The sequence below is a fragment of the Mus musculus genome, chromosome 12 (assembly GCF_000001635.26).
Source record: "Mus musculus strain C57BL/6J chromosome 12, GRCm38.p6 C57BL/6J".
Taxonomy (NCBI): Eukaryota; Metazoa; Chordata; class Mammalia; order Rodentia; family Muridae; genus Mus; species Mus musculus.
Genome location: NC_000078.6, coordinates 12,420,778 through 12,564,956, shown reverse-complemented (window position 1 = coordinate 12,564,956; position 144,179 = coordinate 12,420,778). Strand labels below are relative to the sequence as shown.

At 41.2% G+C, this 144,179-nt stretch overlaps 1 long non-coding RNA gene across 4 annotated transcripts; it reads right to left on the bottom strand.

The window, feature by feature from the left end:
• Positions 1-40,467: 40,467 nt before the first annotated feature.
• Positions 40,468-143,916, bottom strand: Gm34489. Of its 4 annotated transcripts, none has more exons than XR_381260.2 (3): positions 143,390-143,916; positions 62,463-62,625; positions 40,468-42,074 (listed from the first exon to the last, which is right to left on the bottom strand). It is a non-coding gene; the product is annotated as a predicted gene, 34489 (long non-coding RNA). The 4 variants fall into 4 exon arrangements; XR_381257.1 differs by lacking the exon at positions 40,468-42,074 and adding an exon at positions 55,296-56,542; XR_381259.3 differs by lacking the exons at positions 40,468-42,074; positions 143,390-143,916 and adding exons at positions 55,296-56,542; positions 132,548-137,581.
• Positions 143,917-144,179: the final 263 nt, after the last annotated feature.

Genomic DNA, 144,179 nt, shown 5'->3' with positions numbered 1-144,179 from the left:
TGATAGAAAATACTGTTTGGGTCATATACAAAGCTCTTGGCAACTGAGTATCTGGTAGAGAATGCACTGTAGAAGTACCAAAAAAATAAATAAAATAAAATAAAATAAAAAGAACAGATGACAAACAGAGAAATTTAAACATCAGAGTCCCTGGAGAAATGAGTGAGGTTCTTAACTTAATGTGTGTGTGTGTGGCTTTTCAAGAAAGGGGCTCTCTGTATAGCTATGTAAACCAGGCTGATCTCAAACTCACAAGGATCCACCTGCCTCTGCCTCCTGAGTGCTGAGATTAAAGACTTGTGACACCACTAGCCAGCTATGAGTGAGGTTCTTGGATTTATTTTGCTAGAGAGTATTGCCATCTTTCTGAAGCAGCAACCTAAATGGGAATGGAGGATGTGCTTGGATAACAAGGCACAGCAGATACTTCTGCTTAGGCAGAACAAGGCATTGCAAGCACTTGCCTAGCATGAGAGGCTCTGGGTTCAATCCCTTGTTCTACATAAATCAAAATAGTGGTGCACACCTATAGTCACTAATGGCATGAGTGAGACAGGAGACTCAGAAAACTTAATGGTCATTATCATGGTTTGAATACACTTAGCCCAAGGAGTGACACTATTATAAGGTGTGGTCCTGTTGGAGTAGGTATGGCCTTGTTGGAGTAGGTGTGTCACTGTGGGCATGGGCTTTAATACCCTAGTCCTAGCTGTCTGGAAGTCAGTATCTGCTAGCAGCCTTCAGATGAAGATGTAGAACTCTCGGCTCCTATACCATGCCTGCCTGGATGCTGCCATGCTCCCACCTTGTTGTGTCCGGCCAGCAGACCACAACCTGGGTTCTAGCCTGGAAAGGCATTTTGGAAACCTGGAAGAGAAGAGGGGCTAGGTGGCGAGAGAAAAGAATGTAGCCAAGACAGTTACTCTGATCAAGGCTCAAATTTTATTGTTGCGACACTAGTTATGAAGGAAAGGGGAGGGGACCCGATTCCCGCCGAATAATCTCTGGTCCAGTAGAAAGGTGCACGTGTGTGGCTCCGCAGGTTCCAGCAGTGGGCGTGGCAGAACGAATGAGCAGGAAGCTCCACCCCGAGCAAGCAGGTTTCAGGCTAGGGGAGGGGAGACTACACCACCTTGATGATAATAGACTGAACCTCTGAACCTGTAAGCCAGTCCCAATTAAATGTTGTCCTTTATAAGATTTGCCCTTGGTCATGGTGTCTGTTCACAGCAGTAAAACCCAAACTGAGACAGTCATCCTTGACTACATAGTGAGATCAAGGCCCATTTGGGCTTCCTGAGAGTGTTTCAAAACAAACAAACAAACAAACAAACACAACAAAAAACCAAAATAACCCCAAAAAAACAAATTTTCATTACACATCACATTATTAATTCCCTTTGCTAAGCAAAGGATGATAAACACATTCTAATTGGTTTTAGTTCAGTATAATTTATAAACAAAAAACTTGCCCTTATATGTCATGAAATACCTCAGTTGGTAGAGTGCTTGGGGCTACACAAATATGTAGACCTGAGTTTGGATTGCCAGCACTCATGTAGCAAGCTGGACTTGATGGTGCATGTTATATGTCTATATCCCTAGCACTGGGTGCCTATGTAGAGTGAGGTGTGTATAGACAAACCCTTGGAGCTCATTAGCCAGCCAGGCCAGTGAGTTCAGGTTTAGTGAGAGATCTGTTTCAAAATAAAAAAAAGATGTAGAGTTACAGAGGGGGATGCTTAGTGATGATCACTGGCCACCACTTCCATGTGCATACATGTGTACATGAAGCAACATACACATTTTCACACACACACACACACACACACACACACACACACACCCCATTGGTGACAGGTACCATTTTAACAAGTAAGTTCGTCATGGAACTATGAGTTTTTGGTCAAGTCTTGTTGATGACTAGGTCAGTAAAGCAGACAGACATGTTGCTGAAGGGACCAATGGTGGCTAAAATGGCTGGGACTCTTCTCAGAGTCAAAAGGGGACACTACTTGTGTCTCTTAGCGTTAATGGTAAATTTGATCCAATGTGGCATCCTCTGGGAGGAAAATCTCAAGGAAAGACTGTCTAAATCAGGTGTCCTGTGGGCCTGTGTCTGTCAAGGACTATCTTGATAATGTTAGTGGAAGTGGAAAGATCTGTAAGTAACATCATTCTTTGGGAAGCCATGAATGTAATGTGGTTGACAGTCTTGATCTCCTGCCTTTATAACACTATGACTTCCATAATGGTGGACTGTTACCTGGAGTTCTGAGCTGAAATAAATCCTTTCTTGCCAAAGTTGCTTTTTTTTTTTTTTTTTTGTCAAACTATTTTATCACAGCAGTAGATAAAAAAAAACCCTAAGAAATTATTAATGATTACGCTTTGACTGCTGTGCTGCTGTGGGTAAAGGGATGTGTGATCACTTTTTTTAATAGTTGGCCCAGAGGAAGGAAGCACAGGACCTGTAGGGTGTAAGTCCTGGTGTGTGGTTGATGCCCACATCCTGCCCATTAAAAGGGAGGTCATTACTCCAAAGATTAAGACTTTGTTCTGTGAAGGCAGAAACTGTGCCAGCTTTACTTAACCACTACACAATTAATAATCTAACATAGTTTAATAAACCATGCAGTTATAATGGTATGAAACTAAACCTATTTTTTACAGGATGGGAAAACATGCCAGCCTCCAGTTTCATAAATCTAATAACTTGGAAACTCAGATGTTCATTTTATCATGATCTTATCGTGATTCTAACAACATACTAACTTATACTTTTAAGGAAACAAGCTTTGTCTAGCTTTTGTTGGAAAAACACTGCCTTTGTGAAATTCATGTTCCATACCCTATCAGTTCTCTGAGTTATTAGATGTACAAATGACCCTGGTGTTATAATAATATCCTGGTCTCCTGGTTTGTCTTTTGTTCAATGTCTTTTTTTTTTTTTTTACCATAATGCCTTTAATTTACATGGAGCTTTTTTTTTCAATATAGGATGCGACATAAAAAATCTGTTCTTTTTATTTCTATATTTTGTATAGCTAATTAAAGGCCTAGCAGTGTTTATTAAATGACTCTCCTTTAGCCACTGAGTTCCAATACAAGGATCACAATTCACTTCCCACTCCTGCTTCATCCTTCTCATCTATTTGTTAATCTCTGATCCAAATTTAAAACAAAACATGTCCAAGTCACTCAAGTTGTATCGTTTACAAAAGATTTAGTTCTTTCTATTTTATGTGTATGAGTGTTCTGCTTCTATATTATGTATCCACATCCTGTGCATGCCTGCTGCCCACGGAGGCCACAAGAGGGCTTTGGATTCCCTAGGACTGGAGTTATAGAGACTTAGGAGCCACCATGTGGGTGATGGAAACTGGACCCAGGAGCCAGTCCTCTTAACTGCTGAGCCATCTCTCCAGCCCCACTTTAGCTAGAATTGATAATGAACTGAGAGTGATCTCCCATGTCCTAGTAAACTTTGTCTTTTGTATTACACTTTGAAAAGCTTCCCACATTTTTATTTTTGAATCATTAATGTCCTGTGAATTTTTTGTTCTGATTTGTTTAAAATTGTTAGAACTCTCATATTTGATATCATTTTGGCTCTTCTATGCTATTGTTTCTCTCTCTCTCTCTCTTTCTCTCTCTCTCTCTCTCTCTCTCTCTCTCTCTCTCTCTCTCTCTCTCACACACACACACACACACACACACACACACACACACCCCTCTATACTCTGATAGGTCCATTCTACCCTGAACCACAGGGTGCAGTATGGTCCTCTATTTTTATTTACAGTTTCTCTTTCCAATGTTGAGAAACTTAGTTCTTCCATTTGATACCCACTTGCTTACTATAGCTATATGGTTGTCAGTATAAATATCATTATTTGTCACATTTAAGGTAGTTCTTTTTTTTTTTGTAATCGTTATGTAACTGGATTTATTTGAAAAAAATAATGGGTTGGGTATCTTATTAATGTATAGAGTACTTTCTGGCCCTTTTAAATTTCCTGTGACTACTGATCTGTTTGTTTTATTTTGTGTTTTCTATTGACTCTCCTTTCTCTTCACCCTTGTCATTTTCTGGCAAAGCTTTGTTTTTGTTGAAAAAAAAATCATCTCATTGCATATGACAAGAGCTCTTCAACTTTTCTTCATTTTTAAATTCCTAAAGCAAAGCTGCATCCCATATGCAAATAGTGTGATTTTCAGGGTAGTGAACACATAGCACAGTTCTTGATCATTTTCTTGTCCTGTAAGCTCGGGGCTCATCTTGTGCCCCAGGAGCTTCAGGAACTCTGACTTTTCCCAGACATAACAAAGTCCCCTTAAATCTCGTCATGTTTATCCTTCAGAGTGGGCAGATGCATTCCAAAGGAACAGACTTTTAAGAGCTGACATCTGGGAGGCATTTGTTCTTAGAAGGAGTATATCTGGATTTCAAACGTCAGATCTTGGTGACAGGGAAACCTTGGTGAGAATGGAAGCTAGTGTCCATGGAGAACAGACAACTTCACCTGGACCTTGTTCCTGAGGTGAGCATTCAGATTTATTCTGCAGAACTTTATCTCTGCCATTCAGACCCATAATCTCCTTTTTTTCTCCCTCTTCTCTTTCTTCTGTTCACCCGTCCTCCTCATCTCTTTTTTTTTCCTCCCCTTTTTCCTTCCCACTTCTCTTTGCTCCTTTTCAGTCTTCTCTTCTTTCTGATCTTCTCTTCTACTTTTTGAGGTCAAATCTCAGCTCTTTCTATCATTATCTGAGCAAATTTAGGAGTCAGCTAATGTAAATAACATGAGTTTTCTTTATTGTGAGATATGGTCACTGGTAAATTTACATCTGCCTATATCACACCAGGGTCAGAGGGGTCAGGGTGGCAATTTTCCATTTGCCTACAACCAACAACTTTGAACTCAAAGGACTAAGACTGAAATGTAAAACCTACTTAAGAGCCTGCCTTTGGATAATTTTGTCTAATGTGATGAATTACAATTCAGTTTACACAGCTCGAGAAGGTTTCCTAGACACTTAAAAACAAGAAGGGTTTAAAATGAGAATCAATGAGAAATGATTTGCCTGGTACTAGACAGTGTTAGTGATCAACTAATAATAGCTTACTATCTATAAAGCCCTTAATACTGCTGTTTTATTGGGTGCACTCAATAACATTATGAGGTAGGTACTACTACTACTACTACTACTACTACTACTACCACCACCACCACCACCACCACCACCACCACCACTATTATTATTATTATTATCATCATCATCATCATCATTATTATTATTTTATCTACACGGAAATTGAAATACAGAATGAAAAAGTAGTCATACAACCTAAACCTTGGGTGAATTTCTGGATTTCACTGAAGAATTTACTGCATTGTTAGCCAGTGTCATGTGATGGCTCTTATACCTTTGGACTGGAAAGAAATATGATACAAAGCGACTGTTGGGTGACCTTGAGAACAGGATGCTAGAAGCCATAGGATGAACTCCCATGAATATCTAGGCAGTATCTTCCCATGCAATGAACCTTGACCAAGAAGATGGGAGGAAAAATACTGATTCATTTTTTCTTTAATCCTTTCTCCCATCCAATTTCATACCATGTTGTGTTAGTTTTCTGGGGCTTCCATAATGAAACATAATAGAAAGAGGTCCTTACAATCCAAACAGACAACAGTTTGTTTTCTCCTAGTTCTGATGGCTAGGCATTTGAGATCACAGTATGATCAAGGTTGGTTCTTCCTAGGGCTATCAATGCATTCATGGTTACCTTGTACACACACATTCTTTTCTCTGAGCATTCACATTCTTGATCTCTTTTTTGTCCCCAAATTTCCTTTTCTGGTGACACCAATCAGTTTGGATTCAGCCAGTCACAATGGTCTCATTCTAACCTATTTTTTAAAAAATATTTCTTTATTTTTATATATGGGAGTACACTGCTGCTATTTTCAGACACACCAGAAGAGGGCATTGCATTCCCTTATAGATGGTTGCAAGTCATCATGTGGTTGCTGGGAATTGAACTCAGGACCTCAGTGCTCTTACCCTCTGAGTCATTTCTCCAGCCCCACGTAATCGTAATCACTTTTTTAAAAGGTCTGCAATCAAACACAATTCCATTTGGAGGTTCAGGGAGTTAAGGAGTGTATTATTTATTTTTGTGTCACCTTGACTAAGATAACTAGGAGAACAACTAAAAGGATGTTCATGATTTCAGAGAATTCAGTTCATGGTTTCTTGGCCCCACGTCCTTGGCTAGAACACTATGGTGGCAAGCAGATGTGGCAGAGAGAATCATTATACTGTGCTAGACAGGAAACAAAGAGAAAAAGGGACTGACTATCTTGCTCTACAACCTCACCAGTGATGTGACTTCTCCAGCAAGGTCTCTGCCCTAAGTTTCTACAACCTCATAATAGCACCATGAAATGGTGACAAAATGTTCAAAACATGAGCCTATGTGAGGCATTCCATATTCAAACCATAATATTTTGTTCTTGACTCTCAAATGCAAATTACTTTAAAAATCATTTTAGGCTGGTTCATAGCCTTCCTAATGCTGTGGCCCCTTCATATACAGTTCCTGTCACTTTGTGGTGTATCCTAGCCATAACATTATTTCATTGCTACTTCATAACTCTGATTTTGCTTTTGCTATGAGTCATAATATAAATTATCTAATATGCAGGATATCTGATATGTGACCATCCAACAGGGTCACAACACACAGGTTGAGAACCACTGTTCTAGGGGATCATAGGGGATCTCCTTGAGTCTTAGAAGAGACTGTAAATACTTTGGTGACTCGTGGAGATGGACAAATGTGTTTTACAACATAAAATAGATATAATAGTGGTGAGAACCAAGAGGAGAGTGTTACGGCTTGAATATATAATGTCCCTTAGAGGGTTATTCTCAGTCTCCGAAGCACTAGCATCAAGGAGTGATAGGCGAAAGAGAATCTCAGTGCCCAGTCAGGCCTCACACCCTCATTAAGAACATTGTGTCCAAATGCCTTGAACCTGCCAAACATTTCCAAACTTTGGCCTTTTCTTGTGTCTTTTCTTCTGCCCAGGATGATCTCACACACCTCTATTCCTCTGCCTAGTGCCTACCAATCTCAGACACCGCTTTCTGTGACCTCCTCTGTGGAGCACCCCCCTACCCCTCAGCCAATTATCACCTTCTGTTCCTCTGTTCCCATCACTCTTCTTTGCAAAAAATTGACAAAAGGGATCAATAATGCTTTTTTGACTAATGATATAACACTTAGCATTTAATTAGTGTTAATTATTGTGTCCATGTTGTTTATATTTTCTCTTGTCACATAATTCCCTCAGGTCAACTCTTGTGTTTAACCTGATCTTGTCACCATTATATGGAGCTGGAAAAGATCAGGGTGGGCGAATGTGTACAACTGCAAAGGAAAGAGCTATGAAGCCAGCATGAAGCAAGAAAAGGCTCATAAGCAGATAGAACAAATGGCCATAAGACATGTACCCCAAATGCCACTTAGTGGAGAATAAAGCTAGGATCATCAATCACTTAGGGGGAAGAGTTCTTTACTGGACTGTGTGAACCAGAAGGGTTGATTCTAGGGAATATTGTCAAGTAAGAGTATATCTAATGAAGCTGAGGAACATGGTGAACCTCCAGAACAACCTTGCAGGAACACTGGGAAAGCAATAGCTGAGAATTTTCCAGATTTTGGATAAAGGTATGAACCCTCAGGTAGACTAGAGCTAAATTCTGACCAGACACATCAAAGTCCACAGTTAGACACGCCACAGAAAACTGTAGAAGATCAAGAAGAGAATGTAACACATGACAGCACACACTAAAATTAGTTAGAAGTCATAAATATGAATTTCTCTTTGACTGTTTCCATGAAGATCAACTTCCCAGATTTGCTGTGTGCGTGACGAAGAAGGACAAGGTGTAACTTAACAGCAAGAATGAATTGATTCTTAAAGGAGAAACAATAACTGGAAAAAATAACTATGACCCAGGGGGCAAGAGCAAAAGAAAGCTTTTATTATATAAAGAACAAATGCCTGGTTTGGAAAATAAGCAGAGTATGGGAAAATTATTAATAGAAAGTAAGAAAATAGCAGGATCATCAAAGTGATGTTGACATTTTTCACACAATAATTTTTCAAAGAAAGAATTAAATTACTCAAATTGATAAAAGTTCAATGAAATGGTCCTTTACATGTATTCATTAATAATCATCTTTTGGAAGACTGTTTGGGACTAAGTTTAATATGTTCAATTAATTAAAATCCATTAAGCCAGCACAGTAGTCTCATATCCATTTATTAATCATTGGTTAAAAATCAGCTATAGAGTAGAATGGTTATTACAAATGTGCATATATATTTTCAAAGGTACCTATTTTTGTATAGAGAAACACACACAGAGAAATAATAGTATACTCTTTACTCAAAACTTCTTAAATTTTTTTATTATATTTCTTCATGTGTGTATGCTTGTGTGTGTGTGTGCTCGAGCGTATGTGGCTGTACATGTGTGCAGGGTAAGTCTGTGGTGATTACAGAACTTGAGAGAGGGTCTGTTCTCTATCTACACCAACCATGTGACACCTGGGAATCGAACTCAGGTTTTCAGGCTTGGTGGCAAGTTTCTTCACCTGCTGAGCTGATTTGCAGCCTTAGTTAAGATACTTCCAATGCACAAAGATTCCTTTCAGTGTGTATACCCCACTTTTTCTCATCCCAAGGCCCCTTTTCAGAAATCACGCTCATATTAAGCTGCTGCATGTTTTCCTATCTTTCCATACATCCAAAGAACTTTTACTATTACTTTATTTTCATATCAGCTACATGTGACAGCTTTGAAGTTAAATTCTACATAGTTGAAAATTTTCTAATTATTTCAATTTTTTCTTTTATGTTGTATATTTAGCTCAGTGGTTCTCAACCTGTGAGTCACGACTCTTAGGGTCCAATGACCCTTTCACAGTGGATACATATCATATATCCTGCGTATCAGATATTTACATTATGATTCATAAGAGTAGCCCAATTAAATTATGAAGTAGCAATGAAAATAATTTTATGGTTGGTGGGCACCATAACATGAAGAACTGTATTAGAAGGTCGAGAACCACTGTGTTAGTTGATGTTGTTCAAGCATTCTCTGTGTCCTGTGTCCTGATGCTGTTCTAGAAACCTGTGCTGCATCAGTTAAAGAAGCAGAAAAATCCTTTTGTTCATGAAACTTACATTTTAGTGCAAGCCGGTGGACTCTGTCCACATGAAATTTTAATCAAATGTTATGTAGAAGGTAGTCATACTATAAGGAAAGGAAAAGTAGAACAGAATAAGTTGGGGGTCAAGAGAGCTAGAGTTCCAGAATGAGCAGGTGAAATTCTCAGTGGGATGATTAGGGAAGATCTCTCAAAAGGTGATACTTGAGCCAAAACTTGAGAAAGGGTTGCCTAGCAACTGTTCCAAGGGGGAATCACAAATAAAGGTCCTGGGCAGGTCAGCAGGCAAGGTTTAAGAACAGGGAGGAGACCAATGGGGTTAGAAACTTTACAAAAAGCTCGAATAAAGGGGCTGTAGCCTCATAAAGAACTCACCAAGGAAGTAACTGAAGGAAGTCTGAGTTGATGAATGACTTGGTAGAACTATTTGAAAAACAAAAAACCAAAACCCAAAAAACCCACTTTGGCTGCTTCATTAGCTACAGCCCAAGGAGAGCAATCCTGGAGGTAGAGAAGGGTGCCCCTTTGCATGAATACAATGATTGAACATCCAGTGGATAGCAGTGTACGTGATGGGAACGCTAACGGAACAAACAGGATAATTCCAAGGATTTCAGCCTGAGCAACTGAAGCTAGGTGGATTGAGTTGCCTTCAGCTGACCTGAGGAGGGCAGTGGGTCCTCCAAAGACATTGCTTTTTTTTTTTTTTTTTTTTTTTTTTTTAAGTTTAGGCTCTATGCTAGTCACACAAATGGAGACAAATCCGTTCCAACTTAAGTTTTGTGTTTGCTTTGTTTTAAGGCTTTCTTTATCAGTACAGCCAGAGTTCCTCATATCACTTACCCAATAGTTTACCTTCTCAGTTCTGACATTCCATGACACATCCATAGTCATGTGAATGTCCACTGATGCTCGGTAGTCACCTCCATGCCCACTGGTACCCACTAATGCTTGGTAGTCACCCACATGCCCATTGGTGCTTAGCTTAGACTCCCCATTTTCTTCACTACTTAAGTTCCCTTGTCTGCATTCTACTACTTCAATGTGACTTTTGATGATAGATGGGGGTAGGGAGGGGTCGGGCCTCAGACTTGTTTTTATGTAATTCTCTTGACCAGGGTTGTCAAGATTTCACTGTCACAATAACATAATTAAGAATTGTGTTCTTTATTAGCCCAAAACCTAGGATACCCAAGATATAAGATACAATTTCCTAAACACATGAAACTCAAGAAAAATGAAGACTGAAGTGTGGACACTATGCCCCTCCTTAGAAGTGGGAACAAAACATCCATGGAAGGAGTTACAGAGACAAAGTTTGGAGCTGAGACGAAAGGATGGACCATGTAGAGACTGCCATATCCAGGGATCCACCCCATAATCAGCATCCAAATGCTGACACCATTGCATACACTAGCAAGATTTTATTGAAAGGACCCAGATGTAGCTGTCTCTTGTGAGACTATGTCGGGGCCTAGCAAACACAGAAGTGGATGCTCACAGTCAGCTAATGGATGGATCACAGGGCTCCCAATGGAGGAGCTAGAGAAAGTAGCCAAGGAGCTAAAGGGATCTGCAACCCTATAGGTGGAACAACATTATGAACTGACCAGTACCCCGGAGCTCTTGACTCTAGCTGCATATGTATCAAAAGATGGCCTAGTCGGCCATCACTGGAAAGAGAGGCCCATTGGACACGCAAACTGTATATGCCCCAGTACAGGGGAACGCCAGGGCCAAAAAGGGGGAGTGGGTGGGTAGGGGAGTGGGGGTGGGTGGGTATGGGGGACTTTTGGTATAGCATTGGAAATGTAAATGAGCTAAATACCTAATAAAAAATGGAAAAAAAAAGAATTGTGTCCTTAATATTGTTAAGTTTCAAACACCCAGATGAAGCCACATGTCTTAAAAACTGAGCAGCACCTGGAAAACTAACATAGCTACAATGAAGGAATTTAGTCTTTTATCTCATCTGAATATTACAATTACTAGTGGCGTGTAGATGCCTGTTGACTACTGTACAGTTTCCCAAACCTTCCTTTCAGTGAAGTCTTGCTCTTTATTATAGCAATCAATGAAAACTCAACTTGGCAAAGTCGTGTTACAGACAGGAGTGTTGTCTCACTTGACAATGAAACTGGAATTGACTTCTAACGGGAGTCCATGGACAGGCTCAAAGCTGTTGTCAGTGTGTGTATCTGTTCACATGTGTAGAGCTCATGTGTATGCAGGTGTGCATGCATGTCGGGGCAGAAATTGATATCAGATGCCTTTCCCCATGCCTCTTCACTTTATTTATGGAATCAGGGTCTCTCAGTGAACTTGGGGCTCACCTCCATGAGTAGTCTAGCTTGCAATCTGGTCCAGGAGGATTGCCTGTATCTGTTTCCCAAGTGATGAGATTAAACTGGTCCTCCTTCAGTGTGAGTCCTGACGGTCTGAAGTCTGCTTCCCCTGCTTGTCCTTTCTCTGCTGAGCCATCTCCCCGACTCCTCCCTTGAAATTTCAAATGTTTCAAGGCACCCCTTTGAATTCATTGAATTATGCTAAATGTCTCACTGTGCAGTTTGAAAACTGCATGTCTTAGCCATTGTTGGATATTTCCTGAGCATATGAGTTTACCAACTTCCAGACACAAAAACCTTTCAAATTTTGACTATTGTTAAACTGAATTTACAGAGTAAATTAGAGATAATTGAGATTTTTGCCTTTAATCCATGGCAAAGATATTTTCACTTTTATTCTTAAATTTATACAGATCTTTTAAATTTTGTTTCCTTTTTTTTTTCTATGTCCTCTAATGAATGGTTGTAGCCATAACAAAATGGGAAGCTTTTCTTCCCCATCCTCATATTTCATGGCTATTTATTTTGAATATTTATGATTTATTTTGTATTCAATGAAGTTTGGAAATTCTCTTATTAACTTCGTTACTTTTGGGTGCTTTTCTATGTATACTGTAGTATTATAGTATTCACATATTGAAGGGCGTTTATCTTCTCTGCTCTGTTTGTCTTCTTCCCTCTAATCAATGACAGAGAATAGTAGCCAGCATCTTTGCTTTGTTTCTGATTTTACTGGAAAGAATAATGAAATATGATCATTTGGTACAATGTTGTGGTAGTTTTCTCTTAGGTTAAAGAAGAGGTTTTTGTTGTTGTTGTTGTCCTTTTGCTTTTGTTGTTGTTGTTTGCCTATATATACATACATACATACATACATACGTACATACATACACACACACACACACACACACACACACACACACACATGTGAGTGTGTGTGTGTGTGGTTTTAAATGAAAATTGCCCACATGGGCTGGCATGCTCCCTCTAAGAGCCAAAGATCTAACAAAACTCCAACACTAGGCATGAGAAGCCTTCTTTCAAGTTTTTGGTCAGCGTTGTCTAAGAGATTTACAAAACATAACAGGCTATTACTATGGACCTGTGTTGCATATCTTCCAGCCCTGTCCTCTGCAACCTGGAGGTGGAAGGGAAGGACCTATTTTTGAAGACAGCACGCATCTGAGACACAGGGCCCAGAGGCTCCTGAGCAGGAACTGACTTACTCACAAGTTGTAGATTCTGGTTTCCACATAAGGAAGCTTTCCTCTTGGGGTTCAAGTAGTAATGTGGTTAAGGGCCTTGAAATGGCAGCCCCGGGTGCACAACGTACCTCATGCCCAGCCACACGTGGCAGACATGTTTGTTCAGTTGTCCATGGTAACCCTGCACTGTTTGATTTTTGGCTGCTTCTGTGTACTTCAGATTCCGGTGGCCAATGAGATTATGTATTTCTGTGATTAATGATGCATAAAGTTGGGAGTATTATTTTTAAAGTGTGGCTGTTTTTTGACATGGTTTTCACCAACCATGTACTGTGACCTGCATTGGGAGTGCAAGGACAGGGTGAAATGGTTTACTTGGGAGCTCTCAAACCTATCTTGATTGAAAGCTAGCATTCATTTTAATAACAAAATATTTGAAATCACCTAACTCTCAAGCCTAGGGAAAGGCTATGTAAATTATAATATTCTCAGAGTGTGGAATTCCACGTGGCTCTTTCAAGATTTTAAATCATTTTAGTGACATTTTAGAATCCTCATACTGATGGAGAGAACAAAGCTTTCAGATGGTGTGTGTACTGTAGCTCCAACTAAGTAAAAATAGTGCACACTGCTGTGTAAACAGACTGGAAAGAACTATTGTATCAGGATAGTCACCATTTAGGTACTCTACATGTTGTTTCTGAGTGGTTGAATCACTAAACACTTTCACAACTTTGGGGCTCTCATAAGGAATACTCATCCCACTGGTTAGCAGATAAATGTCAGAAACGTAGTAAGAGCAACAGAGCACGTATCACTTTGCACTCTTCTGCAGATCCAGTTTCTTTCTGGATCAAACCTTAGGCACCCTCAGACCAAACAGTACTACCACTTGAAGAATGGCAGTCAGACTCACAAGGACCATCGTGACATGACTTTTCCTGGGAAGATCAGAACAGACATCTATCCACCCCAGTGGCAGACCAAAGAAAAAATTCGTTCCAAGACTAGTTTAGTTTAGTGAACTAGTAAGTCTATTGGATGGTTTATGGGAGCACGGTGAGGGGTTACCTCATGAAAGTGACTTACAGTCAGGTGCACCACTGAAAAGTCCATCAGAGTAGATGGCCCACAAAAGCTGTGTCTCTGGACCTCCCCAGAAAGCCTGCAGGCGAGTGCCTCTCCTTTCCCTAACAATTATTATCTGGCGTGTTTCTTTTTACTTCCTGACTCTTACCACCATCCCCCCTCCCCCTCTAGAAAGGAGGGAATAGCTATACAACAACCCAGACCATGGGGAAGCCCTCACTACTCTGCCCTGTCTTTGAACACTCTCTGTTTACTTGTGTACTACACAATCTGTGAATCACGTTCCATCTTGCTAAGAAGCCATAAAGCTGTGGCTGTCATTTCAATTGCTGCATGATAGACAGAGCATGTATGTTCTAAAACTTGCATGTACCATAGGAAAATAATTTTCCATATACCAAGACTTAAATAAAAAAAAATCTGAAACAGAATCTTGCATTATAGCTCAGGAGGGCCTCGAACTTGCTATTTAGCCAAGGCTGGCTTTAAACTTGAGCCTCTCTCTGCTCTAATCTACCCAACAACTAGAATTGTTGACATTTCCTACCATCCCCAGCTTTAGTGAAATCATCTTCACCCACAGAATCACTGAGGCTAAAGCTGCATTAAAAGTATAAAAATAAGGAGTTATATAAGCTAGTGGCATTCTGTGTGGTCCTATATTGCAATTTAATTTTTCTAGCTCATTTTTCTGATTAGTTTTCTAATTATTTTGATTTCTTCATAATTATGAAAAGACTTTGTCCCATGAACCCATCAGCTGTGCCTCCTCTTTGAGTCTCCAATCCTCAGCACTAAAATAATAATAATCATATTGACTTTGGAGGTTTGATGGGCTCAGTCAAGGTCAATTGTGGAAACTGTCTTATACATAACAGTTAATACGCAAGAAGATCCAGCACCTTGCTCCCTAACATTAGTCCCAGTAAGGCTATAGAGCAAGTATACTTTGGGGTTCATGGAACAACGGGACCTTTGCTGCAGCTAAGCATCTTTCATCTTGAAGTCCAAATGGTTTTATGCAGAGAAGCACACACTCTTTTGGTGACCTCTGCCTCCTCTGAGGACACATACCTCAGTGAACCAGGAACCTGGGCTGAATGTTGTTCGCGTCCAAGGGACATTCCCTGTGATTATCCAGAACACCTTTTTCATTTCTCAGACACCTCTGCCATGTCTTTCATCTTAGGAGAAGAGACTCTGATTGGACCTGTCAGCATCTCTAAGGAGACCACTTGAGAGTCATTTGAAGAATTCCCAGGCAGAGCCACATCTCTGAGCCTCTGGAAAGGCCTCAGTGACGTGGTAGCTCCCAGCTGTGTCTTGCCCCAGCCTCAAGCTTTTGAAAGGCAAACAGCTTGCTTCCCATGGGATTGTCAATGGGATGGTTCTTCTGCTCTTATCATCATGGTAGAGAATGCCAGAGCCAGTCAGTAATGAGATAGGGCATTCTTTTTCATGATGTCACCATCTTAATATTAGAAGTATGTGATATATGAAAAGTAATTTCAAGTCATCATTGTTTTCTGGGCTCCTTTATGAACGATGACTCAGAAAAGCTTGCAACCCTGGACTTCATGCACAGCTTGCAGAGACCTCAGTCAATCATAGCCTCTCCCTTCCCTAGAAGTTGTGAACTGCATTCAGAAGTTTGGGGGAGAAGTTGTGTACGTCTTGTGATTTTTCAAGCTCTTTCTGGGCTTTTGTTTCATTTACTTCCTGGGCCTTGTGCATTTCACTTACTACCTGAGTCTTCTACTACAAAGTGCTCAGTCTTCCCTGCCTTATACTGACTCCTGAAATGGACCAGCCAAACAGAAATTATGGTTTCTAACTCTTGCAGGTGAAGAAACGAGGTTCATGGAGGTTCAGGGCTCTCCAAAGACTATTGTCAGAGGAGCCTGGGTTAAGGTGTAGCTCTGTTTTCTTTTGAATCTTGCTTCTGAAAGAAGTCAACCTGCTGCTCAACAAGCAAAAAGATAGTTTGATGAGAAAGAAATATGGGAAGTTGCTGATATCAGAAAGCCAGGACAGGGGGAAAGAGGCCAATTTGCCCAGGCTGATGTTTGAGTTAAAAGGTTCTGGTTGGTATGCGGTACAGTTAAACTGGCACCAATTAGAGTCAAGTGTAATGAAAAATAAACACAGCTGAACTGTTAGGCTTGCTGCTACGGCCCAGCACCTGTCAGCACTTCTATTATACATTGAGGGTTTTCAAGGAATTATAAGGGCTGTAAAAATGTGTGCTATGGTGGAACTTGACAGGAAAAAAAAAGTTTCCATTTAAATAGCTTTTCAAATGTATTTTCTAAAGTTTCCAAAAAATTGGTTTGGAACTTGAGTCATGAAGTTCACAACCATTTAAATAGCCCAACACCCTTCAGCTGCTGGCTGGAGTGACAAAGCACTTTAGAGCCCTGGGGGGGCTCTGCCTCACTTTCTTTCCTCTTCCTGTGGACCCCACAAGAGTGGCATTAGATAGCATATGGCAGGGGGCTTAGAGGAGAATGGGGAAGTCTAGAAATGATCAGGACCACAGACACTGCTGAGAATTCTAGCCCTGAAGATAGAAAATCTCAGGGTACATGAGTGTCTTCCTTTCTTTTTCCTGGCATGTACACTGTCTAATTATTTTGTCCTTTAGTTACAATGAATAGGAATGGAAGTTATAATCTGTTATGAATCCGTTTAAGGGCTATGCAATTGAATGAACGAGTGTAGTTTTCCCCTGTGAATCTGTTCCTTATATCCAGGGGACTCTGCAGGATAGAAATGTGAAGAACATGGTGTCTATTCACAAAAGCATCCAAAAGCAAGGATGGGCCAATGGGCATCCTGGCAAAAGATTGCATGTAAGGTATATGAGGTGAAGGCGGGACTCAGTGGGGGAAAGCAAACAGTCTGCTCTCATCTCAGAAGCTCCAGGTAATCATTCCTTCAGACATTGTATGTCAATGTGTGGCAACATTGGCATACACAATGCTCTTGTACAATGTGTGTTGTGTCTCCTCGGGAAATGTTTTATCATACAACATGTGACCTCAGTGCTTCATGTCACGGCTAATGTCATAGTAGACACTGAAATAATAATACTTTGGCATAAGCCCGACAGAGGCAGTGTGTCTAAGCATGGGTTAGTGGCTCTTGACTGGATTTTTGTGTAGGGCTACACTTATGAGCCCCCTAACCCCCAATTCAGACTTCACTCAAAATTTGACTTTCTAGGAATTTCCTGGCTGGCTGTGGTCTTCATTTCGAGAAAAGTTCAATTTAGATTTCTCTGAAATGGCCACATGACCTCAAAGGATCAGAAAGGAAGTCATTCTTCTAACTTCCTCTCTTTTTCCCCCATACTAAACTGTTGGTTTGTGGTCACTGAGTACTAGTGTACATGCCAGACTCCATTCCAGAATTTAATCTAAAGTCATCTCACCTCCTTTTCACTGTGTGCCAGAGTCCTCCCACCTCAGGCATTTCCCCTATCCAACCATAGGACTGAATTCCAGGGTTGTGTCTGCCTTCAACCCATGGGCAGCTAAAGTGACAAAATTAGAATCTACTCCAGCCAAGTTTAAGCCTTTCTCACAGAAACACAACCCTCTGTGACAGTCTGAGATCTTCTAATCTCTTTAGAATCTCCCTTCTTTTCCTCCCGTTCAAATATCTTGAAATAATATTTTTTCTTCATTCTTACTGTAAGTGCTACAGGTCTGAGAGGAAAGGTTTCCCCAGTGCAAAGGTTACAGCTCAGAAGGGAAGGACTCCTGGCAGCCAGGAGTTAGGGAATACCACAAAGTCACACTGCACAACAAACTTCACGTAAGAGATTTATTGGGAAAACACCGGAGGTGGGCTGGCTCTGTTCAGGTGAGAAGAAGCAGAGAACTGAATGGAAGAGAGGCTTATGTAGGGTTTGGTGGGATGGGGGGTGATTCCAGGGGGGTGCAGAGTTTTCCAGGGTGGGAACTGGTGGGATTTCAAGTCCTGAGCTAGGGGCAAGTTCAGGGATTGGTGGGATTTTGAGTCGAGGAATTGACCGTGGGCTTTCTTACCAGATCCTTACGTGCCTCTTCTTCACTAGTTGGCTTTTGTTGCTGTTGTGAGAGAACAGTTAAGAAAAAAAGAACCAAGGAAGGAATCTTTATTTTGGTTCATGGTTTCGGAAATGTCTATCCATCATCTGCTGGCTTTGTGGCTTTGGGACCTGTGTATCCTGGTGAAGAGTGTTCAGTAGAGAACAGCTGCTTCCTTCACAGCAGCCAGGAAACAGAGAGACTGAGCGAGGAACTGAGATAAGATACACCCCCCCCCCCCACACACACACTGCCACACACACACACACACACACACACACACACACACGAACAAACTGAATGACCTACTTCCTCCATCAGATTTTGTCTTTAAAGGTTTTACCAGTTTCCTAACAATGCCAACAGATGGTGATCTCTCAGTTGATTCACAGATAACACCAGGTCCTTAGGAGTCAAACTCTCTCTCTCAATGACTGAAGCAGCTGGTGACCAAGTTTCTGCAGAACACATGAGGCTCTAGGGAGGACTTTCACTTCCAAATTGTGATGCCTCATTCCAGTAGATCTCTGAGTCACTTTCCCTTAGTGAATTTCAGTTGTTAAGGTCACCACTGATGTTCTTGGGTTCAAGTCCAGTGGATAGATTTTTTTTTGACTCTTCTATTAGACAGAAATATCAACACCAGGCTGTTTGAGGACTGAGTGCTTTCAAGCGTGGAAACTAAATGAACCTTCAGCAGATACTTCTCCTTTGATTCCTCATTCCCTTTTCATTGTAACTACTGCTGCAGCTGTACCGACGGTACTATTTTCAGGGTCTTCTACTGCACCTGACATTGACAACCATTGTTATCTTTTGGATGATTGTTGAATATCATTTGCTGTGGACGGCTTCCTCATTTTCTGACCCTACCTCAACCCCTGCCCTGGGCCTCCGTCTCCATTCTCCTGAGATCCACAGCCCCAGGTTTCTGTTTTTGGATTTTTCATTTCTTACTCATCTGTTCACCTCGGGGAACTTCAGCACTCGAATGCCTGCAGCTGCTATTAAATGTCAATACATTTCATCTCTTTCTGCCACAGAGACATGCCCCCGAGCCGTGTGTCCATCCTGTTGAACACTCCTTTCCCCATAGGATCAGGGATGTGAAGATGCTGCAGGTTGCTGCATCTCTAAAAGCCTATGCCGCATTCTCTCTGTGAGCATGTGTGCTATACTTATGTATAGGCATATGAAGGCCAGGGATCAATGCCAGCTTCCTTCTTCTTCAATTACTCACATCCTTATATTTTGGCACCCGGTTTTTTTCAACTGAACCAGGGGCTTATTGACTCAACTTGACTGGCCAATGAATTCCACTTGTTTCTGTCCTTGTATCTCTGGGTTTATAAATGTATGTCACCATATCGGTATTTCTATACAGGTCTCAGGGATCCAAACTCACGTCCTCACACACACACACACACACAGCAGGTATCTTAGCAACCAAGTCCCCGCCCCACCTTGTCTTGGAGTCTTGTACTGTATCATACCACAGCAACCTTGACTCTACTCAGATGGCCTAACATCCCACACATTGTGCATGAGGTTTATGTACGTATGTTCGTATATCTGAGCTGGGTATGCACAAGAGTCTACCTGTCTGTGTATGTATATTAGAATGCAGTGACTCTGGGTTCTGCTGCGTTCTGGCTGAGATGGAGCACATTTGGCAATGTGAGGTCTTGGGTACAACCATCAGATGGCATAGGGCCAGTTAGAAAGAAAGGAAGAAAGAAAGAAAAGAGGAGAGTGTAGCTAAGGAGGTCTGAGCTAGTCCCAGGCAGCAGTGATTCAAAAATCCATCATAATGACATGGAGGGTCTTGGGCCTGTCTATCAGGAATTATGGCAGAGGAACAAAATAGATTTTTAGAGCTTTAGAGACCACAGGGAACAATTTGTTTCCAATTTGATTCAGAGTGCTTGCTTCTTACATGTTTAGTTCTTAACTTTTTCATAAATATGCATATCACTTCATACTGTCATGTGAAATTATCCCATCCACTAGCGTGATGAAGGAAAAAATGTAGTGTTTAAATCCCAAATTCAAGAAGACCCGGGATTATGTATGGACTCTTCTTATTAATGGTGTGACTGCTTTCTTTACTTAGTGTTCTGCACCTTGGGTGTTTACAATAGGATGATAGCATGTACTTCAAAGAATTGGTCACTCATGCATCTGGCACTGAGAGCCTGTGTGAGCCCCTTGCAGCAAGCAGGGTGCTGACTGCCTGAGATGAAGCCATGTCTTCATTATCGAGGACTTTGGAGAACAGAGGGAGTATACATGGGAAAGAGCAGCTGGGTGGCCTGAAGGGACCATGCAGGGATGCCAAGTAGACAGGGAGGCTCTGCTTCTGTCTGGTGCAAAGAAGCTCTGTAAATACATACACAGATCCCGAGCACAGACACTTCCAGTGAGACTCTGGAAGGGTGAGTGATGCTCAGAGGGAAGGTGGGATGAAAAATCATCATCTTAACACAGCAGGGAGGAGGACACCCAGAAGGGGATCACCACACAGAAAGAAGAAATGAAGACCATGGTTATATAAAAAGCAAGGGCAGAGAGGATACTACAAGGGCTTTGTTTGCAAACGGGTGTACAAAACAATGGATTCTATTGTGACATCTTCACATCTGTATACCATGTACTTTGTTCATATTTACCTCCTGATTACACTCTCGTATTCTGCTATTTACCTTCTATTAGTTCCAATCCTCCAGACACTCCCTCTTCTATTTTAATGCCACACACACACACACACACACACACCCATGTGTGTGTGTGTGTGTACATATATATATGATGTGTGTGTTTATGTACTCATATGTACATGGATAATGTACATGCTAACATGATGAACTTTAAGTTCATGAATTTTTCTCAAAGATAACATAATTCTTCTTTATGGCTAAATGAACCACCTCCCCCTCCCCGCCTCTCTCTCTCTCTCTCTCTCTCTCTCTCTATATATATATATATATATATATATATATATATATATATATATATGTGTGTGTGTGTGTGTGTGTATGTGTGTGCATGTATAGACATGTATATTTATGTATGTGTATGTGTATATATATATTTGTGTGTGTATAAAATGTGTATGCATCTTAAATTTCTTTATCAGTTGATTGGTATTTACTATGAATCGTGCAGCAATAAACATGGATGTGTAGATATTTCTGGGATGTGTTGACTTTAAAAAACCTTCAGGTAGATACCCAAGTTTAGAGAAGCTCAATAATGTGGTAGTTGTAGTTTCAGTTAGCTTAGTTATTTGGGGAATTTGGACATTGATTTTCCACAGTGGCTTTACTGATTGCCATCCTTACTAGCAGTGTAGCAAGGTGCTCCTTTCTTATACCCTTACACACATTTACCACCCTTCACTGTTGTTTCTTTGAGACCTTTGAAACAAGGTCTTGCTATGCAGTCTGAGCATCAGCACAGCCATCTTTCTGCCTCAGTTTCCCAAGTGCTGGGATTACAGATGTGGGACATTTGTTTTATTGATGGCAGCCATTCTGATTGGGACAAGATGGAATCTCAGCTTTTCATTTTCCTAATGGCCAAGAATGGCAGATACTTCTTTGCATATGCATTAGACATTTGTACTTTTGAGACTTGTCTGTTCATTTCATTTATAGTAGGATGCTTTGACCCTTGTAAAATTCCATGATGTTGGTATAAACATCTCAGATTATTCAACAAGACAGCAGTTTTTATTGATTCTGGCAGGAACAATACGGCTGGAAGACGTGGTTTGGACAGAACAATTCTTGCCTCTTTCCATGAGTCCCAAGGAGGTCACAAAGACAGAGATAGAGCAGAGCCTACAGGTGTTTCGGCAAGCTGTTCTAGGTAGATTTTCTTTCTGACTCATGATAATGTCATGATTGACATCAGTTCCTAGTCAGGGCAAGTTTGTGAGGTGGGAGATCTCGGAGAGGGTGAGGCTGTAGAGGGTTGGCATGTGGTTGTCCAGGATGTATGGGGAATTCAAACAGTATTACACAACTTGATGAAGAAAGAGACAGTTAATGTGGAGTGACAGGAAGCTGTATATTTTCTGGTTTCTATACTGGCATGCCACATTCCCAGTGTGGCTACAGAGAAGGGGGCTGGAAGCGGGATCTTCATGTATCCACACAAGTATAAAGAGAGAGTAACTGAGCTCAGGAAGGGTCATCTGACAATCAGGGAAATAAGGGGCTGAGAAACAGGTTTCAAGGGACCCAGAAAAGTGTTCTGTGAAAGAATGGAATGGAGGAATAAAACCATAAGGGTTTGGGAGTAGTGGTCAGAGGAGGCCCACGTGTAGTCTTGGGTTCCCGCTAAAGCACCTCTAAGTAATGACAGATTCCTATATGATGTCATGGGTATGGCTGGCTGAATTAGGATAGAAGGAATAGTGGTGAGAGCAGTGCTGACTAAGGAGCTGGAAGATGCGATATAGCTGTGTCACTATTGTTGCAGGCTACTCCAGAACGCAAAGAAACCCTGAGATTTGAGAGTGGTGATCTTCAGTGGGAAGAGACTGCTAAGGAGGCTGAGGTGGGCCAGATAGAGGTGAATGTGTGTTGAACGTGAGTCACCTGTGTATGATGGGGACTCATCCTCAATTACTACAGTAATTTAGCAAGAGTGTTATAACATCCTGAACTGCTACCCAAAGCCAGCTTCCTTCCAGGGCCTTGAGTATTGGACCTGCAGCCTGTCCCATCACCAGCTATCCAGGGACCGACTCTGAAGGTGGCAATTCATTCTCTCATGGAGCCAACAGCAGGGGTCTCATGGACCCACATGAATAAGTAGCCATGATTCCTAAGTTGGCTAAAACTAACAGGGCTGAAGATTTCCGCTTGGCACTCGGGGTCAGGTTTTAAAACAGCTTGAGGATGGGCTGGGACACATGTTTCAGAACGTGTTCCTGAGGACAGGAGCTTGGACGAGGAGGGCGAGGGGGAGAGGTAGGGGGAGGGGGAGGGGGAGGAGATGGAGCTTGGTAAGGCTTCAAAAAGTATTTCGGTGTCTGGCCCCACCCCAAAGTTCATTGGCAGGTGTGGTGTTTCCCTGCTGCCCAGTTGAAGTTGATACTTGAGTAGAGACCGACAAGCAGCCTATAGCTCATAAATGGAGCCGGGTTTAAAGTTCAAGTAATAGCTGGCTGGTGACTATTTGTCTCTGACCAACACTGGGCACAAAAAAAGGTTGCACTTCTCTCTAAAATGCAGCAAATGTGGACAAATATTAGCTCTTGGAAATAAAGGGGGAAGTTATTCATTCACTCAGCAACATTTTCTAAGCCATCAATCTTCCGGGGATTTCTATTGCTTTAATCATCAAGGTTGTTTATTTGGAGCAATTTCTGCAAGAATAAAAGTACCTTTGGCCTTTATCTGCTGTCATCAAAGCATCCATTAGGGGATGGGAGCCCTGTAGGGAGGCTCAAGGGATTATTCAGAAAGGTGCACCGAAGCGCACAGGAATCCTGCCCTTCTCTTCCCTGGGCGGCAGTGGAGTTTAGACTGTAATCTGAAAGGTAGGTTTATCCTCAGGTCTGCAGCATTTGAACAGGATTTTGTTCAAGGCTAACCTACAGATGAAAGTATGTTAAGAGGGCTAGAACAAAGGCTGGCCGCCTGCCGATCTGCATAGAGGTTGCTGATGTCCCCCCAGCCTGGGCCTTCTGACAATGGGCCCAGGAGGCTTGCACAATCACAGGGCGTCATCTATCATCTTCTGGGCAGAGGGCAGTGGGAGAAGAAGGCACAGGCAGCCTGCAGGAAGGGGAGGGCTGATTCTGCTTGGTGAGCCAGTGGGATGAGAAAAAGAAAGTGCATAGACCCTGTGAGAAAACAAACATACAACCTCTGTGCATACAAACATACAACACACATGCATACCCAGAAGACACAAGCACAGTCCACACTCTGGGTCACATGCTAAACAACACACACATACACACACACACACACACACACACACACACACACACACACACTACATATATCTGCACAAATATCCCATAAAGGCACAATGTTCACATGCACTCGTGTTCATGTCCACGGGCACAAACTTCACCACCCACTGCTGCCTAGAGCCATTACCTAGAGCCTCTTTTTCAGCCTTCCCACCCCACCTCTTGATCTCCTTCTCCTTTATAGTACAGGCCCGTATCAGCCCTTTCAGACTGGCCCTCATATTGCCTTGCACCCTTAAGAACATCATGACTCCATCTCTGAGGTGCCTTAAGCCGCCCCTTTAGGTCCTGGGGAATGAGGCCTGGGAAACCCTTTGCTGTCAGGGAGACTTCTGAGTGATCACTGCATTTCTCGCTGGGTCTTTGTGGAGCTTTTACTTGGTGTGGTTTTCTTCCAAGACTTGTCTCAGTGTTGTACTTCGTCAGCTGTGTGCTCTGTGCTGATGGGGAAGCCGGGTCAGCAGTGACTGACAGGTTACTGTGTGTACTCATGTGGGGGTACAATGCACCATAGAGATCCATGTAGAGACACATAACTATAGACACATATAACTCCAAGACATCTGAACAGGTACCCCAGAGTTCTCATCTCACACATGCACATACCCCACCTGCTATACACTAGTACTGTACACTACAGCAACAAATACTCACACACATACCCCATATGCATCATAAAATACCTATGCACATAACTCAGGGATATGCACCAAGAGAGCCGCACCACACACAAACAAGGGAGGCATGCATATACAGACATAAACTTGTCTGCAAGAGAGGACACACCCAGGGCTTGACTGTGCATCTAAATATGAGCACACAGGTAGGCACCCAATCGCACAACCTATATGCTTCTTCGTTCATACATGAAATGTAGAAACCTCCACAGAGCCCCATACTGTCTTGTTGAAGGAATTTCTGGAACAATATAGACCCTGAAGAAAGATTATACAGCTCTGGGACCACAGGCCCAGTAGGAAAGGTAGGCAGGAATCAGTAGGATTGCTCTAGTGTTTCTCAACTTTTGGGTTTCAAACCCCTTGGGGTCCCATATAAGATATTCTGCATATTAGATATTAAGTAACAGAAAAGTATAGTTATGAAGTAGCAATGAAATAATTTTATGGTTGGGGTTACCACGACATGAGGAACTGAATTAAAGGGGCCCAGCATTAGGAAGACTGAGAACCTCTGCTCTAGATCTTAGAGTGGCCAGGTCCTCAGACTGAAACAAGAGGGGCAGGCTAAGTCAGCTGCTCTTGGTAGCATCCTCAACTCAGGCCCCATTATCAATTTTCTTTGTGGTCCTGAGTAAGAATCCCTCTTCTGACCCTCAGGCTGCCCATCTGTAAAATGGAAGTGATGTGAGAAAGCAAATGAAAGAAAACTGGTATGCAGGTATGTAATAGTTTCCTTGTAGATGTGGCAGAATAGCTGACGAGAAGAAGTAACTGAAGAGATGGTGGGCAGTTTAGCTTAGCCTTTAAGAAGGATATATTTCATCACTGAGGAAGTCAAGACAACGGGAACTTACTTCATCCCAAGGGTAGTCAGGAAGCAAAGAGAAACAAATGCTGGTGTTCAGCTGGCTCTCTCTTTTTTGGTCTCTCTGGGTCCCTAGCCTCGGGGATGGTGCTGCCTACATTTAGGTGACCCCCCCTTTTTTTGTTTTACCTTAACTGAATCTAGGCAATCCTTCACAAACATGCTCAAAGACTTGCCCCTTATTCCCACCCCAGTGACTATAGATCTTGCCAAGTTGAGAATCAATTACCACAAAGTGCTTGAGAGCATCAGAGTGTCCTACTGTCTTTGAGATGATTTTCAGTGTCTCTTCAGAGGGCATGGCATGACTGCCATAACTCTGCGCTCTGAAGGTCCCATGCATGGTCAGCTTTTCTTGATAGGTGCTGACTGCTCAACAGAGCTCTCCAAGGTCAGATTCTTCATTTCACAGAGTCTCTGGAGTCTCCAAGGAAGTGAAGGAGAGAAAGTGAGGGAGGAAGCAGCAATGTTGCTAGAGGTAGGCTCTGGGATGGGGTTTGCCCAATCTGCAGAGACTAGGGTCTGAGTGAACTGTGGTGTTCACGGACAATGAGGGATCTGACTCCTGCTGCCCATGCTCTTCAACTCCATGGCTCTGCTGTTTTGCTTGGAGCTACCTCTGTTGACATCCGATACACCTATGGTCCAGCATGATATTGATACATCTCACAGAGAGAATATTTTTATGTCACGAGAAGTGAGCCAAGTTATCGCTGAATTTTGGCCAATCCTTTGAGAATCAAGTTAATTAGCTCCTTCTGAGTAGAGGCTTGTCTGAGCACACTGGGTTTCCAGTGTTGTCCATCAAATGACACCATGCTGCAGGTATTCCTCTGACACAGGACTGATACTTCAGATAACGCCAGATTAATATATTGGTAAGCATATTTTCTTTGCTAGACACTAAACAATTTAATTAACTATCAATGTGTGTGCATATGTGTATGTGCGTATAAGAGAGAGTGTGCATATGTATATGTCAGTGTATATGTATAGAGGTCACAGGACAATTATCAGGTGTCAGTCATTGCCTTCTTCCTCCTCTTCCTTCATCTCTTCCTCCTTCTGCTTTTTCATTTTCATTTTGAGAGATTTCTTTTCCTGTGTAGCCCTGGTCATCCTGGGACTTACTCTGTAGACCAGGTTGACCTCAAACACACAGAGATTAGCCTGCATCTGCCTCCTGAGTACTGGAATTAAAGGTGTGGGCCACTACCAACCATTTTCCATCTTCTTTGAGACAGGGTCTCTTGTCTGCTCCTGTGTAAGCCAGACTAGTTGGTTCACAAGCAACCAGGGATCTTCTTGTCTCTGCCTTTCATCCCCTGGCAAGCATGCTGTGTATTAGAACCATTGGCTAATGTGCCCAGCTTTTTGGGGGCTCTGAAATTAGGTCTGCATGCTTGTGTGGCAAGTACCTTTACCCACCAACTCAGCTCCCAGCCTAATTCTGAGTATTCTAATCTCAAACTCTTAGCACTTCTCAGATTATGTATGCAGTTAATGTAGAATATTAAATACCACTGCACTTTTGTGTTCCTGACCCTGGTTGAAAACCCTGTGAATAAGGGAATGGCCCTAAGAAAGTTAGTGTTCATGTAGTACGTGACAGAAGGCATATCCAAAGAAAGGGCCGTGGAGTTCCAAGGAAGAGAGGTCACATCTGCTTGAAGTCATAAAAAAGTTTTGACAAAAGTTGCCCTTGTGCCGAACTGTGCATGGTTGACTATCTTGCTTCCAATCTTCCACATTGGGAGTCTGTGACTACCTTGTTTTTGATCTTCAGAGAACTCATTGTTTCCTGGGGTATTGTACAAAATGGTCTCATCAGTTTTCTAACCCTGCTTTCTCTTGACAAATAGATCCAGCAGACAGGATGTTACTTCCTTGGATGTTATGTCCCTTGTTTGAGTGGGCAGCTGTCTCTCAGAAGCCCACACAGTACTGTGTGCATAGCAACACTACAGCCCTGGGCATTCAGTATTAGTGGCTATTTACATATGTGTAATTTTCCTTTCAAACTGTGAGCTGCTTGTGGCCATCTGCCCAATCACCTTTATTTGTCTGCACACAGTAGAGAGCTGATCCCTAGAAGGTAATTTAGAAAAACTGAGAAGGAGAATAAGACATGGACTTTTCTGAAGACTGGTGGCTCAGAAGTTCTACTTAATTCCTGGCTGTTTCCTGCAAGGAAGATGATGTTTCCTAGTTGGATTTTGTTGGGAAAGCATTTCCCCCCTACCCACATGTGCTTAACACTCTCCACACAGAGAATTTGATTTTCTTATTTCAGTAAGAATTGAGCAAATTATTTAAAAAAAATAGGACTCCGTCTAATAAAATTTTACCATCTAGAAAATATGTCATCATTGTTTTTGGAGTTATTTATATTGAAAGGCACCTTTCTGAATCAATACATATAACTACTTTAAGCAGTCAAAATGGTTGCTTCTCCCCCCCACCCCATACCTCATTTTTATACAATCTGGAAAACACGGGGACTATCCATTAAATAAGCATTTCTCAGCAAGCTCTGAACTAGCAACAAAAGTTCTAAAGGCTATCAAATCACTGCAGTTCTTCTCTGGGCCTGTCTAACAGGTAACGGCCAAAGACTAAGTGTCCTCAGACCACGTGGGAGCAGTGGCCGCTGTCTTTCCAGTTTGCAATGGGTGGAATGTGGGCAGAACCGGGCAGAAGAAAAAAATAGACAGACTCAGATCTTGGCTACACATTAGACTGACTAATGAACTAACTTCTCAGAACCTGTCTTATAATCCATAAAATGGGAATTCTAGTGTCTACATGGGTATGATTGTGTGGAGTGTTGAAGAGACTGTCTGTCAATGGACCTAACATTGTACTTGGCAGATAGCAGATGTGGGTAGAAATTTCGATCACCATCATTATATGTGGCTCAAGAGAAAGCCATAGAAATTCACATGACCTTTGGCTCTTGTGGTAGTTTGAGTGAGATGTCTTCCACAGTCTCAAGCACTTGAATACTTTGTCCCCAGTGCATGGTGCTGTTTGGAGAGGCATCAGAGGCAAAGCTGTGTTGAAAGAGGTCTGTCACTGGTGCTGGACTTTGGGAAATTAAAGACTATGCCATTTCTAGTTTGCTCTTTCTGCTTTGTGTTTGTGGATCAGGATGCAGAGACTCAGCTTCTTTCCAGTTATGCCATACCTGGCACCTGCTGCCTCTCTCTGTTCCGTCGTCACAGACTCTAGACCTGTGGAACTGTAAGCCCAAATAAATTCTTTCTTCAACAATTGCCTTGGTCATGGTACTTTATTATAGTGACTAGAAAGGTAACTAATAAAGTTCACAACTCAGAAAAGAAATATAAATGTCATACTAAAAAATCAGAAATATATTTTACACATTTAAAAACTTGATTTAAGTCTCTATAGACTTTTATTGCGTCTTTTTCTCTTTTACTGCTGTTTTTATTTTATTTTTTAAATATTTTTTAACTTTTTATATGTTTTTATTAGGTATTTTCTTCATTTACATTTCAAATGCTATCCTGAAAGTCCCCTATACCCTCCCCCAACCCTGCTCTTCTACCCACCCACTTGCACTTCTTGGCCCTGCTGTTCCCTGTACTGGGGCAAGACAAAAACCACATGATCATCTCGTTAGATGTTGAGAAAGCATTTGACAAAATCCAACACCCATTCATGATAAAAGTTTTATTGCTTCTTAATATGATTTTAAAGTTACAATATCAAAGTCACTTATGCCAGTGTAGAAAACTAAATATACTAATCAGATAAGGTTTTGAAAGTTTAAGCCAGATATAACTCCTCAGATCCTAATTAGACATAAGGTCAATCTATGTTTATGGGCAAAGGTGTGGGTGTTTATATGAATAACACATGGATATCTATGTATAATACAATTACTTATAGATTCATAAACTATATGTGTATATTTCAACATACTTATTCTTTGTTAAGAATATTCTTTATTAAGGATAAGACTATTCTTAATATTCAACTTATACTGTACTAATGATTCAAGATATATCAATTGCTTTGTAGGTCAACGTACTCTCAATAATTAGATTTAACATTATTGAAATTTTTATTTAGAGAAGTTAGTAATTATCCATGTAATATGTAGGTTATTTATGAGTCTAAAATACATTTTTCAGGTTTCCATTTATGTTTAGATGCTTAGGAGTTCAGATAGCCCACTGATTAAATATGTAATAAACTATTGCCTCCATTGTCTCATGTAGGAGGCCAAGAACAGCCCAAGACACAAAGAAACATACATAGAAGACCCTGAAACATGGGGTCAAACATTGATTCCAAATGGGACTGAGATTATTAGAACATGATGGGGGTCTGTAACACCAAGGATAGGGATTGCTGGAAGCCATCAGACAGAACAGGGCACTAGCTGTCTGCACAGAATCGCTGCAGCAGTTACTTACTTTCGGTGGTTAAAACCTCTCTTTCTGTAACTTCAGCTCATTTCCTTCTCTTTTCTCTCCAGGGAGACTGGAAGAGCAGGTCATGACCTTTCTTATATTCAGCTGGGCCCAACAGGAGCCATAAAGATAAGCCCAGCTCTTCAAAGCCCTGGGACCCCTGACAATTACTCAGAGGATTTTCCTGGCACTTACTGGGAAGAGGCTGGGGGAAGCTGGGGTGCTTATCAGTTAGGGGCTATTGCCTGGGATTGGGCTTCCGTGAACCTTAAAGAATGCCCAGCTTCTAGAGATAACAAGGCACTTCAGAGTGGTACCTCAGCTGGGAGACATCCTGGGGTAGCCATGGAGAACAAGGGGGACACAATTATAGAAAGCCTTGGTTTTTGTTCATGTTTTGTTATTTTACATTTCTCTTCTCTTCTCTTCTCTTCTCTTCTCTTCTCTTCTCTTCTCTTCTCTTCTCTTCTCTTCTCTTCTCTTCTCTTCTCTTCTCTTCTCTTCTCTTCCCTTCCCTTCCCTTCCCTTCCCTTCCCTTCCCTTCCCTTCCCTTCCCTTCCCTTCCCTTCCCTTCCCTTCCCTTCCCTTCCCTTCCCTTCCTTTTCTTTTCTTTTCTTTTCTTTTCTTTTCCTTCTCTAATGTAGCAGTAATTTATTTGTGATAACTAGAGGAATATGATCCAGATATTTAAAGTCACAGATAAAGTATTTTAAGTGATGTGACTATTGGAACTGGAATTCATAAATGGTACTTTTAAACTAGCCATGTAAGGAGCAGCTAGATAGGTGTTTTCCTGGTGGATAATGAAAAGAGGACCATACCTTCAATTGTGTTCTGTGAAGACTGTAGTTTCTAACTGCACTGGACTGATAGGAGTTTACCTTTTTAAATGTTTCATTAGTTCTTTGAGGATTTCACACAATGTATTTTGATCATATGTATATCTCTCTCCTAAGTTCTTCCTGAGCCACTTCCTGTCCTTAGTCTCCTAACTTAGTGCCCCTTTGTTTGTTTTCTTCATTTTTAGACATTCTCATTATAGAACATGGAGAAACCAAGCTGGTATTTCCTTGGAAGCTCCATCCCTGTTGCTTAGATAGCATAGTGCCAGCAGATGCTATACATTTCTACCAAAGAAGCAAAGTTAGCACCAGTACTACCCAGATCTGATCTCAGTGAGCTATGCTAATGACCTGCCTGGAGAGATATACACATGGTGTAATTGTGACACAAACATTACAGAAACATCAGGCCACTTTCTGATTACACTTAAGGCCAGACTCACAAGATGAAATCAATTCCTGGCACTGTTATAAAGTCAAGAACCAGGCAGGTCATAAACCTTCCTGGAGAACCTATCACCATTTTCCTGTTAAATGGAGTACTGAACTGACTTTCAATAACTTTTTGTTATGCCCAAAGATCAGTATGTACCTCAACTCTTATCAGAAAAAGCTTCACAACTGTTCAAGGTACAGAGAATAAGAGACAGTAGAGTGTTCATCCCTAAGGGATATATCTGTATATCACACCCTAAGGATCAGGAATGATTGCAGAAGAAGGGGTGGAAAGGCTGTAAGAGGTGGTGGATGACTCCAAAGAAAAAGTGTCTTCTGGACACGATGGGGCAGTTGCACATATAAACTCACAGCAGCTGTGACAGAATCCATAAGGCCTGCATAAGCTCAAGTCAGACAAAAATCCCAGCATGGAGAGGGGATGTGCCATGAAGTCCTACCCACTGCTGAGGAGATTAGCAATGGAAAGCTGCTGGGAGAGGAAGGGTCAGTTTTGTTGTTTGTTTGTTTGTTTTAAGGTATTGCTTCTAGTAGGTCAAACATATTCCGACGGACAGCCACACTTCTAGGAGTGCATGAACAGCACAAACTGGATTTGACAGGTTTTGAAAAAGAAAAAAAAAAAAAAAACCAGCCTAGTTCTCTTTTGGGGTTTGCCAGAGAATAAGGCACAGTGAGGAAAATCTGATTCTGGTGACATTAGACGTTTTGCAAAGTTCTCTTTTGGTTTGAGATCAGAGGGGTGTGGGTGGAGGTGCTCTGCATCTAACAACTTACTTGGAGAAATTCCTCTCTTAGTATCTAAGAAGACAATGGCTTTACATGGAACTATGCATATACCACACCCACATGCACATGTGCACATGCATGTTTTTGTATAAGTGCCTGCCATGTGCTAGACATTTTAATGGCTATTGTCTCAGCTTCTCTTAATGACTGGGTTCCATCTACTAAGGTTCTTCTCCATTTGGCTCCCAAATTGTGCTTACTTGTCCTTTTAGTCCCCATTGATTGACATGCCATGCAACGGAGAACAAGTCTTTCTCTGTGGTCCCAGTTTAAATATCTTGAAGTGGGGACCATGTGTCCATTCCTATATCTGACAAAGATGCAGAATTGGGAGAGGACAAAGCTGCCTCATGGACATCTGGACATATTAAAGAGGAGAACATTTGCCAGAAGGAAAGGGTATGATGGATGCATAATACATGTCTTCTATAGATGGCCACTCAGTTTGTACTTTGTCACAAAGGTTTTAAATGAATGTCACCCTTTTTGCACTAACTCTGTCAGCTTTGCAGGACAGAAATTATCATCCTGATTTGACAGATGAGGAAATTGATATAGAAGAGATGAAGCTGGGCCAGAGGTCACAAAGCTAATAAGTGTCTAGAGAAGTATTCAAATGCTGATTTTCCAGACTCAAGTTTCATATAGTGAGGAAGCCTGAAAGGCCTTCTGAATGTCCTAAGACAAATTCAGTTGAACATTGTGTAATGATAATGGTGTGTGTGTGTGTGTGTGTGTGTGTCTAGTCCTAGTTCAGCCTTTGTAACATCTCCTCATTAGCACATTGTTGAATTAATAAAAAACAGGATTCCTGGTCAAGCTAGGTAGTTCATATTTTGCAATTAGATGATAATTTTAGGTAGTCTATTGAAGCAAAACCAAACTGTTTTTATCTTGCAGGAAATTCTACCTCTAACATGGTTATAAGTTTTGTTTGTCTTCCAAGGTTTTTTCAAGATTTCAGTAGCACTTATTTCCTCATCTGTCTATTTGTCCATCTACCCAAACATTCCTCCACTGATATACCCATCCATCAGGTCATCCATTCTCTCAGAAGTCCACAGGCGATGTGTGCTATGGCAGTGAGTTAGCCACTGAATGGCATAGAGATAATGGAACACAAACCCTGTCTTTACAGAGTTCACAGCCAAGGTTGGGAGGCACAGTTACTGACAAAGAACTGCAGTGACACGGGCAACTGGACTGAGGCCACCCATGATGCTCAGACAGAGTGAAAGTAATGAATACTCAGCGCACAGTAGTGGGTAGAATGTTCCCACCCCAGCAAGACCCATCGCTTGATTATAATTTGATAGTGCATTCATACATTTTCAAAAAAGGTGAAAAAGAGAAGGGTCACGGACACAGAAAGACAATCACAAGTAAAAGACACAAATGCCAGAGTTTTCTTCATGGTGTCCCACTGATACACATTGGAGCTTGTCACTGTCGGCGCAGTCTAGTGGCACCCATTCAAGGATCAATGTATCCTTCTCTGATCGTTTTGCTTATGCTAGTCATGCCCATACATGGGAAAATAATTACCAGGATTGCAGGATGAGGCAGAGGCCTGGTTTTCAGGAAGTTCTCAACTACTTCAGCCCCTGCTATGTAGTGTACACAGTTGCCAACCAACTGGTTCACATCTTATCATATCAGGTTCAAAAGTCTTGAAGAAGGGTTTTTCAGGCCTGAGACTGTCCTGAAGGAATCCTACATGGAGGCATGTTTTAAATTTCGAGAGAAGATTTCTGTCTATCTAGCATCTTCATCTTCATCTCCCTACTCACCTCCTGCCTCTCTGGCAGAGCATAACAGGTGTACAGGTATATGGAATGACTCAAGTGAGTGGGGAAGGAGGCATAAATTATTAACTAGATCAGGAAGGACTGCAGACAGAAGGGGAATTTGAGCCGATCCTTCAATGGGAAAATAATTTTGATAGGCAAGGAATGTAGGTGACCGCATTCCAGGCTGAGGGAAGCATGTGAACAACCCATGCGAGTCAAGGGCAAACTCTCTGAAGAGAAATGTACAGGGAGAGATTGGCGGAAGTTAAAAACGCCAGCAAATGATAGGAATGTGACTGGCTTAAGACTCAAGAAACTTCCAGTTAAGCAATTAGGATTTTTCTGTAGGAAAATAAAGGGATTATTCAAATGAATGAAAGGGAGGGAGGGAGGGAGGGAGGGAGGGAGGGAGGGAGGGAGGGAGGAAGCTCTGGTTTCTGTGATTGCATGATCAGTTTGAAAGGAAGACAGGGCTGGAGGCAGAAAGTACTGTGAGTGAATAGTCAGAATGGCCCAGGACAATCAATTTCTAATATAAGAAACAGATTTATAATTTTAGGGGTTCTGTATTTCTTTTTATACAAGAGACAGTTATAGTTTCTTCCGAATCATGAGAACTCTATCGATGGTCATGAACTATTTTGTGCTTTGTTTTCTTTAATCATTTCTGTTCATCAAACTGAAAATGCCAGTAGGCTGTTTCATGTGTGTACCTTTTGCTCCTCAACATATGACTTGGGTCACTTGTGTATACTAAGCACAGATGCTACACACCGAATGCTGCTAAAGACCTCTTGTATGACAAAGAAAAAGTGTCAAGAGAGGTTTATTTTTTTTCCTTCAGTTTACTCCTGTCTTATGAATGGAAGAAAGCTATGGGTCAGAGCCTTCCTGGACTCTGAGATGGGTTAACAATGTTCTTGGACAGGAGTAGCTTATATTTGAGTCTGAGGTAGAGCCAAGTGGAGAAAAGGGGCCTCTGGGACCTAGGACTTTGGGAATCCTTGGTAGCACAGGGGACTCATTTTGAGCAAAGTCCTTCAGTGGAAGTGATTTTGGATTCTGGGGCTGTGTCTTACTGGAAGACCTCAGGATGTGTTGCACACACTTCATGCCTGTGTCTCACACAGGGCACGTATGGCAACAAGTGCTAGATCATCCTTACCTCTAGAGGACAAATATCAGTTTATGTGCACACATCTGAACAGAGTGGAGTGAGACTTGTCTCTGGCTTGTCCACATACAGCAATTGACGAGCATGCTCCATGGGACTTAACAGTTCCCTTTTCTGGAGCTTGAGTAGAGTTTAGCTCTGGGTGGTGGATCTGGGGCTTTGTGTCCTCACAAATGTGACATCGCAGGTGCCAGTGAGGGGAGAGAGTAGAGGCTAGAAGTTAATCACCTCTGCTGCCTGCAAGTTTCTCTGTATGTCATCCAGGAAATCTGGAGACAAGGGGAGCCGCCCCCCCCCCATTCCTGTTATAAGACACTTTCCATTAACTCTCACAGTTTTCTAGATGGGGGGAACGGAGTCTTCCAGAGAACATCGCATGGCAACAAATAATCTGCTTGAAAAAAATATAGACCACAGTCTACACCCTCCCTGCAATAATCAAATCCCTTCTGCTCAGACAGACAGACCTTGTAGGACCGAAAAGGCCTCAGCACTAGACTTTGTAAAGCAGAGCGGAGCATAGCAGATACTTATTGTAGCCAACAGTAGCTTCCATAACTTTGGTTCATTTCACAGCAGAAGGAAGTCCATTTTCTCACTGTTGTGGAGGTTGTAACTGGTTTAGGGGCAGTCATCCCTTCTTGGCCTAGAGATGAGCATCTTCTGCCTGTGTGTGTGCACACGCCCCAGACAGTTTTTAAGAGTCTATGATTAGGTAAAAGTTTACTCATATGAACTTAGTTTAGCTTAGTTGCTTCTTTAGAGACCCTTAGTCCAAATACATCCATATGTTGACGTTCTGAGGGTTAGGACATCAATATATGGACCTGATGGTGGCATTATTTAGCTCATAAGAATGTTTAAAATGCTTACAGTATTTAAAAAAATCTATCTACTTAACACAGTTAAGGGAGCTTCATGGGGCTTTAGTGGGGAACACTATCTCATTTATTTTACCATAAAATGCTTCTAAATTCCTCATCATTAGACAAGCAGAGTGCCTCAAACCCTGTGGAATGGCTTTAAATCTCCTTCAGCACACAGTTTTTATCTTGATTCCATAGGTCAGGGAGGGGAAGGCTTATAGGAGGTCATAAAGCTGTCCCTGAAGCATCATACATACAGCACGCTCAAGAAGGGATTTGAACCTACATCTTGTCAGCCTCATTCTCTGGGCAGGCATGAGGGGGGTTGTGAGGGGGAGGCAAGGGAAAGTAGTTTAGATTTTTATGCTAAGCTCGTTCAATTCCTTTCTCACTTTTGCTCACATTGAAATTATTAAAGTGACAGGGGAGGGGTAGGAATGCAGATAGTATTGCTTTCAGAAAATGAGGCTCCATTGGGCGACCCTTTCTTACTGTCTCAGCTGAGAAAGAGCCCCTAGCCAGAGGGAATCAAATACTTTTCAAATGTCTCATTAAAATATAAAGGTGATTCTTGCATTGGTGCTATGATAAAGACTACAAAGCAGGGCTATGAAAACTCCCTGGTTTACCCTGCTGAATAGGCCTCGGCTCCAGCAGCCGAATGAATTAGCAGCCACCCCATTATCTGTAACCCTTAGAGAGCACAACTCAGGCTTTGATCTGCCAGTGTCAGGGAAACTGATAAAAACTCGTTCTGTTTCTAAGCTTTCCAGGCCTGAAATTCTCCTTTCCCTTCAGTGCGCTATAAATGACCCTCTGAAGTGGCTGGGCATTCTTTCACAGTCTTGTTTCCAATCTATTCATAACCACGGTTATCAATTATTATGCCAGCTGGAATTCCTGAGGGCCAGGAGGCTGTTGGGAGCTCTAATTGTGGTTCAAGGATAAAAGCAAAAACCACACAAATTTTAGCCAATCATAATTAACTTATTCTCCAAGTGCAAGAAAAAAAAAAAAAAGAACTACCCCCTCCCCAAAACAAAACAACACAAAACCAAGGCCTATGAATCCCCTTTTGCTAATCACTCTTGAAAGCAGCCAGAAAGGGGGGAGGGAGCTTTTATTACCATGGTGGCACTGGATTGGCTCCCTTAGGAAGGACCAACGCCAACTGGCAACCAGAGAACTTCTCAAATCATTGGGGCCCCCTTCTTTTTAATCTTAAAAAAAAAACCCTCATTTTTCAAAGTAGCATGATGTTTTCCAAGCTCCTGACAGGGCTTTGAATAAACAGGCATCGATTTCTCATTGAACCCTAACAAATGATTGAGTGGCCCCAAATATTTCATTAAATAAGAAGACTCATGGTAGCTATCATATTAATAATGTGGGCACGTGTGAACTGAAAGGGGGCCTTGAGTCATCCTATCACCAGGTACCAGGTTAAGCAACAGATGCCCTGATAGACCTCAGCACAGGACTTCATTCTGGGCAGGTGCTGATCAGGTTAGCCTGGGTCCACACCCTGCTCCTGGGCTTAGACTGGCCAGCCGCCAAATGTCTCGAAGGCATCTGGCTGGTGGCAGAGGCATGTGAATGGAGGGCCCATGATGTCATGGAAAAAGCATGGCTTGGAGGGTGACAGGTCTCCATTTTTAAGTCTCTGTGAGACTCAGTGTCCTCCCTTTTCCAATGCAGGCACAATTTGTAGGATTGCTGTGGGGCCTGAGAGAACAGCCCTCAAGAACATGCCTGACAGAGGATGGTTGATAAACTAATGTTTTCTCTGCTTCTTGATGGTGTTGGAATATATGGTCTCAATAATTGCTATTTCTCCTAAGGGTCTCTAAAGACTATAGTTTTAGGAAGTACCAACACAAAATCTTTTTGTGACCCTTAGAAGGATCGCAGATCCAAGGCTTAGCACTTTCTTATAGCAAAGATGCTGGGAAGGACACCCCTAAGAGACATAATCAAAATGCTCATCAGGGAAAAAGGAAGCGGGAAGGATTCAAATGAGGTGATTAAATAGTATAATTATTTCCACGCAGAGTAATTGATGATCGAAAAAGCTTATTTGTATTTTGGCCACTGCTATCTAGCACTATAAAAGATACTCACTCAAGAGGATGCAACCACCGTGGGGTTAAATTGTCTATGAGGTCAAGAACCCAGTTACATTTGTGACATTTGTTAGTATGATGGAGAGCTTAGGGGTTCAAAACTTTGATTTATGCATGCTATGCCCATACTCTCATGTTAGCTTTTGCTCCCCCAAGAGGCAAAACTGTATTTTCCATAAAGACTCACTTATATATGTGGAAGTGGGTGTTTTCCATAAATGTTCCTCGCTGCACGTAAGTTGGAGGGTGGCTCCAGTGAGGTGATTAGTTGACAGCCACCCACAAAGTGAAGCCCTGAAATTAGAATGGCTGGACACAATAAGGGTTGTTTCTTACTGAGGTGGCAGCAGGGGTGATCCTGACTCCATTGTGTGGGCACAGTGTGGGACTACTGCATCTAGGACGTTTAGAGCTTGGGAGGAAAGGGATGGGGGAAATGCTTGAGCTTTCTGGGCTTTACCAGTTTAGAGATTGAAAATCTCCAGCCTGCTCTGCCCTTACCTATCACACCGCTGCTTTCTAATCACCACGTAGGCGAGGCAAGGTTGGAAAACACATGAACCACCGCTGCATAGAAACTGTCCCTGCTCTCAGAGAACCATGGAGACTGGTTGTTGGATGGTTGTGAAGACAGCGTGGTGAGCTATTGGGTTAGGTTCCCACATGAAGGAGCCCAGGGGTATCGATGGCCTTTGCCTAGGGACAAGTGACACAGATGACTATTTGCCCAAGACAGGGAACTGAGGAGAGAACAAAGTAAGGAATTTATCAAAGTGGTGATCAAACGAATTTATGTGGCTGGCTTAGGAGCATGGATGACTGTTGTATCCAGGTGAAGTCCACTTCTCTGTGCAGTGTGCACACACTTCAATGGGTCAGGAAGTCTCTTCTCGCCAGAACATTGTGCTTCTGTAACTACATGGGGGGAGCTGGTGTATTTTGTTTTAGCTCCATAGGACTTGGATGCTTGTTTACTACGAAGACCCTTATGGCTTCTGAAAGCAAATATTTCAGTTCAGAGGATGTTACCACACATCATGGCCTCCTCATGAAGTTTAAAGTCTCCAAGGAGTCGGGAGATTGTGGTCAGTGACACCCATTTGGGGGTGGTTCCTAAAAAGTAATACATGGGTTTTTGCCACTAGCTGCTTTTAACATTGAGTGAAGATCTTGTGCCTAATACAGATGCCGGTGATGTATCATTGGCCATAATATAGACTCTGGGCTGAAAGAACTCTTATCAAAGACAAGAATGACAGTTGACCAATCTGAGGCTCACAGGTAGATTGACTAACTTGGGACTCAGAATGGATCTAGCTGTTGTTGGAACTAAGAAAACATGCCCATGTACCCAAACTCCTGGAAGGAAAGTATAACAAAAATCAAACTATAAAAAGTTGAGAATTTCATATGTGTAATCCCACCCCTATTACCTGATACTACTATTCCCTTCCAATTTCATGTGTTTTCTCTCTCTTTCAATGATACCAACACCACCAACAAAACCTTAAAGAATCCCCGCAGTGCTGCCAGTAGCCAACACAGTATATGAACGGGTAGAGGGCCATCTCCGGTAGTAAGTGGAGCCTCTCAGCACCCAGATAACTGGAGAAGGCTTGTCTCTTTCTCTTGCAATGGCCATCAACTGCCAAAAAGCTCTCCAGCAAGGGGTGGGGTTTCCTGACAACTTTCTTCTTCTATGTTGGTATTATGTCTGGCTTGATCTTTTACAGGTCTTCTGTCTGCAGTCACAGTTGCGGTAAGTTCATATGCACAACTGTCTTGTGTCCAGGAAGTACCATGATGCTGTAGTCACCCATTGCTTGTGGCTGTTTCAGCATTTCTACCTTTTCTTCCACAATCATCCCTGATCCTTGGGAGGAAGAAGGATGATATAGATGTCCCAGTTAAGGCTGAGAATCCCACAGGTTCTTATTCTCTCCACCTTGGCCAGTTATGGGCCTTTGTCTTAATTTCCGTTTACTGAAAAGGGAAGCTTCTCTGATGAGGGTTAGGAGATGCACTTATCCATGAATATAACAACTCCTCAAATGATTTTGTTGTATTTCTTTAATAGTTCAAAGGATCACAGTCCCCAGCCACTATGCTTAAATCCATAAGCTCTTTAGACAACTATTTCTCATTAATGATTTTCTTCTTAATAAGAAAAACGTTGCCCTTAGCTAATTAAATACTACAGAACCCAGCTGCAGTCAGAGTTAGCCCCACAACTGCTTTAACATAAAAATTGAATGGTGGTTAAAAACCTTTCCTCCTCGTCCTCCTCTTCCTCCTCTTCCTCCTCCTCCTCTTCCTTCTCTTCCTTCTCTTCTTCCTCCTCCCCTCCCTCCCCTCCCCTCCCCTCCTCCTCATTCCCTCCTTCTCTTCCTCCTTCCCTCCTTCCCTCCTTCCCTCCTTCCCTCCTTCCCTCCTTCCCTCCTTCCCTCCTTCCCTCCTTCCCTCCCTCCCTTCCTCTCTCCCCTCTTTCTGTAAAAGTCATCTTGGATGGATTTCACATTGTAATTGCAGACACTCCCAACAGGTATGAAAGTGCAGATCCCAGGTTCATCACTCTTGAGTGCAGCTTTGGAAATCAGATAAAAGTAAAAAGGAGCCTAGTGGATGAGTGTGCCTGTGGGGCCATCAAGAGATTTACATGGATTTTTATTTGGATATTTAAAAAGCACCCTTCATCTTGCTTCTTCTGGTTCCCTATCTAGGGCTTTTAATGCTAATCATTCTTGTCTTTATTTTTCAGGTACCACTCAAAGGACTTTCTTTTCTTCTTATACCTGGCTTTTATGTAAATGGAACTAGCAATTCATTTCTAAGGTCTTAAGAGATAGGATCCCTGGAGGAGCACACCAACTTCCCTGCCCAAAGGAGCCAGACTGATGGTCACCCTAATGGCAGTTACAGTTACCCCCTCTGAGGGGGAAATGATGAAAACAGGGTAGAAACTGGACAGGCAATTCAGCAGCACTTCTAGGAATGTCCATGGTTTTCAGTCAGAAGGAAACAATTCAATCTTTCGCTTTCTTTCTTTCCTTCTCTCTTTCTTTTTTCCCTTGTTTTCTTAAAGGTTTATTTATTTATTTTATGTATGTGAGTACACTGCCACTCTTGTTGGACACACAAGAAGAGTGCATCCGTTCACATGGTTGTGAGCCACCATGTGGTTTCTGGGAATTGAACTCAGGACCTCTGGAAGAACAGCCAGTGCTCTTAACCACTGAGCCATCTCTCCAGCCCTGAAGGATGGTTTCTTATCTTCTAAATATGCATTCCTACTTAAAGGCTGTGTGTGAGGGTGGGTGCTAGATCTCTAGGCAGACACCAGTACTTTCTGGTAAAGCACTTAGAACTGGATCTCTAAATTTTTATGATGAAAACTGAGTTACAGCTATTCTCCAATCTTAGCCCGTCTCCTAGATGATTTCATGGTTACCTCTTCAGGAGGGGAGTTCTGTAATAAAGAATGGAATCTATTTCTAGATGGAGATATACCACTGCCCCATCCCTTATGTCACTGTTTGGTGGGTCCTGGTTATTGGATGCCCTTCAGGAATATGGGACCACTCCTAGGAAGATAAGAATCATCTTGAGTGATGCTAAAGAAATAGTTGGAGTAATAATGAGACCACATGACTTTTCTTCCCGTGGTTAGAACACCCAGCACAGTCTTTAGAGCTGCCGACACACATGCAGCTTTGTAAGCTTGCATGCTTTCATGATTTATAGGGAAAAGCTGAACTCCCATCCCCTTCTCTTTTGAGAGAAGATCTCACTATGTAGTTTTGGCTGTCTTGGGACTTGCTATGTAGACCAGCTTAGACTTGAACTCAGGGCTCTTCTTGCTTCTGCCTTCTGAATGCTGGGATTGCATCATCATACATAGCTTTTCCATTTTCCAAGCTTACTCTCCCTAGTGCTTTGGTCTTCACTTTTCCTGAAGCAAACTCCCTGCCTCGTGGCTCCCTGCTGAAGTCTACATGTTCCTTTCCTTCTCTTCTCCACTCTCTTCCTTAAAGTCTGTGATTTATATCTTGCTTGTCCCAAGATTTTTCTTTTAAGCTTTAATAAAGTTGTTCTGGAGGGAAAAAAAAGTGACAATCAGTTAGAAGGCTGGTTGGGCAGGGAGAGAGAGAGTAATAAGCAACAAAGGGCGGATACGAAGGCTGCCATCTTAGGTGGATAGAGATCTCTTAGTGGGTACCAGCAACAAGAACAGCAAACATATCTCTAAACTCTGCTTGGAGAGAGCATGCAAAAATACCCTAGCAGGCCAAGATGGCTGAGCTTACTGGGGGAAGCTCTTAGATGTACTATTTGTTACATGTGATTGTACCAAGAAGGGCAACACCTGAACTGATGCTAACTCTGACTATCTTATAACTTTTTGCTCATCTTTTTGTCAAAAGCACAGATCTAGAGGAAAAAGAGGAAGATACTACACAAAACATGATAAAAATTCAGTAGAGAAAAGGTTAAGACTTCTTACTTGTGTGCCTGACACATCAATGTTTGTTTGTTTGTTTGTTTGTTTGTTTCATTTTCCTGCACGAGAATTTGTCTGTCATCAAGAGTCTGTAAAGTATGCGAGATTATATTTATTACTCTCCCATCAACAATGAAGCTGAGCTCTTTCCAGAAAGTCTAAGTGATCTCTGATCAAGGCTGCACAGATGTACTTCCCAGAGCTTTGATTAAAATTCAAAGCTGATTCTAGCTGCATGAATTTGTCCACTACTCATGTGTACTAACTGATGTGCACTATTCATGTGCACTATTCATGTGCACTATTGGTGTGCACTGTCTGGCACTGTTGTGCCCTCAGTAAGTTGTTATGATTGTAAAAGCTGTGGAGGCTGGTTACTCTATCATTTACTAAACGTTCTCCATTGTGACCACCACCACCACCACCACACCCACCACCACCACCATCACCACCACACCCACCACCACCATCACCACCACTATCACCACACCCACCACCACCACCATCACCACCACCACCACTACTACCACCACCACACCCACCACCACCACACTCACCACCACCACCACCACCTATTATCATAGCCAACCTCAGCATTACCATCACCATCATGTTCTTCATCTAAACAGTGGTTCTCAACCTGAAGGTTGGGACTCCTATGGGGGTTGAACGAGCCTTTTACAGAGGTCACCTAAGATCATTGGGAAATACACACATTTACATTATGACTCATACCACTAGTAAAATTATAGTTATAAAGTACCAGCAAAAATAATTTTATGGTTGGGGTTCACTACAACATGAGGAATTGTATTAAAGGCCCACGGCGTTAGGAAGGATGAGAACCACCGATCTAAAGGACAACACCACTGTTTGGAAACAAGTACTAGTTCTCCTTTTAGTTTTTCTCTAGTGGTACCATGTTTGTTTTAAATAATTTGTTGTTGTTTAAAAATTAGACTACCTTGGTTTGTGTGTGCTTTTCTGCACAATCATGTCACAGTGTTTAAGAATCAATTATGTCAACTATGGGTCACTGCTCTGTTTCACTTGCATTCATTTATTAAAGACCCCCATCCACCTCTAACTAAAAGCTTTTCTCAACAATGAAAGGTAATTATTCAATAAAAGTGATCAAAATCTTTCCATTGAGCTTCGTTTCTTCTCTTTGGTGCTTCCCGAGCGGCAGTAGAAATGGTCTGATTTTATTTCAGAAACTGGGGAAATGAGAATGTATAATTATGCATTTACCCCATTCATGAACAGTTCCTATACCCTGTGCTGACTCTACAGGTAGCAAACCGAGTACCTGCTGCATGTTCTGTGTGTTGGCCTTGAGCTAGCTGCTGTTATCATAGTGAGGAGTGAGTTTTGCTCCCTCTTGGAATATTGATTATCACCAGATCAATATTTCTCAAATTTCCCTGGGAGATCCACCTTCCAACTCATCACCGGCGTTTCAGTTTGATGAAAAAAATCCACGATCTGATGAGCACACTAGGTACACAGTCATGGCACTGTGTACGGATTACCTGTGGCTACTTGAGCCAAATAGTTAAAGCAGGAAGCATGGCCCCTTCAAGATAAATGGTGACCATCTGATCTTAGGAGGCCTTGTGGCCTTTAACCTGGACCTGAACTTAGTCTTTTCTTATAGGTGGACACTGAGTCTGCTACTCTCACATCCCTCAGTAGGCTCAAGAGTATTGGTCTACTCAGTGTCTCTTCATCATGTGGCACTTACTACCAAAATGTGGCCATTCTTCTATTTTCCACAGCAACCCAAAGCCTTCTCTTACTGCTCTGCCGGCTGCTCAGTACTTCTCTGTAGTACATGTTTTCAGAGGAGTTGTGAAATCTGGTTACACACATCACGTTCCTAAAATTACTCTTAAAATCACGGAAATGGCCATTAATTGCATGGATGACTTCCAATTTGGAAACCACAAGGCCGGTTCTTTGTTCTCATCTTACTCAACCTCCTTGCCGCAACAGAACTACCAGCCCGCTCCGCCATCCCCTTCTTACTCATCTTCGGCTAGCTTTAAGAATAAGCCAGTTTCTTGACCTCCTTTATCCCCTGAAGTTGGTCCTCAGCCACTTCTGGCCTTGGAGAGCCTAGGGTGTGGGTCTTATTTCTCTGTTCCCTCTTCAGTCATCCATTTGATTCAGTTTCGCTTGGTCAGGCAAGCTGCTGAAACAAATTAGCATGAGCAGCATTGATCTCTCAGGGGTCTGAAGCAGAAGGCTAAGGTCAGGGTGCTCATGTACTCGGTTCTTGGTAAAAGGCTTCTTCCTACACATGGTTTTACAGGAGAAGTGTGGGGAAGAGGAGGAGAAAGAAGAAAAAGAAAGGGAAAGAGAGACTAATGTCATCATCATGTGGCCTTGCCTAGCTGGCCATTTCTGAAATAACTACTCTCCAATGTCCCATCTCCAAACATAGTCACATCAAGCGTCAGACCACCATATACGACTCCAGTGTAGACACACGCTTTCAGTGCAGAGCACCTTTCTTGGCTTTACTGCAGAACAGAGAGAGGGTTCTCAGGCTCTCATCTCAACCCCAAACCTCTTCCTGTCCTTTTTGTTTAGATCTCACTGTCTCCTCTCTAAAACTGCATGATTGTCAACGAGATGTGTCAAATCAAAATGGCCCAAGTGAAGTCTTGATGGCTTGTCCCATACATACACAGTACCTGTACAGTATTGAGACATTTAAGATAGGCGAACTTTGCAGTCATCTACGGCTGCTCCATTCTTTCGAATCTTAATCCAATTCATTAAGAAATAATGCTAGGTCTTCCATTGCTTTTTCCCTTTCTCTACTTTGGACCTATTGCACTCTGGGTGTATCTATCTGGATTATTACAAGTGATTCCTAAGTGGTTTTTCACTTCTACAGAAGCACATATACAAGAGTGAGTGTGCTAGCGCGCACACATGTGCACGCACGCACACACACACATTCACACTAGCAAGCTATTCTCTTACAAAACGGATTAGATTTGTATGCTGCCTTCCCTTCATTCATTCCCACTGCTCCTCATTTTAGTCTGAGCAAATGTCAAATCCTTAAAAGGACCTCCAGGACCCCATGTCACTTAGTTCCACACAAGCTGCCCTTTCTTCTTCAAGCTCATTTTTATCCCCTGCAGCCCTAACCCTCCAGCCACACCATCTTTCTTTGACTTAAGCATCCTGATACCACAGGACCTTTGCTCTCCATTTAAAACTCTCTTCCTGTAGATGTGCAAGTTCCTGCTTGAACATTCTCTGCTCAAGCACGGTAATTGCCTTATTCACATTTTTCAACGTTGCAAACCTCCGCCTTCAGCATTCTTTCCTCTCTAATCGCCCCTCACCCCCATCCCCTGCTGCCAGTGCTTGCCCTCTTCTGTCATGCTGTATTCTCCACCCATTTGTTATGTCTGTTATTGGCTGTTTGTTTTCCTTTACTAGACTATAATATCTGCTAGGGCAGGAATTATTTATTGTCTCATGTCCTCACTGATTTATCTTAAGCAACACGAACAGAGCCCCACTCAGTGAAGGTACTCAACAAATATCTGTCCAATTAGTGAATCTTTGTATATGAGGTAGTGACTAACACAGATAATTGGCAATGCTCTCGGCTCTTAAAAAGAAAACACTGGGAGGGAGAGAGAGACTGTGGAAGTCTCCAGAAAGAGGCAGACCCAGAGGAAACCAGGATATTTGCCTTCTATGTTAGAGCTGATCAGAGGTTCTCAGGGCATGTGGCTGAGTAAGCCTCATTGTATGAGCGGCCCGCATGTCCCAGATAAGCAAGCATCATGTGCCCTGGCTCTAGCTATGATGAGGGCAGAGACTATTTTTACCCAGCAGAGGGTAAGATAATCCTATAGACATGATGTAAAGGTCTGAAACATGTTGTACCATCCGTGGGGCTGGCAAGCTTTGTTGTTGATCCCAGGGATGCCTAACTTTCAGATAACATTTGAAATCCCAGAGAAAGAATTTATAAGTTGCTTCTCGTCCCATCCAGATCCACATGCCTTCTGTTACTAGAAAACAAATAGGATTCTAAGGTATAATAATAAAATGAAATGCAATAAGATGAAACAAAAACTAATAAATTCGAGAACAAAATAGCCAGAAGGAGAAGAGCCCAGGAAAGGACATATAGTTTGATCAGCACCATTTGTAGAAGATGATCTCTTTTCTCTAGTTTATTTCTGGCGTCTGTATGCAAAACCAGGCGTCCATGGGTATCTTTCCATCTTCTGTCATCTTCTTTAATTTCTTTCTTCAATGCCATTGCAACCAGAATTTAACATTGGGTGTCCACCTCTATTGCTTTTCACCCTACTTTTTAAGAAAAACTCTGTCACTGAACCCAGAGGTCACAGATTTGGCTAGACTGGTTGGTCTGTGAGCCTTGGTAAGTTTCCTCTCTCTCCTTTCTCAGCACTGGATAACCTGCATATACCACCACCTGCTTTTTACATGGGTGTAGGGGATTTGAACATGTCTCTATGTTTTACCAACTGAGCTGTTTTCCCCTAAAAAGGCAATATGTTGTACTCTACGATATCATGAGCCAAAGGTGGCACACCAACTCTATGAAGAGCTGAAGGATGATTTCAGCAGCCTAGACTTGAGAATACCTTCTTTTGGCCCAATTTGAATCTTCTCAAATCTTAAAGCACTGTGCGACTACTGTTGGACATGTACACATTTTAAGTGATTTTTTACCTTGACTGAGTTCAAACATCTCCACTTTTAACATACAATGGAAACTTGTTTTTCTTCTTTTGAACAGAAATTGCTGTTTTCTCATCAAAATCTTGTTCTGTCTCTTATGGAGCTAGGTGTTAGACTAAGTAACAGGTAACTAAGTAACAGGTGAAGAAATTTGGGCAAATTAATGGTTCAGACAGGCCTGGACAATGAGATCCTCCAGTCTGAGTTCTCCTATACTTTGTCCTCCTACTCTCTGACAGGTAAACACAGATGATGATGAGAGTCCAGAAGCAGCAGACTCACAATTTGGTATGCAGGGTGGGCTCCAGAATGGCTAGGGAAAGACAGAAACCATATGCACTATTTAGTTTCTAACTCGAATTAGAAATGGGCTTTGATTTTGTTGAGCCAATATCTGTCATAATTCTGTCTCAGGACTGTGTTGGGTTTAGTGCTGCAGCAGTAGGTCTCCCATGACTAAGATGACCTAGAACAGTGCAATATATCTGCTAGGCATAGCCATCCTTAACACACTTCTGATATCATACTACACTGATTACATTAGAAAACCTAGACTTGGGTCAAATTTGGGTCAAAGTACACGGCTAATCTTTCTTCAAGAATGAGTCAGCCCATGATGGTAGAGCAGGCGTATGTGTGATGTATGAGAGGAACATTCAAATTCATCTGGCACAAGGATTTTACATACCGCTTACCTAGAGAGTGGTGTGATTGGTCCATGTTCTTGCTTGTGAATATTTGCTGGTTGGTACCAGAGAGTGGCCTCCCTCACCTGAGACCGTGAACATGGTGCAATCCCAAAGGAACATTGCACTTTATTCCTGGCTAAGCAAAGATGGTAGCAGTGTAGCTTCAAATTATTTTCCCCACATGCTTTGTTTCCGTGGAGGTTTAAATGATGCTGCTTGAGTAGAACCTTCAGGGAAAAGATTTTGGATGTGAAACTATGAAATTACGATTGCTTTAACACCTTGGTATAGCCTCTCTTGGTGGCCTGTGGCAGTGACATGGCAGAGAAGGGGGTGCCGTCCTTTTGGAAAGGCTGCCAGGCAAAAGCAGAGACAGTGCTTTGCAAAATCTACCAAGCACTTACTGCTGTGTGATAGACATAGGGTAGAGTCCTTCACAAACACACATAAACAGCCCTCTCCCTTAGAGACTCGCCTCCTTCCCATTAAACAAATTATACTCAGTTCTGGACTCAGAACTGGTTACCTGGGACATGATACAGAAAGTGTCTAAGCAAAGCTGGGTAGTCAGGATCCTGGGGACTTGGGAGAAACCTGGGAGGTTTCTTTCTTTCCGTATAAATTGTTTCTAAGCATTGACTGAATGCCAAGCTTCAGTGAGGGCCGTATCACAGAGTAATACACACATGCTAATCTCCTTATTTTTTTATTTACAGTCAATACCTGAAGTCATTACCAAAGATGTGAAAAATAGAACATGATAGTAAAATACCTTGGAAGGTTCCTGGTTGTCAGCACCATGACACTTACAAACTGAGTATAGAGAACACTGGTGCCAGCTGCATATTCTAATGCCTGGCCCAGCCATTTATGTTATCAGCTATGTGCACTCTGCTAGTGCAGGGGAAATAGTGCAATTGCCCAATTCAGTTGCAAGATGGAAAGACATCCCTTCCTCAGGACAATTACTTATTTTCAGAAATGGGGCACAGAAAAATGTCTCTCATAGAATTCCATCAAAAAATATATAAATTCCTTGTTCTGGGTGAAGGCCTCTGTGGTCCTTTTACAGAAACCATCATAGGAAATGTGTAGAAGCCCTTGGTATTGATGCAGCTACAACGCTAAGGTGTCTTCACAGCATTGGTGTAGAATGAAGGCCATATGAGGCTATCATCAGGACTTTAACTCTCTGAGGTGTAAGGTAACTTAAGCCTGATAAAATAGATTTCCTACTTCACACAGTTTAGATATATCATTTCCATGTGAGCCCTGAAGGGCAGAGAAGAGGTGGTTGTGTTCCAGACCCTAGTTTGAAGTGTTTCAGGTTGAATGGTTTGTAATGTCAGCTTCCCTTTTTCTTCCTTGCACACTTCTGGGGACCAGATTGTAGAGATTTCTTTCTTTCTCTTTTCCTTCAACAGTTCTTACTCTCAGGAGACCAAGGATTGAGAGTCAAAACCCATGTCTTATCTCAAGGAAAGCAATTGTTTTGTAAACTATTACATATGTTTCAGAGTCCCTAATATGAACCACTATCATTATATTTGAAGAAGGCAATTATGAGTTCTGGAAGATGGTAGAGGGAAGTCCATCAGTTTTAAGTTTTAGTAAGAAGCAGAGCAGCTGAGAATCCAAGTCACATGAATACATTAGCACAGTTGTTCTGGAAAGGAGCTGGGTCACCTCTGTTTTCCCTATAAGCTGCCATTTTTGGTTTGGATACCCAGTGGCTACCCACAAGACTTCTGCAGATGACATATCTAAAAAGGATCACTTAGAGGACAGTGGAGCTGAAGCTGATGCACACATTCACACTGGGGTGGAGATGGAGAGATAGGGAAGGGTCAACAGTAGGAAACTTTGTTTATGGTTACCTTGGGAAAAGGGGAAAGACAGAGACTTCTTATGTGTTGGGGTGACATAAGCATTCTGTGCTGTCAGGGTTGCTCAGGACCTATGGCTGGGAATAAACCAGGAAGCTGACAGTGAGAGGTCTACAGGACTTACTGTAGAAGGTGGGTGGACTTAATAGGATTCTCTAGCCAGCCTGGAGGTGAGAGTCATATGAGCCTGGGTGAAGAGTTGGCTAGAGGGTATCAGGAAGGTTCAAGCAGAGCAATAGTTCATAGAGAACCATTGTGAATGAGAACCATTCTCTTGTGTCTATAAAAAAGATCAAAGATAATAAAAACAAATTGTTTTAAATTATTAATGTTTCATTACTGTAGAAAGTAATAGTTTTTTTTCTACCTGTTTTTTTTTAATCTTTTCATTCATATGTGTTAAAAACAAATTATAAAATACTACATGGTAGCCGGGCGGTGGTGGCGCACGCCTTTAATCCCAGCACTTGAAAGGCAGAGCCAGGTGGATTTCTGAGTTCAAGGCCAGCCTGGTCTACAGAGTGAGTTCCTCGACAGCCAGGGCTACACAGAGAAGCCCTGTATCAAAAACAGAAAACAAAACAAAACAAAACAAAACAAAACAAAAAACCAAAGAACTACATGGTTATTCTATATTTAATACTAAGCGGATGGGATAATCAAGAAATTTAAATATTCATAATTCATGGTAATAGAAAATATTCAACAACCATGCATGTAAGAAAAGTATGAGAATAAAAACAATTTTTACCTATGTATATGAAGACCTACATGAATGAAAAAAATCTTCAAAAAGAAGATTCCATATTATAAAGATCAATTTTCTTATGATGATTTACAGTTTAGATACAATATTTATTATTTTATGTGTTTTGCCTATATGTATATATGTGCACCATATGTATGCCTGGTGCCTGAGATAGGCAGAAGAGGGGATCAGATCACCCCTAAAACTGAGTTACAGATGGCTGTTGAGTTTCCATGTGGGTGCTGAGACACAAACGATGGTTTTTTGTAATGCTCCTAACCACAGAACTATTTTTCCAGCCTTATCAAGAAAGTGTTTTAAAATTATATTGATTTATGTTGTTGTATATGTGTGTGTTGTGAATGTGTGTGTTGTGAGTATGCACTTGCATGTGTCATAGTGCATGTGTAAAGGTTATTGAACAACCTGTAGGGATTGGTTCTCTTTGTGCAGTGTGGATCCCAGGGATCAAAGGCAGGCCATCAGACATGGTAGCAAGTGCCTGTACTTATGGAGCCATCTCATTAGCCTACAATCAATGTCATTACAGAAAGTGAAGATAGTATCTTGAAACACATGGCACTGTACAGTAAGAGTAGCTTTACCGTTCCTCAGGAGAATGATAATGTAATGGGGCCATGGTTAAGATTATGATTGCAGGAAAGACTCCAGCAATCCTAATTTTTCCTGATTTTTTTCCTTGTGTTGAACCATGGTAGTTGATTGGCATTATCATGGTAAGAAAAAGTATTTGTGTGGGCTGGAAAGATGGCTCTGTGGTTGAGAGCACTGGCTGTTCTTTCAGTGGTCCTGAGTTCAATTCCCAACAACCATGTGATGGCTCACAATCATTCATAATGGGATCAGAAGTCCTCTTCTGTTGTGTATGAAGACAGCTACAGTATATATATATATATATATATATATATATATATATATATATATATATATATATATATATATATATATATATATCCTAAAATAAAGAAAGCAAGAAAAAGTATTTGTGAATTTCCTAAGTTTTGAATTTGCCCTATGTACCAAAACTCACTGAACTTTTTTATGATATGGATAATAACGTTAAACAACTTGAACTCGTTTCTTGAAAACAGGAAGTGAGAGTCTTCACAACACATTCCTTCTCAGTGACTAGGTATTACTCAAGTTGATTGTAAAGACCATTGAATCTATAGATTTCATGTCTACTTTATCTCTTCAAGGTGCCCAAATATCTTTACCTAATAATCTTGCATTCTTCAAGTATTTAAGAAAGGACCTCTCAAATAGCTGATTCATAAGTTTGCTGGCTTGATACATTTCGTCCACTCTTTCATGCAGTTTAATGCTTCTCAGTGGGAAGAAATACAACTGAGTTTTCTCTTTCCTCTCTGCCTGCAGTGACTAATTCCATCCCATAAAACATTGAGACTAATGTGGTTAAAGAGAAATATCCAAAGCTCATGCATAGCTCAGACTAGCTCTAATTTTGTTTCAATTTTCCCAGGAGACTCTCCATTTCTAAGTGTATTAAACTAAGAATTTCGACAATAAATAACACGCTGACTTCAAAAGGGGTAAATACAGAGTCCCAGCAAGAACAGTTATTTCATTCACAAGCCTGATAGCTTGAATGGCTTGGGGTCAGATGAGCTGGGTGGTATAGAGTCAGATGGTCGATTGTGTATCTATCTCGTGAGTGGGTTCCTGCTGATCTGAGAAGCACAACAGTCCAAGTAAGACAGTCCCACTCTGCCCAACTGAAATCACCTATGTTTTTTTCCCCATGTGGTGATTGGTTCACTCTGTCCTTGTTCAATGAAAATCACTATGAACTTGGATATACCAGACCTTGGCTCTAGGTTACTATGTCCATCAGTATCTACTCTTTCTAGCTCAACTTCATCAGAAATTTGGTTTTGGAAAGAAAAAGAAGGAATCAGTGTTGCTGACCTCAGGACTAACAATAACCTGACTAGTTTAACACTAACACTAAATGTCTTATTTAAGGTAGAGAAGGTGGGCAGATGCCTAGTCAGAGAACAACCTACGAGAGTCAGTTCTCTCCTGCCACCACATGGATCCTGCGGATCAAACTCAAATCATCAGGTTTGTCATCACTGAGCCATCTCACTGAGCCATCAATACTAATTCCCAATTAAGCAAAAGTCTGTCCTCTGAAGGGAGCTCACTATTTTGAAACTTTTTAAGGTCAGGAATGGGGCTTAATTTTTGCTAGCAATGAGCAGATTCATACTGAGAAGGTAGCTCTATCTGCATTAGGACCCCAGTGTAACCTCGAGGAACTAGGTAGATAAACTGGTCATGGTAGGTACACAGCTATAATCATAGCGTTCTAGCCTAATCATTGAACCCTTATCTCAGAAAACAAAGTGGAGAGCTCCTGAGAAATGATCCCCAAGGCTGGCCTCTGTTTTCTACATGAACATGCAAATATATCAACTTATATACACACAGAGAGAGACACACACACATGCACACACACATGCCAGTGCACATGCACACCTGCATTCACATGACCCGCCCCCCCTTACCCCCACGTACATAACACACACACAGCAGTAAGACATTTCATACATCTGAGGGCTTTCTCTCCATAGTCCTCATTTTGGGCATCTACTGAATAGAATAAAGAATTCAAATCACCACTCAATTATAGGAATAAATACTTATTTCTATTCTGGCCCTACATGGAAAATAAAATTGTCTCCAAGTTTTACACATTTTATTGCAGCATCAAATCTCACCTAATTTCATCGGAATGAAAGTTTCATTTAGTTTTAAAGAATCATGTCAGCCTTTCCTGTAATCTAGCAAAGTCTTATCTACTCTTCACAATTAGTCTCTTAAGGGACCAAGACCTGAGTATTTTGTCTTTTTGAACCAGGTCCTCACTTTTAGGTAGCATGGTTAGGTGTAATGAATTCTGCTCTCCTTTGATATCAGATTGACTCTTATTAACTCTGATGGGGCTTTGCATGAGGTGTCTTTTTCAGGCAACACCATAGTTTACAATTTCCAGAGCATGTGTGTAAGTAACCACTTGAAGCTCTGCAAAGAAAGGAAGAAAGAAAGAAAGAAAGAAAGAAAGAAAGAAAGAAAGAAAGAAAGAAAGAAAGAAAGAAAGAAAGAAAGAGAGAAAGAGAGAAAGAAAGAGAGTGGCTTTGCCACTTACAATGATGCAATGGTTGTGTAGGTCATTGTGTTTGTTTTTGATGCTAGCTATTCTTCAGAGTCAGAGGCATTGATGACTTACAATGAGTCATTAGGCCAAAAACTACTTATGTATCTTTCCATAACAAAAGCCAAGAGTATTCATTGATTAGGTAAAGGTTCAATAGCACTTTGTAAGCTTCATCAAACCCATCCTGTATAGGATTGGTGCTCTTCTGGTCTATGTAAATAAACAATGTGTACTCTTCTCTTAAGCTTCCAGTTTGATGGGTGTTAGAGGTGTCAATCAATGCAATTTAGATGATGGAACCAAGCCATAAGTTCAGAAATGATCATTGATGCTGCCAAGTATGGCAGAGACATGGAACTCCAACATAAGAAGAGCCTTGAAGGATGGGTAAGTCCATCCATACAACAGACAGCAGGTGCATCTTTCAAGGTCACACAGCTTGTAAGTGACCAAGCTTTTTTGTCTCTCTACTCTAAGATCTTTAGTAGTTCCTTAGCAGTTAGTTGAGGTGCATTAGTTATCTATCTACTACCCCCATATCAGATAACCCCAAACTGTGGTTCAAACCATAAATGTTGACTAAATCACCTTTTCAACAGGTCAGGAACTCACCGAGTAGATAGGCTGAGCAGTCATGTGTTGTGATTGAACTGAGTTAGCAGTCAATAGGGACATGCCATCTCTGGCTTGGCTGTGGCACTGTGTCTTCAAGTTCTATCAGGTGGTTTTTGGCAGAGGGGCTCTGGTATGTGTGGGCTTTGGGCAGGTAGCTTTGTTTCTTCCTCAAGTGGATTCTCCACAAGGCTCTTGAGTTTCCTCAAAACATGGCAGGTATCTTCCGCCAAAGTAAGGTGTGGGTAGATAGCATCTGCAGTACCTATGATGACATGTGTCATACATTGTCACCTGCTTTGGCCAGTTGGCAGTGGGTCAGTGCATTCTTCTCCCTTGAAGGCAGAGGTTACTGCTGCTTCGTGATGGGGAGTTTCCATGCACATTTGCATCTATCTCAGCAACAGAAATGGAGCCTATATCCTGGCATCAGGGCTGAGATGATCACATACCTCACTGTCTTCAGGCATCAAAGAAATGGTATGGCACTTCATGTCAATGGTAACTCAGTTAGCCCATCACAAGGTATGGTGGTGAGAGATCTGACCAAGACCTATCTCAACTAATTTCATTCATGACACTTCAAGGCTAGACACCCATTTACAGAGGACACCTCGAGTAGAGGGTGGGACACACTAGTGCTCACTACCTTGCCTAGTAACTTGTGAAATTCTCATCACCCAGATATCCAGTTCCATTTTACTACTTGTGAGAAGCTCGAGTGCCCGCTGTTCTGCCTCCAAAAGAATGTTTTCCCCACACTAGGAAATGCAAGAGGTTTTTACTAGTATGTTCATAGAGTTTAAAAAAATATGGGGAGAGTCCAGGGCTCCTGGATCAGACTGGCAAACACAAAGTGGCACCTCCCACCCCCCTCCACCCCCCCCCCCCACCACACCTCTTTACAACCCCAGTGAGGGCTTTTGGTCCAATAGTTTCATCCTAGGGGGCGTTGGGAGAGCTGGCAAATACTCTAAACAGATAAAAGATAATTGAACAAGGAGCGAGTGGTAAAGGGTGACAAAGTGCTATTTCCATTATAAGCTTATCTCAGTAAACTTTCTCAGAGCCCCGAGTTCCCGAGCAGGGTGTGGATTTGGCAATAGTAAAGAAACAGGCCAGGCCAGGAATGTCTGGGGAGCTAATGAAAGCCCCTGAAGTGGTTGACGTTCCTATCTCTGCTTTGGATCCCTGCCACCTTGACACAAATGTCAGACGGTGTTTAATTGGCAAACAGGGCTTCAAAGGGTTGCTGGGCCCTGCTCCCAAGGCCCCAGGGCCTGTTAATGTTTAATTGTCCTGTGCAAGGGCCCACTATTGCTCACAAGACTTGGGCATTTATTGCACTTTGCAAAAGCAGTATTATGAGGCTCCTTGTTCTGCGAGTGAGCCTTTTACAGACATGTCTTGGGTGTCCCTGGCTCACCTAACCCTTAAGAAGCAAAGTTACCAAGTTATCCACCAGGCCAGAGAGAAATACCTTCAAGTTGAAAATAGTGGAAACACTCCCTGTTCGCTAAGTTGGCCTGAAAATCCAGACGTATCCAGAGAACACTAGAAACATCAATGGGATGAGCTGAGGGTTTGGAGCAGAAGTGAAGGAGACTGAGGTTGAGGGGATTAAGCTGGATGGTAACTGGTTCTAGTGTAGATGGTGCTTGCTCTGTATGTGTGCAGCCCCACTGCAAAGGCGAAGGATGGTGCTTGCTCTGTATGTGTGCAGCCCCACTGCAAAGGCGAAGAGTTGATTTTCCTTCATTCCCTCCTCTGTCCCAAATAGCTATCTGTTTTAACATTATTCTTATAATCTAAAAAGTCAGAGAGACTGTCTTGGTGAGACTCTATTGCTTCTGTCTAATTGCACAGGGAGGAAGAAGAAATAACAAAAGACAAACACCCCTTCCCCCTACACGATGTGGAAACTCTGAATAAAAGACAGGCTTCCAACTTTTGACGACTGAAAACCGCACTTTGAATTGAATATGAATGATTTCTTTGAGTTGTCAATTGAATTCAATTCAACTGAATACATCTTCTTGGAGGGGGCACTAAGCCTTCATAGCAAACAATCCCTTTGGCTTCGCATGAGTGCTGCTTAGAGAACGAGTCTCTGTTAAATTGTGGAAATGCATTGGGTCGTTGTTTCAGTCATCCTTCTGCTGATTGTGAATCTCTCTCTAAAGAATGTAAAGAGAAATATCTAATTACACCACTTATATCAGAATGGTGAGGCGTATATTTATCCTGTTTGTTAATTACATATGTCACAGCTAAAGACCACACATCAGCTAATGTCAACAGCAGCTCGAAGGGCCTGGTAAGCATCAAAAGGGAGGTGAATACCAAATTAAAAAACAAAATCCAGCAGACTGACTAAGAAAGTATGTATATTCTTAATATATTTACATTAAATCAGACTTTCTTTCTTCTCTTGCCTGGCTTTACCCTCACAGGTTCTCAGATTGTTTTTGTCCCATTGGCATCTGTTTTCTTACGTGCAGAATCACCACTTATTAGCAGGTGTCAGGGCCACTAACCCTGCAGGTTGGAGGGCGATGCAGCCGGAACTTGAACATTAAGTCTCTTTACCATAATTCTTTTGCTCCAATGGATTCCGGTCCTTCCATTCCTACTCTGAGTTCCTCAGTCCTCCTGCATGCCAAGAGGTCAGCAGATGACCCCTTCTACCATGAAGTCTAGTCACATCCAAAGACCCCAGCCATAGACCCTTAGATTCTTGGGAAAGTAGACTTAGAAATACCCTGTTGTGTACAAAGCAAGCACCTTGTGAATCTATACACACAGTTAATTAGTTCAGAGCCTAAAATATTATGTGATTCTTTTCTTAATAGAAATCAAAAGCCTTTATGCACACTTTCTTGGCAATTTTCAGTGAAGGGCATATTATCTTCTGGATAGATCTATGGGAACATGCATTACACACCTACCTCTTATTCTCATTAATGATGATAACAGCATGCACACAGGAGCACGGCACTTGGCTTTTACACAAGAGGCCTCCCTCCCTCCTTTTCATTCTGTTGTTAACAACCTCTGCTTCGCGTTTTTTTCCAGGTGAAACAAAACACTAAACACTGTTCCTGATTTAAACACTATCTCGGGTATACGTTTTTCAAAAGATGTGAGATTGGCACATTACAAAGGCTTTCAAATTTACTTTAGGATAGCAAATGATTATGACTGCCACCCACCATCCTCTCTCAGTGTTTCTCAAGAGGGCCTAGGTTGGGGAGGGAGTTGAGGCTTGCTCTCTGAACAGTATAAGGCTTTGTTAGCCAGGAGTCCAAATCTTTAAGCAGTCAACCTGTCCCCCACTAGCGTTGACAAAACCAAGACTGATGAATGGAAGAGTCAGAAAGCTGAGAAGAGATGCTGCTAAATCCTCCAACTGTGGACAGAGTAGTAGTAAATCCACACACCTACCCACTCATTCATTAGCCTATTCATTCCGCTACTCCTTTACTCAACAGAAATGTAATCAATACCTACGGTGTGGCTCCCAGTGTGCTGGGCTCCGAAGACACAGTGCAGAAGCACATTAAGATCTGTGTTGGTGAAACACACAATGCAATGGGAACACAGGAATTATCTAACTAACTATGTCAGTGGCCCTCTCAATACGGCTATGTACAGGGAACTATGAGGACTTTATGAAGGAAGCGACTCACAGAAATGAGAGCAGGAGCTTCAGTATGGAAGAGGCATAACTGTCACCATGGTGATAGGCATCTATTGAAGAAAAGCTTGACATTTGCAGGAAGCAGTGTGCACAAGGTCCCTGAGACAGATGGACTCAAATTCTATAAGTAATTTATGTAAAAATGCATGTATGCTATTTATAGAAAATGCAGTATTACAATGAATGTAAAGCAATATTATTTAATAGTAAAAGAGAAATATTTTTCTTATTTTCAGTCAATGAAGATAACAACAGAGTATTCTCTTGCCCTCTGCTTCTTCTTGCAAAAATGGGGGAGGGCATTTAGTGCTTGGGAAGATGGCTTAGTGAATAAAGTGCTCCAAAGCCTGAGTTTAGATTTGAAAAGCCAGGTAGTGTGAATGGAGCATGTCTGTAGCCCCAGAACTGGAAGGCCGAGATAGACATACCCTTTGGTCTTGCTGGCCAGCCACTCTAGCAGAAATGGCAAGCTTCAGGTTCAGCAAGAGAACTTGTCTTAAAAAAAATAAAGTGGAGAGTTCAATGAGAGAAGCCACCTGATGTCAACCTCTAGCCTCCATTTGGGCATACACTCCTGCATATATGCAACATGCATGTGCATAGTCATACACACACACAAAATTTATCATTTATCACAAATCAGTTTTCCACAAAGCTGATGCTAGACTCGTAATCTCTTAGTTTGGGATTAAAAATAAACAAAAATTCCCTTCTAACTCCCCACTATTCAATCCTTCACTGCTCATTCCACAAGACCAATGACATCTATGTTCTTAACCTGTATTTGCCAAATGTTTATGAAGAATGACCGGATTTTTAAGCTTTCTTTTTCTAGATAGTGCTTTTATAAAATATAATAAAAATACTAAGAAAACATCTACATAATTTGATCTCAACTACTGTAAAAATTTCCACGCTACTCACAATTGCAATGCTTTTCTCAGTTTGGAAGGACGGTAAGCAGCTTACACCAACTTTCCTTGAAAGCCCTTGAGTTATTTCCTAGCTTTAAACATGCCTCATTGACCTGTAGGCAGCCTATCATGCAGGAATCTATGCACATCTCTTGAAATTATTCACGTTTCCTGCCTGGGCCCCTCCTTGGGTAAGAGGAGCATTCCTCCCAACCGTGCATTCCTCCCAACCACAAGAAACAGTATTTCTTCAATGGACTTGTGTTTCTGAAACTCTTATGAGGAATTAGCCTCAAGTCTTGGTGTTTGCAGGTTTGTGATGAGAACTCCAAGTATCTCCTGTTTTATGTGGTTTTATTTATTTTTGTTTGTTTGGTTTTAGTTTTTGATAAATGTATCATAAGAGCAAAATTTTAAAATTATTTTAAGAACCAAAATTTAAAATTCTTAAGGATTATTGGCTAAAATGTTTACACTGATACTCATGTCACATGAGCAGATATTATCACTTGCTATGATCCATCTCCATTATAAGTAACTGTATAGTAATTATAAGCTACTCTCATTGTAAATATCTGTATAAGATAATACATATGTGCTGTTTCAAGCCACTTAGTTTGTGTGATTGTTATAGCAGCACAGAAACTAATAACCTGAACTCACCACCTGTCTTTCAAAGGGAATACTCCTCCAGAAACTCTATGCTCTTTATTTTATAAAGTGTTACTATAACCCACACAGTTTCCAAACTGGAATAAGAAGCTCATCCTGGCTTATCCACTACAATGGAGAGTTTTAATAGTCAACTGGAATAACTAAGGAAAAGAATCTTAAGGAGGAATTGCCTAGATCAGATTGATATGGGAGTTTATATGTAAAGAACTGATTTGGTTGTTAAAGCCTAGCCTACTGTGGGCAGCACCATTCCCTAGGCCTGAAGTTCTGAGTAGTACAAGAGTGGAGAAAGCTATCTGAGATCAAGTAAGTAAGCAGTGATTCATATTGTCTCCCCACAACTTGGACTGAAACTTGGAATTGTAAGCCAAATAAATTTCTTTCTCCTATAAAGACAGGACATTTGTCACCATATTTGATCACACCAGTAAGTATGAAACTAGAGCATCTACCCTGTTCAATGCATTTATCTTATATCAAGATCCTTTCAATTTATCTCTTTTTTGTACTAGCAGCCTCTTTTTTTTCAGGTTTGTTTTCAATATGTGCATGGTAACTGGTAATGTATTAGTCTGTGTGGATGCCATAACAGTATATCACAAACTGGGTGGCTTACACAAAGGAAATGTGGGGCTTATTTTCCCCACATTTCTGGAGGATGAAAATTCAAGATCTGGGTGCCGGTAGAACTTCTTAGCGTCTGATGAGTTCTTGTCTCCATGCCTTGCCAGAAGTCATTGTATGGTCTCCTCATCTGATCTTTTTCCTCTGTGTTTGCACATCCAGGGATCTTTTATTTTATTTTATTTTATTTATTTATTTATTTATTTATTTATTTATTATATGTAAGTACACTGTAGCTGTCTTCAGACACTCCAGAAGAGGGCATCAAATCTCATTACGGATGGTTGTGAGCCACCATGTGGTTGCTGGGATTTGAACTCAGGACCTTCAGGAAGAGCAGTCGGGTGTTCTTACCTGCTGAGCCATCTCACCAGCCCCCAGCAGGGATCTTTTATAAGACTAACAGATTTCCAAGCTTATGGTCCCCTTGTCATTGTAAAAGCATATAACTCTTAAAATAATGAACCCAAGGATATAGAAATGGTTTTAATGAACAAATAATTCAAATGTCTAGTTTTAAAAATGGTCAGTGACTTCAATAAAGATTCAAATATACAAAGAAGTGAACATGTTACTTTAAGACTTGGATGAAAAATTCACCAATTTGGAAAGAAGTTAAGCTCAGAGCTATTTAGCTGGGGAGAAGGGTTAGGGTGGTGTGCATATACAGTACACGGGAATCATGGAAATGAAAAGATCAATAAATTATGCTAGAAAAAAAATCCATCAAACCTTGAACTGGGGAGATATTTCAGTGGGATAAAAGTGTTCATGCAAGTGTGAGGACCTGAGTTCAAATCCCTAGAACTTGGATAAAAGCTGGATGCTCAGTACAAGCTTTTACTCTAACATTCCTCCTGGGGCATAGAAGGCAAAAGAAGATAAGAATGCCCCCTCCCAGTGGAACACACAAACACACACACACACACATACACACACACACACACACACACACACACACACACCATCAGTGGAAAGCAAGTACCAGTGCTAGACCAGACTAAGTAAAAGAAAGAATGCCAAGGATTAGAGACAGGATTGAAGAAATAGTATATTCAGATAAATAAGCATTTATAACCAAAGTGTTAAAGACGACTTAGATATGATTAAGAAGTGAAACTTAATGAATCTGTCCTAGAGAAGAGGTACAAACAGAAGACATAAAAATTCTATTTAATAAATGATAGCAGATAATTCTCCAAATCTAGAGGAAAAATGGATATACAATTACAGGATGTAAATAGAACCCCTCGCAGACAGGATCATTAGGAAGAATATTTCTGTGTCATACTTTCATCAAAATGACAATAGAGCAGAACAAAGACATTACCACAGACATGAGAGAAGGCTCATGTTATTGATCTTTATGTGTTAATTCCCTTAGGGAATAAGGCTATTCAGGGAACCCAGTGTTCATAAAACAGTTATTATAATGCTCAGTGCTAACTTTAGAAGCATACATTACATGTGAACATTTTCTAAATCGAAATCCTTATCAAACCATTCACGAACAAGAAGGGATGTTTTCAAATATTAGCGTATGTCTTTTGATGACTTGACACAAACCTAGACAAATCTGGGAATATGAACCTCAGTTGAGAAGGTGTTTCCACCATACTGTCTTTAGACAAGTCTATAGGGCATTTTCCTTATTAATGAATGATATGAGCTATCCCATGGGTAGTGTAAGCCTGGGCACGTGGTACTGGGTAGTATAATAAAATCGACTGAACAAGCCATGAGCAAGACAGTAACCAATGTTCCTTAGTGACCTTTGCATCAGTACCTGCCTCCAGACACCCGCCCTGCCTTGGATTCCCCTGATGATAGACTTCCATCTGCAAGAATGAAGACTGTGTCCTCTAATCTTGTCCTTATACACATCGGCAATTGCTCCTATTCTTTAAGAACTAAATCAGAGTGGATTTCTCCAAGAAAAGTATACAGGGGACATCTCTGCCACCACAAGTGCCAAATAGTTCCTGCAGGGCACAAGCTAATCCCTTCCTCAGCTCTGAGCTTCAGGACACTGAAGAGAATCCCTAGATCTGGGCTCCAGACTTCAGGTGCTTCTTTCCATCAATTCCTCCCTCACAACTCTGTGTTTGGTGTTAGCTAGGGACGTGGTAAGTTATATGTGGAGGTCAGCAAAACTGAGGGGAAAGGACAATCTTGTTTGCTTACCTTTACACTTTCTCAGTACTGTAAAAACAGATGTAAATTCCCCTTTGGAGTAGAAAAGCCATCTGGAGCCATTTCTTCTGGAAGGCACTTCTTGCAGGTAGTCACATAGTCACAGGTTATAGAAAAGAAACTAACATGGCAGACCGCTGAGGCAGACACAAGCCTGGCAAGGATATGAATTTTAGCTCATTATTCTCATTTAGACTGGCAATGAATAGGAAGTGAATTAGAAGCAAACTACAGTCAGAGTGGGATAAAAATGCCCTGGCTATCCTAGAACTTATTCTGTAGACCAGACTGGCCTTGAACTCACAGACATCCACCTGCCTCTGCTTCCCAAGTGCTGGGATTAAAGGTGTGTGTTACCACCCCCCAGCATAGCTCTTAGATAGCTCTTGGATAGCTCTTGGAGATATAGGATAGCTCTTGATTGAACTAGGCCTTTTATTCTTTTAAAGTTTTTATTGGTCCTAAATTATTTCATATGAAAAATAAAAGTTTATCAATCAGAAAAGAAACGATGGATATTTCTCGTATTGTCTTGGGACTGCCCACCACAGTTCACAGGACAGGGAAAACTTGGGGTCTGAGGAGAGGTTATATAGTCTAATCTAGAGTAACTCAAAGCAGAGAGGAGATACAATCTTCCAGGGGTCCCCACCTGGGAGCAGACAGCCTACCAACCCTTTGCTGTCTTTTTTGTTTGTTTGTTGTTTCTGGGCTTAGAGGCATCTATTTGCTTAAAAACAATCTCAGGACAAGCCAGTGCTGGGCAGTGGGAAACAGAGATCAGTGGGAGCCCCCTGGGAGAACTAAATCTGGTGAGGACACCTAACAGCTGGGTGGGTATCATGTCTGGTTTATTCAGCTGCTGCAATCAATATGTCACTGAAGAACTGCCACTCTGCTCTACCAACCAGATTTCACGCCACCAAGAGGCCTTTGTTGAATTAAATTGGTTTCCAGCAGTAAATGGAGATGCTCATTCCCTGGTGTTGCCCTCTTGCTTGCACTCAGAACCCTTTACTGTGAAGCCATTTAGGTGGCCAGCACCGGGGCCCTGGCCGTTTTCAGAGCCATGCTCTAGAGATGGGCTCCTGAGCCAATCTCCAGGGAGGGCCTAAACCAGGGCTTCTTATACATTTTTTGTTATTGCTGTTCATGAACCACTTCTACCTGGGAAAATTTCTACAAAATTCCGATGCAAGTATATAAATTAGGTATATGAAGCAAACATTTACTGATAATAAATCATAAAAATGGGTTTTAAAATAACTCTTTGGTATACATATAATTTTACCATTTATTAAAGATGAAAGAACATTTGCATGCTAATTAAATGGCTACATTTTTTTTTACATAAAGAATTAAATCTTGGCTGACTATTTGTTACTTCAAAACTTAGATCATCTTCAACTTTTCTAGAAATGATCAGTATTTTTCTTATACTCATTAATGCTGGGAATTATAGTTCCTGTGAATATGGCAGAAAGACGTTCAGAGTCATTTCAGAAATTATTGAAAATTCTGTCCTAATCAAGTGAAAATTAGCATTTTTACAAAAATGATACTTATGTGAGCAACACAAAGATCAATTTTCAAACTCAAAAGTTCTAACACAATACAGGCCAGAGATATACCAAGGTGTTACTTACAGAGTAAGGAATGACGGTAGAAAAACATTGTCTTTATTTGCCTTAATTAAGACCAGATAGTTCTCTACAAAAGCACTGTGATTCATATCCTACCATAGTGTGGAATCTGAGCCAAAGAGATCCAAGTAGCATTCACTGCCATTGTGTGGTGTGATGGTGTGCTCAGTACCTAGTGTGTGTGCACAGTGCACACAGTGTGCACAAAACCAAAGCTGCAGTGAAGTCACATAATGCCAAACAGGTGAGTATAGCCAGGAAACTCTCAGCCTTATCATATGGTGAATTCTGAATTAGTTATTGGTCTTTTTTTCACATTAATAACTATACATTTATTTATTTATTATTTTAAAATGTAATTATCTTCATTTAATTAAATTTTAATTAATTTTAAAAATTAAAAATGAAATTTATTAGCCCAACAGTGGTAGGGAATGCCTTTAATCCCAGAACTTGGGAGGCAGAGGCAGGCAAGCAAATCTCTGAGTTCAAGGCTGGCTTGGAGAGTGAGTTTCTGAATAGATGTCCTTTTAAAATGAAAATAAAAATAATAAACGTATTTAATTAAAATTAAACATAATTTAAATTAAAATGAAATTAATAAATGCAATGTTTAATTTTGGTTTTTCTTTTTGAAATAGGGTTTTCAATAGTTATTGACCAATAGTTATTGGTCTTTTAATATTGTCCTAACCATGGCTCACACATCCAGTACACAACCCAATGGGGGCTTGTGGCTCACCGTTTAAAGCTTGGGGCTTAGATGAACCAGAACTCACAGGGGGCAGCATTAAGCCATGTTTCTGCTCGCAGTGGGAACATGGAGTGGTGCACAGAGACAGTGAAACCACAGACCTGTCTAAGCCTCTTTCTCTGTATTGTTACATAATTACACTTGAAATTGGTACCCATTGAGTTCACCAGAATTAATCACACCACTTCTGAGGCCGATGGACAGTAACTGCCAGTCCTTCTGACCCCTGGTCTTAGGGATCAGAAGTAGTACCTAAAACCCTTTGTAGGGCTCCCTTTAATTGAGCGGCTCATGTTTAAATAGTACATTGACCTGTGCTTATGAACATACAGGCTGTTCATTTCCCTATTGACAAGTGAATTCCAACCTCAGCTACCTCAAAAGACTCTTTCCTTCTAAATCTGCATCACAGCCACTTGTGGCCAGACCAGATCTACCCATCAGTCTGGGTTTCTGTATCCCTGAATTTTTACATTTTTGAATAGTTATGAACAAGAATATTAGCAAAAATATATTACAAGGCTAAATACCTCCCATGAAAACTAAAACACTTTTCTCTTTTGTTGTACACTGAAATTTATTTTACAAAACTCTGTTGTAGTCTTTCAGGATAATAAATAAAATAAATAAATCATCTCTATTGATTGCCAAGTTCTGTTTACCACAGGTCTTAGTGAGACATTGTGATAATTTGAGTTACTTTTAAATTTTGTTTTAAATTGTATATTCATGGTACTTACTAGTCCAGTTGTTCTGCCAGCTTTAGCCCTTACCAGGTTTTATTTATCAGAAGCTGATGGCCACTGCCCTTAAAATATAAAGAATGTTACATGATACAGCAGTTTCAATTTTCCCTCTCTAAGAGACTTCAAGAAATTCCTCTCAGACTTTCTGCCCCAGTTTGGACTATCTCCAGGACAGTTGTTACCCAGATACTCCGTTGGATCAACATTCCTAGGAACTTTTTCTTTTTTCTCTTTTCTTTTTCTCTTTTTCCCCATTTCTCAAGAGAATATCCTATACATTCATGAGAAATTCCAAAGAAATGAATGTAGGAATTGTTTAAGTCCTTGGTAGTTGAAGGTGTCTTTACTCTCCCCTACACTTGCCTGAATAAAGAATTCTGTGAAGTGAAGTGAACTGTGTGCTTTATCTCAAATATTGGAGGCAGAAGGCTGCTATCTTTGATGCCTCTGTCTTTTCATTGTTATGGAAGGAAACTGGAAAACTGCACATTGTCCATGCTTCCTGGTTGCCCAACTCTGCTGCCTGGAGAGGGCAGGCAAGATGAATAGCTTTTTTGCTGGAAGTTCCCAGATGTCCACATCTGGAATTTTTCATCTGAGCTGTTCTGTTTCCATAGACAATGCACCTGCTCTCTCCATCCTGAGGAGCACATACATGCCTGCTTGCCAGGAACTTAGGATGAAGCAGAGTTTACTTGCTGTTAGACCTGCTGTGGTCCTTAGTGCATTTCACATCCCACCCTTGTATGTTTCTGAGATAACAACTCTCTATGTCATATCATATCATATCATATCATATCATATCATATCATGTTATAATTATATATATTAATTTCTTGATACCCCTACTAAAATGCTTAGAAGAGACATGGAGGCTCAACTGTTTAAGATTCATTTTTCAAATATTTGAAAGTGTGTGTGTGTGTGTGTGTGTGTGTGTGTGTGTGTGTGTTTAGGCTAGGAAAAGGCATTGGATCCATGGAAGCTAGGGAAACAGGCACTTGCAAACTGGCTGATATGAGTGGAAGCATCTGAATTCCAGACCTCATGACAGAGCTGCAAGTGCTCTTAACTGCGGAGTCATCTCTTCAGCCTGAGCTGGTGTAGTGTGTGTGTGTGTGTGTGTGTGTGTGTGTGTGTGTGTGTGTGTGTGTGTGTGCATTCCTCCCCTAGGGAAAACGCAGCCCCTAGCAACTGATGTGTCTGTGAAATAAACATGACTGGAACACAGAAGACTCTCCCAGTGCTGGCATGACACATAGTGAGGCAAACACAATTGTAACACAGGAGAAGATTCTCAAAAGCAGGCAAGTTTGGAGGTACTAATTCCAGTTGAAAATACTAATTTTAGGAGACTAGAGAAAAAAATCCCTGTCAAAAGGAATAAGTGTAGAAGTAGAGTCAATGATTGGGTTGGATAGAATTCTCTTTGGGTTATCTGGAATCTTATATAAGTTGTACAAGTCTGTTTTGCATTACCATGGAAACTGGCCTGGGGTATCCTCCAGCCTTAGGACACGTACTTTTCAGTCACAATTCAGTTTATCAGAGCGCAGAAGACTAAACCCCGTTCCTCAGGGGTGGAACACAAGTATACCACAGAAACTATACTCTCTGAGTCATACTTTAGGCCATAAATTGTACTGTTTCTCATGTGTTTATCTCATGAAATGCACATTATAAGTCAACAAGATCCAAATGTTGTTCCCACTCACTCTGAGGAAGCCTAGGGTTAGAGAAATGATATACTCTCCAAATGCTTGTCATATGTAGTGGGATTGGAAACAAAGCCCTGGTCACCCCTTTTATCTCCATGATTTTCTGACTCACCACTCTCTTCCTCCAGCCTCCCCGTGTGGCAACTGAGCCTACCAGCAAGCTCAGCTATTTTATCTTGCCTACCGAGATGTTAATACATTGTGTCCCATCTACTGGGTTTGTTCTTTCCTCTCTAAAAAGAGTCAAGTGCACTACACTGGGAGCAGTGGTGGGCTAGATGCCACGGACACATATCACTTCTACAGAGTGGACTTTTGCTCTTAGCAGTACAAATTGGGAGATGCTAGAGCACATATCAGGTAAACTCTAGGCCCGGGTCACCACCCAAAAGAGCAAGGACTTCACACCGAGCCCCCTCCCAAGCCGCAGAGCATGAAAAGGCTGCTGAGAAATGAGGGCTTTCGTCTTACTGGCCAGAATTCTGAGTTGGCTAAAGAAATAGATGGGTTAGGAGCCACCAGGCATTGCGCCAGCCCAAACTGGCACTCCCAACAGCGGCCACAAAGCAAGAGGGTGAGGACAACCAGTCTCCCTGCTTCTGAATGGCCCCACAGGAACCGCAGCACTTCAGCCTCAAAGAGTTATGAGTTCTGGCATCCTGCCGTGAAAGGAACAGGCATCTTCCCTCTGTCAACTGCCCTTGACAAGCCAAAAACATGATTCATGACTCGTGAGAATGGTTGCTTTCTTCACAGCCACTCTTTGGCTTCGCTTTGGGCCCAGGAATAATTGGCCACAATCAACCCACCCAAAGAAGTGGTTACCCCCACACCCCCACTACATCACTCTTCCTTCTGAGGACAATGGCTTCACCCAATGTGGTGAGGGGGAAGTTTAACCAAAGGAAAAACTGAGCCCACACTGATAAAACATCAGTGTTATCAAGGGACAGCCAGGCGTGAGAGCTGAGGCACCCTTGCCTTGTGGTGACTCTTGGGATACCTTTGTGTGTCAACTGCTCCTAAGCATGGCTTTGGTGTTTTAAACATCCCTCTTTGTCATATTCCCATCTTCTGCTCCACTAGAACATACCCATTTTGTAAAGGGCATGGCAGTTCTCTTTTAGGAAGCAGCTGTGTTGGCACTATAGCTTACAGTAGGTATTGACATTGACTACTGAATACCCAATAGGCATCAGGGAATGCTGTCACCAAGAGCCCATCAAATTTTGCCAGCTCAGAAGTATTTGTGCATGATCAAAAAATTAAGTACAGTTCATAAGGAAATGTAGTTACATACGAGAGCTTAAGCCAGGACAGTCTTACATAAAGTAGGGTATGCAGGCTGTCTTCCTGGCCTCCCTCTCTATGTTAACATGTGAACTGTGCTTAAAAAGAACAAAAATGAATCCAGATGTGCTTTTGGTATGGAGTTCAGGCAATTCCACAGTTTCTTCTAAATTCCAAAATGACTTTTTGACACAAAAATAGAGATGCTATTAACATAGTTGGTCCTTAAGTGAGGAGCATAGCCCACTCTGGCTGACAGTTTCCCTCACAGAGAGACCCCCTAAGAGTGAAGTTGGAATGGTGAAGGCTGGGAGCACTGTCTTTGTTTCCACATTAAAGGGAAAAGAGACCTGAGGTCAGCCTTGCAGCCCCTCTCCCTGCCCAGCTAAGCAGGGAGGCCTATTGCCACCACAGCCCCTTGCCCTATACCCATCAGTCAGCCTCTGAAATACTCACAACAGCCAACTAGAATACTCTTGCTTACCTCTTCAGCATAGCCTCAGTCACTTCATGGCAAAAGCATGCTTTTCCCACGTATGCATACTTTGATGGGTTCAAATCTACAAAATTAATGGGTTAAATAAATATATTTCTTGGAGCTAATCTGGAAGATGATCACTGCGATTGTGTGAAGTGATCTTTAGTAGCATGGGGGAACACTAGAATGTCTGTTTCTTTCTCTCGAGTTTGTTATTGCAAATGCACTTTATCAGACATTCATCAAGCTCACAGCAAATTAAGAAAATTGATAAAAGTAATATTTATAAAAACAAGTATATAAATATGTGAAGAGGCATACACCTTCTTAAGTTAAATTTGTTTTATTTTATATGCGCCTATGTATGAATATGTGTGTGTGTGTATTATATGTGTGAGTAGTATATGAACGTGTGCATGAGCTGGTGTGTGGCCTGTGTACTCTCGGAGGCTGAAGGAATAACTTGTGCATCGTATTCTATCTCTTTCCATGTTATTCCCGTGCCTGGTGCTCTTGTGCTGAACCTGTAGCTATGTGTACAGCTAACACGCCCCTGGGATCCTTCTCCCTCCATTGGCCTCATCCTACTTGGGCTGTAGACTACACCACAGTTTTATTTTTGTTGTTTTTGTTTGTTTGGTTTGGTTTTTCGAGACAAGGTTTCTCTATGTAGCCCTGGCTCTGTCCTGAACTCATTCTGTAGACCAGGCTGGCCTTGAACTCAGAAATCCACCTGCCTCTGCCTCCCAAGTGCTGGGATTAAAGGTGTGTGCCACCACTGCCTAGCCCCACACCACAGTTTTTAATGAGGAGTCTGGACATTTTTTCTGAGTTCTTCGGGATTGCATCCTAGTGCAACTTTTTTGTCTACTGAGCTTGTCCTCTGCCTCTACTAACTTTTTTTTTTAAAACGGGTGAATATATATGATTGTAAATGTGTAGTCACAGCTGTGACCACTTAGGTAATGGGACCTATGGAACTAGGAACCAACACAATATGCCACTGGAATAAATAAAATCTCTCTCTGTGTGTATGTGTGTGTGTGTGCATTACTACCTAACTTGGGATACCAATGTCCTCCAGTCTGGTACATGCCTGAATTACCTCTCACTCTCCTGTCATCTGAATTCTTATATTACACACTGTTCTAGTCTAGTTTGTTTGTAGACCTCTCTTAAAAATAACTCAGGTGCCTGCTGTTTTCTTCCTGTCCGACAAACCATTGTTTATGTTGTATTCTAGACCATAGTAATAGTTGCTTTGAGGACTTTTTTTCTTAGACCATAAGAATGGCTGAAAACATTCCTTTTTTTTTCATTTTAATTTTTTATTAATAGATATTTTCTTTATTTACATTTCAAATTTATACCCTTTCCTCATTTCCCCTCCAACCCCCCACTCCCACCCCATCCCCTCTACCCCTGCTCACTAATCCACCCTTTCCTGATTCCCTGTCCTGGCATTTCCCTACACTGAGTTATTGAGCCTTCATAAGACCAAGGGCCTCTCTTCTCATTGATGTCCCACAAGGCCATCCTCTGCTACATATGCGGCTGGAGCCTTGAGTCCCTCCATGTATAGTCTTTGGTTGGTGGTTTAGTCCCTGGGAGCTCTGTGGGTACTGGTTGGTTCATATTGTTGTTCCTCCTATGGGGCTGTAAACCCCTTCAGCTCCTTGGGTCCTTTCTCTAGCTCCTCCACTGGGGACCTTGTGCTCAGTCCAATGGATAGCTGTGAGCATCCACTTCTGTATTTGTCAGGCACTGGCAAAGACACTCAGGAGACAGGTATATCAGGCTCCTGTCAGCAAGCCTGATGATGTCTCTCTAACCAGCTTGCAGAAGCTAACTTCTCATCATGTCTTCAATAAGAGACAGAAAGAGGGAAGGTTAGGAGAATGAAGAAGGGGCTAGAGGAGCAGAGAAGATGTATTGGGAAGGAAGAGGAGGGGACTTGAACATTTCTTCCTTATAAAGAAACCATCTCTGCCAGATAAAGAATACTTGTAATTCTAGATCTCTCTGATGGTTTAATTCTCTGATGGTTTGGATATAAAATTTCTTTCACAAGCTCATGTTTTAAGACCTGTGGTTTAAACAGATCTGGTGGTATAGTATGAAGAGGTTGTGGAACCTAGTGGTGAACCTAGAGAGGAAGGTGGCCAGCAGAGGGTGGGCCTCGAGGCTTAAGGTGTAGTCCTATTTCCTTCCCCATCTTTGCCTCCTGATCTGCTAGGTTGTGAGCAAGCGGCTGCCACAGAGCCATCTGTTATCATTCCTTCCCCACCACGAACTATATTCCATCCAACTATATGCCAAATTAAGTCATTTCTTCTTTAAATAGATTCTTGTTAGATATTTGATCACAACAACAAGAAAAGTAATCAATAGAGTCATATGGTCTTAATTTTACTACTTCACCATGCAGTAATTTTTTGAGTCAACTTGGGGGTTAGAATCTTAGTATATGAGTCAGGAAACAAAAATGTTCATGCCATAGCACTTATCTAAATGCTACTTATTTGCCCATAGAACCTTGCACAATATGATAGCCAGCTCCTAAAACAGTCATCCCCATTTATTAGCTATCAATAATCATGTCTTCATAATCTTCCAACACTGAATAGGGCTAGTCCCTATAAACAACCAAGTGTTGCAAGAATTACAGCATAAGGCCTGACCATAAACATGTGCTACCACCTTTAAATCAGTTGCTCTAGGAATAAACACCTGTTGTCAGGTCAGCTCATACCAGCAACCCTCCAGAGAGGTCCACATAGCAAGAGACAGATGCATAGGAGAACTGTGAAGTTTTTGTTTTGTTTTGTTTTGTTCTGTTTTGTTTTGTTTTGTTTTGTTTTTTAAACATAGTTGTACTGGCAGAAACACAGTGAAGCTTGCATGAAAAGGAAGATGGTACAAAATGTGGAGAGGTTGTTGGTCACCAAGCTTTTAAAGGCAGAAACAGACCGTGCACAGTGCTCTACTCCAGAATAGAATACACTGCATTTCATGTGAAGGAAGCATGAGTGGGTGGAAGTAAGAACTCAGAGAGTGGATATAAATGGCATAGATCAGTGCCCTAAGGTAAGTGTAGAACCAAGTCCTACCTGGTACCTCTCTCTCCCCTCTCCCCTCTCCCCTCTCCCCTCTCCCCTCTCCCCTCTCCCCTCTCTCCCCACTCGTGTGAGTGCACTATGTGCATGATTTTGCATGTAGGTGGTTGCACATATGTGGGGGTATGCATGTACATTTTTGGTTGTTGTTAGGAATAATCTTTCATTCTTCCCCAACCTTATTCATTGAGGCAGGGTATCTCAATCAAATTCAGAGCTTGTTGATATGGTTGCTCTCAAAGTCTCCATTTTCTGGGGCTGGAATTACAGTTGGGCAGCTACACCTACCTGACACTTATAATGATTTCTGGGATCCAAACTCAGGTTTTCATCTTACGTGGCAAGTGCTTTAACCATTGAGTCATTTCCTTAGCCCTTGAGGAACTTACAGTAAGAGTCTGTTGAATTCCAGAATTGGTCTGAATTGGTCATTCATTTGTGCTTCAATACTCCTTTGACTGGGCAAGGTACCTATAATGTTCATTCCGTTTCTGTATGTTGGTGGGGAGAGAGATGACGAGTGTCTTTAAGTCATGAGGTAAAAGGAACTGTAAAAGATCTAGGTAGATTTATTTGCATCTGAATTTGATTTATACCATCAGTTCTTGGACATGGAACTGATAATACATATAATAGGATGTGTTAGTGGAAGAGTGTGCAGAAGAGGGCATTACATGAGAGTAAGACATGAATAAATGGGTGGCAAGGAGGTTTGAAGAAGCATAGTAGATAGCCTAGTTATAGAAGGCCTCAGTGATGCCTGCATCTGACATTCATGTTTGTGTATTGCCTTTTCCAACTTGGAAGAGGACCAACCCACTGAAACTTGTAAGTATAATAGTGTGAACCTTGACTATGGGTCTTAGAAGACAGTGAACTCATCTTGGATCCCTGGCTCCGATGGAAGACAGAGCTTCCACATCTGAGGTCACTGACCCTCATAGAATGGCCTTCTTGCAAGAACGGAGATCTCTCAACTCTAGCCACTACTAACTTGGTGACATATGAAGGATTTTCTTGTAAATGGATCCTCCTGTTCCAGGCAAGCTGTTTGGAGAGAGATTTGTAGCAAAGTTTATCATCCACAGAAGTGGTGAGGATCATGTTTTTGGTGCTTAAACTTATAATAACTTCTTTACATTTTAAAATATTTTCATTTATAAACTATTGTATTGCAACATTTCACACACACATACACACACACACACACACACACACACACAGCTAACATTCACCTCCTCATCAGCATGCATTCCCATTCTCCTTCCTCTGGCCTTTTCTCTCCAAAATAATTCCTTCTTAGTTTTTATATTGTATGTATATATGTGAAAGTATTGTTAAATCTAGATTCTTCACGTGAAAGAAAATATTCTATTTGTATTTCACCTGCCCTGATTACTCTCTTTTTCTTCCTTTCTTTTAAGCCTCCTTTCCCTTACACAAATCTCTGCTCCTACTCACATTTCACACACCAGCCCATTTACATGAAATCTAGATTCCGCTTATGAGAGGAAACACGTAATATTTATCTTTCTGAGCCTGGCATATTTTGCTTAACATGACCTCTGGTTTCACCCATTTTCTGACAAATGACAAAAGTCCCTTAGCAACTGAGTGAGTCTGTTGTGTGGATGCATATATCACAATTTCTTTATGTGTTCATCTGTATACATTATGTGTACCTAGACTGGTTACATGTCATCGCTGCTTGGAATAGTGTAACAATAAACATGCATGTACAAGAGTCTCTGTGGCTTGCTGACTTCAGCATATTTATCTGTACTTAGAGGAGGCATAGGTGTATCACATTTAGTTTTAGTTTCTTGATGGATCCCCCTTGCCAACAAGCTATGCAGAAGGTCACCACTTCCCTTGTATCTTTAACATAATTTGTTTACTTGGTTGTCCCGATCCTGGTTGGAGAGAAATGGACTGTTGGAGTAGTTTGAATTTGAGTTCCACTGAGAGATGAGAATGTTCAGCGTTTCTTCCTAAATTTACTGGTCATTTGTACGTTTTCTTTTTGGTAATTTGGGGTGTGTAGTTAATTTTTATAGTCCTTTATAAACTTTATCTAGAAATTGTCTGTTGGGTGTATAGTTGGCAAACGTTCTCTCCGTTCTGTAAGCGCTCTGCTTCCTCTACCACACAGAAGCTGTCTATTTTCAAGGAGTCATATTCAACTTGCTATTATTTGCTAGGCTATGAGTTTCAGTTTCAGAAAGCCTTTGCCTATGCTTATATTTGAAGTATTTTTCCTATGTTTTTCTCTAACAGTTTCAATGTTTCAGGTCTTACATTAAAGTATGTAATCCATTTCAAACTGATTTTTTTAAACAGTGTGAAAGATAGGGGTATAATTTTATTCTTCTACAGATGGATATCCAGGCTTTATAGCACCATTTGTTGAAGAGGCTGGGTTTTTTTCCCCCTAAAACTCCGTTTTTGGCATCTTACTTAAAAGTTAGCAAGACATAGCTGCCAGGGATTATTTCAGGGTTCACTATTGCTTTTCCATTGGTTTCTCTGTGTGTGTGTGTGTGTGTGTGTGTGTGTGTGTGTGTGCTTGTGTGTTAGTCTTTGTGCCAGTACCATTTTGACACCATGGCTCTGTAACATAATTTGAGATCCAGGAAATGGGATACCTCTTCCAGAATTGCTCTTTCCACTCAGAATTATGTTCGCTATTTAAGGTCCTTTAGGGTTCCATATCAATTTCAGGATTTTTTTCCTAGTTCTTTATGTAAGTTTAGTGACATTCTTATGAAGATTGCACGGAATCTGTAGATTTCGTTTGAAAGTATAGTCACTTTTTCATGATAAGTTTTGCTGATACGTAAGTAGAACATGTCTTTCCATCTTCTAGAATCTTCTTCAACTTCTTTCTTCAGATTTTAAAAAGGTATTATTGTGGAGACATGTCACCTACTTGGGTAGACTAATTCTAGTAATTGTTTTTGAAGTACTATGAATGGGATTCCTCCTCTGGTTTACCTTTTTTGGTGACTGCATTATTGGAATATAGAAAAGCTATGGATTCCTGTCTGTTGACTTTGTGTCTTGCTGTTACACTAGCAGTGATGGCCAGGTTTACGAGTTATTTTGGTGGAATCTTTAGCATTTCTAAGTATAGAATCATGTTTTCTGAAAATAGGGATACTTCAACCCCTTCACTGTTTATATCCCTTTTCTCCTACTCTTATCATATTCTCAAATTAAAACTTTAAGCATTATGTTAATAGGTGCACACAGCCTTTGCTGTGTTACGGAATCCCCTTTTATGCCGGCTTCCCTGTGATTTTTATCACACGTGTGCGTCAGGCTTTGATTGCTCCTCTTCTCCATCATAGCTGTAGAAGTCAGGTGCTCCCTGTTCCTTTATCCCTGTGAACTTCGCCTTTCTCTGCTCTATAACTCCAGCTATGATTCCCAACCCTTCTCATTTTTATTTCCTTGGAAAAACTCTACACCGACCCAAATCTTCTTATATATCACATTATATGGAAGGAACTTCTAATTGCAATTTTACCATAGAAGTCTTAGAGTAACAGTTATACAGGAGCCATATATTACATGCTTCTTGGTTTGGTTTTTTTTTTAAGCAAAAAATTATATAGTAAGAAAGTAAAATATGCCCCTCTCCCCTCCCTGCAGTGGGGGATATGGAGCATGAAGTGGCCACCTCCTGTAGCCAGGCAGAACTCCCAATGGAGGGATAAGGAAACCAACCAATCTGCGAAAACTTTGACTCAAAATGTATCCTGCCTACAAAAAGTGCAAATATAAAAATGGACCAGAGGCTAAGGGAATGCCCAACCAATGACTGTCCAACTTGAGACCTGTCATGTGAGCAAGAACCAATACCTGACACTGTTAAAAATACTCTGCTATGCTGTAGACTGTAACATAACCTGTCTTCTGATAGACTTCATCTAGCAGCTGACCAAAGCAGATGCAGAGATCCACAAACATTGCATCGAGCTTGGGGAGTCTTATGGAAGAGTTGAGGGAAGGATTGAGGGACCAGGAGGTGGTAGGGACTCTACAGGAAGACCAACAGAGTTAATCAAGTTAATGGAAAAAGAAAGAAAGAGAAATGAAATCAGTCACTTCCCGGGCTTAAGGCGAGAAGACCCACCATCGCTGTGATGTCATAGAACATGGTGTACCTTGGAAAAGATACTTGCTTCCTAAATGTTGGCATTCACTGTCCCATGTGTTAAAACATGCATGACTGAAATGGCCTGTGGAGGATGCATAGAAATTCTCTCGTCAGACAGCATGGAGGCTCAGTGTTCTCAGTTGCTGTTAGACTCCATTAAAGCCTGCACAGCCAGACTAGTACCATGCTGTGAAACTGATAAGCCAAGACACACAGCTATCCCATAACACTGCCTGTTTATCACCAGAAAGAAATGCCCTCAGAATTTCTATGCATGAGGATAGATAACTCTTAGGACCAAAGCTTCTAACAGCTGCAGCCAAGTGATTGGTTTTGTAAGGAGGTGCAGGTGCCTCTGGAGCTGGGAGCCTTGCCCAGCTTCTAGCTGGCAGTGTCACCTTAGGCCAGGCACTCCCAAATCTCTTAGCCTCAGTGTCCTTATCTGTACAAAGAAGACAGTGGTTGTGACAACTTAGGAGCATTGTGATCATTCAAGAAAAGATGTGTGTGAGAATGTGCTTTTATGTATCCATTCTTTTGGAAGGATTGTTTTGACAATGATCGAGAAACTGAATGTTTGGGTTAACTTTTTCTAAGATGACAATGTGTTAAAATTCAACTGTCACTTCCAATTTGAGATTTGTAGGGTCATAGATGATGTCATGTTCTCTGAATATGACTATATTAGTAATGCTTTCCCTCAGGTACTGAGACATGGTGTCAAGGAGTGGGTATTGACCCTCAATTTCTAGTTAAATTTGTACTAAAAAAATACAGGAAAGGTAACATGTTTGGGCTGTGAAAAGTGAGCCAAATTTCCCCAAGACTTCTCCTATGGCTTCCTGTTCAGAAAGAAGCAGCTGTTTATTAAGGCTTTGGGACCCGGACTCATTTTCTGTGATCTCCATGTTTCTAGGGTCTTCAACGGTGAAGTTCCTCAGCCTATGCAGCCTCCCATGAAGCCCCGGCTTTTCATAGCTTTGCAGGATGAATTTAAATCTCTTTGGTTCTGCAAGATCCCAGGAGCATTGCCAGTTCTCCCACAGTCATCCCCTCCTCCCTGTCACCACAGTGTGATGATGCTCTTTAGTGGCCAGCCTTTTGAATGTACCTATTCTAGCTTGTCCAAAGCCTTTGAGCTCCTTGAGCACAGAGTCCATCTGTATCTTCAGTTGTGTTCTTTCCACAATGCTGAGTAGCTTTTAAGTGATATTTATCCTGAAAGATTGGAAAGGAAGGAGAGAGTGGGGAGGGAGGTAGAAGAAAAGAGGAAGGAAGGACAGGGAAAATAGAATGTACAGGAGAGAAGTAAGGAGTGTTGATATGGCTTAGGCAGCATCCTGATCTATTTCCCTTGTAGCTAATGATCACAGGTCCTGTTATCTCAATTTTACACAAGAGGGAACTAAGTCTTGGAAATTGGTGACAATTATACAGCCAGCAGGTGACAGACTGATAGGAAATGCTGCAGTACATAGTGGGAGCAGGTTTGGAATAGAGGATAAGACAGACTAGCTATGGATTTGGGCTCTTCCTCAGGACAGTAAGGACCAATTATTGCGAGTGTTCCTAATAACATCAAACTAAGCCAGAGAACTGAATACTACTGCTAAATTGGGGAGATTTTAGGCAATGGAGTAGGAGTCATGTTTATATAGCATTTTGACATATCAGTGCTGAGGTCACAAGTTCTCAACAGGGCAGGAGCTGAAGTCAACAGGGAGGTAGCAAGCCAGACACATGAGACAGAAGAGATCTTGTCAATGGGTCTTGAGAAAGCACTGGTAGACTGTGTGGAGGTAGCAAGGTTGCTTTCAAATACTGTCTCCCAGCCAAAGCATGTATCTGATAGAACCCCTTCTTTGACTCTGGTTATAGCCTCTACTTCTTATACTCTGATCTGCATCTCTACCCATTTTTCTCAGTCTTTAGGAAAACTTGTATATCTCCTCTCTATTCCAAATTTCAATGATAGAATTTAAACTGAATTTTTTAAAAAAATGAAAACTAATTACCATCTTATGGAAGCATGCAGGCTCCTCTTGCTTCTCTCCTACACGCATGTTTTCTTTCACTTTTACATTTTGCTGTGACAGAGCAAGGAAGTGCATGTTAGATGCTGATACCTTGGCATTGACCTTTCCTACATCCAGAACTCTAAGGAGTATTTTATGTCTTTGTAATTTAACCAGCCTTAAACTGATGATTTTTAACAACACACTCAGTTGTAGCCTAGATTTTCCTCTGGGCTCTAGGCCCACAGGTAGAAACCACCTGGTAGACATGTCTATCTTGACAAAGTGTATCTTGAACTTCAAAGGCATTGTACCTGTGACATATTCTCTGCTCACCTGTAAACAATTGGTTCTGAAGTGAGAGATGGAGTGATGAGAGGTATTGACCTTCAAAACCCCAATATCCCAGCTTCTCAGATGGAGAAAATGAGTCCTGAGACAGATACGTGCTGAACCCAGAAAGTACCAACCTCACCTAAAGTCATTCACATTAAGTAATAAAGTTGACATCTAAGTAACATACAAATTTTCTGCAATCCCAACCTATGATTTCTTTAGTGCAGGGGGTAGACTTCAGTTGGACTCATTCACTTAGCCACGCTGGCACTTCATGTGAGGCCACTTACTGGGAGCTTTGAAATTATTGAGGATGAAAGACACATTTAAGGGTCCGTGGTCATCATCATTACCACCCTCCTCTTGGTTTGGGATAATAACAGTTGCTGTTTTAACCACCAGCTCCAACTAAGCAGCCTTCAGATTTTCATGCTTCTGATGTGCAGAGATCAGCCTCCATGGCAACACCGACATGAGCTTTCTCCCACCAGTATTTGAAATTTATTTCCGGTACTCATACTTAAAACGGAAATGTAAAGGAATGCATTGTCTTAGGTAAACTGCCTTTATTTATGATAAACCAGAAGATTTGCAAGAGTATATTTTAAAAAGACTCAGAATGTATCCCTTTGTACTTCAAAGGCCATTTGGTCTTGGGCCCAACAGGCAAAGTGGTTATTATGGTCCCATGTGGGAAAAGGCGGGTGAGGCTGGAATGTACCCAGTAAACATGAAACCCCATCCACAGAACTCCACTTGCTCCCGCTGCTCTGCCGAGGCTAATTGGAGGAGGGCAACCTTTTTTGAAAAAGGAAAGAAACTTCTGGATTTGAAGCAGATGTCTGAACTTTGCAGAATCTACAATACAGGCTTTTAAAAAAATATTGCAATAATTAGGAGTCCGGTTTGAAGTCAATGTGTTGCTGTAAAAATTAAGGATGTTTACAACTGTGGGAAGGCTTTCTTTAAAAACCCAATTCTGATTCCAATTTGCTAGCAAATTGCATCCTGGCCCCATGGAGGGAGCGATCGGCAGACCTGTTTAATAGATTAGGATGCTTGCTGTCCGTCAAAGAGCAGGTATGTGCTCGCTGTTATGAAATCAAATAGGAATTCTCAGAACACGATCCAGACTTTATTTGTAGAGTTTTGTGACCTAACAAATAATTTGATATTTGGAACCAAACAAAATGTTTTCTCAATTGATCTCACACACACACACACACACACACACACACACACACACACACACACACACACACACACTTGGTTTTCCTTGTGTGGTTCCTGGCACAGAAGTCTAGTATTTACTAAACTGACCACAGTGTTTCAGATATTGGTTAGTCATGAAACATTGCATTATACTCAGTATCAGGTTATCCAAGGACAAGAAACTGGACAATACATAAATTTAACTTCTCTGAAGTCAAAGATCATTATTAAGTATCAGAAAAATATAGTTTCGTTTTCAGATAACAGAAAAAAAAGGTCTACGAGAGTATTGGTCAGGATAGACTATAAGATGGTCAATCTGTAGTGAGAGGAAATTAGAGTTAGAATGTTAGAGAAAACCTAGTTCCTATAACTTTGTGGTTTTATGGCCATGATATTTAAAAACTTTTACTTCTTAAATATGTTGTAAATACTAACATCTATTTTTTTTATTGTTGGCAGGGAGAATATGTAGCAATTCTTATGGTATATCCATATCTAGGCAAGGGAGAACAATGGGCCTTCACCCAGCACATATAAACTCAGTACACAGATTTATTTGAAATAGGTCAATGTTCCTGTCAGAACAGCGCATCTTGTACAAGTCTGGAGAAGGGTAGGAAAGTGTGCTAGGTCAACTAAAGGTTTCTCAGAAGCCCTTCTCTGTTTTTATGACAGAAGCCTTAGTTCTGCTTGGGCACAAGCTGATCCAGTTGGGGCTGTTTCTCTGCATCTCTGGCAGAATAAGGGTATACGACGGAGTTCTGTCAAAGATACAGGAGTGAAGGTTGATGTATACAATGTCTACATCTTAACACTTGCTCTTCATCTCTTCTTTATTGACTCCCATAGGAAAGAATACAAACACCATGCTAGGGAGTCAATTGATCATGAAGATGAAGTCACCACACCAGTGAAAGCAGACATAGATCAGATTCCTGCACAGCTCCACGGAACAGAGACTCCTGGTTGTGGGATCATCTCTATCATCTATCACATCAGAAGGACCCTGATATAGCTGTCTCTTGTGAGGCTATCCCGGGGCTTGACAAACACAGAAGTGGATGCTCACAGTCAGCTATTGGATGGATCACAGGGCCCCCAGTGGAAGAGCTAGAGAAAGTACCCAAGGAGCTAAAGGGATCTGCAACCCTATAGGTGGAACAACAATATGAACTAACCAGTACCCCGGAGCTCGTGTCTCTAGCTGCTTATGTATCAGAAGATGGCCTAGTCAGCCATCATTGGAGAGGCCCATTGGTCTTGCAAACTTTATATGCCTCAGTACAGGGGAATGCCAGGGCCAAGAAGTGGGAGTGGGTGGGGAGGAGAGTGGGGGGGGGGAGGGTATGGGGGACTTTTGGGATAGCATTGGAAATGTAAATGAAGAAAATACCTAATTAAAAAGAAAAAAGAAAAAAAAAGTTACTTTGTTTCAGATAGCTTTATTTGGCCCACTGTTAAGGCACCTCAAATATAATCCAATTTTTCCTCAACCTTCTGAATGCTACCGCCATTTAATATAGCTCCTCAGGTTGTAATGAGGAGCCCAGCTATAAAATAATTTTTGTTCCTATTTCATTGCTGTAATTTTGATACTGTTATAAATCATAATGTAAATATTTTTTTGGAGATAAAGGTTTGCCGAAGGGGTTGTGACCCACAGGTTGAGAAACACTGCTATAGCCTACTAGAGAAAGCAGTCCTTATTATGTTTTATCTGACCTCCCCCCCCCCCCCCCAAAAAAAAAGTTTATGTAGACTTTCTGATTTAGGAAGTTTGGTTGTTCTCCCATGGTCATGAGTGAGTTATGTGAGAGGCATTCAAGGAAAGACTTGAGGCAATCTTCCATACGGCCGGTTCTGAGGCAGACTATATTAAGTTAGATCATAAGTAGAGGCTACGGAATGAAGGAAACAAATGTGGGGTCCTGAGCTGATGTCACTTGTCCAGGACTTTGATTATGGAGTCAACACCCAGTTTAGCACGGCGTTGTGTGCAGCCTAACTAAATAGACAGTTCGATGTATTTATTGTTAAACAGGGTCATGGTTAGAAATTCATCCTGAATATGCAAACATCGAGGTGGCATTTATTCCTCACAGCCTGCCTCAGATGCCATTAGATTTCTAATTTCAAAGCTCTAGATTCCTGAGTTGACTTGAGACAGCCCCTGCCCCGTGTTCTAGTATAGGCGTGCAATTAATTATAAAATTCATTAGTGTAACAGAGACTCAGTAAGTAAATATGCTCCTCATCTGCTCTAGATACTTGAACTTCAGAGATGCCTGGAACTTGAACATTGTTTTCACAGATCATAGAGTATGGAATCTATTAATAGTCATTGTCAATGACAGGGTTTCCTTTCTGGGAAGGGCTTTTGGAAAGTATTCTAAATAAAATAGATAGCTTTCCTCCAGGAAACCCACAGTCTCCAATTATTATTAGATGTATTCATCCCTCCCATAGTGCTGCCTTATAAGCATAGAGAGCTAGCGTTTCTTAGCCTATCACTACAGAGGAAGTTTCTTTAAGAGAAAACATGATTATATTTCTCTCTAATCTCTCTCTACATACCAACATTTATTGCTTGGTAAATACTCTACAAACATTTGATGAAAGGAAATTCGATCCATGCAGTAAAGTATGCCGCTCCAAAAATGTACATGTCCATTCTACCTAATCAAAGGAACACGTGTAGGTATTTTAAATTTCTCAATCGTTGTCAAATACCATCAAACTAATTATTACCAAGGCAGTCATTTTAAAACATACAACAGTCACGTCTGCTTTAATAACCTTCCTCACTTGTCCTCTGTTAATGGTAATACAGAGTGATAATTCATTTCTTCTCAATATTTTTCAGAAATGCTTTCATAATTAGTAAAACTGCAGTAGTTTTTATCCCACATTTATGAGGCAGTAGTGAAGTTGGTGCTTTGTGCAGTTCATTTACAGCGTAGCAACACATGTAAAAGCTGCCTTTCACTAAGGTTTCTAGACTACTTGAATTCCCAGTATCCAAAAACTTCAACTTCATTTGTATAAGGAGAACATGAGTTGGAGGTTGGTCTTGTGCACTGTGTATTCAGATGCTGATTTCTATGCACAGGCATCTGTTCGCAGTCCAGATGTTGACATGGGCAAGCATCTCTAATCTCAATGTTATGTAAAAATTGTTTCCCACCATCTTTGGTTGGTTGATAAAGATCTGATTGGCAATGAGCTGAGGCAGGATTAGAAGGTGGGATATCTGGCAGGGAGATTGGAATTCTGGAAGATAATCCTAGAGAGGAGATTTGTCCTGGATTGTGAAGAAGTCAGACACATGAGTCTGAGGAGAGGTAATGAGGCTTCTCGCAGACATAGAATAGTTTAGACTGGTCATGTAAGTTACCAGCTAGTCAGGGAAGGCCAAGCTTATGGCCTAGGCATTGATTCATAAATAAGCCTCCAAGTCGTTATTTGGGAACTTGGGTGTGCTGTAAAAGCCTGTGAGTACACACATGGTTATGCCTGAAGACATTTGTTGTCATTTTGTCAAAGGAAAGGTAAAATTAGAAATTATATTTTTAAAAATACACTAGTCTAGTTAAAATAACAACTATAATAATAAATTAGTATTATGAACAGTAATGACCAAGTGCAACATACATACAGACCAGAGAGGACTAATGCTAAGATGTATGGGCTGGGAATGTAACTCAGTTTGTAGAGGAGGGCCATGGCCACGTGGAGATGAGAGGGAAGGGAATGTGGAGAGAGGGGTAGCAAGAGGGCAAGAGGCAAGAGAGGGGCCAGAGAGTAAGAGCAAGTGAGTAAGAGAGTAAGAGAGGGAGGAGGGGGCAAATAGCCCTTTTTATAGTGGGCCAGGTCTACCTGGCTATTGCTAGATAACTGTGGTGGTAGATCCAGACATGACTGATGGACACACACCTTTCTGTGGGGGGATAGGGGGGCTGTAGCTGCAACAGGAGCCAGGGCCAAACACCTGCCATCCCTTGCAGGCAGAAGTCACCTACCAGGTCACTGGAGTTCAAAGTCTGTGTTCAACCATGGACCAGGCTGTCTGTGCACAGCTCATTACCCTACACTACCATATGGCATAACATAGCTTTTTTCTTTTTTTAGTTGTTGTACGTAATTTATCTCATATTGAAAAGAGAAGAATGAAAATAACTGTTTCATAGTTTGAAGAAGAAAATATTTGCTGTGGCTCTTGGTTTGGGGTTTTAGTCCACAGTTGCTGGCTTTATTGTTGAAGGACCTGGAGTGAGGTGGTGTTTCATGAAGTAAAAGCTTGGTGGGACAAAACTGCTTACCTCATGGCACCCAGGAAGTGCAAGAGACAGACAGGAATAGGACAGAACAAGATAACACTCACCAGGGCTCTCCTCCAATGACCTAGATTCTCCGGCTAGGTCTTCCTCAAACAATGTTTCCAAAATCTCCCCAAACAACATGTCCTGGATATATTTTTGTTCATTTTACATAAGTTAGAATTCTCTGGGGAAAAGAACCTCAGTTGATGAAATGCCGCCCTTGGATTGCCTGTAGGTAAGTCTGTACAGTATTTTCTTGATTAGTAATTGATAAGGGGGGCACCAGAGGTGGCATCAACTCTGAGCAGGTGAGCCTGGGTGCTGTAAGAAAGCAGGTTGAACAAGCTATGGGGAGCAAGCTAGTAAGCAGTGTTCTTTCATGGTCTCTGTTTCAGTTCCTGCCCTGATTTCCCTCAGTCAGTGATGGACTTTGACCTGAAATGTATAAGCCAAGTAAATCTCTTCCTACCCAAGTTTTGTGGTCATGGCATTCATCAGAGCAACAGAAACCAAACTGGGACCAAGTCGCGGACCAATATTTCAACAGACACAGAGGAGACATCTCATGTTCAAACCATAAAACAATCTCTTAAAACACTCTGGTCCTTAAGGCCTTTTGAAAAAGATGTTTTAATTTTTAGTCTTTAATTATGTGTATGTGTGTGGAGGAGGAGAGTTATTGTATGTGTGCCTGTAGTGCAGTGTCCACAGAGGCCAGAAGAGTGTGTTGGATATCTCTGGAGTTGTAGGTGGTTGTGAGCCACCAGACTTGAGTTCTGGGAACCAAACCCAGTTCCTCAGTAAGAGCAGAAAGATATGAATCTCAGAGATAAAGTATCTATGCAGACCTAAACTCTTTGGCTTAGACTATTAAGAGAACTCCTTGGGAATTGACAAACAAACTGAGTAATTGACTTCAATTTTTATTTTTTAAATTCTTTTGTTTTCATTCAGTCTGTGTGAGCGTTTTGCTTGTGTATATGTATGTATACCACATGCCTTCTTGGTGCCTGCAGAGGCTAGAAAAGGGTGTTAGATCCCCTGGAACTGGAGTAATGGATGGTTGTTAGTTACTATGTGGGTGCTGGGAAAAGAACCGAGGTTCTCTGCAAGAGCAATAAGTAATTTAAATCCCTAATTCATTTATCCAGCTTCCCTCATTTAAAAATACTATTTAAGAATAGAAAGATTTATATATTTTCCTGAGAATATGCATCTTCTTGTAAAGTCACACATGTTAAAATGTAGTGGGGAACAAAAGGCCTCACCTGACAATTTCTTCTGCTAAGAAATAATCTCGTTAAAAGTGTGATGATGATTTCACACCCTTTTTGTAAACACAAACTTTCTGTACAAAAATACGGAACTGAGATATTATGTGTGTTTTATAAGCTTTGGTTTTACTTGCTATATATTGGATAAATAATGATGTATTTATTGTAACATCTGACAAATTCAAACTATTGTGAACGTATACTGTTTGATTAACTATTTCCCCTCATAAGATGTATTAGTCATTGCTAGTTTGTTTGGCTATTATAAACTGTTGCTGTGCCAAAGACTCTATATGCCCACATTTCAATACTTCATTATTTACCAAGATGAGTTTGTAGGAGATGGTTCTATATAAGGACAAGTTTCACTAGAGTTCGTCATTACTACATTGCTAGAATAGTTTTCAGTTTCCTAAGTGGACTGGTTTACTACCTACAGAGGATGATGATGAGCTTGGTGTCCCATTAGAACAACTTGACATAGTCTACTACACAATATAGCACCAAAAAAGAAAAAAGAAAAGAAAAGAAAATGAAGCAGAAGTCCTACCCAAAACCAATTATATTTGAATATCCATAACAGGAACTAGAAATCACTATTATGGGAATATGCAGTTATCACTGAGAAAAATTATATATACAATAATATCAACCAATTTAAAGAGTGCAATTTAATGTAACTACCATTGCAATCAAAATATAAAATATTCATTTTATTATATTCTAAGTTTTCCTTAGAGGCCTTATGGTCAATCATCACACCCAGGTCTCTGCAAGTCTTTATATAAATTTTTGTTTGTTTTTTCAAGGCAGGGTTTCTCCATGTAGACTTGGCTGTCCTGGAATTTACTTTGTACACTAGGCTGGCCTCAAACTCAGAGATCCACCTGCCTCTACCTCATAAATGCTGAGATTAAAGGTGTATACCACCACTACTCTTGATACACTCCCTTATCAGCTTTGGGAACTGTTCAACTGCTGCTTTTGGGTGCCTTTACCTGTCCTCATGACAAGGTGCCACGTGCTCTGGTCGAGTCAGCTTAAGCCGAGAGGCTTAAAAGTCACTCATGAGGCAAAGAGCTTCAAGGAAGCTCTCTTCCTGGAGTCTGGCGTTCCCTCTAACCCATACATTAATTTTCCATTCCTGCGTTAGTCTAGTGTATGGATCCACGTGCTCTCTTTCAGTATTTTCCTATTATAAGTGCCTTTTAAGATTGAATTCTGACATAGCTAAAGCCTTCAGCCAGTGTTCCAACAGTCCTAGAACATCCTTGAGCAAGACCTTGGGCTTGAAATTCAGTACTGCCCCTGGTATTACACTATCACTTTGAGTAAAAGTTAGGTCACTGCCCTTCACAGGAATCTACCATCACCAAGGAAGAAAGAAGTTTCTGACCGTAGGAGAAACCAGAATAGATACTTAGAACTATAGCTGAGTTGCACCCATATACAGGAATTTACAATGGTTTAGGAAGTAGATTGGGTTGTGGTTTTAGAGTATTGCATTATTCATTAGATGGTTAGCTAGAACGGAACTCCCTAGTTAGAACCATGACTTTGGTGTGAAAGCCCTTGCCCTAGGAGTGAAAAGATCTCACACCTGGCTTCTAAGACTATAGCTGACCTTAGATAGGGCTGACTTTGTCTCAGTTATTTTATTGCCCAGTTCCTGCCAGTCTTTGCGTTTTCATTCCTCTGTTCTGTGTAAGAGTCATTAAGCATCCGGTTACCTCATTTGTACCTTGTGGGTATGTCACCCAACTTCCTTATTGTCTTCTGCATAAAAAGTCTGATGTTCGATTTGAGAAATTACATTCAGATTCCACACGATCTCTCCTGTGTGTGTCTGTCTGTCAATTCATCCTACGCTTTGTCCACCTGCGACTAGAAACCCATTCCAAGCAGACAAAGGGGCTCAGAGGGTCTGCGGCAACAAGGTCTCTGAGTGCAAAGAGATCACTAGAAAGAATGTTTGGGACTCCCCAAAGTCTGTAATTCTCTAGAGTGCTCTGTAGGCAGTATCTTGTTCTCAGTAGTCTACTATGAAAATCCTAGTCTGATAAAGTGACTTCCTGGAAATAGGATCTCTGTCTGAACCCACTTTCCTGGATAGCTTTTGTCTGGATTCTTCTGGATTCTGCCATGTGTCTTGGAAAGAGCCTCAGGCCACAAACACACTGGCAGCTTTAGGACTCACCTCCTTTGTGTTTCTTCTTGCAGGGAAAACATCTTGTTTTGCCCATTTGCCCTCTGTCTGAAAACAGTTGTTTTATGTATTTGTCTGGTTTTCTAGATGCTTATAATAGAAGAGCAATTCCCACAGTAGTTAATGCTTCATGGTCAGAAGCAGCTGTAGACATCAATATTTCATGCATTTCTTGAGTTTACTCCATTGTGCAGTCAGACCTGAGAACCAGCTTTAGATATACACTAATACCACTTTGTTTATCTTTCAAGTAAATAAAGCTATGCACTCAGTTTTGTTCTTAAGTTATGTGAAAGGAAGAATATTTATACTTTCTAGCCATTCATATATTTTCTTTATAATCAACCCGTTTATGATTTTTTAAATTCCCTTCTCATCAAAAGATTTGCTGTTTTCTTGAACAGGTCTGCAAGAGTTCTTTATATGTTGTGATATTATTCTCTATTTGCCATTTATATTGCACATAACTCTCTCTCCCACCTTATTATATATATTTAAACCTTGTTTATAGAGTGGGTGCAGGATCAAGAGTGGACTAGGGAAAGTCATAGTCGGTGTTACAAAGATGCTTTTGGTTTTATTTATAGGCAAATGTATATAAGCTATTTCTGTTATGATTTCTGGCTGGTTACATATCTCATGAAAATGCTGTTTTGTGATATGATAGGGGAAGATAGGGAAATTATTTCCACAGCTTTAGTTAAGTACATTTCTCCCAGGCAAATTCCAATGAAAGAATTGTTGTACTTTTTTGTACAAGTATTCTCAGGGATCATACAAGATATAATAGATTCCACTGCCTCAAAAAAAACTAATGCTTAATGTTTACATATATTTTGGGTCTTTGGCACCTGGGGAATGACTCCTATTGTGTCAGTTTGGTTTTCTCAAAGAAATAGAACCAATAGGAGATGGATAGATGGATGGATGAATGGATGGATGACTGATGAATTGATCATTGGATAAATGACATATAGGTAGGCAGATAGATAGATAGATAGATAGATAGATAGATAGATAGATAGATAGATAGAAAGAAAGATAAAATTTGGTTTAGGCTATTATAGAGGCTAAGAAGTCTCACTGCCTGCTGCCTGCAACCTAAAGACCCAGGAAAGCCAAAAATATTATTCCAGTCTATGGAGGGAGGAAGACCCTAATGTCTCAGTTCAAACAAGAAAATAGAAAGACTTCATCTTCCTGTGACATTTTGTTTTTTTAAGTCTGTCTTAGTCGATGTTGTAATGCTATAACAAAAGAGCAAAGGCTGACCAATTCATAACAGAAACTTACTTGGTTCATGCTTTTGGAGGTGGGAAAGTACAAGATCAAAAAAAAAAGGCAATCTATTTTATTGAGTCCTCCTAATTGGATGTAAATCTTACTCAGGAACATCCTTACACACATACACAAAACTAATGTTTACTGTGAAACCCTGGGCATAGTCAAGATGACATAATGTTAACTATCAAACCTGAGAGAGAGTAACTATGAGAGGTCAGTGTAGTATAGAAGTTTGTCAGTGTGAAAGACAAGAAGTCCATGAGGAACCACCATGTAGTCACCTTGGTGGGCAATTCTGTGAGTGAGGCTTTTATCTAGGGCATTTCTTCTCATAATATCCACCCACCTATAGATATTGCTGATCTACTCTCCTGGAAAATGATAATAGTTTGGAAGGTCAGCAAGATTTGGTCCTGTAGAGAAGCCTAGTTCCACCCAGGTCCTTCCCTGAATCTTCCAAACTCCCATGCATCTTGGAGGTTATAGGAGACTGGCTATTCATTGACTAATTATCTTAGCTAAGATCTCCATTAGTTGCCCTCAGGAAAACTGAGAGCCTGAATGGGGAGAGATAGCCTTACGGTAAGTAGAAGTTGGTCCTGGGAGAAATCAGTTCTGGAAAGCAGGACTGTGTCATGAGTATTTAAGGCTACTTCAAACTATTCTCTTTCTCCTAGCTTTACCACATCCACGTTAACTCTTCCTCGGATCTTCTCTTTGAGAGCTTAATGAGGTTTGTGGTGATTTCCCACCACGAAACTATTCTAGATCAGCCAGTAGAAAGACTTGCTGTGCTGGCTGGTTTTGTGTGTCAACTTGACACAGGCTGGAGTTATCACAGAGAAAGGAGATTCAGTTGAGGAAATGTCTCTATGAGATCCAGCTGTGAGACACTTTCTCAATTAGTGATCAAGGGGGGAGGGCCCATTGTTGGAGGTGCCATCCCTGTGCTGGTAGTCTTGGGTTCTATAAGAGAGCAGGCTGAGCAAGCCAGGTTTCAAAGCAAGCCAGTAAGTAACATCCATCCATAGCCTCTGCATCAGATCCTGTTTCCTGACATGCTTGAGTTCCAGTCCTGACTTCTTTGGTGATGAACAGCAGTGTGGAAGTATAAGCTGATTAAACCCTTTCCTCCCCAACTCGCTTCTTGGTCTTGATGTTTTGTGCAAGGATAGAACCCATGACTAAGAAACCTGCCTACAAGAAAGATGGGATATATAGCTTCCCAGCTGCAACATGGATCTAACAAGAAAAAAGGTCAGTGCAGAAGAGAGATTTGTGACCTACAAGAGGTCATGGAAAGGAATTTGCCCATCCTGGGACATCTAACACTCATCAGTGAAGCTGTGAGTGAAACTTTATAAGCCTGCATTTCCAAAGGTCAACTTGAACTCTGTGAAAGTGGAGTTGAAGGGAAAGAGCTAGCAAACCATTCCCTCTATCTATTTGAAGGACCGGAAGGGAGTGTACTGTAGATTTAACCCTGGGTCAAGTGATTAGAAGCAAAAGACACAGAGAACCTGAACCTCCTCCCAGAAGTGGTGAAGGGATCCTCAGTCCCAGCATAGCCAACGTCCTCCTTGCTGCAAATAGATGATGAAGGAGGGCAAAGAGATGCTTTACTTTTTTATCCACCAGCAGGCACAAGAGGTGTGTCCCCAGGTCATTGCTAGGTAGTCTCATCACATTCTAATCATACCATGAAACATTTATTTGAATTTTTTTAAATGGGAACAGTCCTGGTATGCTATGAAAGATTGGGAAAATATAAAAAGGCCCTGATTTACATGACTAACCTAAATGTGCCAATTAAGATAACTAGCAACAGCTTATGCAACTCTTCTCCTTTTGGGCAGGTTCCCGTGAAAATGGACTCAGCTGAGCGAAAAGAATGTATTCATCACAAGCTCGGATAGCATTAGAACATCTGGCTATACAGGCTACATACACATCTTCATACAAAGGTCTTCTTAGCATTAAGAATTATGAACTAGTCTCTGCATAAGTTCAGTGCTTTTGAGAAGAGACCACAGCTAATGCATTGATGATCATTACTTCATCAGGACAAACTCAAGTCCTTTGAACGAAGAATATCAATGATCACACATGAAATTCCTTTTTATAAAACAGAACATTAAAAATGTACTAAAGTTCAGATCTTCAGCATCACTCAAGTCCCTGTATTAGATACTTTTCTGTTGCTGGGATAAAATACCATGACTATCTTAATTAGGGTTGCTATTACTGCAATGAAACACTGGGACCCAAAAGCAATTTGGGAATAAACAGGATTGTCTGGCTTATACTTTCTTTTTTTTTTAATTTTTTATTAGGTATTTAGCTCATTTACATTTCCAATGCTATACCAAAAGTCCCCCATACCCACCCACCCCCACTCCCCTATCCACCCACTCCCCCTTTTTGGCCCTGGCGTTCCCCTGTACTGGGGCATATAAATTTTGCGTGTCCAATGGGCCTCTCTTCCCAGTGATGGCCGACTAGGCCATCTTTTGATACATATGCAGCTACAGTCAAGAGCTCCGGGGTACTGGTTAGTTCATAATGTTGTTCCACCTATAGGGTTGCAGATCCCTTTAGCTCCTTGGGTACTTTCTCTAGCTCCTCCATTGGGAGCCCTGTGATCCATCCATTAGCTGACTGTGGGCATCCACTTCTGTGTTTGCTAGGCCCCGGCATAGTCTCACAAGAGACAGCTACATCTGGGTCCTTTCGATAAAATCTTGCTAGTGTATGGAATGGTGTCAGTGTTTGGATGCTGATTATGGGGTGGATCCCTGGATATGGCAGTCTCTACATGGTCCATCCTTTCATCTCAGCTCCAAACTTTGTCTCTGTAACTCCTTCCAAGGGTGTTTTGTTCCCACTTCTAAGGAGAGGCATAGTGTCCACACTTCAGTCTTCATTTTTCTTGAGTTTCATGTGTTTAGCAAATTGTATCTTATATCTTGGGTATCCTAGGTTTGGGGCTAATATCCACTTATCAGTGAGTACATATTGTGTGAGTTACTTTGTGACTGTGTTACCTCACTCAGGATGATGCCCTCCAGGTCCATCCATTTGGCTAGGAATTTCATAAATTCATTCTTTTTAATAGCTGAGTAGTACTCCATTGTGTAGATGTACCACATTTTCTGTATCCATTCCTCTGTTGAGGGGCATCTGGGTTCTTTCCACCTTCTGGCTATTATAAATAAGGCTGCTATGAACATAGTGGAGCATGTGTCCTTCTTACCAGCTGGGGCATCTTCTGGATATATGCCCAGGAGAGGTATTGCTGGATCCTCCGGTAGTACTATGTCCAATTTTCTGAGGAACCGCCAGACTGATTTCCAGAGTGGTTGTACAAGCCTGCAATCCCACCAACAATGGAGGAGTGTTCCTCTTTCTCCACATCCTTGCCAGCATCTGCTGTCACCTGAATTTTTGATCTTAGCCATTCTGACTGGTGTGAGGTGGAATCTCAGGGTTGTTTTGATTTGCATTTCCCTGATGATTAAGGATGTTGAACATTTTTTCAGGTGCTTCTCTGCCATTCGGTATTCCTCAGGTGAGAATTCTTTGTTCAGTTCTGAGCCCCATTTTTTAATGGGGTTATTTGATTTTCTGAAGTCCACCTTCTTGAGTTCTTTATATATGTTGGATATTAGTCCCCTATCTGATTTAGGATAGGTAAAGATCCTTTCCCAATCTGTTGGTGGTCTTTTTGTCTTATTGACGGTGTCTTTTGCCTTGCAGAAACTTTGGAGTTTCATGAGGTCCCATTTGTCAATTCTCGATCTTACAGCACAAGCCATTGCTGTTCTGTTCAGGAATTTTTCCCCTGTGCCCATATCTTCAAGGCTTTTCCCCACTTTCTCCTCTATAAGTTTCAGTGTCTCTGGTTTTAAGTGAAGTTCCTTGATCCACTTAGATTTGACCTTAGTACAAGGAGATAAGTATGGATCGATTCGCATTCTTCTACATGATAACAACCAGTTGTGCCAGCACCAATTGTTGAAAATGCTGTCTTTCTTCCACTGGATGGTTTTAGCTCCCTTGTCGAAGATCAAGTGACCATAGGTGTGTGGGTTCATTTCTGGGTCTTCAATTCTATTCCATTGGTCTACTTGTCTGTCTCTATACCAGTACCATGCAGTTTTTATCACAATTGCTCTGTAGTAAAGCTTTAGGTCAGGCATGGTGATTCCACCAGAGGTTCTTTTATCCTTGAGAAGAGTTTTTGCTATCCTAGGTTTTTTGTTATTCCAGATGAATTTGCAAATTGCTCCTTCTAATTCGTTGAAGAATTGAGTTGGAATTTTGATGGGGATTGCATTGAATCTGTAGATTGCTTTTGGCAAGATAGCCATTTTTACAATGTTGATCCTGCCAATCCATGAGCATGGGAGATCCTTCCATCTTCTGAGATCTTTAATTTCTTTCTTCAGAGATTTGAAGTTTTTATCATACAGATCTTTCACTTCCTTAGTTAGAGTCACGCCAAGATATTTTATATTATTTGTGACTATTGAGAAGGGTGTTGTTTCCCTAATTTCTCTCTCAGCCTGTTTATTCTTTGTATAGAGAAAGGCCATTGACTTGTTTGAGTTTATTTTATATCCAGCTACTTCACCGAAGCTGTTTATCAGGTTTAGGAGTTCTCTGGTGGAATTTTTGGGGTCACTTATATATACTATCATATCATCTGCAAAAAGTGATATTTTGACTTCCTCTTTTCCAATTTGTATCCCCTTGATCTCCTTTTGTTGTCGAACTGCTCTGGCTAATACTTCAAGTACTATGTTGAAAAGGTAGGGAGAAAGTGGGCAGCCTTGTCTAGTCCCTGATTTTAGTGGAATTGCTTCCAGCTTCTCTCCATTTACTTTGATGTTGGCTACTGGTTTGCTGTAGATTGCTTTTATCATGTTTAGGTATGGGCCTTGAATTCCCGATCTTTCCAGAACTTTTATCATGAATGGGTGTTGGATCTTGTCAAATGCTTTTTCTGCATCTAACGAGATGATCATGTGGTTTTTGTCTTTGAGTTTGTTTATATAATGGATTACATTGATGGATTTTCGTATATTAAACCATCCCTGCATCCCTGGAATAAAATCTACTTGGTCAGGATGGATGATTGCTTTAATGTGTTCTTGGATTCGGTTAGCAAGAATTTTATTGAGGATTTTTGCATCGATATTCATAAGAGAAATTGGTCTGAAGTTCTCTATCTTTGTTGGATCTTTCTGTGGATTAGGTATCAGAGTAATAGTGGCTTCATAAAATGAGTTGGGTAGAGTACCTTCTACTTCTATCTTGTGAAAAAGTTTGTGCAGAACTGGAATTAGATCTTCTTTGAAGGTCTGATAGACCTCTGCAATAAACCTGTCTGGTCCTGGGCTTTTTTTGGCTGGGAGACTATTTATAACTGCTTCTATTTCTTTAGGGGATATGGGATTGTTTAGAAGGTCAACTTGATCCTGATTCAACTTTGGTACCTGGTATCTGTCCAGAAATTTGTCCATTTCGTCCAGGTTTTCCAGTTTTGTTGAGTATAGCCTTTGGTAGAAGGATCTGATGGTGTTTTGGATTTCTTCAGGATCTGTTGTTATGTCTCCCTTTTCAGTTCTGATTTTGTTAATTAGGATTTTGTCCCTGTGCCCTCTAGTGAGTCTAGCTAATGGTTTATCTATCTTGTTGATTTTCTCAAAGAACCAACTCCTCGTTTGGTTAATTCTTTGAATAGTTCTTCTTGTTTCCACTTGGTTGATTTCACCCCCGAGTTTGATTATTTCCTGCCGTCTACTCCTCTTGGGTGAATTTGCTTCCTTTTTTTCTAGAGCTTTTAGATGTGTTGTCAAGTTGCTAGTATGTGCTCTCTCCCGTTTCTTCTTGGAGGCACTCAGAGCTATGAGTTTCCCTCTTAGAAATGCTTTCATTGTGTCCCAAAGGTTTGGGTACGTTGTGGCTTCATTTTCATTAAACTCTAAAAAGTCTTTAATTTATTTCTTTATTCCTTCCTTGACCAAGGTATCATTGAGAAGAGTGTTGTTCAGTTTCCACGTGAGTGTTGGCTTTCTATTATTTTTTTTTTTGTTATTGAAGATCAGCCTTAGTGCATGGTGATCTGATAGGATACATGGGACAATTTCAATATTTTTGAATCTGTTGAGGCCTGTTTTGTGACCTATTATGTGGTCAATTTTGGAGAAGGTCCCGTGAGGTGCTGAGAAGAAGGTATATCCTTTTGTTTTAGGATAAAATGTTCTGTAGATATCTGTCAGATCCATTTGTTTCATCACTTCTGTTAGTTTCAGTGTGTCCCTGTTTAGTTTCTGTTTCCATGATCTGTCCATTGGTGAAAGTGGTGTGTTGAAGTCTCCCACTATTATTGTGTGAGGTGCAATGTGTGCTTTGAGCTTTACTAAAGTTTCTTTAATGAATGTGGCTGCCCTTGTATTTGGAGCATAGATATTCAGAATTGAGAGTTCCTCTTGGAGGATTTTACCTTTGATGAGAACGAAGTGCCCCTCCTTGTCTTTTTTGATGACTTTGGGTTCGAAGTCAATCTTATCAGATATTAGGATGGCTACTCCAGCTTGTTTCTTCATACCATTTGCTTGGAAAATTGTTTTCCAGCCTTTCATTCTGAGGTAGTGTCTATCTTTTTCTCTGAGATGTGTTTCCTGTAAGCAGCAAAATGTTGGGTCTTGTTTGTGTAGCCAGTTTGTTAGTCTATGTCTTTTTATTGGGGAGTTGAGACCATTGATGTTAAGAGATATTAAGGAAAAGTAATTGTTGCTTCCTGTTATTTTTGTTGTTAATGTTGGCATTCTGTTCTTGTGGCTGTCTTCTTTTAGGTTTGTTGAGGGATTACCTTCTTGTTTTTTCTAGGGCATTGTTCCCGTTCTTGTATTGGTTTTTTTCTGTTATTAACCTTTGAAGGGCTGGATTCGTGGAGAGATAATGTGAGAATTTGGTTTTGTCGTGGAATACTTTGGTTTCTCCATCTATGGTAATTGAGAGTTTGGCTGGGTATAGTAGCCTGGGCTGGAATTTGTGTTCTCTTAGTGTCTGTATAACATCTGTCCAGGCTCTTCTGGCTTTCATAGTCTCTGGTGAAAAATCTGGTGTAATTCTGATAGGCTTGCCTTTGTATGTTACTTGACCTTTTTCCCTTACCGCTTTTAGTATTCTATCTTTATTTAGTGCATTTGTTGTTCTGATTATTATGTGTCGGGAGGAATTTCTTTTCTGGTCCAGTCTATTTGGAGTTCTGTAGGCTTCTTGTATGTTCATAGGTATCTCTTTCTTTAGATTTGGGAAGTTTTCTTCAATAATTTTGTTGAAGATGTTTGCTGGTCCTTTGAGTTGAAAATCTTCATTCTCATCCACTCCTATTATCCGTAGGTTTGGTCTTCTCATTGTGTCCTGGATTTCCTGGATATTTTGAGTTAGGATCTTTTTGCATTTTCCATTTTCTTTGATTGTTGTGCCGATGTTCTCTATGGAATCTTCTGCACCTGAGATTCTCTCTTCCATCTCTTGTATTCTGTTGCTGATGCTCAAATCTATGGTTCCAGATTTCTTTCCTAGGGTTTCTATCTCCAGTGTTGCCTCACTTTGAGTTTTCTTTATTGTGTCTACTTCCCTTTTTAGGTCTAGTATGGCTTTGTTCATTTCCATCACCTGTTTGTATGTTTTTTTCCTCTTTTTCTGTAAGGACTTCTACCTGTTTGATTGTGTTTTCCTGTTTTTCTCTAAGGACTTGTAACTCTTTAGCAGTGTTCTCCTGTATTTCTTTAAGTTATTTATTAAAGTCCTTCTTGATGTCCTCTACCATCATCATGAGATATGCTTTTAAATCTAGGTCTAGGTTTTCAGGTGTGTTGGGGTGTCCTGGACTGGACGAAGTGGGAGTGCTGGGTTCTGATGATGGTGAGTGGTCTTGGTTCCTGTTAGTAAGATTCCTACGTTTACCTTTCGCCATCTGGTAATCTCTGGAGTTAGTAGTTATAGTTGACTCTGTTTAGAGATTGTTCTTCTGGTGATTCTGTTACCGTCTCTCAGCAGACCTGGGAGACAGATTCTCTCCTCTGAGTTTCAGTGCTCAGAGCACTCTCTGCTGGCAAGCTCTCTTACAGGGAAGGTGCGCAGATATCTTGTTTTTGGACCTCCTCCTGGCCGAAGAAGAAGGCCCAAAACAGGGCCTTTCTCAGAAGCTGTGTTGCTTTGGCAGTTCCCAGAAGCTGTCTGGTTCTCTGGCGCACCCTCTCACCTGTTCAGACTAATTTCCTAAGTTCTGCTGAGTCCCGGAACCAGGATGGCGACCGCTGCTGCTGAGGCTGAGGCCGCCTCCCAAGCCAGGCGGACACCTGTCCTCTGGTCCGGACGGTGGCCGGCTGTCTGCGGCCCGCCAAGGGTGCTGCCTCAGCGGCTCTGTGCTTCCGCCTGTCCCAGAAGCTGTCCGGTTCTCTGGCTTATACTTTCACATCACTGTTCATCACCAGAGAAAATCAAGACAGGAACCTGGAGGCAGGAGCTGATGCAGAGCCCATGGAGGGGTGCTGCTTATGGGCTTGTGCTCAGCCTGTCTTCTTATAGAACCCAGGACCTCCAGCCCAGGGATGGCCCCACCCACAGTTGGCTGGGCCCTACCCCATGGATCACTAATTGAGAAAATACCTTGTAGCTGGATTTCATGGAGGCATTTCCTTAACTGAGGCTCCCCCAATCGCTCTCTCTGATGACTGACTCTAGCTTATGCCAAGTTGACACATAAAACCAGTCAGTACCATGAACAATGACTTATGGAGGAAGACTTTATCTGGGTTTATAGTTCCAGAGAGGGAGTTCATAATGGCAGGGGAAGTAGGAAGCCAGAGCAAGGATCTGAGAGAGCACATCTTCAACCACAAACACAAAGCATAGAGTTAACCAGAAGTGGGACAATTTTATAGACTCCCAAAGTCTACCCTCAGTGCCAACTTCCTCCATAAAGTCTCTGCCTTCTAAAGGTTCCACCATCAACCAAAAGAACATCACCAACCAGCAGCAAAGTGTTCAGATATATGAGCTTAGGGGGTACATTTCACATTCAAAGCATGACAGGCCCATTTCTTATAGGTTTGGTATCCAAGGTGATGAGAAGACTTGTAAATTAGTGGACAGGTCTTAGATCACTGGGGGTGTGCCCATAAAGGACAGTGTAGAGCTCCCTGTATCACTGGATCATAACAAGGTGAACAGTTTTACTTTGGCTCGTGCTCCACCACAATACACTGCCTCAAACACTGTAAGGAAAATGAAGTCACTTAGTCATGGACTGAACCTTCTGGGGCAAGGAACTAAAATAACCTTTTCACCTTTACCAGCAGTTTGTCCCAGGTGTGAGTTACCATACTATGTGTGTGTATGTATATATATATATCTCAAGTCCTTTGAACGAAGAATATCAATGATCACACATGAAATTCCTTTTTATAATACAGAACATTAAAAATGTACTAAAGTTCAGATCTTCAGCATCACTCAAGTCCCTGTATTAGATACTTTTCTGTTGCTGGGATAAAATACCATGACTATCTTAATTAGGGTTGCTATTACTGCAATGAAACACTGGGACCCAAAAATGAAGTCACTCAGTATATATATATATATACACACACACACTAGTTATGTACCATACCACACCATACAATACCAGTACAATGATACCATTCAGGGTAAGATTTCCTTTTCTATTTGGCCTCTCTGAACTGATACCATGATATTAATGATAAGAATATCTACATCAGGGCAATAAAGATTCAGAGAGCGTGAAAATATCTACAAACCTACAGAGGAACATGATTTTTCCCAATGCTCTGTCACCCCAAGGGACATGTAGTGTGATGGTAGCATGGTCAGTGCAGACTAAGCTCTCACCTTCAGAGAACAGATGTGCTTCCTGATGACACATGAGTCTTTAGGCTCCTTTGCTGTCCTGTCTTTGGATACTTATAAAACAGCCCTCAAAACTCTTTAGAAATTTGGAATCTCAAGGATTAATTATTTTATTAATAATTATCCAAATTATTTTATCTCACTAAGAGTATTGTTATTATTGCTTTTGTTGTTTCGCTTGTTCAACTTTTGTTGTTTGTTTTATTTGTTTTTGTTTTGATTTTGATAAGGGATATCACTATATAGCCATGGCTGGTCTCAAACTCACAATATTCCTGTGTCATCTTACTGAGTACTGGGTATCTGGGCCTATGAATCTAGTTTCAGCACCTAAAGTTGACAGTGAAAGATGGTCAAGGGAAGTGTTCCTAAAAGCCCTGGTGAACATATAAACACTCCCTAAAGTAGACTTTGTTTACTGCTTCCAAACAGGCCTCAGCTTCCAAGCAAAACAGTTGAGACAATTCTTGGGCTCCTGTATACTTTCGACAACTACGTAAAGTGTCTTTAACAGATACACAGGTAGCTAGCCACTCTCTTGAACTATCATAGCAACTGCATGTGAGGTTCTTTTTCAATTGAACTGCCATTGAGGGACAGCTAGGCCAACATCCAGAGTAGGCTTTACCTGGTCTTGTCTTGTGGCGTTTAGAGATAGATAGGTAGCTACTACTTCCATCTTTGTTTAATTCTAACTTCTGAATACACTGGCTCAGTCCTATATCAGCATCCTCCAACTGAATTCGGAGAGTGAGTTACACAAATTCCACCTCATAGCACAACTTCAGTGGCCAAATAGGAGATGTCAAAAGTCCAAGCTTTGGTGGCATGAAGCCAAGGACTGTGTTCCAACAACTTTGTAGAACTCTGTATGTGTTTTGTTGTTGTTGTTGTTGTTGTTGTTGTTGTTGCTGCTGCTGCTGCTGCTGCTGTTGCTGTTGTTGTTCAGAGGCCCTGCCCAAGGAGAAATAAATAAATATCTGAATTTCTTTCTCTGATACATTCTCCTACCCCATTCTTCCTCTGTCTACTGCTGATACTCCCAGGTTTTAGTTCTTACCAGGGTTGCTGTCTGGGGCAGCATCTCTAGGTTCTTGATTTTTTTTTTAAACCAAAGAATAGAAATAAAAATGCACACAAGTTACAAAGTGGCAAGTGAACATTCAAGGACAAAACAACAATACAGCTGAGACACAGAGGGCCACCAGAATTAAAGAACACTTGAGAGACCTAGCTATTGTTAGGGATTTCCTTTTATGGGGTCTAGGGGGAAAGAGGTGCTGGTTGCTAAGAAGCATAATTTGGGTGGTACTCTAGTTTAATTGACATGTTTGAGTTATATAACTTTTTATCTATTGTGCACATTCCTTTCCATGATCCCTCTAATTTCCATTGTATGTACACCCAATTACGACAGGCATAAGATGTTGGATTTTTTTTTCCCTTAAAGTACTCTCTGTAGACACAATTTGCCTTACTGAGAATGCACCCCAAAACAACTTAGACAAGACCAACCCCTACCTTCCATATATGGATATACTCTGAAATACATTTAAATAAAGAATGTTCATGAGTTCTTGATGGATGATACGGATGAAGAAACTCATCCCATTGTTTTGAGTATGCATGCAGATCAATTGAGGTGGGGGTTCTAAGATTGCTGGGCACATTGTTGCGAGAAGAATATGTGTGTATAGTATGTGAAGATTAAGGTGCTAGGTTGCCAAGTGCATTGCTAAAAGAGAGATGTTAGTATAGTCCAAGTCAAATTGAGTCTCGGGTTGTTAAGCTATTCTCTATGCTTGCTTGCAACACTCAGTATAGTAACAATGGGGCACACAGAAGTATGGGCTGTTGGAGGGGACAGAATTCAGGTGCCTGGATTCAATAGTCAGCTAGCCCTGACTCTGGGTCTGCTACCATACATCCGTATGACTTTTTTTTTTTTTTTTTTTTTTTTTTTTGGTATTCTAAAGATGTGCTTTTGAGACAGATAAAAGAACATAGGTATCCTGGTCATGGGTATACCAGATGACTGTTATCCTCTTGCTTCCTATCAGCTCTTGTCCTTAGCAAGCTGGGTGGAGTAAGGGATTTGAATGGTGCCCTGGAGCCCAGAAGGCATTCTTCATGAAGAATCCAGTATGATTAAAGGTCTGGATAAAGCATGCATAGACCAGTTCATGAGAAAATTTGGGGAGTGGTACCTATCTCAGGACATTCTGGGGTCACTGGGGGTCACTTGTTTCCCCCCCCCCTCTCTCTCTCTCTCTCTCTCTCTGTGTGTGTGTGTGTGTGTGTGTGTGTGTGTGTATACAGTTGTGCATTTGTTATGGCTCATATGTGGAGGGCAGAGGGCAACCTCAACAGTGTGTTTTTCTTACTTTTTACTTGTTTGAGATCTAATCCTCTTGACCACTGTTGCATGCTCCACACTAGCTGAGGAGTCTAATGTCTGCACCTTCCCTTTCATTGTAGGAGAGCTAGGAAGACTACCACAGGCACTGCCATAGCTTTACCTGGATTTTGGAGACTCACACTCATGTTCTCACACTTGTGCAGCCAAAGGTTTGCCCACTGAGCTATCTCTCCAGCCTAAGAGTTTATATTTGTAATATCCTAACCTCTAGATGGGTTGAAGTTTCAGAAAGCAACATCCTTTACCAACATGTGTTCATTCTTTTACTTGGATTATTTTTAAAATTTATTTATTTATTTACTTTACAACACAGTATCAACCCTTCCTCTCCTCCCAGCACCCCCTCACATAGCTCCTCCTCCATTACCTCTAGAAGGGGAAACCCCTTTTGGTTGTCAACTCCACCCCTACATCCCATCTACTCACCCTTCTACCCCACACCCTTCACATGGAGTTGCTGCAGGACTAGGCACATCCTATCCTATTGAGGCCAGACAAGGCTGTGGACACTGGATCCACAGGCAGACAAGTTGGCAACAGGCTCCTTGCTCCAGTTGTTTGGGGGACCCACACAAAAACCAAGCTGCTCTACTGCAACATATGTGCAGGGGGCCTAGGTGCTGTTTGTGCTCACTCTTTGGTTGGTGATTCAGTCTCTGGGAGCTCCCAAGGGTCCAGGTTAGTTTACGCTGTTGGTCTTCCTGTAGAGTTCCTATCCTCTTTGGATCCCTCAGTCTTTCTCCCAACTCTTCCATAAGACTCCTCAGGCTTCATCTACTGTTTGGATATGAGTCTCTGGATCTGTTTCCACTTGATGTTGGGTGGAACCTCTCAGAGGACAGTTATGCTAGGTTTCGGTTTGATAGCATAACAGTATCATTAATAGTGTCAGGTATTGGCTCATGCCCATGGGATGTGTTTCAATTTGGGAATATCATTGGTTGGCCATTCACTCAGACTCTGCTCTCTCTTTGTCCCTGCACATCTTATAGGCAGGACACATTTTGGGTTGAAGGCTTTATGGGTAGGTTATTGTCTTTATGCTTCCATTGGGAAGGATATCATGGCTGGCTATAGGAAATGTACACTTCAGGATCCATATCCTCTACTACTAGAAATATTAGCTAGAGTCACCTCCTTAGACCCTCTGCAGCCTCTCCCGATTCCAAGTCTCTGGCACATTTTATAGATTGTCCCCACCTTCAGCCAATTCCCTTCTCTCTTCCCTGCTCTCCCTACATATGATCTTCCCTGCCCTGTTCCCCTCCAATATCAATTTTGTTTCCCGTTCTGAGAATGATTCAACCACCACCACCACCTCCTTGTGCTCTTCTAGTTATTTGGCTTCTTTGGGTATATTGATTATAGCATGGTTATCCTGTACTTTATGGCTAACTTCCACTTATAAGTGATTATATACCATGCATATCCTTTTGGGTCTGGGTTACCTCACTCAGGATGATTTTTTTTTCTCGTTGCATCCATTTGCCTGCAAAACTCACAATGTCCTGTTTTTAATGGCTGAGTAGTGTTCCATTGGTAGATATACCACATTTTGTTTATCCATTCTTTGGTTGAAAGACATCTAGGTTGTTTCCAGTTTCTGGCTATTATGAACAAAGCTGCTATGAACATAATTGAGCAAGTGTCCTTGTGGCAAGGTGGAGCATCATTGAGTACATGCCCAAGAGTGGTATAGCTGGGTCTTTATGTAAAACTATTCCCAATCTCCTGAGAAACTGCAAAATTGATTTCCAGAGTGTTTGTACTTCCACCATCAGTAGAGGCATGTTCCCCTTGCTCTACAACCTTGCTAGCATATGCTGCCCTTTGAGTTTTTAATCTTAACCATTCTGATGGTGTATGGTGGAATATCAGAGTTGTTTTGGTTTTCATTTCCCTAATGACTAAGAACATTGAACACTCTTTTAAATGCTTCTTGGCCATTTGAGATTCCTCAACTGTGAATTTTTTGTTTAGCTCTGTACCTCATTTTTTAATTGGGTCATTTGGATTGTCAGTGTCTAACTTCTTGGATATTAGTTAGATATAGGGTTACTGAAGATGTTTTCCCAATCAGTAGGCTGTAGTTTTGTCCTGATAACAGTGTCCTTTGACTTACCAAAGCTTTTTAATTTCATGAGGTTCCATTTATTAATTCTTGACCTAGTGATTGGTGTCTGTATAGAAAAATCATCTTTTTCATTTAGATTTTCCAATTGTGTGGAGTACAGGCTTTTGAAGTAACATCTAAAGATTCTTTGAATCCCATTGTTGTGTCTCCCCTTTCATTTTTGATTTTGTTAATTTGGATATTGTCTCTCTGCCTTTTAGTTAGTTTGGGTAAGGGTTTTTCTACCATGTTGATTTTCTCAAAGAACCAACTATTGATTTTGTCGATTTTTTTGGATTGTGCTCTTTGTTTCTAATTAATTGATTTGAGCCCTGTGTTTAATTATTCCCTGCCTTCTACTGCTCCTGGATGTACTTGCTTCTTTTTTCTAGATCCTTCAGATGTACTTTTAATTAGTTAATGTGAGAACTCTCCAACTTCTTTATTAGGGCATTTACTTCTATCAACTTTCCTCTTAGCACTGCTTTTTTCCTTTTTTTCTTTTATTTTTTTATTAGATTTTTAAAATATATATACATTTCAAATGCTATCCTGAAAGTTCCCTATACCCTCCCCCTGCCCTGCTCCCCTCCCCACCCACTCCCACTTCTTGGCCCTGGGATTCCTCTGTACTGGGGCATATAAAGTTTGCAAGATCAAGGGGCCTCTCTTCCCAGTGATGGCCAACTAGGCCATCTTCTGCTACATATGCAGTTAGAGATATGAGCTCTGGGAGTAATGGTTAGTTCATATTGTTGATCCTCCTATACGGTTGCAGACCCCTTAAGCTCCTTGGGTGCTTTCTCTAGCTTCTCCAGTGGGGATCCCGTGTTCCATCCAATAGCTGACTGTGAGCATCCACTTCTGTGTTTGCCAGGCACTGGCATAGCCTCAGATGAGACAGCTATATCAGGGTCCCTTCAGCAAAATCTTGCTGGCATATGCAATAGTGTCTGGGTTTGGTGACTGATTATGGAATGGATCCCCGGGTGGGGTATTCTCTGCATAGTTTATCCTTTTGTCTTAGCTCCAAACTTTGTCTCTGTAACTCCTTTCATGGGTATTTTGTTCCCTGTTCTAAGGAGGAATGAAATATCCACCCATTGGTCTTCCCTCTTCTTGATTTTCTTGTGTTTTGCAAATTGTATCTTGGGTGTTCTATGTTTCTGGGCTAATATCTCTTTATCAGTGAGTGCATATCTAATGACTTCTTTTGTGATTGGGTTATCTCACTAAGTATGATATCCTCCAGATACATCCATTTGCCCAAGAGGAGGGGGAGGGCGAGGAGGGGGAGGAGGAGGAGGAGGAGGAGGAGGGAGGAGGAGGAGGAGGAGAAAGGGGAGAAGATTTCCAACTCAAAGGCCCAGAAAACATCTTTGACAAAGTAATAGAAGAAAATTGCCCTAACCTAAAGAAAGAGATGCCTATAAAGGTACAAGAAGCTTCTTACTAAACACCAAACAGATTGTACCAGAAAAGAAAATCTTCCTACTACATAATAATCAAAACAATAAATATATGAAACAAAGGAAAAATTTTAAAGCAGCAAGGGAAAAAGACCAACTAACATATAAAGGCAGACCTATCAGAATTACATCTGACTTCTCATCAGAGACTCTAAAAGCTAGAAGAGCCTGGGCAGAGGTCTTGCAGACCCTAAAAGACCACAAATGTCAGTCCAGACTACTATATCAATAAAATTTTCAGTCGCCAGAGAGGTAGAAACCAAGGTAATCCATGACAAAACCTAATTCAAACAATGGTTCTCCACTAACCCAGCTCTGCAGAGAATACTAAAAGGAAAACTCCAACTGAATGAGGCTAACTACACTCAAGGAAACACAAGAAATAAATAATTTCACATCATTAAAACTAGTAGAAAAGAAACATTCATACATGCACGTACACATGCAGAGAGCCAACAACTAACAACAGCAAAATAACAGGAAGTAACAATCATTGGTCATGAATTTCTTTCAACATTAATGGTCTCAGTTCCCCAGTAAAAAGACATCATCTAAAAAAAATGGATGAGTAAACAGATTCCAGCATTCTGTGGTATACAAAAAAACACATCTCAACAACAAAGATAGTCATTATCTCAGTGTAAAAGGCTGGAAAAAGGGTTTCCAAGCAATTGCACCTGAGAAACAAGCTGGAGTAGCCATTCTAAATCTAATAAAATAGACATTCAACATTGAACATTCAAAAGAGACAGGAAAGGACACTTCCTACTCATCAAAGGAAAATCCACGATGATAACATCCCAATTCTGACCATCTATGCTCCAAATGCAAGGGCACCCACATTCTTAACTAATGCTTAATCACACATCAAACCACACAAATTAATAGTGGGAGACCTCAACACCCTACTCTTACCAATGAACTGGTTATCAAGAGAAAAACTAAACAGAGAAACAATGAAACTAAAAGAGGTTATGATTCAAATGGACCTAAGAGATATCTATAGGATATTTCACCCAAACACAAAAGAATATACATTCTCAGCACCTCACAGAACCTCTTCCAAAATTGACCATATAATTAATTGGTCACAAAGCAAACCTCAACAGATACAAGAAGATTGAAATAACTCCATGCATCTTATTAGATAACCAGGGATTAAAGCTGGACTTCAACAACACAAGAAACATCAGAAAGTCTACAAACTCATGGAAACAGAACAATTCTCTTGTCCATGGTCAATGGGTCAGGAAAGAAATAAAGAAGTTGAAGACTTTCTAACATTTAATGAAAATGAGAGTACAACATATCCAAATTTATGGGACACTATGAAAGCAGTGCTAACAGGGGAAAAATTCCTAAACAGAACAGCAATGGCTTGTACTGTAAGATCAAGAATTGACAAATGGGACCTCGTAAAATTGCAAAGCTTCTGTAAGGCAAAAGACACTGTCAATAAGACAAAAAGCCCACCAACAGATTGGGAAAGGATTTTTACCAATCCTAAATCTGATAGGGGACTAATATCCAATATATACAAAGAGCTCAAGAAACCAGACTCCAGAAAATCAAATAACCCCATTATAAAAATGGGGCTCAGAGCCCCCCTCCTCCTTCTATTCCTATTATTCGTAGGTTTGGTTTTTCTATAGTGTCCCAAATTTTCTGGATGTTTTGTGTCATGAACTTTTTAGAATTTTCATTTTCTTTGACTGATATATTGATTTCTTCTTTCATATCTTCTAAACCTGAAATTCTCTCTTCTATCTCCTGTGTTTTGTTGATGGTGTTTATGTCTGTAATTCCTTTCTCTTTCCATCTCTAGAAATGCCTCACTTTGTATTTTCTTTATTGCCTCAATTTCTCCTTTCAGGTCTTGAACAGTTTTTAAATGTATTTTTCTGTATTTCCTTAACTGATTTGTTTATGCCCCCTTTAAAGGTTTCTATCATGTTTATAAGATTGGATTTAGAGCTTCTTCTTGTGCTTCAATTTTATTAGGATATCCAGTGCTGGTTGTAGCAGAACAGCTTGGCTCTGGAGGTGCCACAGTGTACTGGGTCTTGTTGATTGTATTTTTATTCTGTCTTTTAGGTGTTTGGTTTTCTCTGATGTTGCCTGGATAGTTCTGATGTCAGCAGGACTTTTCAGGATGGTGTGAGGAAGCCATGAGCCAGATACTGGAAGGAATCGTACACTGTTGGCTGTGCCTAAATAGTGCTCCCCCCGGAAGGTTGTGTCATGGGTGTATCCTGTTCTGCAGGCTGTGTCCCAGTTACACCCAGTTGGGTTGGCAGGCAAATCCTACTAGGATGGATGGTCATGGAGGGTTCCAAGCGGATTAGTTTTTTGAGGCCCCCAAAGGTTTTGACAGAAAAGCAGGGCATTCTTGGGGTCCTGCAAGTCTCCTCTGAACCAGGGAGCAAAGCCAGATCTACTTACTTACATAAAAGCTCAAAATATCACCATAAAAATGATTAATACATTGCAGAGCATGGTAATTATCTAATAGACCAACTAAAAATTCTGCATGATATGTATGGATTAAAACTTAGTAATTAAACAGTGTCCAACAGTTGTTTGAAGACACTATTTTCAGTTTATTTTTAAAAGAAATTTGCTCACCAAAATAGATGTGCAGACATGTGTGAGCAGACAGAACTTGCCTAACAGAGCTCGTCTGTGCTTATGTGCTGAAGGGGCTATTGTGCGAATCTGGATCTTCACTTGTCACTCAGTTATGGGTATGAACAAGATCTTCTCTATACAAAGCCCCATCTGAAAGGAATATTGCCAAGGGTGACATTGATGTAATAGCAACAACCTACCCAGCTGGCTCATTTGATCTAAGCTGTACACAGGTAAATGGGAGGCTTTGTTGTCATCTGTGCTGACACATAGCTACAAGTGGTCCATATAAGTCATGCTTTACTTTTTCAAGATGCAAAGGGATATTGTAGAGGGGACTGATCTCACTGTAGGAATAGATACAAGAGCATAAATGGAGAGATACAAATTCATAACTATAGAATGCCCCCAAGATCAATGACATTGGCAGGAGTTAAAAACACGGACCATATCCCAGATCACAAAAGAAAGGCAAGCCAGGCATTCTGGGAGCAAGTTAAGGAACTTGCCAAGTTCTAAGACCTGGCTGAGTAGCCATTCATAATTGAGGAGGAAATTCAGAATGTCTTAATTAGACCTGTAGCTGAATTTCTGTTTCAATTATACTTTGAAGGACTACCTGGCATTTCAACACACCAAAAACCACGCATATCAGAGAGCTTTACATTGTCTAATGCGAATACGTGTCAGAGCTGATGTGGTTTTAGTGTGTATGCATGCTTGAGAAATAGGATTTGGATGCAGTTTGGTTGCATTTCCATAAGCAAAAGCATTGGTCTAGAGTGTATACTTCTAAGGCATTTCCCCCAACCATCTATATTGCATTGATTTTTAAACAAGATATTAAACCAATCTTGGCCATCTGTATTCTCCTCTATAGTACCTTTCTCAATTGTTCTTTTCATAACCAATCCTTCTAATATGTCAAGGAGATGTGCAGGCCAATGGCATGGATAACACTGTCCTGATGAGAAGGCAGAGGCTTCCCAGTCTTAAGCCCTAGAGCGAGTATGTTGGACTTATCCAGAACTCTGATTCATGGGGTTTTCCATGCCCTCTTAGATCTTCATCACTCCTGAACTGGAAATACAGCTGCTGCGAGGAGGACTAAGCCATGCAGTCTGCTCTGTCATGACCTGCCAGCTTTAACCAGAATGGCACTTTCTTCTTCTGGGTCTCTGTATTTGTTTGGAGACTTGGTACCTCTCAAAGGCTTATCACTAAGACTCCCACAATCCTTTTGCTTCTATGTTTCTGTCACACTGCCCTCTGTGCTATACCTACCTGCCTGCCTAAAACAATGGCTTCTCTTCTAAAGGTCAAAGCCACAACAACTAATCTGGTGGACAGTACTTTGTGTATGTTCTTTGCTGATCTCTCCAACTATATGGCTTGTTCTTGCTTCCTTCATGTGCTACATTACTAAACACTTGATATGGATCATCACATTTATCCCCTTCTCATCCTTTCTCATCTTCCTTTTTTCTGCCATAAATCTTATCTTGAGGTCACTTTCCATAAAGAACCATCTATGGCTTCCACAGCTCTCCTTCTGAAGCACAAGAAGTGTTCAGTATTTTCCCTCTGCGTCCTAGAATTCTCTATAATCCCCTGTGTTTATTACTGTGGCATTTGATCCCTGGTATTTTTTTATTAGATATTTTTTTTATTTACATTTCAAATGCTATCCTGAAAGTTCCCTATACCCTCCCCCTGCCCTGTTCCCCAACCCACCCACTCCCACTTCTTGGCCCTGACTTTCCCCTGTACTGAGGCATAAAGTTTGCAAGACCTTCTCTTACCAATGATGGCCGACTAGGCCATCTTCTGCTACATATGCAGCTAGAGACACGAGATCTGGGGTTACTGGTTAGTTCATATTATTGATCCTCCTATAGGGTTGCAGACCCCTCCAGCTCCTTGGGTACTTTCTCTAGCACCTCCATTGGGGGCCCTGTGTTCCAACTAATAGATGACTGTGAGCATTAGAATTGGGAACAAAACACCCATGGAAGGAGTTACAGAGACAAAGTTTGGAGCTGAGATGAAAGGATGGACCATGTAGAGACTGCCATATCCAGGGATCCACCCCATAATCAGCATCCAAACGCTGACACCATTGCATACACTGTACCCCATTTTTAATAGGGTTATTTGAATTTCTGGAGTCCAGCTTCTTGAGCTCTTTGTATATATTGGATATTAGTTCCCTATCAGATTTAGGATTGGTAAAAATCCTTTCCCAATTTGTTGGTGGCCTTTTTGTCTTATTGACATATCTTTTGCCTTACAGAAGCTTTGCAATTTTATGAGGTCCCATTTGTCAATTCTTGATCTTACAGTACAAGCCATTGCTGTTCTGTTTAGGAATTTTTCCCCTGTGCCCATATCTTTGAGGCTTTTTCCCACTTTCTCCTCTATAAATTTCAGTGTCTCTGGTTTTATGTGGAGTTCTTTGATCCACTTAGACTTGAGCTTTGTACAAGGAGATAAGAATGGATCAATTCGAATCCTTCTACATGATAACTGCCAGTTGTGCCAGCACCATTTGTTGAAAATGCTGTCTTTTTTTTCCCACTGGATGGTTTTAGCTCCCTTGTCAAAGATCAATTGACCATAGGTATGTGGATGCATTTCTGGGTCTTCAATTCTATTCCATTGATCTACCAGTCTGTCACTGTACCAGTACCATGCAGTTTTTATCGCAATTCCTTTGTAGTACAGCTTGAGGTCAGGCATCGTGATTCCACCAGAGGTTCTTTTATTGTTGAGAATAGTTTTTGCTATCCTAGGTTTTTTGTTATTCCAGATGAATTTGCAAATTGCCCTTTCTAACTCAGTGAAAAATTGAGTTGGAATTTTGATGGGGATTGCATTGAATCTGTAGATTGCTTTTGGCATAGCCATTTTGACTATATCAATCCTGCCAATCCATGAGCATGGGAGATCTTTCCATCTTCTGAGATCTTCTTCAATTTCCTTCTTCAGAGACTTGACATTCTTATCATACAGATCTTTCACTTCCTTAGTTAGAGTCACACCAAGGTATTTTATATTATTTGTGACTGTTGTGAATGGTGTTGTTTCCCTAATTTCTTTCTCAGCCCATTTACTTATCCTTTGTGCAGAGAAAGGCCATTGATTTGTTTGAGTTAATTTTATATCCAGCTACTGCACTGAAGCTGTTTATCAGGTTTAGGAGTTCTCTGGTGGAATTTTTTAGGGTCACTTATATATATTATCATATCATCTGCAAATAATGATATTTTGACTTTTTCCTTTCCAATTGTATCCCCCTGATATCCTTTTGTTGTTGAATTGCTCTGGCTAGGACCTCAAGTACTATATTGAATAGGTAGGGAGAAAGTGGGCAGCTTTGTCTAGTCTCTGATTTTAGTGTGATACCTGGTAATGTATACAGTTATAGACAGTGCTTATTCCAGTAATCCCAACACTTGGAAGGTAAAGACAGGAAGGTCAGGAGTTCAAGGTTATTCTTGGTACATAGTAAGTTCATATCTAGCATGGGCTAATGTGAAATCTATGTTCAACACACATACATGTAAGTTACACGGAATTATTGTTCAACACACAAAAAAAATAAACAGAGAAAATAGATGGATATAGTGGTTCAGGTCTGTAATCTTAGAAACTGGAAATAGAGGCAAGATGATCAATAGTTCAAGATCATTCTCAGCTATATTGCACATTAGAGGCCTACTTGACATATTTGAGGTCTTGTTGGAGAGAGAGAAGGAGAGGAAGATGGAAAAGCACTTTTAAAATGATTTCTCCTGTTGTATTTCATTTTGTCTTGTTTTTAAGATTATGTCTGGAAAACTTTTAAGTCTCTAACATCTAATGTTATACCAAGTACACAGGATATTAAAGAAACATTTGCTGACTATACAACTCTATCAAAATGCATCATGGTATCTCTCTGAGGTTTGCTACTTGAAGTCTTTTCCAAGTCAGGGGTTATGGAGATTTAAATTCCCTTCCACAGTGAGCTCCAGTCCACCATGTAGCCAGAACTACAATGACTGCCTTGTGCTAGAACCCACAGAAATGAGGAACTGGGCCAGAGCCATAGTGGCTAGTCCTGCTTACCCTAGTGGACAGCTCTGCCTGCAGTGACAATGAGGCCACCCAGGCTACTGATTGATGTGGCCAGAGCAGACTCAAGCATGTGTGGCCAGTCTCTCTAGCTGGTTGAGGTGTGGGTGTGTGAAATTCTGCTCTGCACTCACACAGCCCAAGATGCCCAATTTTGCTCTGGGCATTTTAAGGAGACGGCAGCCCACTCCTTTTAGGAGACAGTGTGATCTAGGCTTCCTAAGCTTCTGAGATCTCAGAGGCACAACTAGAAGCTGACTGTAGAACTGCAGTGAAGGGGAAGGAATTGGTCATGGAGCTCAAACTGCAGCACAAGAAATGTCATTTCCCTACATCCTTATCCACCGGTGAAGATGCTGATGTTACAGTGTACCGATCTCCCATGACCGACCTCTGAATTTTAGAATGGTTTCCTGCACACAGCAGTGAGAAGAGATGGTGCTAACTTGGTCCAGCATATGCATTTAGAACCAAATTCCTCCACACTCTGATCTGAAGAATGTCACTATCACATGTTCTCAGATCTCTTACTGTTGCATACTCCTAACAAACTACTGCCTATCACATCTGGCCTCTCAGTCCCCTGGGGATGGGCAGAAAATTACTTTGGCTAAACATCTATCTATCTTGCCTAAAGGTGGGCTCACGTTGCATAACTCATGTTCAACAAGGGATTTAGAACACAAGAAAGTACAGAAGGTCAGGCAGGGTCAGGGAAGCTAGTCTTCCTGCATGGTTCATACAGCCATACCACTAACTGTGGCCTCAGGTAAGCTGTCTCACCTATGTACTGTGCCTCAGTTGCCCAGTCAATTTAACTGGACACTACTGATATGATTTTGTAGGGTATTCTTTGTTAACTGTGGCTAGCTACCTCTTGCTATCTTAGCAGGTTCAATGGCCTCCACACACCCATCTAATCTTAAACAGCACCTTGAAAAGCCCACAGTCTGACAGGGAGCTTTAAGTTTGGGCACACAGCAGCCCAGGCTTTCGATGATAGAGTGCAGAGTTCATGTCACATCTGGCTGCCTTCCAGTCAAAAGCTCTTCCTCGAGTTCTTGTGTGACATCACACTTCAGTTTATCTGGAAAGCTTTAATTTACATCCATCATCTAGAAGTGATTATTACCAGTGCCCTTTCATTTCCCCAAATCTCCTGGTTTTCAGTTTGGACAGTAAGTTTAACATGCCTGCGATTGATGAGCCATTGGGTGGCAGAGCAAGCTATTCTCTCTTGGTGTAAAGACTTCACCTCTAAACACATGGATATGCATCTGACGGAATTGTCAACCAGCCATGAAGAAAGTTTATAGGGCTTTATTGCGTTCTCTTTATTATTATTATATTGACAATTTTTACCAAATCACATCTGTAAGATCAGAATTTTTTCATATTCCCTTGGAACAGAGAGACATGGTATGAAGCAGCCATGGCATATGTGTCCTTGGCTTTAACTGCTCTCTGCAGTAGTTCATATAGCAGGCTCTGTAGACACAGAGGCCAGTAAGAGCAGAATCTTTATTGTTAGTTTCAGGCTCAGAGTTTCAGGTTTTTTGTTTGTTTGTTTGTTTGTTTTTTTACATTTCTTTCTTTAGGAAACCTTGCTATTAAGTAAACAAACAAAAACAGACAAGACAGAAATAATACTAAATGAAACAGCCACAAAAATGCTGATTTAGCACCTGTTTGATTTGGAATTATTGATGAAATAATTTCCTATGAAGAGATCAACTATCTATTTAGAAATAAACTAAATGGAAGAAGACATAAAAACCTATACATGAATATTTATAGAAAATTTACTCATAATTGCTAACATTTATAAATAATCAATATGTCCCTTGGTGATTTAATGGATAGGCAAACTGTGGTACATCCAGAAAATAGAATATTATTTAGCACTACAGAAAAAAAAGCTATCAAGCCAAAAGAGGCATGTATGAAGTTTAAATGCATCTTTTTCTGTAAAAGATGTTTATATAAGAAGCTAGTTATACAATGTGATAATATAAAAAAGATTAAAATATAGAGATGTTTAACAAATTAAATGGTTTCCAGGTGGGTAGGCATCCAAGGAAAGGACCCTCACAACTGTGGAGAGACATCTTCCAATGCTCCAGGAGCCTGACAAGAACAAAAGAGAAGAAGAGGTTCACTCTCTGTTTGAACTGACAACTGTGTTCTCCTGGCCTTGGGTTCTTGGGCTAATGGACTCAGATTGGGTCACATACCAGCAGCAACTTCTCAGGCTGTCATCCCCAAACTGAATTATGATTCTGTTTTTCTTAACTCTCAAGGAGATCACAAATTATAGGACTTTTTAGCCTTCATGCTCATGGAAGCCAGTTACATAATAAATCTGCTCTCTCTCTCTCTCTCTCTCTCTCTTCTCTCTCTCTCTCTCTCTCTCTCCCTCTCTCTCTCTCTCTTCTCTCTCTTCTCTCTCTTCTCTCTCTTCTCTCTCTCTCTCTCTCTCTCTCTCTCTCTCTCTCTCTCTCTCTCTCTCTCTGTGTTTGTGTGTGTGTTTCCTATTGATTCTTTATCTTCAGAACATTTTTTAAAATTTTTTTTAATTAGGTATTTTCCTCGTTTACATTTTCAATGCTATCCCAAAGGTCCCCCATATCCACCCCCCCAATCCCCTACCCACCCACTCCCCCTTTTTGGCCCTGGCGTTCCCCTGTACTGGGGCATCTAAAGTTGGCAAGTCCAATGGGCCTCTCTTTGCAGTGATGGCCAACTAGGTCATCTTTTGATGCATATGCAGCTAGAGACAAGAGCTCCGTGGTACTGGTTAGTAGTTGGATTTTTTTTTCTTTTTTTTTTTTTTTCTTTTTCCAGAGCTGAGGACCGAACCCAGGACCTTGTGCTTGCTGGGCAAGCGCTCTACCACTGAGCTAAATCCTCAACTTCAGAACATTTTTATAGCATCTTCATCCAAACTCTTAAATTGACTTAAGTGAACTTAAGCCAGTCCTTCATTAGGACCAGTGTTCCCACTTTCAAGTTATGCAACCATCCCTTCCTTATGCGTTTATAAAAAGACACGGCCACAAAGTCACTCACAAATGTGTTTGTTAACCAGAAAATAAACTAGAGACAAAAGGCTCTGAAATTCCTTTGGGTGTTGTACTTCTAACTCTTTTACTGGGCTCAAAATAAGCTCTTAAGTCATGTGGTCAAATTAAGTAGGCAGAAATAGTTATTTCAATGTCCCTTCAAAATCATTCATTATTGTTTTTGAAATGTTTATTTAAGAATTTTGGTTTATTTAATTACTGAGTGACATATTCATTAACTCCATTCATTTTGATAAAAGAAAGCACAGCTACAATTAGAAAATAAATTTCATACGCTCAGAGGTTGGCTGCTTCATTTTTCCTGTGTAAGACTGGTCTGGTCCAGAAAAACTTCCCATGGCATCAGGGACATTATTGCCTAAGCCAGCCTTGGGGACCCCATCTGACCTCTTACAGTCTTCCATGACAAGAGGAGGCTAGGTTTTGAAGATCTTATCAAAGTACCAGCTTTATGATACCACAGTTAAAGAAAATATTATCAAAGCATGAACACTATGGAAATATCATAAGCATCCAGTAGGAAAATCATGAGGATATGTGTAGAGAGGGCACAGAATAAGAGGGGGTAGGGGAGAGTGACAATCACCACTAGCTTTCTGCTAAATGTAGAACTAGGTATATTGTCCCTAACTCAGAAGCCACCCTCACAGTGCTCACAAGCATGTGGTGACATTGCTGGAGGATGAAGGGAAAAGTGAAATTTGAGACCAAACCAAGTCAGAAATCCAAGGGATTCACAAGGTCACCTCCATTACTTTAGCTGATATATTAAACTTTTAACAATGTGTCATGGTACTTTCATGTACAAAGTTCATGCTTGAAAATTGTACCATTAAATTTTTTTAATAGCAAAAAACCCCACAAAAAACAAACAAACAAACAAACAAACAAAAACTAAAATGAAAATCTCATGTTTTAAGTAACTTTACAATTTTGTATTGGGCCACATTCATATCTATCATGGGGTGCAAGTGATGCCTAGGCTGTGGTTAGAAACTCCTGTTAGAGCCTTCTGAGACATTAATTGAAAGTCTAACTCTATGGAGTGGTCCAAAGATGATCCATCTGGGAAGTAGGAAGATGAGAGATCACCAGCGCCTTTACAGTGAGAGAACTTTTGTACTGAGGAAATGGGCCCAAATGCCCCATTCACCTGCTGTAGACTTACACCATTGTCTGAACTCATCACTTCTGCTGTCAGAACATGTCTTTTGTCATTCAAAGAGCTAGAGTAAAAGCATACAAGAGATGAGGTTGATAGGGGTAATGGCCTTCATAATTTGTATCGAGCATACAGTCTCAAGAGATGCAACTATTCAGAAACCTATCTCACTGAAAGAGCAAGCAGGGGTGATGGTCTCCTACTGGAGACTAGATGGATTGAGTTTGAGAGCAAAAATCAAAAGAGTGTCTAAAGTATGTATGGATTGGAGCATCCTAATTTATGTTGGCATGGTAAACACTAAGCACCAAGCAAAGACTAGCTTAGGCCAATTCACATCTTTGTGATAAGAAATACTGTGTTCTTCTCTGACAGAAGTCATTAATAACCAGACAACAAATACAATCGGAGATAGTGACAGATATGAAAATAATATACCTGGCATTCAAAGCTTTGGGCAAGAGGTAGCAGGTTGTAGAGTAAACAACCACACCCTTAAATTCAAAGGAAATAGTTGGCACGCAGCCTTCCCAGTTGTGGACATAATTCATGAACTCGGTAGGTTCATGATTTCTTTCTCTATGAGATGGGGGTGGGGAGCATTCCAACCCTTTTCTCCAAAGACACTAACAAGGTTCAAATGAGTCAGGGTAACAATACATCTTATAAATTGTAAGACTCATGATCATAATCACCTTCAGGACCATATTTATTCCTGCCAACACAGGGTGTCCCTAGAATAGCTGAGGCGAGACTGCTACCCCCATTACTGATTCTTCCAACAGTCTTCTTCATCTTAATCCAAGAGGAAAAAAGCCTTCTGGTTTTTATGTTCCAATGTGCACACACTTGCATTTCTTAAATGGATCTAAAAGTTATACTGACAGATTTATATGTCTCTAAAGATCATCGTGTAAAACACCAGAGATATGGATCCTTTCATATGGCTAGTGAGTGAAGACGACAATCTAACTAAGTATCTATTGTAGCTTCACTTCCTTCTAAGTTGTTCCGAGAGGTAGACATTATGAAGACCCCAAACTGAACCCAGTGGGAAGCTATAGAGGTGAAGTATTTACCTCTTTCCAATTAGCCCTGGACTCTTCAAGGTGCATGTCCATAGATGACTTTAGACAATAGCTTCAAGTCAGGTGGGAGGCTCTGATACAGGCTTCTTTTTCAAAGCTTCCCTTTTTTAGAGTATGCCCATATTCTCTGTGGGACTGCGTGTACACAGGGGTGGTTCAGGGGGAATTGTAGAGATCAAGTGTGTCTTGGATGTCAATTTTCTCAGGATAAGGCAATCATTTGTCACATCTCTGCCACCTCCCACCCACCCCCATTAGTTTTCTTAGTTTCTCCAAATTTCTGTAACTCTTTGCTACCAGACTCACTACCATAGCAGAGGCAGCCTCCCATGACAAAGTCCAGTTCCTGTTACTTTCAGGTTAAATAGCTGAAGACTTCTTGGCCAAGGCAATATTCCTCTGAAGTTTGTGTCACCCCCTCTTGACACATATTTTGAGGGTACACAGTTGTTTTTCCAAAGTAAATAGAAATTGGTCTTACTGAAAAGTTTTCAAATATAAAACCAGGAATGTAGAACTTTTTCAATCTTACTAATATTTTTGAATTATCGTACAAATTGAGCCACACTTCCCTTTAAATGTGTATGCTTTTGAAATTCCCACTTTTGGAAGCCAAATTCTATTTTGGAATGATGCTTTTTCCCATTGTTCATCAGCGAACACAGCACTGTTTCTTTTCTTTTTTTGTCCCTTTTCATCTTAATTTGCATTATCCCCTTTATTGTTCTGACTGCATTTATAGATAATTCATCAACTACTCCTATAATTATAAAGATACATCATGATCAAGAATAATATAGTGGGAAAGTGAAAGTAAGGACATTTATAGTAGAAAGCTATGTACACATTAATATGTAAATACAGCCTCACAGTTGTGCTAGAGCACGCAATAAAGCCATCACAGTCTGGGCTTGAGACACAATCATTGTGTGACAAGTATAAACGCAGACTAATAAAACTCTGTTCTGTTGGCAGCTTGCACCCCATTAGCAGGATTACCACTGGTGATGTGATTATCTGAAGAGGTGAGCAGATCTTGGAAGAATTTCAAAGACAAAGACACTCCTCCTTTTATTTAAACACAGGACAATTCCCTACATATTAAAACCATAAACAAAGTGAATAAATATATGTGTAAACTGCAATTGGACTGAAGACTCAGATAATAAATAGATTTGTCCCTTCCCTAAATGGCCGAGGGGGTTGTTAAAAAATGGGTAATTCTTTGTTGTGGAAGCGATCCCATGAATTTCATATCACTTTCTTGATCTCTATACATTAAATGCTAGTAATACCTCTCTAATCCAATTATTTTGACAATGAAAATATCCCTTCAGATTTCCCAACTGCCAACCGCTGAGGAATAGCTTCAGGCCATCCCAGATGGACATAAATTGTGAAAGGGCTTTCTTTACTTTATTCCCTGTTCTTCTGTAAAGGGCAGCATCAACTCTAAGCAAGATATCTGTACTGGAAGAAGCACACCATGTCACCTGTGGTCTCTGATGAACCATCTTCTAGTTAGGCATGAGGAAACCACCCTTATGTTCTCATATGGTCAAGTTGTAGCCTCACGATACTGGAACTGTTAGCAGAATTCTAAGCAATAAGTCTCAGATCTGGAATTGATGCTTCCATTTGTCTTTCTTTAAAGCATGAAATCAGTGGGGTAGTAGCAAATTTCAGAATAGGTGGCAAAGAGCGGCTGAAAACAGAATACAAATAAATGCTTTAAAATGTTGTCTATACATTGGCAGCAGTGATTTTGCTTAGTGAGATATCAAGTTTGCTTGTGCCTTGAAAAACCACCTGGGTCAGAGGCCATATATAGGTGGCCTGGGATGGGTGCCCAAGGAGAAGGCAGAGTAGCTGGAACACAAGGTAGGAGCTCGGGAAAGGAGGAGGCGGCTGCCACAAGTCCAGACGCACTGCCTCGTAAAAAGATAAAAGCTGTGTGAGATCTCTCTGCCAAAGCTCTTGCAGCGTGTGACAGGAACTCAGGTGAAAGACGGGTGGGAGTGGAGATTGAAAGAGACCCCTTGATGATTTCCTGAGGAAACTCACCTGTTTGGCAATGACTTTGCCCTGCAAGTTTTCCTCTTGCATTCACATGTCCTCATTGACTCCAGACACACAGCAAACTGTGGGTCTTGTGAAACTGGAAAGCAATACTTGGTATACACAATAGCTCAGATTCAAAAGGTTAGGCGGGTCTGCTTGGTACCTGTGCCCACCCTCACCCTCTTTGGCCCAGCTGTCAGGACATCTCTAGTCCCATCCTTTCCAGTCATATCGCACCTCACAACTCATTTCCCATTATTTTCTGCTGATGCCTTAGCATCTCTCCCATGCCTCAGCATCAGCCTTAGGCGTTCCTCCTCCAGTCCTGCCTCTCATTATAACCACTTTTTCTTAAAATAAAACTCAGCTAGTAAAGTGCTTGTTGTGCAAACAAGAAGACCTGAGTTTACTCCCAAGAACTCACTGACTGTGGGTGGCTTGTGGTGGAAATCTTAATTTCTGAACATGTAGAAATATGTCGCCTCGTGAGGGTCGCTAGTCTCCAAGCGTAGCCTGTTCAGTGATCTTCAGACCAGTGAAAGACCCTGACGCAAAAGGCAAGGTGCATCATTCCTTAGGGATGAAAGTCAAGATCATCCTCTGGCCTCTACATGTGCACACACTCAGATACACACACACGCACACGCGCACACACACGCACACGCACACGCACACACATACACAAAGGGGGGCGCAGACCTGGAAATCCTCTAAATACAAGCCAGCAAGTAGGCAGATGTGCTCTCTTCTGCACTAGACTGGGCACTGACAGTGAGAGCATGCTCTTTCTCACTCATGTTACAGTTTGTATCACCCCTTTATAGCTCATGCAGTGGGTTTGTATGCAGAATGCTTGGCTGCATGGATCTTATGACTCTTGCATTGTGGTCCTGATGAGTGTTGTAGCTTCCACGAACTAGCGTGGGTGGAAGCTGAGTACTCGCACCTTCCTCTGATGACTGGGCTCTGTCTGTGATAACAAGCAGAGACTCATGAGGCTCCTGTACAGTGCCGAAGCTATCACAGTCTTCCACCTCACTGAGATCAAGGGAAACTGATTGTCCTTACAACACAATTATACATATTTTATTTTTGGCAATTCACGTTTAAACTAAAGTTTGCTAATAAGTGAAGTCTGTGGAATATGAATCTTTGTTTTTATAGTCCTTTTTTTCATTGTAGACTTGGAAATCATCATGTTATCAACCCCAGACATCAGCTGTTAATATTTTACTGAGTGTCCCTCAAGTCTTTTATCTTGAACAGTATGTAGTTCAGAAATTTCATAGAGAATACATTTTTAATCTTCTGAGGATTTGACACAGGGCCTTGTACATTTTAGGCAAGAGTTCTATCACCACCTTACATACCTCTATTCATTTTGCTTTCTTTACTTGAAAATATCCCAGCATTTTCTTCCTCACACTGTTTCTCATTTCCTTTTTTGTTTCCATAATCAACAGTATGATGGACCATCTTTGAGTACAAAGCCTGTCGCATATATAGGCTCTCCCTGACTCTACTTTTGCACACAGGTCTAAAGGGAGTATCATGAATAACTGTGACTGCTTAGCCAGATCTAGTGGGAGCCCTCAAATTTCCACCTCTCAGCCTAATTTATTTCATGACTTAATGTTAAAGTTTGCCTTTTTCTTCTTCTCGGTTTCACAAGAAGAAATACGAAACACTGAAACTAGACTCAGAGCCCACTCCTACCACCCCCCTTCACCCCCGTTTACAAAGTGTGCTTTCTTGATGTGAGAGGGTGAGAACGTTAAATCTTTCTCAGGAAAAACACACAATGTAACTGGAGATGGTGGGACCCCAGACCCAGAGTCATCTTTGAATGGACGTGTTTTTCCAGTGCTTTCAGGAGGATGGAAAGAAAACCCTAATAAAATAAAAACCAAGACCAACCTCGTGTAATTATTGCTTTAAGGCAGGCGGGCTTCCTTTTGGGTTACAGGGGTGAATGTATGTAGATATGAGCACAGTGGTCTCAGTGTGAGCCCCAAAACAATGATGTGTGTTGAAGGTCACTTTGCTCAGATACTCAAAAAGACTGGTACGTGGTGAGGAGGCAGTTGATGCTGGTGGGTCAACTGTGGGTGTCCTGGGAGACTTCCCATGTGGTCCCAAAGAAGGTCGGGCCTGGATACTAAAGAAGGGACGATGAAGAGGAATATAATTGGAGAAGTCCAAAAGACAGTAGGTATTTCTCTGAGCCCTATAAATTCTAAGCATAGAGCCCCAAGTGATCAAAACTATAGAAAAGTAACTGGACCCTTGAGATGGTATATTTTGTTCTGTCTATACAATCCTTGTGACAGGGTGTGATCATTCTAGGATGATTCTCTTTGGCTAGTTCTTAGATTTTTGCTGATAGTGTTGCTGGGAATGAACCCAGAGCCTTGTGCACATGAGATGGACATTTTACAACTGAGCTGCATCGCTAACACCAAGGGTTTCTTTATTCTCAGAGTAGAAGTGGAATAAGGAATGAGGAATCAGCAACTCCATCCAGCTCGGTGAAGGAGCTGTACTAGCAGTTCCCATGGGTAGGTCTGTGTCTACAGTCTAAGCAGCTCAGAGCCAGTGTAGGAATGAGTCCTCTTCTCCACCCACAGCACAGGGTTTATATAGGACGTGAGCGCCTGGGAGCCGGGATGGTACTTGTATTCATTCTGAGGGCTACAGGAAAGCCACATCTGTGTCCCCTCTGGAGGAAGCTCAAGACTCTGATGCATCCTTATCTCCTCTGTGTTTCCTGTGGCTATTGCCACAGTTACATGCCTGTGACCTGTTCCAGGCTGAACCCTCCTTCTAGGCTCACTCTTTTAGTCTTTAATCATAGTTGATGGCTTTGCAACACAAGCAGCTTTTGATTCAACCTAAAAGCAGACAGTATCATCCACCCGATCAACCATACTGTTCTCACTTCTCTGCCCACCTTTGTATCTTCTATTCCACTTCCAGCCAACTTCCTACATTTATGTTCTTGGTGTCCTTGTGGTCTCTTCTCACCTCCTTAAAATATTTTCCACCTCTTCCTCTGTGTATCCCATTAGGGATTCCTATAACAACCTTACCAGAATGCTCCTCTGATTAAATATTTCAAGGGCTCCCTAATGTTCCCAGGAGGAAGGTCAAGTCTTGGAACACAGCTAGCAAAACTCTGCCTGTTTCTCAAGTTGTCTGCATCTCTCCTCTGGTTCTTCACATAGCACATCATAGATCTCCCTAATGTGCAAGCCTGTTTCAACCCTTCATCCTTGTTTACAATGTTCTTCTCCCATGATTCTTCACTTAATTAAGTCTAAACTAGACTGCCCCCAAATGCCAGTGAAGTGTTTGTCCTGTAGCAGCCTTAACATCTATCCTTGACAGAGCCATTCACTTGTGCTGAAATGACCCATCTCTAAGCTCATCGCTTTCAATGCAGTGTGGGATCCTTAGGGGCAGGACTGATCTCTTACACCCCTGTACTTCTTAAGAGGCTCAAGTAGTCCCGAGACTGACCACTTACTTAGCAAGCAGAATGAAAGGATGAACAAGAGAAGTGGTGGGAAGGATACTGTGCTTGGGGGTGGAAAGAAGCGGAGTATAGCTTTGCATCTGTGGAGAGCAGAGGCAAGAGGATCACTGTCTTGCTGGCTGTTAACCTAGCTACAGGTTCAATGAAAGAGTCTATCTCAAAGGAATAAAGCAGAGATTAGTGGAGCAGGATATCTAATGTTGTCTTCTGGCCTCTGCACATGTACAGGTAGCCATACCCACATACACATGCATGCATATACCACACAAATACACCAAGAGGAGGGTAGGAGGAGAGAGGGGGAGAAACAGACAAACAGAAAAGAGGGGGTAGAGAGTCCTGTGCTCTCTGTTGGTTCTCTCAATAAACTAACTATATAGCCTAGGTCTCAAGTTCCTTCCATTACAAAGATCTAACTTGTTGGTTTTAAATGTTCTAAAAAGATGTGTGTTCTAGGTTGAGGTCATTATAGACCTAATAAGGGTAGTAGTCAGATATAAGTATATTTTGGAATGAATGTGCTATAACAAGTGCACACTTTGTGAATGGGCAACTCCTCCCATGCAGTAAGATCACATTGAAATGCAGGAGTTTCAGAATGAAGACTTGATCTGTGGGTAAAGCCTATTGATGAATGGGATTCTGATGTGCTCAGTGATACCAATGTTCAGCTTGCATGGACCAGTTCTTGCTCATTCCATAGATTGATATTTAGGTCCCCAGAGCGACTTCTCCAATATTGTATGTTTAGCAATTCAATTAGTCACTCCCCAGCGCTGCGTTCTAATTGATTATTTTTCAGTCTCTGTTGGTGATAAAGATAATAGATGTTTTTTGTGGAGTAAATTGGCTTCTTTACTTAATATCAGTTTCTTGGTGTCATTGCCCAGCAAATAAGTGGTGAAGCATGGTGCTATAAATAGCATTATGTTTGGAAGAAGGGGAAAAATAGCTGTGTTTCCTGACACCGCACATTTCACGCCATTTTAATTACCACAAACGTCCATGCTTGTCTCAGAGATGTGCAGAGAATTGGGAACACCCGAATATTTATCCACGCTGCTATGCCCACTGGCTTGGGATGCAGCCTTGCTCCGGTGTAGCCAGGCCTCTGCAACCCTCTGACACTGCAAGAACAGAAGGCAAACGTGCTGCTAGTGAATGTCAACCAGATGTGACTTGGAAATTTGTGCTGCTGCAGCCATGAATAAAAGGAGAGACACCTGTCTCCCCAAGATAAACAGTTAGAATCTGAAAAAAAAGAGAGAGAATGGAGTGCTGTAATTTTGCCGTTCAGCAAACACCTACACACATTCACACAGTTCACAATCCATGCAGTGTTAGAAAATGCACAGGGATAAGATTACTTTAAGGCATTTTCTGAATGTTAGATTTTTCTGTTTCTTTTTCCTGGGCAGGCAGATTTATTCTCTCCAGTAGCCAACATCTGTCCATTTTGGCTGTGGTTCCCTATCTTCTCTACCCCTTGTTCACCAGCTTTAGAACTTAGAGCCGCTGTCCTCTCCGTGAACGCTGGACCATTTCTAGCTCCTGGCATGCACTTTAACTTGAGAACTATGTAGAAATAATGTGCTCCAGCACTAGGAATCCAGCTATAGTCCTTCGTTCTTTTTTTTTTTTTTTTAATTTGGGATGAAAATTCTGTCTCATGTCCAGAAATCTCTATTGTTCCCAGTTTGTGTTAGCAATAGGAAAGTGTACACTGGTAGACACACATATGATTTTCTCGAACCTCTATACACCTTTCCCATAGGAAGAGAAGTCTAGATGGATTTAAACACAATCAAATGTAAAACTTCAGTATCTAACAATGCTTTAGAGCAGTTTTGTGGATTAAGTAGGAGATAGAGAGGGAAAAGCTTCATTTCCCATAGTAACATGGAAGTAATTTTTTAAGAAAAGGTGGAAGTTGAACATCTGAGGTCTAGAAAAGGCCCAAGGGGATTACCAAGGACGAAAGAAACCAAACCAGCACAGAAACTCAGCGACTTGGGAGGGAACGTTCATACCTGGCTCAGAAGATTCAGCCAGTGGACATTAGCTGATGGACATCCAGACTAAATACCAGAAAATATGGCAGCAAGGATGAATAGCAACATCACTCAAAGCAATTTAACTGAACATAAGCTTAATAAAAGCCATCAACTAGAAATAGCCACCTAAGCCCATATTAGGGCCAGAGAAGGGTTGTATACACTAAGACAACTTCTCTGTAGTCTATTAAGTGTGCATGGCTCCTGGAGGGCAAGAGGACCCGATGCATCAAGATTTGGTGTCCTGTGGCACCCCCAGCCACAGATGGCCTCATAGGAAGAGCTCTGAGGTTATTCCATCTCCATGCACAGCTCTCCCTGTCATTGTATAGGATAATTTTCCAGAGTATCACAGGTGACTCTTATTAACTCTTCAACAAAGCTTCATCCCAGCCCCAGGGAAACTTTGGCTTGAATATGTGATCTTAGTCCTAGGTGTGAGAGCTCCTTGTGTTAGCTATGTCAACATTATATGATTATGTTAAAAGTTTCTTTAAATTCTGATATCTTAGTCAATACATCACTCAGTAACTTTTTAAAGATTTATTTACTTTGCTATGTATAATTGTGTTTGACCTACATGTATGTCTATGCACATGCATGCAGTGCCTGAGAAGGCCAGAAGAGGGTATCACATCCCTTGGGACTGAAGTTAGAGGTAGTTGTGAGCTGCTGTGAATCAAACCTAGGTCCTAGGGAAGAACGGAGTGTAGCAAACTACAGAAGCATCTCTCCAGCCCTCAGCATACATTTTTATGTTGTCCCTATTGTTCTTTTTATGTATTAGCTAATCTCTCCAAAATCTCCTGGTTACTGACTCCTCATATTAGACTGCTTTCCTTTTTCAAATTGCTGTGTGGTTTTGTTATACTGATTGAATCCAGACTCAAAACATCCAGCAGCTGTACTGGGTGGACAGAACTTAATCAAGACAAACATGAAGGGGGAAGATGTACTAAAGACAGAATTAAAGCACTTAGATTCACATTTTCCATATTCATTATGTTTGGATCTTAAATACACCCTTGAAAGGCTATATGTTAAAGGCTTGGTCACCAGCTGGTGGCATTGCTGGGAAGTTGTAGACATTCAGGAGTTGAAGGCTGGTGAGAAATGGTAGATTGTTTGGGAAACATTAGGACCCTGGACCCTTGCTCTTTCTTATTTTGCTTCTTGCAGTTTCTTTGATCGCACACTCTAAGCCTGGGCCCAAAGGAACAGAACCAATCAACCACACACAGAACCTTCTGAAACCCTGAGCAAAAACAAACCGCTCTTCTGTAAAAGCAGTTTATTTGGCTGTGATCTTACAGTAATGGAAAACTGACACATTTATATTATTTTCAAGGGTAATATAGTAGTAGTAATAAACTAGTAATAATTACACATGATCTAATTATAGATCCCTTGGTGTGGAAACTGTGTCTGATTCTTTCACATGGCTTATAACATTATAGTAGGTAGTGGATGAGAGAAGAGATGCTACCCAACAATGGCCAGCCAATCTACTTAACAACAGCTGAGAGCTGAAGAGAAAGACCAGTTCTCCCTGCAGGACTTTGGCAGTAATGATATATTAACTTAAAAAAAATAGTGACAGTACTAGAAAAAAACATTAAGCAAATGGTATGAATGAACAGTATATGAATGGCATATAGCTAAGGGATTTCAAAACCTGTATAAGGTAGGTATTATGCCTGACACATGGAAGGGGTTCTATAATTTGTCTAATTATTCACACAACTAACAAGTGGCCTAAGCCAGTCTGTCTACACCATTACCACCCTTGACCACAACAAACAAGTCACAATAAAAACTCCTTCCAATGCTCTAGAGAAAGGGTCGATAGTGGACTTTACATGTTTCTACAGAGATAGTTTCTTTATAAATCAAATGCCTTTCACTGAGAGTCAGGAGGAAAGGTTTCCTGATTGACTTATTGAGTACCGAACTGTTCTGGGTACTTACTGACAAATTCTCTATCACTGGGGTCCTGCCTCTGCAGGGTACTTATCTCTTTTATATCCTCAAGTGGTTGTGGTTTCAAATATCTGTAAGGAGAGTTAGAATTTATTGGTAAGATTCTTGCTGGGGACCCCCAAAATAACTTCTCATTCTTTTGAAGATCTCTTTTGATTCTTGGCCATGAGATGTCATTGAAAAGTCAGTCTGGCTCTCTTCTAAGTTTTCTATGTTGAAGTACTTTTTATTCCGGAGATTTTAGAATCTAGCAACAATAGAACCCCTCTTGAGCTTTAAATTGACTTGACCCAGAAGGTGCTTAATGGAGTCTTCCACATGGAATGCTTCATTGCTCCAGTCTTTTTCTCCAAGACTCTACTCAAATAGGATGTCCATTCTTAGATGTCTCCAGTCTCTCAGTAGAGCAACAGTTCTCTGGTCTCCTCTCCTTGCCCAAGATTTCTGTCATAACTTTACATGATTCCCTGGGACTTAGGAGGCAGAAGTTGCTTCATACTCATATCCATTTGTCACAGCCTAATGTTATGACGAGGGGTTAGTAGGTGCTCAATGAGCGTGTATTATGGAAGTGAAAAACTAAACAGTGACTATATCATGATCTTCCCTAGTGTATATGCTATCTAAATGACTAGGACAAATCATATCACTCCTTTCTACTTATTGAGTCGTCATTTAAAATGAGTCAGTATGGTTAGATGATGTCAGAGAGCCTTCAATTTCTGGGATCTTGTGCGTATATGAGTCAGTAAACATTTCCTATATGCTGACTCTGAGTTTGCCTATGAAATCTTTAAACAGTCGAGACATTTATTATAGTACTAAATGTTAAATAATGACCTTGACACCAAAGTTCTCAGAAAACTCCTATTCATCTCACTTCTAGAGACTACTGGCTCCAAATGCTAATGAAATACTCTGGCTATGGGCGAGAGTCTACTGTACAGTAAGAACACAGCCACATTACCCAAGCAACCTTTTAGCCTTCCTGTCTCATCTGTCACAGCTTTGGAAGTTTTGATACCAACTTACAAATCTGAGCCCAGCATTTACTTGGCTCATATGACAGTGTGAGGAAGACCTACTACACTTGTCTTTTCCATTCTCATTGCTTAGTATAGTAAGGGACCAGATGCTATCTTGCTGCCTTTGTTTGAGTTGTTCTAAGAAACATCTGCCCATAATATCTATCGGAAATGTTCTCTTCTCCCCACTTCTATCCTGAGCTGAAGAGACCAGAAAAGCAAAGTTGAGTTTTTCCTAAGAAATGTACATTGAAGCATTAGCACACAAGGCCAAACTTGGAATTTATGAGAAAATGCAATTGGATGGAAGGTTAAGCTCACAGGGACATATGCTCTCATACCCAGGGCAAGCAGCCCAGACCCCCTTAAGTCCTGGGACCTTGGGCACCATTAGAGTATTATCACTGGAGGTTTTCCATTTATCAGAAAAGATTGCCATTATGGAGACCAGTTATTGCATTATTTTATTTTAGCTTCACGGAACTGTGAAATCATCCATTTCTGGGAAGCATGATCTTTGTGTTCAATCAAGAAGGAAGTTAAATGTATAGTTCATATTACAGTCCTATTAGCCAAGACAGGATGCTTTCCTGTTGAGTTAGAACCCATGGAACAACCCCTCTCATCCTTCTTTCTGATGCCAGGCATTGTGCAATTACCAGCTGTTGGATGACCAATGCCAAGGGAAGCAATGCCCCCAACTGGCCATGCAAAAGAAGCAAGATGAAAATAATGGCAAAATTAGAGTTTATTTACTGGTATCTTATTCTTGGTGAAGAAATAGCTCATAGACATTTAGAAGACAACTTAATGCTGCAAAAAAGGAACCATAACTCAAATGAATATTCTTTTCCATGTGATGTGGTACATGTGAGCCTGAGACAGATTGTATTCTAAAATACTTGTATGTGTGTGTGTGTGTGTGTGTGTGTGTGTGTGTGTGTGTGTGTGGCACAGCAGGGAGAGAGTCAGTGCTACTATTGGAGCTAAACCCTGACATGTGCACTTATCAACTAATCTGTCTAGTACATTTGGGTTGCCAGTGAGGTATAGGCTCAGAAAGGGCGATAACCACATCTTACTTATTTTATGATGACTCAATCAAGATGGTGTGTATATAATGCTGAGTATCAGGGATTCAATAAATGTCCTGTTCCTCTTTGAACAGAGCTATTTAATTTTAATACTATTATCATAATTACAAAATGTACTCATTACTTGATAAAAATTTAAACAATGCAGCAAATTAATGGAAAAATAATATGATTTTTCTCCCTAAGCTCGTTCCCTACCAGTAATTATTTAAAATCTTTTCTGATTGTTCTTATGCTGACTCCTCAGTATTTCAAGTTTAGATTTCTTCATTTATTCGTCTGTTCGGTTAGTTTAGCTTTTACACTTTAGCTCATATATTTTTTCTTAATCTCATCAATGTGTGCCAATCTGTTTTGTTACACAATAGGGAGACAAGACTTACCACTCCCCATTTCTCATCCATTTATAGCTTTCTAAAGTCAATTTAAGCAATTTTAAAATTACTTTTCCTTTTCAAGATCTGCCACTCAGTAGGCTGTGGTGGCTAACACCTGTACTGCACACCACAGGAGATGGAGACAAGAGGATTGCTGTGAGTCTATAAGGCTATCCACTATTACACAGTGAAGTCCAGGGTAGCCTGAGCTGCAGAGGGAGACTCAACAACAACAACAACAACAACAGCCCAAAGAATTAAAATGCAATTACATTCTGTTACTGTAATTTAATGTTTTATAATTGTTATTCATAAATTGGTTTTACATAGGAGAACCAATAAGAAAATTTAAATATTTGACTATACCAATATTCTCTATAACATCAGCTATTATATTGGGATCAAAAAGGAGGGAAATTGGTATCTGTCACTGACACAGTAACATTGTAAGGAAGAGATCCAAATAATGTATTTTGATTCATTAAATACCTGAAATTACCCACATTTTAATTTGATTTAGATTAAATTCTTAAAAACTTGTGGTATCATTTCATGTGTGTCTGGTATGTCTATGAAAAAAAATACCCACACATGCAATATGTGTAATAACATCTGTATTTGAAATAGGCTGAAGTAATCATCTAGTGGTTCTCTTTGAGTGATAGCTTTCCCACCCAGCCACACAGCAGCTTGAGTAAGATACACAGTTTTAATTTTGCTTATATTTACATTCACTTCTGGAGTAGTGTCACTGCTTCTGGAAATCATGCCTTTTGTCATAGCCTATGCATATGGGAGTTGGGTTCTTATTACTTATAAAATATGTAAACAAATCAGCTAAAAGTGAAGATTCATTTTGGCTCCCAGCTTCCAAGGTTTCAGTCAATGGTCACTGGTGTTTGGAGGGTGGGTGGAGGGCAAACCGGTGTTCACAGTGAGGCAAGAGGTGGTAGAGGGATATATAAAGTAAATTGTCTCACTTCATACAGAAGACAGAGGCAGGAGAGAGAAATGGCCTAAGTCAGAGGAATAGGCTTCAAAGTCATCCAGTTCCTCCAGCTGGGCAGCACCTCCTAACGAGCCATTCAGTTATGACCTTGTTAATGGATTAATCCATTCATTAAGTTAATGAACTCATGAGCCAGATATTCCTCTATAAGCTCATCAGCTAGAGACTGACTTTTGCACACATGATGTCTATCAGGGAACATTTCATGTCTAAATCATAGCTGTGTGGATTTGCTGCATGGTATTATCAGGTATTTGGTCCATCAAAAACAGTTGGTAAAACTGCTTTTTGAGTTCTTGCATAAGTAACATTTTTTTTCTCCCTTATCTTTAACTGTTCTTTTCATTTATTGTTTCTTTCTTTGTTTTGCTTCCTGGATGAAGTTCCCACTTGTGTCTTACATACTTTGCATTCATCTTTTTAACTGAATGGGGCGAGTCTTCTTCACCTCACCTTCCTTTCTCCTCCAGCCTGTGAAAGGATTGTTTTCACTTGACAGCCAGGTCTAACACTCAGAAACTGTGTTATCCTAGCAATTTTTGAATTTCATAATTAAGCTATCTAACTTATCCTTGCAAACTTCCAGTTTCCTAGAGTTATATTATGGGATATTCTTTGGATAGAGGCAAATAATCCCAAGTGCTGTCTCTAGGGAAGGGTAGTTGAGTAAGTCAGATGGTTCATTAAGAGACGTCTCCGTAAGTAACTGATATCAATCATTCCTCCATCTTTGGCTTTCTACCTAGACTTCAAGTCTGAAGTCTGTTTAGAGCCCTCTGATGATTCCAACAGCACCCTCTCCTGCACTGCTTTTTCCTCTGTTTTGGTCGGACATTGACTTCACTCCAGTTACCCGGTGTCTAGAATCCATCTGCTTCTCTGCAGAAATCTCCAGTGTTCTGTTGCACCTACTTGGGTTTTCTATATTATTTTTAAAATTACATTTATGTTTCCATTATGCTAATAGAAGTCAGGAAAGAGAAGGGAGATCTATGCATGTTCAGGTCTACATCATAACCCCTGAAAGCCCTCAGTCATGTTTTAAAATGCTGTACATTTTTGAAAGGATTATCTAGCGTGTTTGGTGTTTTTTCAGGTTTTTCTGGCTGTGTCATCTGGTTGCCATAGCCAAATACCACAGGCTGAGTATCTAACAGAAATATATCTCTCAGTCTCCAGGCTGAAAAGTTCAAGATCAAAGAATCAACAGATTTGGTTCCTGGAGAAGGTCCATGTCCTAGGTTAAAGATACCTTGTCAGTCTGATTTCATTGACAGGAGTGGGAGAAGGGGGAAAGAAAAAAAAAAAAAACCAGAGACTATTTTTTTTTCTTCTAAAGCAACAGCCTACAGGGTTAGAGTTGGGCTCATATAAACGTATTTTACCTACTTTTCCCTTAAAGACCGCATCTCAAAACACAATGCCATGGAGGCTAGACCTTCAATGTTTGAGTTTTGGATAAGCCCTAACTCATTGCGTTCCGGTCTCTAATCAGTTTATCATGAAGAAACTTACGTGTAAGCATGGGTTATGTTACTTAAATACAAAATAGTAGCACATTTGACTAAAACACTAGTTTGTGGTTCCAAAAATCATTTCTAAATATAAATCATTGAGATAAAACAAAGACAAAGAACTCAATGCAGTTGAGCATAGGTGAAGTCAGGTGTCACACACACGCACAGGTATACAGGTATACAAAGCATCCATGGAGGGGACTGGCTCTCCTCCCCTTCTCCTTGTGGGTGGTAGGTCCCAGTAAATCCCTATGTGCCACTTCAAATCCATTTGCTTGGCTTCAGTCAGACTCTGATGGGCCTTATCTTATTGGCAAAGGCACATAGCAATTAAAATGGCATTGACAATCTTGTGATCTGTCTCGTGTAACAGAAAATTCAGATTAAGGGAAGATTATGCTAATGGGAGACAATCTTAGAGCAGGAAGTGCTTTTTGAAGACAGCTTGTACAGTTCCCTGACTGACATACTCTGTCTATTACATTCTGCCTAATGGTCTCCTCTTGATCATCTCCAGTAACAAGGATCCTTTAGCCTCCAGAGGCAGCAGTTTTTCTTAAACAGCACAGCTAAAAAGCTTTAAACATAGCCTCAACCTAGCTCTACATACTTCCCAGTTGTGATTACTAGCTGTGTTCTCTGTAACATACAGGGAGAATTGAAATGGCTGTCACAAGCAAGAGGAATTTATATTTTATATGCTTAACAGGACAGGTAGGAAAGACTCTTAATGTCAGTGACGGTTGTCATTTCCCTATCTAAAGTCGCTTACATTTCTCAGGCGGGTCTTTTTACAAAAAGCAAAACTGTTAAGTGAAAGCTTTAAAAATAATTCCATTACCTACCTCACAAAGACAGAGTGACAGCTGATCATTAGGAGAAGAATGTCTTCAGAACTTGGAGAAAGATGAGATTTCATCCATCATAAAGCAAGATGCATGGCAGCATCCCACCAAGGGGGCTGTTTATTGCTGGCTCACATCATCTCTGCAGTTTTGCCTCATGAGACTGGAGACAAAGAACTCAGTGCAGGTGAGCACAGGCCAAGTCAGCCTCATGGCACAGATGAGATACACCCAGTCTGAAGGTGAACAACATCCACAGAAGCAACAAGCTGGGTGTTTTTAGAATGCCTGGGACAGCAGCTGCTTCTGCAGCCTGTCAAAAAACCTGAAGACTCTAGGAAGATGGCTAAGCCCCTGTCACAGATGTTCACTAAAGGATGATGTGGGTGCATCTGAGTGCACATTCTCTCTGTCCTTGGGATGTGTCTAAGCAACACTGGCCATGTCTACATGGGACTGAGCCAGGAGAGCTGCAAAGCCATGGCCATCTGGCCTTCACTTTATCATCTCTACAACTTAGATGTCCACAGTCATTGTCCAGTCAGTAGTAGAATATATTAATATCTAGAAAATATTAAACCATGCTATACGGCACTATGCAGTATATGGAAGCTTTGCTCCTTGATACACAGAGATCTTTCTCCTCTCCCATTATAGCTTGTGCTTCTTCCTGATATGGTCCACTTCACCACCCCACACTCTCCTGCTTGTTTCTCCTCATCCATCCATCTATTCATTTATCTATCCATGCGTCCATCCATCCACCCATCCATTCTGCTCCAACGACTCAGGCATCCTCATTGTTCTTGAAAGACTCCAGGAACCCCTCCCCCCACCCACGGCTCTTTGTATCTTGCTATGGCTGCTCTTCTCCCCGCTCCCTGCAAGGACCATTCCCTCACTATGACTAGGACTCTGTCTCTCCAGGTGTGATCTCCTCTTGCATACTTTTCTCCGCTGCTTCGCATAAACTACAAGTCACTGTCCCCTTCTTTCTCCTTGTTTTGATTTTACTTCTGTATTTCTTGATCTTCAGGGAGTTTACCAAAGCTCTCACATTCTAATCAAGGTAACAATGTGTATGCATGTTACAAATGTACGCATGAACATACATAAGTATTGTACTATACAAACTCACAGACGTCCCTTGACTCCCCAATAAATGGAAGGTTCATAGAGTTACGGGACTTCAGTGAGTTTGTATACTACTTTAGCCTCACTAACTAGGAGGTACAAATATTTCCAAAAGCACAGTTTAATAACACTTGTGCTATTTATTGAAGGATGAGGAGAGTTTTCAGAGGGTAGAATGCCCCTCTGGGAGTGCAGTTCAGAGTCTACAGACATAATGGTTTGGGTTTTTTGAATCTCTGGTCTGCTTTTGCAGTACCCAACAGAACCCAAATGGTTGCCTAGCATCTGGTCTCCTGTGTTATTCACTGAGAAATCAGTTTCTAGAAGCCTGGTGCAGGCGTGGTGCTTCATTGAAGCCACACAGAAGAGAAGAGAACTACAGATGGCTTTGTGGCTTCGGAGAGGAAAAATTCACAAGACCTTTCCAGGTGGGGAAACATGGTGGAGAGTAAGTAGCCTTTCACACCTCCCCCTGCAATGGGGAGGGAATGTAAGCTGGGAGAGATCACCCTGAGAAGGAGGTAATGACATTTGACATTGCTGGAAGCATTTAAGAAAGTGGATGTAGAAGCAGAAGCAACTCAAAAGGTGATGAGGAAGGACAGAGCATCAGTGCAGATAGTTTCTGATGCTCAGATCTCCAGGAGACACCATGCTGTCCTAGTGCTGTGGCTAAGCATGTTTCCTTCTTTCTCTGTTGATAGCAACTTGCAAAAAGCCACTGGGATCGGGTCTTCTCAAACTGGCTAACTGCCCCACACACTCAGCAGATATTTCTTTTGCTAAGTAATAAGCATAGGTATAGTGATTTATAGGGCACATTTTAGTAGCAGAATGAGCACAAAAAGTGAGGATATAGGACAGTTAGAATGGTGGTCTCCATTGTGGCACTGGATATTGCTTTAGACAAAGCCTGAACCTGATGCATATCTTTAATCTACCACCCAGTCTTGAGCAGGCCCAAGAGACCTTCCACTTCTGGAATCTCAGAACATCATAAAACATTCTCTCCTGCAGTTCCCCTCTCTGTTGGCTAGTACCCTTGCTTTTGGGAGCACATTGTATTTGCATCCCTTAGGAAAGCTGTTTCTCAAATCCTTTCAAATAGAGACTACGTCAGGCCACAGTCAGAACCTATTTATCCACAGGCCCATTTCCCATCGATCTGACTCACTCAGGACCTTTTGATCTTGAACTCACTGGAAGAGCCCTCCCGAGCATCCACAGTAGCTGGCAGCAACGCCCAGACTTAAAGATCCTATGTGCTATCTCTCATGAGTTTTATCTAAACAGTGAGTCCAGATTCCTGGTTTACATCAGTTAGCCCCTTCTTAGGCTGCCTCTATTCCTAGTGAATACTTGTACATTCTTCAGCCTTACCTGAAGTTTCCTGCACAGCCTTACTCCTCATATAGTAATGCTCCACCTTGTTTATTGTTACTGTAGCATATGCCTGCCTTTGTTGCAGCCACTCCATGTGGGAGGCAGGCATGCCTGTGAAAATGTGAGGCTTATTCAGGGCTCTGCCATGCTTTACTGAATCCATTGCCTAAGATGGAGCCTACCTTTTACACGGTATACATGAAGTATTTTCTGGAGACTCCTAGTGATCTGGCTTCCTGGAAAAGAATTACAGTTCCTGAAAGACAATGGTTGGTAAAATAGCATTTGGGAGAGTCAAATGCAGGAGTTTTGAAAATTAGCATAGGTGACATCACAAGAAAGTGAGGAGAGAGAGAGAGAGAGAGAGAGCACTGAAACCTGCTATGGAACAGTAATGCTTGCTGAAGATGCTAACGGGCTTATAGTATGACATCTCTGCCTGATTTTGAAATTACGTAGTTTGGGATGGCAGATGGGAATTGAGAATTTCTGGAAATGTCAAATACAGTTCAAAAAGATGCTTATTAAAAAGAGCTTACTATATTCATTTGGCATTTGACAGACTCAACTTTAGTTATCTGGAAAAAGCCACACTAACAGATGACCAAGACGCGACTTCGAATCACAAACTGACAGGATCTAATGAAAGACTACTGTTTGGCCGGTGCTGTCCAAACGTGTCATGAGAGGCCTAAGGCTGGGCTGTCTAGGGAGTGAAGGGAGACAGCTGACAAAGCTAGATCAAGACCAAGTTAGCACTGACAGGCATGGATCAGGCAAGTGCAGGCCTTGGTAGATAGAGGAAGGGCCTGGCTAGGCCAGAAGAGATAGGGAGGGAACTGTCTCTCGAGACTTGTGTCAGCTCTTACACACTAGAGAAGGGCGGGACTAGCATAAGGAAGGAGAAGGTTTTCTGGCTGAATATGGCTACACAAGCAAAGGTCCTGTGGCAAGGATAGAAAGACCAAGTAAAAGTAGCTCAGGCTAGTCCACTGGAGTAACAAGTGAGATAATAGACAACACAATATGTCAGACAGTAGACACTATTTGGAGTGGGGCAAAAATGCCATGATGTAGGTGTTGTGGACAAGGCAAAGGCACAAATGACTTGACAAGTGAGTAGCACAATTATTTTCAGCTATGTCATTAAGTCAGAAGTAGCTTGTTCGTACTGGTGTGCTGGTGTCTCGATTCACATTACTTTTCTTTATACCTTCTTCCAACCTCTTTCCCCAAACAGACAGCAAAGTGTCCACACTGCTTAGTATGAACTAATGGGCTCTCATTTTCCTCCTTCCTTGAATGCCCCATATCAGCAATGCTCATTTCATTGCACAGTAGAGAAACAAAGACTTAGAGGGACACTCTATAGAGGACTGGTGATGCAGATCTTAGTTTTCACGCCTATTCTGGCTCAAGCCAGACAGGGTAATTCTTTCAAAACTACAGAGAAGTCCTGTCCTTCCTGGAATGTACTGTCTTATACTGGTTAAGGTACCATTTATTTACAAAGGCTTGGGACCCTGATGACCTGGATGCTATCTTACCATGCACCTTCCTGCCTAGACTGGAGCCATACTAGCTCAATGTGGCATCCTGTCTTCTCGAGGCTTTTATTCTTGCTTTTATTCCTGTCTGGAATTCTATTTTAATTTGTTTCCATATGATCTTGTTTAAATATTGCACTGCAGAGGAGGGGGGAGGGAGAGAGAGAGAGAGAGAGAGAGAGAGAGAGAGAGAGAGAGATCGTCTTATAACCTTATATAAATAGTAGCACCATAGGTCCCTAGACCCCTCTTTGAATGATTAATTTTTCATTCTCAGACATTGTCACCAGATGATAGTGTGCATCTGCCCCCTTACTGTTGTCCCCCACATCCAACATCAGTGATAGTTCTTAAAGTGATGAGATCCTGCTTTATATCGTGTTCTCTGTGCTTGACATAGTACATATATCGAAACGTTTAGTGGAGGAGAGAATGTAGCTTAATGGTAGAACATACAACTAAGCATGCAGAAGGCCCCGAGTTTAATAGTTACTGAATGTATGAATGGTATTAATAAATCCATGAACCATATTTAAATTTGTGTCCTAGTTTTCTAAAACCACATCAGATGTTATTGAAGGGCCTTGACCAGTAATTTGAACGAGCACCACAGGACATAAATAGACACCAAGAATCCTGAGGCTTATTCATGAATGGGGAATTTCACTGAATTGTGATCCAGTTTCTTTAATTTACAAGATGGACATGCAATAGCTGTTTCATTTTCATTACATTTAGAAAAGCTAAGCCTGTCAAGGCCTCCCCTGTACCTAGTACTGTGCTCAGAATGTAAACATCCATACCCCTGTCTCAAAACAACCCAAATGATGTTTGATGAGTCAGTCCCATGACTCATCATAGAGGGCACCATGATAAGTTACTTCAAATGTGAGATGCTAATAAGATCGAATGTGGGCATCCTTATCAGAGTATGCACATGCCTGCAACACATGCAACACCATATATTCTAGCCATACCTTACAATGTTATTCATTTTTAACTTCAAATGAAATAATTAAATGGAATAAATTTTGCACAAGATTTAACAAAACCAGGAATAAAATTATTGTTGCTGATGTAAACTTGCTAAATTTTATCAAAGGTCTGGCTATAGTGGATATAGAAAGTAGGTGGAAGGTGAAAAGATACAGGAGAGAAAAAGAAAAATTTTAAAATATGATTTTTTTGTTTCATCTACTAAGCCATCTGTATTTTATGTATTTAAATAATCAGGCATTTACTGAATACTTTTGGATGTGTAAGACCCAAATCTATTACCCTGAGCTATGTTTTAGGAAGCATAACTAGGGTGTATCCCTAAGAAATACTAAATGAGGGTGAGGTTGAAGGCACATATCAAATATATGTTGACTACAATAACTGTATAGGCTACGAAGATGGTTCCAGGAGAGGTGGGGGAAATCTTCAGAGGAAAATGGGATAAGACTTTGGTGGTGTGTGCTTATTACTTTGTAGCTTCATATATTCAGTTTCTCTTTCTGCACTCTCTCTGCTGGGCTCTGCCATGTCTACTGATGATATCATGATTATGATCAGTTACACTCGTTTCTGTGACTCCCAGGTACCAGAACTAGTCTTAGGAAGTGTGTATGTGTTACTATAGCCTCCTTGAGTGAGCAAAAGGCATTCTCATTCTGCAGTTACAGAAGATGGAGTCCATAGGCAGGGTTAGCACCTTCCTCTAGACACAGCCAGGCTAAGACGGGTTAAGCATTCACGTCTCCAGGTTGTGTTCTCACCTCATCAGATATGACTCTGCTGTTGTTTATATCACTCAAGAGGTCAAAGTCTCATGAACTTAAGGTTGGGGAAGTCATGATGGATAGTTGCAATAGAAGTCTCTCAGAGACTCAAGGGAAGATGAAACGGGAAACATGGGCATTTAAACAATAGAGTCAAGATTGCTCTTACTATGAATTCTATGAGAAAGCATAGCAGGCACTGGGATAGTGTTGTGGTTGTGCCCCTAGAGACTGAGGAGGGGTCTACTGTCGACTCTGTGATTGTCATGCTGTGTGGTCTCAGGTTACTGATTTTTCCCTCACCAAGTCCAGGTTGTCTTCTTTAGAAAGCCATTTCCATCATTTACTTGGTGGCAACACCCTTGGGACACTGACTCCTTGGCTGGCTCAGTAAAATCATTATTTAGAGGCAAATGCAGGTGGCCCGCTGAGCCCCTTTATTCTTTTTTTTCTCATAGACATCTGTTCTCCTCCTTTCTCAAGCATCTATAAAGTGTGGGACACTGAAGCAAAATGTGTCTGTGAAGAGTCTCAAGCAAGGATGAGGAAAACTTGGGCTGGCCTTCTTCTCTAGATCATTAGGACATCATTCATGTTTCCTTGGTGTTTAGGGTCACAATGTGACATTATCTAGACAGAGAGAGATCCAGCTGAAGATGACCGAATGAGTTAGTCCCCCCCCCCACCCCCGCTATTATAACAAAATACTGGATTAATCAACAACATAAATAACAGACTATGGACATGTATTTCTCTCAGTGCTACAGGTCGTAAAGGTCAAGAGCGACACTCCAGTCTTTGAAGAAGGCTTGTGATACACAGATGTGCCATCGATGGGTCCTCACATGACAGAAATAGCAAAGGGGCACATAATGTCCAGCCCTTTTGCATGGCATTAATCTTGTTTATGAGAGCAGAGCCCTCTAGCTTCCAAAGGATCCATCTTTTAATATGATTTTATTAGGGATGATGTTTCAGTATAAAATTAGGACAGGACACAACCTTGGAGTCATAGCAGGATGAACAAAGAGTGGCTGCCTGTTGTTCTGCTCTCAGATGAGGGCAGAATGGGCCAGGAGATGGGTGGGAGGAATCAGTTGTGGAGAAGTGCCCACTTCTCCCAGCTGACAGTGTCTTTCAGGGTGCACTCCACGTTGGTGAATGGAGAAGCTGAATGCCAGCCATAGCCAGAGGCTGAGCTATTATACACGTCTGGGCAAAAGCAAAATTGGGGCATAGAATGGACTTCTGTTGAGGCAAGATTTTCAAAGCGTTTGGTGCCCACGCTGATAGTTTCTGTTGGCACAAATGAACTCTGTTCTGCTGAAACCAAATCTCTCCATACACTGCCTTTCTTCCCCCGGCCTTTTGTGTCTCTCTCCATATAGTTTACTGAACAATACCAATAAAAAAAACATTTTTTTAAAAAAAATCTAGTTTCAAGTGAAAATAAACAGCTCATACCCTGATAGTGAAATTTTCAGAAATTTTGTGATCTAGTTGTTAAAGTTGTTGTTAAAATTTTTAATTATATATCTTAGAATTAAACTGGAGTGAAAACAGCAATAACTGTAAAGTCATCAGTTGCTCATTATTTCTCTAGAGTTTATAATTTATTTTCTATAGTCTTAGGTTTATTTGCACTATATAATGATGTAGGCATACCTCTCTAACGTTGATTTAAATTTGTCAAAGGTGGAAGTATTTGCACCATGCACACATTCAATTGTTACAGATCGAGGCCAGATTTATTGATTTGGGATTTCTCTAGGCAGAAGGAAGCGCTGGATAAGGTGTTAAATGCAAATTACATTGTGAATAACACGTACACAGTTTGAAGAGATGATGCCTCAGTGTTCCAAAACAATACTCTCAGTCAGTTACGGAGTCGTGTGTGTGACGGCAATGAATGGGATCCTAACACACATCTTCAATATTTCACTTCCATTTCACTTGTTAACCAAAGTGAGAATATCAGCTAGCATTCATGTCGACGCTACATGCATTGTTTATCAATAGCTATCATCGATTGGCAGCAGATACAAGAGTTTGGCAAAAATCAATGGAAGCATCATATCTTGTAAGAATCAAATGGCTAGGGGATGATATTGAGATATAAAGTGAATAAATAAATAAATTTAATAAAAAAATTAAAAAGAATCAAATGACTATAAGAAATTTATCACAAAGCCATATATTTATCATATATACGTTGTGCACTGTGTATACTTTACATAAGTGAATCCATATTCAACTAGTATACTAACCTATGCAGCACACACACACACACATATCTTTTTTCCTAATAGTACTGGCTCTAATAAAATGTATATGTACATGCATATGCATATGGATATGTAATTTTTGTATGATATATAATGGATATGTTATATATGCTGTATATAGTTGATATATAATAGATATATAACATGTATAATATTACTGTTCTTGACTTTGGGCATGGAATAAACATGATAGATAATGGAGATTTGATCAAGGTTCCATAATGTTATGGAATAAGTGCTCTATCCTTTACCCTTTTGTGGAAAAGTGCTTTGACTCACGTCCTAACGTTCCTGTTCCCCAGATAAAAATCTGTGGCACTAAAGACACCGAGCAGAACAGAAATAATGGCACATGGTAGAGGCCAGGGTAGAGGTCAGGAAGGAAGGAGCAGGCTGGGAAAAATGCTTCCTGGGTCAACCTCTCACTTCTCATTTGAAAGAGTCAGTGTTCTAGGAGTGAAAGTCCAGGAAGAACAAACAGGTGGATATTTTAAACAGCTACCCTCCTGGAAGCCCATCTGTACCAACCATTGTACTCCTCTGAGATACACGCCAAGTGCTCTGTAAATGCAGCGAGGGGCATCCTAACAGAGACTGACTTATCAGAAGTCTCTACTTGTTACTTCGAGCAGCTACATCGTATGTAGTACTCTGTGTATGTCATACATTAGCTTCTGCTTAATGTCTCCACGGACTTTGTTTGTTATTCACCTCTTTTTAAATAGATAATTGCCCCTTTAATAAGTATTTTATTTTGAATGAAAATGGTCTCATAGGCTCATAGGTTTGAAGGCTTGGTCCCTCCTTGGTGGAACTGTCTGGGAAACATTAGGAGATGTGTTCTATATCTTGTTGCAGGAAGTGTGTCACTGGGAGTGGGCTTTGAGGTTTCAAAAGCTCCTGCCATTCCCAGTGAGTTCTCTCTGCCTCAGGTTTGTGGATCGAAACAAAAGCTCTCAGCTACTACTTTAACATCATGCCCGCCTGGTGCCATTCTCCACATCATAATGGCCAGAGATTGTATCCCTCTGAAGCTGTAAGCCAGCTAAACTCTTTCTCTATAAAATGCCTCGTGCGTGGTGTTTTAACACAGCAATAGGAAAGTAACCAAGACAATAAGCAATATTTTGCTAATTCAGTCATCACATCTAAGCAATTTTTAGCTGACCTCCCTTATAGACTTTTCCAGCTCCTAGTCCACCATGGAGAGGAAGCATGTGGGAGCTAGCACACCGAAGGGAAGGTGCTGTGTGTCTACCTAAACCCTGTGGTCTGTATGTTCATATGATGGTGATGATGGGTGGAGGCCCATTTCAAGCATCCGAATGACGCAATGAGCCTCTGGAAGAACTTCCTTCCCTAAAAGTACATAAACAATGGCCCTAGAGAGATACACCTCCTTCTGGGATCAGCCTAAATTTGCTGAACCTGGGAAAGGAACTGCATGTCTCAGTGCTTCCTAGATTATCCATCTTAGCACTGGCTGGAAATCCCAAGTGAGATTCCCAGCTTACATCTTTAGAACACTTACAAGAGAGAATAATAACAATAAAAATAACAGCAGATATTAACAAAGAGTAGCTATTGCGGCGCGGGTTGTTCTTAAGTGTCTCATGAACCATTAGACTATCTTCATTCTCCAAACAACCTCCTGACGTTGGTGTTGTGAGAGGGGTGACTGAATCCTGTCATCCAGCTCTTCTCTCTGGGCACATAGCTAAGACTATTTCCCAGCCTCCTCCTGAATTCTGTGTGTCATGTGACTTGAGTGGCCAATTGAATAGGGTTTGGAGACTCTCATCTCTTGCCCCTCTATAGTTTATCTCAGGGGTCTTCAACAACCAACTCTTGGAGTTGCTAGAATGACTCTCAGCCTTGGTCTTTTGGAATGGTTAGAAGAGAGTCCTGTGCTCCTCTAAAAGTACACTGGAGGATTTTGTGACAGAAAAAAATAACTTCTTTCATGTTAACATGCTTGGTTTTACCTGTGACACCACATAGTGGTGCTCTGACCAAAGTTTACAGATAAAGTCACCGCAACGCAGGCAACTCATCCTGATCACACATCTAGCAAATGGAATACAGTCTGGACGATTTTAAGTAGTCTGGACCCTTAGTCACATATTACACACACTCTTATGGACTGGAAGTTACCAGAAAGGAAAGACTGTGAGAGAGGTAGAGGTGACATCAGGGACTACGTAGTCTAGTGCCCCTTGGTGCCTGCCAGGCTCTACCCCAAAGCTAAGGAGGCAACTCTAAGACTCTGTAACAAGATGATCCAACAGGCTGACAAGGATCCTTTTGCTGAACTCCTAATAGCTCGCTGGCTCCAGCATTTAGCCAGACTCTGGAATGTAAATGCAAACTTTAATCTCCACCTTTACAGATGGGAGAATAGAAACTAGAGGATAGATAGCCCACCAAAGGCCAACCTGTTGCGAGGGGATAGAACAAAGTTCGAATCTATCAAACTCCGAACTGTTCTTATAACCATCATCTATGACTTTGCCTCACGTGAGGGCGAGGAGCTGAAGATGCCCATGGACAAGCTTGAAGTGAAGAACGGACTGTAGGAAAAGCCTCCCATGCTTAGCTACTGGTGTTCATTGCTCATTTGGAAGTCATTACCACATGTGAGGTGGCCGCGCCTTTACCAAGGTACCATGAAAAACAGCTTCCCAGTGGAGTTTCCTTTATCCATCTGCTTTGAAGCACATGTCTGCTTACCTTTGGTGTCTGCCCTGAGCTTCCTCCAGAGAAAGCCTGAATTTAGTTCCTCAAGGAGATCTCTGAGCTCAGCACTCGTGGGTGGGCAGCAGCTTGCCTTCAAAGGGGGGTGCAAAGCGCTCACTCAGTGGAAGAGTGGAGGGGGCGAGTGGGAGGCTCCATTCCCATTTCACAGACGGGAAGACTGATGGCAGTGAATGAACTTTGCTGCTGCCCACAGACTCTCACAATAGCCACTGATCTTATAATTTCTATAGCCCACGTCTATGGATCCGCAAATCACCAGAGTGAAAGCCGATCTGGGCCCAGTAGGAAGGAGACGGTCCTTGCTGTAGCCTATTGGACCCACTTGCTAAAGAGCTCAGCTCCATCTCCTCCCCTTCCGATGGCTCAGGGGTCCCCTCTGCTGTGATCCACAGCTCTGCGTTACATGGGTCCCCGTGAGCCGTGGGGTCACCGCGCCCTGCGGCTTCCTTTGTCCCTGCCCTGCCGCCGCCTTGGCGTCTGCAGCAGCTCAGAAGCCGGAGCAGCTACGCAGGGCGTGCCGGGGCGCTGCTCAGTGCACTAGCACCATCTAGGGGTAACTGGGTGAAGCCCAGAAAGCAGCGGGCAAGCTGACACCTCAGCCTTCCCCAGACCCCCCTTTAGGTTTTGTGGTTAGAGAGGAAGTGGCAACAAGCCCACCCTCTTGGCTCTCTCTCTCTATTGAGATGGCGTTCTATCTCCAATCAAATTCCATCTTTTAATGGTCGCTAACAAACAAGGAGAGAAACTGAGGCTTTGGAGGGTT